Source organism: Periplaneta americana, chromosome 9 (assembly GCF_040183065.1).
Source record: "Periplaneta americana isolate PAMFEO1 chromosome 9, P.americana_PAMFEO1_priV1, whole genome shotgun sequence".
Classification (NCBI taxonomy): domain Eukaryota; kingdom Metazoa; phylum Arthropoda; class Insecta; order Blattodea; family Blattidae; genus Periplaneta; species Periplaneta americana.
In genome coordinates, this window is record NC_091125.1 from 51,481,865 (window position 1) to 51,603,760 (window position 121,896).

A 121,896-nucleotide genomic window follows, 5' to 3' on the forward strand; every position below is an offset into this window, starting at 1 on the left:
TTTCTTTGTTTTCTTTCTTTGTTTCGTTCTTTGGTTCTTTTTTGCATTTTTAAGTCCCTAAATTGTTCCTTCTGTATTTACGTTATTTAATATTTAATTTAAATAGCTAGCTAGTGAGTACAAATTAAAATTATAAAACAAAAATGTTTCTAGCCACTATCGTAAGAGCCAGGCTCGTGTACGGTATGGTCTTATCCAATAATATAACATAAAATTTACAAGGACAGTTTACTAAATACAGTATGTAACTTACTTCAAACCAATAAATAACATACAGGAGCTAAAAAAAAGAAGAAAGAGAAAAAAAGAGAAAAAACACATTTAATATAAATTGACAATCAGACAGAAGCCAATGATATTCAATAGAAACATGAATATAGTCGACAGAAATAAAAGGTAAAAAATTACACATATTTGTTAATATTACATATCATGAATAATTTTATAAATTTATTTTTTAAAAGCTTCAATTTTAAAATATTTCAAATTTGGAAAATGGTTTGTAATTTTATTATAAAGTCTTGAGCCGAAACTAGCGCCATGTTTAAGAGCTGCACTTGTATGACATTTAGGCTCAATTAATGGGAAAGTAGACTTTTGTCTCTCTGTTTTTCATTTTCATCTCACTTTAAATTCTTTCTCTTATTTTTATCACTTTGACTTTTCACCACTTTCTGGTTTCCTTTTCCCTTGCTTCTTTCTTTTTCTTTCGCCTTGTGTTTTTTCTCTTCCATCAATTTCCTTCTTTCGCTAATTTCCTTTTTCACATTGTTTAACTTTAGCTCGTTTTTTATTACTTTTTGTTGTTTTTCTCCAGTTTATTCACTTTCTTTCTATTTCCTGTTTTTTTATTTCCTTTATTACCCTCATCTTCTTTGCTTAAGTTATCATTTATTCTTTTTGTTATAAGTATTGTTATATTCGATTTATTTCTTCAATTTTCTTTCTTTCTTCCTTTGTTTGTTTGTTTGTTTGTTTGTCTGTCTTTTTTTCTTCCCCAGGTAGGCCTGTGTGTTTCTTGTGATGTAATATTTTCTCATTTTTGTGTTCATTGCATTAATTTTAGGCCAGAGATATTAGCTACATTTCTTTTCTACAAACAGATGGACGAAGTTACGTGTTATCCGCATGTTCGAGGTAGCCACTGAATAATTCTCCAAGGTTGACGTGTCACAGTCATTGTATGACAGTTGATGACAGAAAGTCCAATATGTTGAGACAGCATCGTTATTGCACATTGGCAATTCCACGAAGGGTAGGCCTACCCAGAAATAATGTACTAACTTCTCTCATAACTGATAAATTCTTGCGATGGAGAAAATGTGATTAAACTCATTGAACGGGTTGAAATCAGACTGGAATTCTCTGCCTGGAAAGTATTTGGATGGAACTTATGCAAACTCACCGGGACATAAGGAGTCAGTGCTTACAATACCGTTAATGTCAGGATAGCCTACTATTTAAGAAATGATATCAGGCAAGAGTAAACACGATCAAGGATGAGAATGGTGACTTGCTTGCACACTCTCATTCCATCCTGAACAGATAGAAAATTATTTCGGCAACTACTAAATGTACACAGGCCAAATAGAAATAGTCGGCACGATATTCAAATATAAAAAATGCTGAACCATTTGCAGCTGAACTCACACTTTCTGAAGTCGAAATTGCGATAAAAAAAATAACTGGGAAATTTTGAAGTGAAAGCGCTGAATAATTAATATTCCCTATTCTAATTGTACTGTATTGCCACAAAATAAACTGAAATGCACTGAATGGAAGTTAGCTGTATATTAATGCTCTAACTTTGGCCTCCCTTCGCTCTAGGCAACCCAAAAACTTCTCACGCTCGATAGGGGAGAAATGCACACATTATTTCCTCAGGAGTCGTGTTTGGTCTATAATAGTAGAAGACAGACGGCATTTTCTTGAGCTAAACGTGCTTCCTGGCGAACGCTTTGTATAATACGGTACGTATAACCACGATAAAGAAGTGAACTATTGCGAAACGTGTAAAAACACCTTATTTGTATAATACGTTTATTTTATTAGAAAATTATTTGTAGCTTTTACGGTTTAATATCACTTTCTAGTCACTTTTGGCCATTTTGGGTCACCAATATCGGGATCTGACCATGAAACATAGAAAATAAATGTTTATGAACGCAATATTCGTTCAGAATCGATAACGACGGCTGTACAGGACAAAACGATTTCACTAAGGCATAGTCTTTCTTCGAAGCCATTCTCTGAACACCTCAACGCTGTAGGATGACACGGAAAATGAAGTTACGGTCGTGGGAGATCGACGAGGACGAAAGTTCTGCGAAGAGGAGTCGACGCGACGCCCGTCTGGGCATCCTGGATCAGCCTTCAGAAGTTGCACTGCGCATCTTCACGTGTCCCGGAATTGTGCACCCGAGTGACTCCAGTGTGCAAACCATGGCTCGCGTTGTCGCAGAACGTAGTCTGTGGACGCAATTGAAGTTCCGGAAGCCGGCGCCCACCACGCGTCGGGTGCTGATGCTGCTGAGGGGGGCGTCTCTGCTGCGCGAGTTAGAGCTTGTTAAGCGCCGTGACTGGGCCGCCATTATCCGGGAGGCATCTCGACACAGTCACCACCTGGAGACACTTACCATTCACAGTAATATCACAGTCTAGTATATACAGTTACGAAGCTTGAGTTGTAAGGATGCTAGGAACAATAGACTGTGCCGGTACTATTTCGCATTGTCTGTAATGAGGCGATATTAGCGAACCTAGTGGTTAGCAACTATCTATGGATGCATGTTTACTACATATTGAGCTTCGTGACTGTATATACTAGACTGTGGTAATATGGTAATGGTTGAACTTGTCCACCGTGTCCTCTTTAGTTGCAAGCGACTCAACAGTCTACGGATCACCGACTATTTACGATAGCAAGTGCGTCAACTCGTCAATAAGCTCACAAATATGCACAAAACTTTCCATATGTGATATCAGTGATATCACACGTCAGCTCGTTGTCGTCAGCTGCAAACCCTTCTTTAACAATGTATTGTCATGTGCATCAACTTATTATCAGCTGCAAGGAACTCACAAATCTGCACAGTACTTTCCATACGTGATGTCACGTGCTTTAGCTCGTCATTATCAGCTGCAAGGTATCACTGACCATATGTGTTGTCCACAATGTCATCAATTCGCGCATTATTTTCTGTATGTTGTGCCTCGTCCGTCAACAGCTGTAATCGGCCCAACGATTTGCGGATCACCGTTCATCATCATTATAAACTTCAGTCAACCTACCAAATGTGTGCAATTGCACACATGTGATGTCACTTGTAGTTTCACACTGTTACCCGATTTCATCAACTGTATCCGGTCATCAACCTGCATATCTTAGTTCACTTCTGACATCAATTAATTGAGTTTCACATGTCTCTGTAAAGCCATTGTTCGAAAATACCAAGTTTATTAGATTTTTAAAACAAAATGAAGTTAACGTGCCTGCCTTGCATTACATATCATTCATCAAAAAGTCCTTGTGCAATATATATTAAACTTTGTGAAAAAAAATTCACAGATGGACTCTGATTATGGCAGCGGTCATCAGCACAGAGCACTCTGGGGCTAGCGTCTCTTACCCCCGCGCTATGGTGCACTCGTAGCTACTAGCGGGTATGCTCTCTACCTCTTCTTGCTGCACGACGGGGCACACGGGACGGCTCCGCTTACTCTTTACCCATTTCAGCGAGTGCTGACGACCACTGGTTTATGGAGTTCTGCTGTTGCGTACGAAATTTATGTAGCTCAGTGAAGGAAAATATTTTTGGATAGATAGAAATTAAATATTATTTTGCTCTAAGAGATCATGTTCCATATTCATTGGTTCTACAACAAAATCTCCAAGATGATGAATTTATGCAGAACTAGTATTTCTAGCAGACATTACACAACATTTAAATATAGACTACTAAATATGCTACTTTATTGTAAAGAGCAGATTATTCCTCAAATATGAATTATTTGACATTATTGAACATATCAATATCTTACATACAAATGGCTTTTAAGGAACCGGCAGGTTCATTGCCACCCTCACATAAGCCCGCCATCGGTCCCTATCCTGTGCAAGATTAATCCAGTCTCTATCGTCATATCCCACCTTCCTCAAATCCATTTTAATATTATCCTCTCATCTACGTCTCGATCTCCCCAAAGATCTTTTTTCCCTCCGGCTTCCCAACTAACAATCTATATGCATTTCTGGATTCGCCCATACGTGCTACATGTCCTGCCAATCTCAAACGTCTGGATTTAATGTTCCTAATTATGTCAGGTGAATAATACAATTCGTCTAGTTCTGCGTTGTGTAACTTTCTCTATTCTCCTGTAACTTCAATCCTCTTAGCCCCAAATATTTTAAGAACCTTATTCTCAAAGACCCTTAATCTCTGTTCCTCTCTCAAAGTGAGAGTCCAAGTTTCACAACCATGCAGAACAACCGGTAATATAACAGTTTTATAAATTCTTTCAGATTTTTTGACAAAAGCTTCTCAACCGAATAATAAAAGGCATTTCCCATATTTATTCTGCGTTTAATTTTCTCCCGAGTGTCATTTATATTTGTTACTGTTGCTTCAAGATATTCGAATTTTTCCACCTTTTCATAGGATAAATCTCCAGTTTTTATATTTCCATTTCGTACAATATTCTAGTCACGAGATTTAATCATATACTTTGTCTTTTCGGGATTTATTTCCAAATCTATCGCTTTACCAGCTTCAAATAAAATTTCCGTGTTTTCCCTAATCGTTTGTGGATTATGTCGCGTCATCCATCTTGAATAAATAAATTTCTTTAAATTTAATTATTTGTTTTACTTTCCGAACTGTGAAAACTAGCTGAAGAAAAACATGTTCAATTTATGAAGGACATACGCAGAATTGATTCGACATTTGATTTCAAAATTTTATAGTCGATTTCAAGATTTTGGAACTTTTTGTTTTGTAAGTTGGCTTCATTAGTATTATTACTTGTGCAAATAGATGACGCAGATAAGTCAGTGTCTCGAACAGTTTATAAAATAAATATCGGCTATTAAAACAAACTGGAAAAAACGTCGTTTCTAACGCTTGATTCAGATATGATTGTCGTTAGCCCTGCAAGGAATATGGCTCGGAAGGATGCCCTCTCCCTCCCCATATGCCCACAGAGCACTCTAGGGTGATTTCGTTAGTATAACTGGAGTCCAAAAGACAGATATGGGTCCAAATCAATAATGAAGAGGTATGCGGCATATTGCACTCCTTGAAACACCCCAAACCTTTTCTTACCAATCCCAACACTTTGCGCCAGTAGTTATTCTGTATATTAACAAAATGTAGAGTATGTTATTAATAAAAAATTAAATAAATAGTACAATTTTATATTATAGTCTCCACTCAATTATTTCATATAGAGGGTGTTTAAAAAATACGGGGCATAATTTCAGGTATGTATTTCCCACATGTAGACAATCAAAATAGTTCATTACAACATGCTTCATTTCCGAGTTATGGCCTTCACAACATTGAAATTCACCGGAACGTTTTTCTTTCCGCAGGTCGTTGTCATTACAGAAGATTTTCAAAATGTCCACCTCCTGCTTGAATACATAGGCTACCTCACATCGATGTCTCATTGACCTGCGAACACGATCCCAAACTCCAGGAGTATTGCGTATGTCCTCAGAACATGCCACAATTCGATTCCGAAGGGATTCCAAATCAGGCACCGGAGACGAATAAACCAATGATTTTAAATGGCCCCACAAGTAGAAATCGAGAGGGTTCAGATCAGGTGAGCGTGGAGGCCAAGCAATTGGACCACCTCTACCTATCCATCGATCAGGAAATCTTCGATCCAAGTACCGGCGAGCCGTACGACTGAAGTGTGCAGGAGCGCCATCATGCAAGAAGTGAATGTGTTGACGATTGATCAGTGGAGTGTCTTCTAAAACATGAGGTATGGTGTTTTCCAGGAAGTTTGTGTACGCCTGCCCCGTAAGTCTGTTTACAAATACATGGGGTCCAACTAATCGATCACCAATGATACCGACCCACATGTTGAGGGAGAACCGAACCTGGTGATGAGATGGAACAGTTGCACGTGGATTTTCATAGTCTACGCCCATACATGCTGATCGTGGAAATTTGTTATGCCATCTCGTGTGAACTGTGCTTGATCTGTAAATAATACTAAGGCAGGAAAGTTCGGATTTACACCACACTGCTGCAAGAACCACTGACAGAACCCAACTCGTGCAGGGTAATCTGCTGGTGACAGGGCCTATACACGTTGAAAATGATAAGGATACAATTGATACTCTTTCAACAGTCTCCAGACAGTCGTATGAGGGACATTGACTTGCAACGCTACCCTTCGTGTGCTGATAGAAGGAGTCATGTTCACAGCCTCCAGAATCTCCTCCTGTACTTCTGGAGTTGTAGATCTTGGTCGTCCCCTTCCCAAACCAGGAGAGTTAAATTTTCCATACTCGCACAGACGGTACAAATGTCTTCCGATCTGGACATTGTCGCTGTGGGTACTTCTCCTGGTACAAACGACGAGCCAGCGCAGCATTGCCGTCCGCCTTACCGTACATGAAGTGTATCTCTGCCAGCTCTTGATTTGAATACATGTCGCACAGTCTAACGCATACACAACACTGAATGTAACCTTCGCCTCGGAATGAACTGTCAGATTGCCCTCTTCATGTCTCCTTTGACGGCAACGACCTGCGGAAAGAAGAACGTTCCGGTGAATTTCAATGTTGTGAAGGCCATAACTCGGAAATAAAGCATTTCCGGACACATGTTGCAATGAACTATTTTGATTGTCTACATGTGGGAAATACATACCTGAAATTATGCCCCGTATTTTTTAACACTCTTTATTTAATTATTTTAAGGATGCAGAGATATTTTATTTATATTATTCGTTCTAATTTTTTTTTCAGAAATAAATGTCGACTTCAGTAGTTACTTTCCTTTGATGTTAAACTATGACAGATAAGCGTATGATAAGAATGTTACCTGTTGAGAACTAGCTGAATTATTTTAAAGTTTTTTTCTTCAATTTTTAGGCCTATAATCTTTAATTTCGTCTTATCCCATGGTTAGAAAATTCGCTTACACGATCAAAAAATTATAGGTCAGGCTTCTTTGAACGCTAGTGTACTAATCTTAAATATTTTTACGACTTAAGTTCAGAAGTATTACAATAAATAATACTTGAGTCTTAGTTTTTTATTCTTACTTCTAAGATGATCTGGGTAGAAAAAATATTACTCAGCTGTTTCGGTCCTTTCATTTTTTTTTTTTCGGCGATAGTGCATAAGGTTGCATTTTACCCACTGTTATTAGTGCGTAAACTGAGCCTTTAAAACACTGTACTCAGCGCATTTCGAACTGGCGGATCAAGGTCACGTACAAACGTACAAACCACGCACGAGTCACTGAACTGAAAACTGTGAACTGAAGCACTGGTAATCCCGGCTCTCCCAGCTGACTATAGTTGAAGAATATGATCCAATGGGGTGAGCACGCGTGGCAAATGTAGTCTATTGCTTGACCTTGACCCGCCGCCAGTTCGAAATGCGCTGACAATAATGCTTAAAAGAGTAAGTAATCACTTTACGCACTGCCAAAGAAAATGCAATATTCAATGTACAAACTACATTCAATAATAAATTAATGCATTAGGGCCTACCACGATCTTTCATGACGCAAATATTACACATAACACAAATAAGTAATAAATTTAACATTCATATTTACATTTTAGCCCTATTATTCTAGAGTTACAGCTGTAGTAGGCTCATTGCAGCAAGATTTAACATTCAACTTTTCTTAACCGGTTTAGACGGCCATGAAATCATGATAATGAAAAAGGACTGTAATTCCATAGATACTTATTTCTTAATGATTCTGAGTTTAAACGGCCATGACATTGTAATCTTATAACTTCTTCAATTTTAAATATTTATTTAATGTAAATTTGTGCTATCGTAGAAAAAATATTGCATGATACACATTCGTAAAGTTATCTTTCTAACCCTGATGTGTTTGTAAAATTCGGCTTTGCCTCGTTTCACAAACTTTACACTAGTGCAAAAAGAACTTTTATCATAAATAACTATTTTACTGCTTCTTGGCGCTTTAAAGTTGTATCATAGTCTATTATATACATTCGCGAAGCTCAATACGTAGTAAATATGCAAACATTAGATAGTTGCTCACCACTAGGATCGTTAATATCGCCTCATTACAGGCAATGCAAAATAGTACCGTCACAGTCTATTGTTTCTAGCACCCTCAAAACTCAAGCTTCGTGACTGTATATAGTAGACTGTGGTTGTACGTAGACTACATCCCTGGTTTAAAACAATGGTTGATAGTATAGTGCAGTGGTTCCCAAACTTTTTCAGCCACGGAGCCCTTTTTGAAGCAAAAGTTTCTCGTGGAGTCCCAAGAAATGTTTAGTGTTTAGTTCTGTCTGTATATTATATGAAGCATAATATACACGATATGGATACGGACGTATGAATAATAAGGTATACACACACATATATATATATATATATATATATATATATATATATATATATATATATATATATATATATTAATAAAGGAAACAATAGTAAAAAATAACTGGAGATAATATTTAAATCAACAAAATGAAAAGTATAAGTAGTACCGGTAGTTAAGATATTTAAAAAATGTGACAATGTTACATTTACACCCGAATTAATGTGAAGAATGTGCCTGTTTCTTGCGACAGAGTTTGTCAATGTCCGGCGTCACAGAAGTCAGTTGAAGACGCATATCGACTTTTGCATCGAAACGAGCTCTATATTTTGTTTTTTATAGCCGTGTACTTCGAAAAGGCCATTTTACAGAGGTATGTAGTACCAAAAGGCAGTAAGAGTAATTTAGCTTTTGAACTTAATATCGAAAGATCCTCCCCTAACAGCCCAAAATTCGGGAAGTGGTTTGCTTTTAAATGATGCCTGACAGTGGCTGTCCGAAACCATGTCTGTGAGGACCTCATATTCTGCCGCATTGAGGGCTGCTGGTTTTGACTTTACTGAAAATGGATCTACAATCTACTCATATTTATTTTGAATTGATTCCCGAATGTCCCTTGGAAAGTGTGAATTCATATTTTGAAGCAAATTATCATGGTGCCCTTTTATTATTGCTAAGAATGAGTTATTCATTGTTATGTTATTTTCCTCTATAAAGTTTCAAGTCAATGAGAAACATGTCAGATTCTTATTATAGACTCTTTCCATGTTGAACGTTGTCTTTTTCTTTAGTGCGGCAATTTTGTCATTAGCATTGAATATAGTCTTCTGTTTTCCTTGTATGGATGTGCTGAATTCGTTAATTTAAAAAAAAAATGTGTGCTAAGTAACATAATTTGCACAACCATTCCTGATCATTCAAATAATCTGCTAGCAAACTCTTTTGGTCATTCAAAAGCGAAGACAACGCTTATCAAACGACAACCATCGCACTTCTTAGTGTAATAAATAATTTATAACAATGACTTGTGTGAGTTGTGTATACTTCCCGTATCTTCATACAGGATTTTGAGTATCCTATACTGCAAAGGTAATGTCTTAACAAAGTTGATAAATTAGACGACGTTGTCTAGTACTTGCTTTAATAACGCTGTTTTTTTTTTTTCGTTGCGAGGGCGTGTCGGTTTAGTGCACAATCACTACTTGTGCAGTTTTTTTAAATTTTCTTGATCTTTGTTACAGCGCAAGCAACAGGACCTACCATGGTCTTTGCGCCATCTGTGCAAACATCAATGCAATTGAGCGTATTCCGAATTTCAGCGCTGAGCAATCTGATGGCATCACGCTATTCCGAATTTCACCGATGGCGTCACTGATGCTCCACCGGTGTTGAACCGGTGCCATCAGCTAGCAGAGGTGGTGGCAGTCTCCATCAGCCGCCATCAGTGAATCTGATTGGTTCTTGTATAGGGCGCGAATTAGCAGACGAATGACATCGTGCACTGTTGTGTCATGGCGGTGTGTTCTGCTTTAGTTCTGCTGTATTGTTTGTAATGAGCACAAAGTAAAAAAAAAAAATATATGTTAATGGTTATGAGCGAACATGTCGACGGACCAATTACTACTGCCGGCTCAAGAAATAAATTGTTTATGCTCTCTTTCTTTGAACGAGATGGCAGTACGGAAATTTCGCAAACTTTTGCTAGCGTAGCACAGACAACAACTTATACAGTCGCCATGACAGCCATCGATCCTTCCGGCAGTTTTGTTCCTATTTCGCTGCAGCGTGACGTTATTGTTGTCCACCGGTCCGGTGAGATTCGGAATACGCTCATGGTCCCATGGTATCGATGAAGAATGGATAGAACAGAGAAAAATTCTCTCCGGCACCAGGACTCGAACCCGGGTTTTCAGCTATACGTGCCACACCGGATTCCAGTTCCGATGCCAGATCCAATCCCCTCAGTTTAAGTTCTATCTCTCATGTTTTCCCTTTGGTGGTCTACCCTCGTGTACTGTCTAGAATATGTGACAGTGGCACAATGTTCAACTCACTATGTACAGAGGTGCATTCATTGCGAGTGACTAAGTGGCCGGGATCCAACGGAATGAGCGCCGTCTTGAGTCACTAAATCATTACTTACTCATATCATATTATTATATTGTACTTCGGTACCATGGTATCGAGTTTTCATTGAAAACATCTATCAGGAAAAAAATTCCCTACCGCTTGTAGAGGATGGAAATGACTTGCAGAACAAAATATCTTCATGAAAAGAACCTGAAGATTCGTACCGTACAAACGTCATTAGCACAGCTAATCCGGCAACGTCCGTGGATTCGTCAAGTTGTAGCAAAAATTTCGTTTGACTGATACGGGAAATTATGGCATTTTAATATAATTTGATAGATCCTGAATTCCATTACGCACAGTGTTATTTGATAAGGGCACACTGGAGATCAAGTTTGCAGTTTTTCGTTCACCTTGCACTTCACTACCTTCACTAATAGTGGTTTTATAAGAATTTGGGCAATGGTGTGAGGTTTACCAGTAAGAGCCAGGTCATGACTAACCAAGTACGACGCTTCCAGTGCTTTACAGTTATTTGTCTTTACTTGGGATAAAAGTTTTGTCTGAATTGATTCACAATTTCTTTTGAAGTAGTCTGTAGTTTTATTTGTGAAGTCAGGATGAGTTTTGAAATGCTGTCTAAGCTTTCCAGGGAACATAGAACTATTGGACAAAACTTTGTTACATATCTCACACTGTGGACGTCCATCAGCAAACTCAGTGAATCCCATATCCAAATATGAATCACAATATTTTCATGTTTTACTTCCTTTCGGTACCTCTACACTAGGCATCGTAAACTCTGAAGCAGGATCATGTGCAGCATATTCTGAACCAATTCCATAGAATTCTCACTATCTTCTTCAAAAGTAAGGTTACAGCTGTTGTTATCGCCCTTTGACTGAGCACTGGTTGATGGCTGATGACTCTAGTAGATCTATTGTTGCTGCTTCTATCTAGCAAGAAAAAATCAAACAACTTTCTGAGAAAGTAGTTTTTGCTTGATGGAAGTAGTTTACGTTTTTCGCACTAGAGGCTAGATGGAAGCAGAAATTTTTGTCATCTTCATAACTGCCGCTGTCGGAGCCCCTGAGACTCACTTGCGGAGCCGCAAGTGCTCCGCGGAGCACACTTTGAGAACCGCTGGTATAGTGCAATCCCTGGCAGGGTAGGGATGAGTCAGAGAGGTTGGCAACCCTATTATTGCAGTACCAAATACTTAACATAACGTGCTAATCGCATGTCTATGAAGTAGTTCTTTATACCAGCCACTTTATGGCGCTAATCTATGTGAGAGGAAATTTGACGTTCATCGAGTAGGCCTATCTATATGCCGTATCTTCATGCGATCTGCGTTCTTGTATGCAGTGAACTTCAAACTTATGATATCGAAGGCAACAGCATTCCGACCTGCTGGAAATGGATCCGTCAGCTTTGAGGGGTGTAAAGAAGGTAAGTCATATGTTCCATTGGCTTAATTTGTTATCCATGAATTGATTGAATACAGTAGGCCTAGTAATAGGGATGTAATCATGGGGAAAATTGTTATTGTACATCAGCTACTAATCTGGCGATATTTGCTGACAGAATTAATAATTTCTATTATAAAAAGGCATTACTCTCAATGTTTGATGACGTCCTGTGTCTTTGTATTCATATAAGCATGTTAAGATGTTTTGTCTACGTCCAAAACTCTCATTTCTCCCTAATGACTTTCAATATCATTAACAGAAATATTTCGACATAAAAAATTACTACAGTGTATTATTTAGCTGTATTATTTATCTGTATACTTCAGTATTTTCACTACCATACGTTACACTTATTCTACTCCGTAGATATTATATTAGTATTGTAGCTTTGAGATGTGAAACCATTGAAAATTCATACAAAAATATATAATACATGGAAGTAAATTAATTTAATATACTGTATAAGCATAAACAGTTCATCAATTAAGTAAAAGTTATGCACATGGAGAAACTTCGTTACTTTCTTTCTAAACATTTAGCGCTTCAAGATGTTTAGGCAGTGAATTGAAGTTCATAACACTTAAATAATGGACTCCTTTTTAATAACAGCTGAGATTAATAGGGGGTAGATGGAGATCTGACTTGTAACTTGTATTAGAATTAAGACTATTTGGATTAGTATTATGTTGTATTTATACCTACATACTAAGATACAAAATGAATACACAGAATAAACCTAGTGCACACTTGTCCGAGCAAGTTCGTTTTCGAGGGCAGTTCCTACTTGTATAAATAACAATTTTTTACTAATCTACAATATGATAAAAAATTAAAAAAAAATACAAAATTGAATTAATAATTACCAAATTGGGCAATTATGTTACCCGTCATATCAACACTGCTAAATATAAAAATCATATTTTCGAAATTAATGTTGGTTTGAACGCATCATGTATGGTTAAGAAGTGGCGGCCAAACAATAAAAAGTTTGCTCTGTGTTTATTTGATTTTTGTGATTCTATCTGTTTCGTAGTTGAATGACAGACCGGTGACCGATGAAGTTACTGTGGCAATCTTTTTCGTACTTTGTGATAGTGTAGGCCTATGAATTCCCTGCTAGTTTAAGTTCGTGTAGATCACCATAGACATAGCGGAGGGAAAGTAGGCCTAAATATGATCCACAATATTTCGGATGTATTTACATCACATGAAATTGGCTTGTCTTCAGCTGAGGGATGTACAAAACGAATGCGGCATGTCATTACATTACATCAAACATTTCAAATCAAGTCAAATACGTAATATAGGCATTCACTTTATCATTATGGCTTAACACTCATTGTATAATCACTTACAAGTAGGCTTCGAAACTTCGGACCCAATAGAGCAGTTCAGTGGGAAATCCGCATAACGGCGTACTGAGTATAGTGGTAAAGAGTGCAGTGGGTGGGGGTACTGTAGAATGAATGCCAACAAATACGCAAAGAAAAACGCTCTGGATTTGAAGGTTCTGTCGAATAATTTAGTTTTCATACAAATCCATTTTCAAACTGTGTCTGAAACTATTACACGGTTATAAAAGTCAGAGCAAGAGAGCCGGAAGCCCTCAAATTAATTGAGAAAATGACGCAGAGAATTGAGACACCAAGTACACCGGTTACTGAACGTGTAAACAGAAGTGGAAGTCAATTTTATGTAAAAATAACGGATATGGAGCATTGTGTAACATAAACAGCAAATTAGTGGACATAGAGTCGCCCGAGAATAAAGGACTGTCTCTTAGAAACTGCAATGATGTTAGATTTTTTTCGTTTTGCTCCTATCACGTCATGCGACGTAGAGCGCAGCTTTTCACAATACAAACGTTGTTTGGCAGATAACCGAAAAAGATTTACGTTTGAGACACTGAGAATGTACCTTGTAGTTTGTAGTACATTGCAATTCGGTACTGTAACTGCACTTCCTGAAGACGACCAATGGGATAAATGAAAAAAATTAAAATTGCTACATGTTTATTTCCACCATTAACACTGTGTATAAAAGACAGGAGAATAAAAGCTTTTCACATTCTTTTGACATTATCATTGTGCAATGTATATTTACTTTCAGAATGTACATATTTGTGTGTTTCCCCATACTACCGTACTCTACTCTAAATAGTAACGTTGTTACCTCAACACACCTTTACCTACCTACAGCGAGTCAACAACTTATAGTACATGCACAGTAAACTTATTGTATCGGGTCCAAAGTCTCGAAGCCTATTTATAAGGTTTAGATCGCCGATACTGTTTAGTCAGGACGAGTCTGTCTGTATTATGAAAAATACTATTACTACATAAATGTAAATCAGTTACAAGATGATAGCTGTTAGACGTGTACGCGCAGTATTTTTCATCAGGTTCATTTTAGAAAAAAAAAAATTCGCAAACACACGTGGATTCAAAGACTGTCAGCATCGTAGCTGCGAAATTACGTAAGTTAGGAGACTTGTCGGTAATTCGGTAGAAAACGTTGCTCAATATGGCGGACATTATCGAGGATCAGTGAGAGGATAAGTTTGGTTTGTTCAGGCTTTTGGTATGTCTATCAAACAAATGTATGATAACGTGCAAGGCATACCAAAAACCTTAGAGCAAAACTGACCCCTGTAAAAGTTGCCAATTTTAACTTCACATATAGATATAACATTATAAATTTCTCCCTTTTTAACATTCCTCGTATAAACGGACTCGTCTAGCTTGCAGTTTCACGGTCGACTGTTATGACGTAATTTCATTTTGTACACATTTCATTTCGAAACTGCCATATATCGGCTCATGCAATTACGAAAGCGATTGTGCTGCCCCTAGAATCAACTTTAAGGACTTCAGCTTCCACAAAAGTGTTGCACATATTTCCAGTAGCCTATATAGGTCGAATATAGTCATTTTCGGTATTTCAAGCATAAGTTTTGTTAGGTTTGTCTGTACAAATGTAATAAAATAAATATGATAGAACAAATTAGTATATCTTGCATTTTAAGTTTCGAGGATGAAAATAATAAAATTTGAAGTAGTTGGAAGTAAAGAGTTAATGGCATGCCACAACATACTTTCTTCCTGTTGTTTAAACTAATTTAAATAATAAAATTCAGTACCTACATGGAAGCTTGGTCATAGCTGTATGAAGTTATTACCTAGGTCTAAATGAATAAGCTGAGTCAAAATGAACTCATGATTCTGACTTAAGTAATACCAATCCGATAGCTGGGGTGGATTGAAGGTAGGCATGGCATAACATTGGTCAGGGTATGCCATTTAAGGTTAAAGTATAAAATGTTTAGATTTACATTTTTTTTTTTAACTGAGACTCAGTGATAACAACACAGCGATTATTCAGGCGGCATTTCAACGTTGAAAGACATGGAAGAGTTTCGGATCGCAACACAATAAATGGATTGAGAAATTACGAGCTTCTGCAAGAGACGGCAAACCTGCAGGTAGAGCACCAACCGTGCGTAGGCTACACCCACAGTCTAGCACTGTATATACAGTCACGAAGCTTGTGTTGTGAGGGTGCTAGGAACAATAGACTGTGCCGATACTATTTTGCATTGTCTGTAATGAGGCGATATTAGCGATCCTAGTGGTTAGCAACTATCTATGGATGCATATTTACTACGATTTGAGCTTCGTGACTTGTATACTAGACTGTGGTACACAGGTGAATATCGAAAGAGTGCGTGCTGCCATCATTCGCAGTTCTAAACGATCTGCACGTCGACAGGCTGTTGTCCTTAACATATCCAACAGGTCTCCTCGTCGGATATTGCACAGACTTAAAATACCATCCGTACAAAATTCAAATAGTTGCAAGAGTTGTCGGACCGTGACTTCATCTCAAGAATGGAATTTTGCAATGAATTTATTAATTTAACGAACAAAGATACAAAGGGATTATTCGTCACTTCATAATGTCAGATGAAGCCCACTTTAACATTGTCAGGTAGTGTAAATAAACACAACATGCTTGTGACTTTTTTTTTTGTGGGGTTATTTAAAGAGCAAAGTGTACGAAACTCGTCCAGCAGATTAAATACCCTGAAGCAGAGAATTAGGGAACAAATTGATGAAATTCCTCCAGACATGCTACTGCGAGTCATGGAAAATGTCATGACTGGTGAGAGATTGCATCAGTGTCAATGGACGACACCTGGCGGGCGTTATTTTTCACGAATCAACTTTGAATTTGTGCTCTGTAAAAATGGAAAACTTCTGTCTCCTAATTGATAGGTCTATCAGTAAATGAGCCGTTCAGAGCAAAAGTGGTGTAGTCAAAATTGGGTAATGAGGTTTAAAGTAAAAATTCTGTAAAATACAGCGCAAAGTAGCAATTAATATGGCCTTCTTGCTGTCCACTGACTACTAATAGTTTTAATAAATTGAATATTAATTGCTACTTTGCGCTGTATTTTACAGAATGTTTACTTTAACCCTCATTACCCATTTTTGACTTACACCACTTCTGCTCTCAACGGCTCAAATGTTAATGGCAGGTTACTGAGTAGAGTTTTCAAAATCATGAGTTCATTTTGCTCCACCTTGTATTTCAAAATCTCTGGCAATAATTGTATCTTCAGTAATAAACTGTTTAATCAACTGTCCGAAGACAGGTTTGAACCTCATAAGTGATACCAATAAGACATCACTCATGAGGCAACTAATGGGATAAAAACAACTTTACTTTTCCTTCTATGTTGACATTAAATACCTTTAGAGTGCTTAAAACGAAGTATAATATCTACTCACTACCAGGCAGCAAAACTTAGTGCCCGATGAAAAATTAAGTTACGGTTTATTTAACGACGCTCGCAACTGCAGAGGTAATATCAGAGTCGCCGGTGTGCCGGAATTTTGTCCCGCAGGAGTTCTTTTACATGCCAGTAAATCTACGCTACCCAGACCGACAATGCCCGTTGAAACAGATTGACTGTTCCTTTACTATAGATACGGATTTATTTATATGCCTGTGAGTAGAGTCATGATCAGCGGTGGAGAGGGATAGATAGAGACCACAGGTTTTCGCATAATGACCTGAAGTGTAGAATTAATATAGTAATTTCTGGTAATATAGGGGAGTCGGTAGGCAAATTAATTAACCGTTTCAGTTTGAACTTAGACTGAAATATAAGAATAATTTAAACATGTCTGCAGTGGCGTAGCATGAAATTTTGAGTAGGGGAAGCTAACTCAAGTTGTCTTTCATGCAATATGAGAAAACGTATTACAAAAATACAGTCTTAAAATAAATAGTAGTCAATTTCAAGTCAGCAGTCGAAGATTGGTTGGAACATCGTAAGTAACACCAATAAGGCATGACCTCAAATGATACGTAATAAAATATGATTTCACGGTTTACACATATCTCTTAACAAATAGACACGTATACGTATACCATTAGCTCACTCCCTGTCATACTTAGAGAAATCACAATATTAGTATCATTACGTAAGTATGCGTCTGTCTTTTGGTTGTGTCCTTCATTGACAGCAAGGGAGTCGGTCATTTGTTTTTTAAATCACACTTTTGTTCGTAAGTCAGTTTTGATAATACAATTGTCCTAAAAAAATTCAAGTATAAATTAGAGTCAGGAACTTATTTCGCTCATTATTTATTATATCAGCCACAATGCACACTAACACTTCAACTGAACACAACTAGACGAAAAGGGATAACGCGGAAACTACTTATTTTAAATGTTAAAGCTAGCTTCTTTGCGAGCCTTGCGACTAGGGTAGCTTAGGAAGGGATGGAAAATCTGCGGGGTGGATTACACAGAAGAAACCGGTCTGCTTGGAAGCTGGTGAGTGCAGGCTTCTTGTTTACTGCTGCATCACAAATCATCCTGAGCTGCCGCATCACAATATTTAATGCGTAAATATAAATTCTATTAAAACTAATAAATAATTTTCTGCATAAACTGCAGGTTTATTATGAAATTATTATTAACTGGGGAAGCTAAGCTTTTTAGCTTACATTGACGCTACGCCACTGCATGTCTGGCGAATCAATCAGTCAAGCAAATAATGTACAGATAAGTGTTGATAATGTTAATACACTCACAGAAAGGGTCTAAACAGTTACTTGTAGGCGCAGAATAAAAGACAATAATATTGTGACTTCTGTTGTGCTTTCATTCCACAAATAGAAACAGCAGATGTTACATAATACAAATAATGTTTTTTTTTTTCTCTGTGTTGTAAAGTTATGTATAATTTTAATGTGGAGAATAAATTGATATATGAAACCTTTTCATCATTATTTTGACGCCTAATATGTAACACAGTTCTTTTTTTTTTTTTTTTTTTTTCTTTTTTTCAAATAAAAATTCCTTTCCAATTTATACGAAATAATTTCGATTATCCTGCGAGTAATAAGGGATAAAACGCGATATCTATGTAATGTTTTTATCACTTTTTTATTAACGCGAAATTCTGTGGACTCTAGCTCATGATGTAAATTACTCGTCGACTACAACGTAAAGCAAGTAAACAGTAAACAACTACGGTGAGGCCGTCTAAGGAACAACTAACGCATAGCAGTTCAACGGAGTACGACCACGCCGGCTTCTATTGTACACAGTAGAGGAACTCTAGAACAGAGTTAACCTGAAAGCACTTGCCTCTCTCCCATTGGGCACTAAGTTTCGCTGCCTGGTCATTACTGTACTATTGTGTCTGCTACTTCTGATTATTTTCTTTCGTGCAACATGCATACAGATGAGGTTACTCCGCAGAATAGGAAGAGGACAGCCAGTTACGCACAGGGTAGAAGCATCTACGTCGCGGGAGGTACAGGTATGTGCATTAAGAGACTAACGCGCGAAAGCTATTGGACTCTTTTTATGTCATAGATAGAGAATTGAACATCATTTTCATTCTAGTTGAAATGACACTATAAATCAGCCCCGTGCACACTTTGCCCGTACGAGCGTGCTCTTGCCCTGCTGGCAAGGTGAGTCCGCAGTTCCGCTCTCGGATGCAAGCTCGCCGCATCAGTGGCGTGCATTGTAGAATTTTATGACAAGGAGGGTTTCAAAGTTCAAGGAGTAATATAATGCATAAACTACAATATTATGACTGAAAATGTGATCAAAGCAGCGACGCGTTTTTAATGCTAATTCTTAATAAATAATATATTACGATACATCGAAAGCATAGCCTGCATCTGCTCATAAATTTAACTTTTTCCATTTCTTTAGCAAAACATTTTTGAGTCTGAGTGCTGTGTGATATGGCAACGGGCTGATACATTTTCATTAGGTTAGGGAAAAATTCTTCTGCATACATTATTAAGCATTAGTTAATTATATCTCCATCATTAACATTTTTAGAGGCCTTGCTAAATGTAAATAAATTCGGTTACAGCCGTTAATCTGGCTCATTGTACATTGTTCCTCAGTAATATATTAAGTAATAGATACGCTACGGGTGATGATGGCAGGGATATTATTATTATTATTATTATTATTATTATTATTATTATTATTATTATTATTTCTCAATTTGACCTTTACTCATAATAGCTGTCCCCCGAAGAGTTATCTTAATTTATACTTCCTTTGATAGCAGTGTTTCTTTCAGTTCATTTAATTGAATTTGCTATTGACCTACATATTATTTATAATACTGTTGGCTGTAAAATATGGCGTAATGTCTGTTAATATTAAATTTCTTTAGCTAGTTTAAGGGGGGATCTACACCACTGGCCTGCAAAAATTTAGTGAAATTCATTTTTTTTTTATATCTCGGTTACTATAAAAGCTAAATTAACAAAACTTTTCATGCTTAATATAAATACATTACACTTTACAAGACACTATTCAGAATATTAAAATAGCTAATAACCACCTGTAAAAATAATATCAAATTTGCGTAATCTTTTTACAACGGTAAAGCATTTACATAATAAAATGTACAATTAATTAAATATCTGCATGATTATTTTACTGGAATGTTTTTAAAGACCGACATCAACATCATAGTCCAGAATCTTTCCTCTATTCCTTCAGGAGTTATTTTTTCTTAATAAACAATTTTAGAAATTTTAATAATAAAGACAACGATTAAGAAAAAAAATATTTCCACGCATTTTAAGCACTACAAGGGTATTGATAGTATAACATTGGTTATTAAGAATTGCAAGAAGCTTGAGACCTGAGAATTAAGGACTTACTTTTTAGTTGAATGGGATAGCATTACAAGGTGATTCATTTGTATGGATAAAATAAAAACACTGTTAAACATTTAGGGTGCTATTCATAGACATTTCGCTAGCCCGGGCTACAAGCGTGCTAAATAGGATTCATATCATATCGCTGACACTGGTTTATGAATACGAAAAACGTTAGTTCGCTTATCATCCACCGAAAGCCCGCGCTAAGAATGTCTATGAATACGGCCCTTACTACTGAACTTTATTTGTTGAAAGATGGGAGATTTCTCAGAAGTTTACATGATCCCCATTGCGTACTCTGCACAACTCATAACGGTGATAGAATTCAGCCCATACCTGTTGTAACATCAGAGGGGTGATTTATTGGAAAGCTTGACTAATTTTTACTCTTAGATTAATTATCAATGTTCCTGGGCTTCCGTGAATAGACAGTGTCTTTAACAAAACCTCACACGAAGAAGTCGGGAGGGGTTAGATCTGAGGAGTTTGAGGCCCAAGCAATTGGTCCATCACGATCACACCACTTACGATTGAAAGTTGTATTTAGAAAATGACAAACTCTCATGCCCAGTGAGGTGGTGCACAATCTTGCTGAAATACAATGTTCATATTGTTGTCTTTCTCGAGTTGTGGCAACAGTAACAACTGCAACATATCCAAGCAAGATCCATAGCGTATTGCCTTTTCTGCAAAGAATGGTCCATATGCTTTATTGCGGCTCACTTCACACCATTCGTTAACTTTTGGACTTGATCTTTCAAGCTCGTAGGAGACATGCAATTGTGTGCGTTACTCTCCCGCTGACATGAAGAGTCACTTCATCTGTAAATAGCCATTTGTTTAAGAAGCCGTCATCTTCTGCAATCAGCTGGCATACCATGGATGCAAAACTGAAACGAGCTCCATGTTTTTTTTTTTATACAGAACCATATGGAATCGTATTTAGGTACATTACGCACACCATACTCACGTCGAAATAAATTCTCTTTGAACTCGTTTAACACTCTGAAATTTTTAGCATAAAAAAGAACACATTGTGCCCGCTGTTAATTTGTAGTAGCCATTTTAAATCATCTACGATTTTCATTTCACATTATGCATTGTTGATTTTCATTCTTGCCATGTGTGAAAACTCCCATCTTTTAAACATAGTATTACCACAGTCTAGTATATACAGTCACGAAGCTTGAGTTGTTGAGGGTACTAGGAACAATAGACTGTGCCTGTAGAGCTACTATTTCGCATTGTCTGTAATGGGGCGATAGGATCGATCCTAGTGGTTAGCAACTATCTATGGATGCATATTTCCTACAAATTGAGCTTCGTGACTGTATATATTAGACTGTGGTATTATCACAATCTGGTATATACAGTCACGAAGCTTGAGTTAACGAGAATATTAGGAACAATAGACTGTGCCGGTACTATTTCGCATTTTCTGTGATCAGGCGATAGTAGCGACCCTAGTGGTTAGCAACTACCTATGGATGCATATTTCCTACGTATTGAGCTTCGTGACTATGTAGGCTACTAGACTGTGATATTACCGGCAAGAAATTTCTCATACTACCATAATAGCTTTATAATAATAAATTAATATTCATGCCCAAACGGATCAGCCTGTACACAGTTCCAAACCCTCTTTAGTTGTTGATGATTATAAATTATATTTTACGGTAAAGTATATTTCTCAACAATTTGTAGCCTTTCCTTAGCTTATGTCATTCATTCCAGGCACCAGTCCATATAGCCAGACTTCCTGACTTCATAATGTTGAAGATACTCTCCTACCTAAGTGCGGAAGAAGTTGTCTGCAACATCCGTGCAACATCCCGCAAATGGAACGCATACTCCAAAGAAGACGAACTATGGAGAAATCTCGCCTTTGTCCCGAAAGTATCAATGCCTGATGACATACTTTATATGTGCTTCAAGAACATGCCACAACTGAGAACATTCATTCTCAACCACACGAGAGATTGTGATCTTGTCATAGATCGAATCTGTGTCTATTGCCCTCAGATGAAAAATATTAACATAAGAACAAAACCGGGACCCTCGTTGTCTCAAATAGAAAAACTTCTGTACAAATTTCCTGAAATCAAATGTGTAAATGTACGTTGTTTTGGTTCCCTGATGCATATCGATTTTGCAAAGTTGAACACGTGCATCCACAATCCACATATTCTCTCACTCTATATCAATAGCACACATTACGGATATGATTTTACGTTAGATATAGGTATGGTCAAATTGGGTACATATCTTTTGGGGCAGCTAACTCCAATCGAGAAGTTAAGATTAGAGCTACAGGAAAGGAAAAACTATCTTAAGTGTCTAGCCGTAAGTTGTAAAGTGACCCAAGAATCGCTGAACGAAATCTGCGAGTGCAAACAGCTGACGTACCTACTGATTACGAACAATGATGAGGTCGATGACGAAAGTTACGACATATTTTGCTTGTTATCCCTAAGAAGTTTGGAAACCATGCAATTGCTTGCTTTAGAAAATTCTGATGTCGGTGATGTTATACATGGTATCCATCAAGTTGATTTTCATCGAATTACAAAATTGGAAGTTGTGAAAGGAGGAAGTGCCCTGGAATCTGTCATGAATTCCCTAATATCACTATGTAAAAATTTGAATCACTTGAATGTACAAGATAATTTGTTGACTGACGAGGATTTGTCCAGTATTGAGCAGTGCTCGAAGTTGGAGTATTTGGATATTTCAAAAAACCCCTTGTTGACCAACGAATGTCTCAGAAAACTGTCACTAGGATGTAGGTTGTTGCGGTACCTAGATTTAACAGCCTGTCCAGTTATTAACGATGACTTCATATTGGTTATACGGAACTGCAATAAACTTCAGACTCTGAGAATTGAAGGTGAGTTTTTTGCTGGAAATCATTTCAGGCATTTGAAAACATTTTTTCCAGAACTATCAGAGTTTCACGTTTACCATGTACAAGATGAAGTACTTTACTCTAGCTTGAAGGAGGAAATGCCGACTTTAAAAATAATTCAATGTGAAATTGATGTTGAAGTATGCAATTATAAATGGTAAATGTTGGATGTAGCCTACTCCAGTTACTCCTGTAAACTAATAGCATTTGTCTCGTTTTGCTGATAGTATTTTCGTTTGCTTTACAATTATTTATATAAATATTATAATTACATGATTTGTTAATTTGTGTGCTAAAATTTGTCTTGGTTATTGTCAGGAATTGTATTGCTATAAACATATTTGTAACAAATAATTCAGAAGTAATCTTTAAGATGACCTTCAAATAAAATATGGATTCATATAAAAATAGATTCAGATACTACCCTTCTTTATAGATTATGATATTGATATTATTGTGGTAATAGTAACAGCAATAATAATCGTTTAATATAATAGTCCTGAAACGAAGGTAGGAACTATAGACAAAACGCTTACTAATAGATAGTGAATTTCCATCAGATAGAAACATAAGAAAAAAAGAAATCAAACAATTCTCGTAATACAAAATGTGATATTCAAATGCAACGCATGTATACACTAAAGCCAAAATCGTATCCTTAATTATTGATATAGCTGAATTATATCAAGAATATACTCCAGCAAATTCTTTGATATATCATCGTAACGGCTTAACATCCAGAGAATGATGAGAAGCTCTGTAGCTCTGCTCATGTGTCCGCTGCATGTTCTTTACCAGGCAGGTCCCAGGCAGGCGATGCCGCAGAGAGAATGAAACTATTGCATATATTCTGGGTTCCTATCCTAAATGACATATATAGGCCTATTAAGTCAACTTCCATTATACAAGGAGCGCACTCAATTGAGTGGCTTGGTGGCCGGGATTCCACAGTATATGCATTGTTGGGCAAGAACCAAGGATCCGGGTTCGATCCCCGGCGCTGGAGCGAATTTTTCTCCTCTAATAACAATTGTTACCATAATAGATAAATTCTGTAGAACCAAAAATTAATGTTTTCGTAGATTCTTCACCCAATTGCGTTCGAGTGGCCAAAATTTGTATAAGCACTTCTTTTGACATTATTAATATGGTGGACGAAAAAAAAATAACTTTTTTATATGCCACCATCAGAATGTTTGCTTGTAAGCCCTCGATATAATACATAATAATACATCAGACTACAGAATATAATTACAATAATAGAAATAGAAATAAAATATACATCAATGTAAAAAAGAGGACTGAATGAACAGCGCTCGTGTTCTGTCACAGTTCAAATATATTATTAATAGACTACTATAAGAGGAATACCGTATATAAATTTAAAAAAGAATTGGAACTAAATGTAAAATTACAGCTACAATGAAACTGCGTAATATAATATTAATATAGCGAAGAATAATAGGACAATTTATGAAAATAATATATTCCGAAATTATAAAATACAAATATAATATAGGCTGATTAATTCATACACATAGGCTATACATTTATTTAATCAAATTGAAGACATTAACACGTTTCTAATTTTCTTGTCATATGTTAGTCGTGTTGTAGAGAAGCAGGTGGTGTAACTCTGTGTGGAATACTGTGTAATAACGGGCGGGGAGATGATTACTATCTAGTGCACGGGAATTTTGTCGTTTTTAACCTTCATTTTGCCCAATTTCAGGACCTAATCAGAATTCAAAGGAAAATTATGTTAAAAACATAATTATTAACACATTTCTCGGTTCAATGATGAAAAATGCAACAGAAAGGCACCGGAACACCGTTCCGGCGCGTTCCGCCAGAAAAGAAACATTATATTACAACACATTAACCATTTTTTCTTGTAGTTCTCAAGTGAGTGTTGAAACTAGTTTCAACATCAGAATTACTGCGGGAGCAATTGTTCATGCTAATTCAATTATTTGACCTTACAATAAGAATCGATTAATATATTTATTGAAAACTATTGCAATTATTATATATGATAAAACTATTAAACCAAATATACTGAATTAAATTAACTCTATTACGCGCTATCTTGTGTATCTGTGCTCTGCGCCTCCTATCATGAGCCTCCTATCGAGCCTCGGTTCTACAGAGACTCGGCAAACTTGAACCGAATATGAGGCCTCTGACCGGTTTTCAACGGACTCGGTTATTTTAGTTTACGTGTTTCACTTCCACGTATTGTTGGATGCCTAAGGAGTAGGGCGAAGTTTGAAGTATCTCGATATATCCCCTCTCATGTTCAAACATTGCACGACTCTAGTTTCTTGTATGTGGGACTTAGAATATTGCAGTGTCTCCAGGAATGTAGTCATGCCAAGGCACCAATTTCTTGAATTTAAAATTTAAAAATATAATTATAGTTTACACACACACACACACACACACACACTGCGACATTTGATCTAATCCAACGCCATACGTGTCGAAAGATTAATTAGGTTCAAAACGAGCCCAGAACGGTCCCGTACAGTCTCAGGACAAGCCTCGCATAATAGTTGAACATCAAACACAGGAAAGTACAGAACATCAGCACATGTCCCTTGCATTAAACTAATGTTATTTACTGGAAAATAAACTGTACAGAATCAGGATAATATATTTATTTAAATGAATTGTAAAATGTACAGAATCAGTTGAAAGTACCACTATTTCCTCTTCATGTGAGGCAGAATATTGTTTTATTACTGCTTTGTTAGTTGAAATCGGGCTAGAAGAATGTATTGCTAGTGTTTCTCACAGTGGTTTAGTTTTCTCATGCCGTTTTTTTTCCCCCAGAAATTCACATCCTATTTGATAATCCTCGTTGCTGAAGAATTTGAAGGAAATGCAACTAATATTTTTCACAGCCCATTCGAACAATTTCTTGAGTGTTGTGATCAAATGTTTAAGTGGCTGAAGATTCACTTTCATAGCAATTCTTTTAGTGCCGCCGCCAATGCCATTACAAGGGTCTTTACAGTGCGATGTTGCAAAAACGTGCCACTTTACCAAAATCCCTTTAATGGTAGCATGTGTTTACAACATTTTTTATATTCTTATATTGTGCACTTGCCCCGTCACAAAAATTAAATAATTTTACTAATAATCCCTACTTCCCCCTTTAGAAACGTGATAAATAACGCTGAAAAAGGTGAACTGCGTTTATTTTATGTTTAAGGCACTAGATTCCTGTGTTTCACTTCACATTTTTGTGTGAAATACAAATGGATGCATCGTGATCACTGATCGATATTCCAATGAACACTCTGCATAGAATCTTGAATGACGAAGGCAAGGGCGGCTCGTCCATAAGAGCTGCGAAGCTGCAGCACCCCCTGCTTTGACAGGAAAATAAAAATAATATTTATTTTAATTTGTGGAAGGTTTGTTACAGCTTTTATTGGTAAATTGCTTTATATTTCATCTGGCCGGGAATATGTACTATTATCTTATGCATAATCTTTTTGCGCGTCGACTGTATTGGAATTGACACTGCATTCAAAGTCGTCCTGGGATCTGCAGGGTGGTCAGCTCATAGAGAGTGTGTCTTGCTTGGTCAGGAGGTAGAGAGGTGAAGGGAAGCAGAGGGAAACTGCCGCTGTTTAAAACCCATATCTCGCTGCAGTGGCTTGCAGAGCCAGGCCACAAGGGATCTTTCCTCCCCTCCCACACTGCTACCGGTATTGTAATGCTTCGTCAAATGGATTCTCTATTCCCTTGAAACTTAATGACAAAATTTTTATTTTCTTTTCACATACTTATTGTTGTAGAATCTTATCGAGTTAATATAACGAAATTAATATTCCCTTTTGCCTTATTATTACGTATATATCCAGCCTCCAGCAGAACCTAATATTTGCCTTAACTCAAAATGATTGCACGAGTAGAATCCTTTTGATATACCACGTAAAACACGAAAGAGACTTCTTTTCCAGTTTTAGAAAATTGTTGACCATCAGTAGGTAGGCCTATATCTGAATGTTGCTTTGGTGTGACGTCTTAATACCGTAACTTAACCAGTGCAAATTTGCAAGCATGAGTGTGTGTGAATTACAGAATATTAATTTTATTTTTCTCAACTTTCCCTTGCGGAGAATATTGATGTAATGAAGTGAAATTAAAGGGTCGTCCGTTGCCCGACTTAAATCTTATTTAAGCTTCATCCATCCGAAATAGTCCATATATGTAAGGAAGTATAACAATGAAATTTACGCTAAGCATTTGTGGTTACGTGGATGTGAACAAAAAAAAAAATCTGTATTTTGTTTTCCTTGCCTCTTCTTCGGAGGTGATGCTGCATGGACTAGGAGTGGTGTGACAGATTTAGGACATTTGCCTCTAAAAAGCAAAATGCACGAATCTTCGCAGTCTCACCTGAAAAAATGTTGTTTCATTGGCTATGTTACGCAACTCATACTGCTGTGCAATTAAGTGAAACGAACAGAACAAACATTCTCAAACATAATCAAGAAGTGAGAAAAAATCGTGAAATTATTAAAAAAAAATATTGATTGTATCAAATTTTGTGGCCAATATGAACTTCCCCTTAGGGGACATAATGAAAAAAACGATTCGAGGAACCCTGATGTGTTTCGTGGGATGCTACAGTTCGTGAGTAATCTAAACGAGCCTCTCAAAAATCATTTGGAACATTCCACTGTTTAAGGTTATTCTAAGACAATTCAGAATGAACTGGTAGATTGTAAGTTGAGTGTCTGCCGATCTGAAATTCAGACTGAAATCGATGGTATTAGTTTTTCTTAGGGATTAGCAAATGGTCCCACAGACATCTCCCAACTAATTCAGGAAGTTTTGGTTTTTCGATATGTAGTGCATTTATTTTTGTCCTATACTTATTAGTAATGGTATCAAGAAGTGAAATTTGTATGTACCGAAGTCTACTGCAGCTCTCCCAATCCACAAGTTCACGAGCCGCCACTGTCACGAAGGCATAATTTTCCGAAAAATCACATATGACTACGTAACCTCCTTTCTATACGTTTTCGTTCTCTGAGAAATTTATCTTGCGACTGTTAAATAAATGCATATTTCTCTCTCTCTCTCTCTCTCTCTCTCTCTCTCTCTCTCTCTCTCTCTCTCTCTCTCTCTCTCTCTTCTACGGAGGAGAAACCCGATGGCTTACACTGCAGCCTAAGGCTTATTGTGCTTACCACTCCTATTCTTATGAATGATTGGGTAGCCGAATGGTCGCGTTCTTGTACAAGTACAGCACGCCGTACCGTGAACTTAACCCGGGCTATTGTATGGATGATATTGATATGTGAATTACTTAATGATTGCGAAATGAGTCCGAGGACTAACGCCGAAAATTACCCAGCAATTCTGCTTCGAGGAAAAACTCCGGAAAGAATCCCAACCAGGTAATTTGTCGCAACCAGGATTTGCACCCGGACCCGTTCGTTTCATAGCCAGACGTGCTGACCATTACTCCACAGCGGTGGACAATGCATGGGTTGCAAGGGTTTCTAATTTTGTGGACAACTTTTCTAAATAAGTCACATCTTGTGATTCTATAATTTCTAAATTTGTTCTATCAACTGCCACCCATTGCGTGTAAGTAATTTTCTCAATAATGTTTTTTTTTTTTTTTTTTTTTTTTTTTTTTTTCATAAAAATCTTTCAAGTTGTTAAATAAGACTCCTTTTCTGGAAGCACATCTGTTATACATTTTCGAATTAGGTACTAATGGTAGAGTTGCTGTTTTCCTAAACACGCAGAAGCAATGCGATATTTGAAGCAGCTGGTTAAAGGTTGTCACGAAATGTGATTTGTAGGCGGGGTCCATAGCGAACCTTTGCAATGAGACGTGATAACCTAATGAGGTCGTCGTGTAATGGTGCGTCACAACTCAAAACACTAACCCAAAGAAATGTGGAAACGATGATCGGTCAGTCAATTTCTATTATTATTATTATTATTATTATTATTATTATTATTATTATTATTATTATTTGTTCTGTATGTACTATAATAGGTACGCGTACTTTGTCGGTGCTGTACAGTGTTAAATTGCGTGTTAACGACCTCCGACATATCGTCGTTGTTTTTGTGAAACCTCCTATGTGACAGTAGAGAATTTTCTTTCAGGATAAAGGAAAACATTAATTAAAAATCAATGGGCGTACATAAGAATGTGAAATAATTTGATAGAAAACGTCTGTGAATATGATAAATGGGTGAATGATGAAAGTCAAATACCCGCCATTACTTGAAAAAAAAAAATGAACATAAATGACATCATCAAGGATCAATGCAGGCCTATCGATTTTTAATTAATTTTTCTTCCTCCTGAAAAAGTATTTTTTTGGACTCTCACATAGGTGAAATCATTAAAACAACGATGATATGTATTACAGTAATAGTGCAAGCTATAACGGCTAGCCAGTTATCGGTAATTCAGGCCTAAAACATCATAGGATCATAAGGAGAAACCCTTTTGGTACAATCCGTTACCTGACGTGGAGACTTCGTAATGTAAGTATCTACATTCTTGTAAAAATTCCGCATGCATTCGATGTTTTATGTTAGGTTGTTAGTTCAAAATAATTTTGTTATGTGATGTCATCTGTCATTGCTCCCCAAGTGTCTATGCATGCCTCATTTTCCGGCGCGAACACAGATCCAATCATTGGTGAGGGCTCGGAAGAATTTTTCGGTATGTTTGTTGATATGCGTAGTCATTATGTACTGCCTATGGAATGAGGATTAGTATAATTTTCCGCAAGGAAGTGTTTACTCAACAGTATAAGTGAATTCTTTTATGACGGTAAAAATATTATATCTCCCATCAGATCCTTACCGCTGAGCGGAGCTATGCATCCCACCAGCAGTACAGGCAGCGCACGTATTTACCAAAATATTTCTTTACGATTCAGTTTCCGCAGTTTCATCTTCAAATTAAAGACACATTGAGAAAATTAAAGGGAAATAAATTGATTATTATTTCTTTTTAAATTTTCGCTGACGTGTTGAAAATTCAAATTAAAAAATGTATTAGTGTTGTATTTACAATAAATTATTCAAAAAACGATATTAATGATGTGAAATAAAACTACAGTTCTTATACTTTCAATTGAGCCTAAGATGACTTCTGTGCAAAACACAGAACCGAAGTTATAAGCGTTTATGTCTATCAGTGCGCTCCCATTTTCAATTTTTTCAATTTTGATTTATAATCCAAAAATAATGTTTTGGTTGAAATAAAAATATACGGGGGTTTCTTTTTTAACCCTCTAAATACACACACAAATTTTCGAGCTGTTTCGAAAGATTAAAGTGAAATGCCTCCTATGCATATCAGTTAAGAGACAGAATTGCATCATCGAATGTGAGAAGATAAATTAACTGATAAGATATTAAAAGACCGAAATTTGGTTTGTAAAATTACGGTACTTAATTGGAGAAATATGCATGGTATATGATGAGGTAGAATACAGTGTTCCCCTATGTTTACCTAAATTTTTTGTAGCCTCATGGGTTCCGTCACTGAAGAATATTGTAATGACACGTAATTTGCAGTATGTTGTTATTGTAATTGTAACAAAACTTTTTATCACTTTTTTTTTAATATAAACCCCGTTCCGTTTTGTCATCCAAATATTCCGTTTTTGTGTCAAGGAATTGTGGTCAGCATAGCCTACGACAGCAAAGCAACAACAGCAGCTCGAAATCTGACGAGGGCTAGCAACTAGGGCACCAGCAACAACTACAACTACAACAATAATGTATAGTCACCGATGTATACAATGGAGAGGGAAAGGAACTGGCCGCCCTACCCCATTATCTCCTGGCCTAGTTACCTCATGAGTCATGCCTGAATGGTGTCACTTGTGGGGTCTAAACCTGTCTTCGGATAGTTTACTACAAAGACGTTATAATAGTATACTAGACTCACACAGAGCGCTGGTGTGCTGTCCAAAATTGAAACCAGTCTGCGCATGTTTACGCCGCCATGCTACTGGTAGAAATAGAGCGGTAAACACGATTGTCATACTTGTCCTTTGTTTTGTCTCGGGCGTTTTTAGTGAATAGTGTGAAAGTAATGGCAATAGAATTTTGAAAGATGATATGTTATCGCCGCGGACTCATGTTTAACATGTCGGCATCATACAATAACGTGCGGTGTGCTTTAAAAAAATAATTTTGCCGACCGATTGTTGCTCTGTAGGTTTCACTCTAAGCGTCACGTTGTCACGTCTACTTTCTCGATAAGAATAAGCATTAGTTTGTTATATTGTTCAATGGCTATTATTATTATTATTATTATTATTATTATTATTATTATTATTATTATTATTTCATATACGAGTACGTTGGCTTTCTTAACTCTTAATAATAACTCTTTAATAATAATTTTAATCACACACCTTAATGTTCGTCCTCAGCACAAGACATTGCAACCTCGGGTTTAGTCTGTGTGGATTAGACAAGTAAGTGTCATTTAATAATAATTGAAGCAGCTTATTGGTTGAATTATTGAAATTGAGGCGAGTGATTGGAGCGGCGACACAAGAAATTGAAAACAATAATACAATTAAATTTCAAAGACCTGCCGAACGCATGAGGCCGCTCAAAGACCTGCCGAATGTTAACCATGAGAGCGCGGCGATAATACCATCCCTGTTTAATTTTCCAAGCTATTTGCAAAATGTACGATATAATATTATCTCTGTTGTTACAATATCAATATCATTAAAAATCAAATATAATATTATCTCTGTTGTTACAATATCAATATCATTAAAATCAATCAGTAGTTTACGACAATAAAGAATATTTAATTGTTAGTACAGGACGGCGTATACTGGTTAAAGGGTTTGGGCTACCGCTGACCCTATTATTACACAAAATATATCTAACAATTACTTTAATTTTAATTACTATGGTAAAACTAATAATACAAAATTATTACATTATGTTATAACATAAACTTTTTCTTTTTTAATTTCCTTGGGCTACCGCCGGTAGCCCCGGTAGCCCGCAAAATACGCCCCTCTCACTACAGGTATATCAGACTGTAGAGAAATCCCACTGAGTGAATTATTTAGGCTTAAACATCAGATGTTAAAACATTAGTGGAAAGATAACTTTTTGTTTTTATTATGTAAATGAATTTATCTGCAAGATAATAAACTTTCATTCATGATCCATATATGGATAAATAAATATACAGATAATAAATAAATAAATAGCTATAATAGCTAAGCCTCCTTTGTGAATTTATGATTCAGAGTTCACCTATAAATAACTCTTTTACATTTTGCCGGATATATTTTATTAACAAAAGCAAGGAATGGCATCTTATTGATATTGCATATGTGCATAAAAAAATATGTACCGTCACTCCGCAAGCAATGATAATATATCTATTTTATTTATTTAAAATATAAATACAATATGTAAAAAATCCACACATAAAAGTATGTGGTTTTTTTTATCTTGCATAAAGTGATTGTTTAGTTTTTAGGTCTTCACGTTACCTATTGTATGCAATGTATTAGGTACCGATACTTTTTATAATTGATAGCATTCCCTTTATTAATTGAAGAATGAATTCAATGTAATTTGGCTACCTTCGCATATTATATTTTGCCAGATTACCTATGTCCTGTGGTCTAAAAGTACCGGTAATATAATTTATTTTTGATTCTCTAAAACTTAACAACAAGTCTATACTGATTATCGCATATTTATTTCACTTAGGAATTTGATTATAACAAGAACTTGTGTAATCAAGGTGCATATATTTATGTCTTGTGATCTAAGAGTTAATATGTTAATATAATTTTAGATTCTCTGAAACCTAACAATTTGCTGATTATCGTAAAATTATACAATCTATAATGTGTATTGTGTAGGCCTATTTATGGATGTATCAGTATGTTTTCTATAAATTGCTGCATACGTATTTTCTTTTCTTTAATGTTCTAACACATATCAATGAAACTTTGAATATGTTTATTTCGTCCTAATTTTACGTTAAACGTCGAAAATGGCCATAATATGTCAATTTTAGATCATCACAGCGTTAAATTGCGTGATTTACGCACTGCTATTATTTGTCTGCTCTCCAACAATATGGCTGCAAGCGCAGCGTTCAATTTGCCCCGGTTTCCTCGTTTCGCGCAGCCGAGACTGTAGGGGCTTGGTTTACTATACTTGTTTTTTTTAAAGATGGGACATGACGGGACATTGCGATCGGAAAAACAACTGAATGTTGTATAGCGTGGTAAGCCTGTTGCTATGGTAACAACGGTTGAGTTGCCAAACTTACCGTTCCCACGTGGCGAGTGCTTTATAGCTCTCTTGGCGACAATGTCAGCATTGGTACGTTTCGTGTTTGATTCTCTGTCGATTTTTGTATTGTTACCTTCGCGTCAATTGTCAATGAATGTTTTAACGTCGGCCATCTTAACGTCAATTGCTAGCTTCAGAGCCTTCTAATGAAGGCTCTGCTAACTTCCATCAACTGGCAGCATGGTAGTCCATATTGGCAACATAGCACTGTAGTTCCAAGCTCGGCAGCTTAACCGTCATGTCCCATCTTTCAAAAAAACAAGTATAAACAACAATGGTAGTAGAAAAAAAATGTCGGGATTGTTTATGCGATTGCTTACAGTTCCACTGCATAAATGATAACGTAAACATCTTATTCAAAGGTTTTTAATAATGAGTGAATATTAAAAATTTGCAAAAGTATTTGATAAGAAAAAAAAATGAAATTATTGTGATCTGCAAACTTTTCATATGAAGGTAAATTTCGTGATGGTGAGGGAATTTCTGTTTCTTATTTAGGGAAATAAATCTTTGAAGTTTTAGGCCTGATTACGAATCAGGGGTTCCAGTTATTACCACCATCAGTGCTGTGAGCAGCGATTGTGAATTATGTGTAGCAAGCGATGTGGGTGTTTGTTATGGACGTGTTCGTGTGAGGTGGTACTGATGTGCTGTGTTGGCATAAAGAAAGCATTAATCAACAGCCATTTCCAGTGATGTACTTCCGTGTATAATTTTGTCTGAAATAGGGTTATTATTAACGTTATATTAGACGTACTTGTAATGGTCTATTACACCTGTCCGAACATTCGGCTTCATATGTCAAATGTTGATTCACCTAATTTGTTCGGTAAATGTAAACACTAACTCAGTGAGTGTCAGTTGTGTGAAATGTATACAGGCCTAATATGTGTAATTAGGTAAATCATGTAGTCTGCGTCGAAATTAACTTCATTATTTTATTATATGTGTTCCATGTATAAGACCAGAGCATAAAGCTCATTTAATCATGGATAACACTCTTATTTCGCATTTAAGTGATCAGACAGAATCCCAAGACATACACTGTCTTGACGCCGACAAAAATTGTCTTACATACAGTGATGAAAGGAGTAAATTGCTTGCAGTTCCGACTGCAAGGCGAAGTGATGGTGACGATAATTTACCCATCGGTTCGAAGGAAGGATTGTTCAACATACGGGCTATGTTCTTTCTAATTCTGTGGTATTTCTTCAGCGGTTGTACCTTGTTCCTGAACAAGTATATTTTGTCCTATATGAAAGGAGATCCAACAATATTAGGTATGTTATTGTTTTTATAATATAGGCCTACCTGTAGCTCTGTTTGTGTTTTGACTTTCAGAATAGGTCCATGCTATGTAGATCTACTGTAAACACATTACCTACCGGTACCAATAAGTTCATCAGCCAATTTACTACATTTGACATTACATCTTTCATCAAATCACCACTTTGGCTTCGAACCTTCGAAGCAGATAAATAATTCAGAATAGGCCTAATTTACTTGGTTAAACACTGTAAAAAAATAATGATCATAGGAGTTAGGCCAGGAATTTGAACGACGAATTAGGTAATGTCGAAAATTCGTATGCATATTGTGGTAAGCCTATGCATGGTTAAATTAAACGTACCTAAGAATTTTAAAATCGTCTCTCGTAATTCAACCTGAAGTGCCTCCTCGCTCTTCAGTGTTTATTTGTTCAACATCTGTTAGAAGAAGCGTTGAGACTTTCCTTACGGTAGGTTTCAAGGAAAGGTCGCAGAATCGTTATTTATCCTTACTTAACCTCAAGAAACAAGATGGACTGGAAGGATGACAATATTATGAAACAGTGGTAGTAAAGGAAGAGAAGACGGTGACCTTTTTATACCTAGGTGTAAGGTTTAACATGCGCTGTTTCAGAACGCGAATTTGCACTAAATTATTATAACCTTATTTGATTTCTTTTCCTCTTCACGCCGTTTTGTGTGTGCTATTCAGAGACTTTACCAACCTCCCCACCACACCATGTTAATTCTGTACAATTGCATTACCGACCTACCGAACAAAATGCGTATAACTTATGCAAAGCATACCAAAAGCCTGAATTAACCAACCTAACCTATCACTGATACTCGACCTTACGAAAATTCACTTTCTATGTTGGCTATCTATCAAAAACTTACATGCGATTCTGCCTTTCCACCGGCCACCATTTCCACAGCAACTTAAAACCCTTATTTCTGTGTGAAATTGGTATAGTACTCAATTTTTCTTTTGTTTACGGTACATATGACTCGATTAGAGGTTAACTACGCAAATACATTCGTACCTTAGCGTGGTAACGCAGCAGTACAGAAATAGGCTACCTACTTTAAATGCATACTGTAACTTTCCTTAACAGTAACAATTTGAAATTAAATTATGAGTTAATAGAGACAATCTGCATGCGGCTCATTACTCATGTGTAGGGAAAATTAACTCGAGATATAGGAATAACACTTTGTAATTTCGGTATTCTAGTCTAACTAAATCTGACCTGAACTAGTAATCTAACCCAACTTAAAGTAACATGACCACTTTTCACTTGACACCGGAGAACATTCTGCAAAACTAATACTCGTAGATGTCATTGAAGGATGGATAATAAAATTAACATTTAGTACAGTGGTACCGGTAATAATGCTTGTTATAACCATTGTACAGTGTGGTTGAGAAGTCTCTCCGCAGTGCTTGTGTAGCCGAGAATCCACTAGGTAGAGAATTCAAGTGTATTTGGTAGAGGAATCAAGTGGCAGCACTGGCCGCTAAGCATATGATGGACTGGGGGTATGAGGTTGTCAAACCGGAATGAATGGAGGAGTGCCAGTTTTCTACAGGGTTGTATTCTGGTGTTACTAGAACTAATTCAGCTGCAGAGGGACTTTTCGATCGCACTGTATTTATAAATACATTTGGACAAATATATTGCATAGGCCTAACATGAACGAAAAGTATTAACTTAGGCCTATCTACTTAGGATGAAGGATTGGTAGAGCAGAGAAAAATTCTCCCCGGCACCAGGATTCGAACCCGGGTTTTCAGCTCTTCGTGCTGACGCTCTATCCACTAAGCCACACCAGATTCCAATTCTCCACTCCACCGATCCTTCATCATGTGATAACGCAGAATTCCTGCACGAAAAATCATTACAACGCAATACTACTGTACTCCAACCAGGAGAAAGTCTCAGGGGAATGAGACGCAGCGGGGTTATGCTGTGAATGATTGTTGATGTCATAAGATTACACATGCGGGTAAACGCATCTCCATTGGCTAACTCTCAAAGCACAAACGATAACACTGATAAACATATTTATACTACCCTAGTTACAAAATTAGATCTCGGTTAATCTCCTGGTCTTTTAATCCCTCCATACAGGAAATAACATATGCAGGAGAGCGCATGTTTTTTAAACTGACGTTATAACGGTAATATTATCTGTCTAGTTCGCTCCAATAGATGACGCAATAGTAAGCACATTCCTTTCACGGTTAATCTCCTGGTTGGAGAACAGTATCTACTTAGATCTAATATGCAGTAGCCTACTTGGGGTAATTTTGGACGACCACTCCATGATCTTCGAACTTTTTTTTTTTCCCCACAAACTACGATTTTATACTCGACTTTCGAAAGGTAATACGAAAAAAATTAGGAAACACGTAATTTCGACAGTTTCGACTGTAGCCTAACATAGTTTATCACAACCTAAACTAACCTAACCTAACCTTACCTAACTCAAGCAAAACTGAGCTAAACTAAGCTAACCTAAACTACTCTGGTCGTCACCAAGCAGTAAACATCGCCTACCAACAAACATGACATTATGCTACCATCCAAAACTATGTAAAACTTTAAAAATCGAAATATTTAAAACCACAGTCCCCCCGCAAAAAAATCTACGCATATAAATGATGGGAATTTAATGTAGAATAATTATACATGCTCAGAACTTCTAAAATCCTTGGAGAGGCTTTCCTCCAGAATTAATGTACTTGGTTATGGGGAATTTTTCAATACATTTATTTTCCTTGCTCAGTAGGCCTAATTTATTATGTTGCAGAAAATAGCTACTTGCTTTTATCCAAATAAAATGTGTCGTAAGTCTAATTTGCTTGCTTTGATTTAGTTTCGAGTAACTTGGTTAAGCCTATAAACTTATGTCTAGAGCAATCCACAGAATCAGAGTAGCCTGTCGCCTGTTTAGCTTTGACATATACTTATTGAAATAAATACAGTGAGTATAGTATAGTCATGCTACCGTATGCGAGACGGTGCCTGTTATCAAAGAAATCATTGTTGAAATTATGACATGTTTACGAAGTAATTCCGCGTGGTTAATCTGGCTAGTAGCAATGATGACAGTGATGTAATTGTGTCGTTTCATTGAATTAATCTTTATATACTTCCTAATCAGCATCTTGTAAACTTACACAAACTTCTTTAAGTAGGCTATATTAGAATGTAATCTGACTTTTGCCCCTTTATATGAAGTAGTATTTGAAGCTAGCTATCTAATCTAAGTGGTAGATAATTGATTGTTCAGTTCTCCGATAATAAATTGAAATGTAATTAGTGTCTTATTTCATATGGTTAAATGTCACTACTTGTAAGCTAATGCATAGCTAGCAATAATAGGTCTATAGCTCAATTTTACCGCAGTCTACTATATACAGTCACGAAGCTTGAGTTTTGAGGGTGCTAGAAACAATAGACTGTGCCGGTACTATTTTGCATTGCCTGTAATGAGTCGATATTAGCGATCCTAGTGGTGAGCAACTATCTAATGTTTGCATATTTACTACGTATTGAGCTTCGTGACTGTATATACTAGACTGTGATTTTACCTTAGCCTACTTGTTTATATGTTCACAGTGTCCACAAATTATCGTTACAATTTCAGTTTTAAATAAACAAAATAATGGAGCGAGGTATCACTGTTCTATTTTTTTCTTTCGTTTAAAAGAGAAATGAAACAGGTCCTGTGAATGATGTGGATGTGATATGAATTAAGTTATGTAAAACTGAAGATGTGAAACACTTCCAGCAGTGAAGAAGACGATTCCTGAATTTTACTAATTTATGACATACCAGTAACTAGCTAGTTTAACAGAGCATGAAATTTGAAGTTTGAAAGCAGTAAGTTAGCTAGTCTAAGAACTTTCATCACCATTACTTTCACGAATCATTTAATATGAAAAATACCTTCCCCTTTTCGCTTTAGTTTCTTCAACATAGGATTATGTAACACTCAAGATGTGAAACATTTTCAGCAGTTGACTGTGAGGAGTGATTCCTGAATGTTACTAATTAGGCCTAATATGACATAGCTAGTCTAACAGAGCATGAAATTTCAAGTTTGAAAGCAGTAGCTACTCTAAAAACTTTCATTGCCACTACTTTCACGAATCATTTAATATGAAAAATACCTTCTCCTTTTCGTTTTAGTTTCTTCAACTTAGACAAAATATTACAATAACTTACAAAACATATGTTTTTAATGGTACCAAATAACAAAGGAATTTTTTTTAAATAGCCTACATCTACTGGTACTTTAACATTTCATGTTAGTGTAGCGCTGTCTTTCTGCATTGAAGTACCACTAATTGTAGCAGCCATGTCAAACTTAGACAAGAAGGGTACATTTATAGAAACTCTTAATAGGTCATCCAGTGTCACCAACTTCAGCGAGTTCCTGTACACTGTCTTGAGTCTGTTGTGACATCTGAAGCATCTCTAACATGACGCTGTATTTACTCGTGAAACAACACAAAATGTGAGAATCTGCAGCTAATTCGAGAATCTTGCTGCGAAAGTTTTAATGTGAATCTTCTCCAGCATCTCATTAAGAGTCACTGAGGAAAGCAGAAGTTTGTATTCTGCCCACTTCGCTAAAAGAACAATCAATTTTGTGTTCAAGTACAAGAACAGTTTTTCTTTTTCTTTTTTTTAATTTCGTCTATGCCAAACAGAAGAATTTTTCTTTAGAAGGCCAACACAAGCAGTCAAAAACAGATATATAGGCTAATCACATCTGATGAGACAGATTGCAGTCTTTCTGTGGTGTACAAGTTTACATGTTCATTTAAGTTCCCTATAACAGTCTGGAACTCTTACTCCCCAGTTTGAACATTTGTAAGCTGCACTTCGGTGCTGGATCCTGTACTCATCTCACTAGCATTTTCACTTTCATCTCACTCAGATGCTAGATACTCAAAGCAGTTGATAATGAGTTGTAAAATAACCAACTAAAAAAGAAAAAGCAAGGGAAGGGGGACCTGTGCTGGTTGGCTATTAAAAAAACCAGGAACATTCACTGGGACTAACTAACTTATATACGGTAATATGGTACTCACTATAGATCTATAACATAACTAAGACTTAAAGATGAGGTAAATAAAGAACTCATAAAAGTTTAAGGGACGAATTCCTGTTCGTACCAAGATATGTGTTTATAATAAACCTACTGAACAAGTTTCTTCATTTAAATATTTAGGATATCATGTCAGTTATGAAAATGAAATAGATATATCTGCTAAAATTTTAAATTATAACCGAGCAATGGCAGTCATCAACAAAGTGTTTAAACTCTCTCTAGTGCAGAAACATACGAGGATTAAAGCTTTATAAAACATTTGCAAGATCAGTACTAACTTATGGTTGTGAGGCCTGGACTTTGATGGAAAGAGATAAAACCCGAATAGTAGCCAACAAGATGAAATTCCTGCAAAGATTAGCTGGCTATACTAGATTAGACTACTAGAGGAACGAAGATGTTCTTCAAGAGCTTGAAATATCTTCTATTTTGGATTACATCTATAGTTACAGAACTGATTGGCAGCAACATGTTCACCACATGGAAAGGACTCGCATTCCTCATCACATTTCTACCTACTGTCCAGGAGGGAAGAGAACACTAGGAAGACCTTTAAAGAGATGGCTTGAGACTGTAATGGGCCATTAGGCCCAATACTTGTTAGGACAATGATGATGATGATAATAAAAATAAGGAATAACTAATGCAGGGATGTATGTATACAGAAATTGTATTTGGAGCATGTCTGAAATAAAATACAGGGGCCTTCCAAAAATCATATTATTTATGCCGTACTGATTAGTCTATGAGTACTGTTCTAAAGGAGGAAAGAATATTTTTAGATTTCATGTTTGCCTTCCTACAAGTCACAACAGTTTTTGGTCTTTGGGGGGGGGGGGGCGCCTAGCCATTCCCCTTGGATGTATGCTACATTTAATGAAATCAACATGATGGGTGCCAAACATCCTTCCTCTCGAAATTAAACACTAATGGCATCCTACTTATCTTCTCTTTTTATCACTTGTGTTATAGGCCTAATATAATATAGGCCTAGGCTATAGCAAGTAAGTGTGATACTGGGATTAGTGCAACGCCCTCTGTAAATAAATGTTGCTTCAAGTTGAGATAGAAAGTTGTAATAATCATCATCATCGTCATCATCCTTCACGAATTAGGCCTCTGTAGACCTGTTTCGGCCCCATCTAGCAGTCTTCTAAAAGGTCGTCCTGGTCGACGATGTCCTCTAGGTTTATACTGCATCATAATTTTTGGGATAGAATGTTGTAATCAGTGTAGAATACACTGGTAGTTAGTACGAATTTTCACCTATGATGCTGCAAATAGCATTGAATTCAAAAGATTCGCCAGTTATTAAAAGATTGAATTTTAGATAGGTACAGTCTCAAATTTACTAGGGAAACTTCGACTAAATTGTGGATGCTGAGAAAGAGTTACCGGTACAAGAATTACTTCCATTTTGGTACATTATAGGATGTACCTCAGGGAGGGATTCATAAAATGTGGGCCCTCGGTTTAAGGACCTGCTATTATTATTATTATTATTATTATTATTATTATTATTATTATTATTATTATTATTAAATGATATAGCCTACAATGGTTTGGTTCCAGACATAAGTTGCACTTCCTTCGATTTTATATTATCATGTTGGTAGGAAAACACCTGTGGCAGGTGTGATTCACGCCATTTTAACTGCACAGAATGTCTTTGCTATATCTGCAAATAGGTTTCAGGTGGATTGACATACTGCAGTATGTTAGATATTATGAGATCGTTGTTGTTGTTTCCTTTTTTTTAAGGATTGGGGGGTTAGATTATACTGCATGAATGATAAACGTCTTCATGCCAGTCTCTACACATATGAGAAATACTGGAATGTAGAGCGAATAATTTCGTTGCTAAGTACTCTACATTAAACACCAATGATTTTGTTGCCTTCGAAGAAAACTGTTATAACTAAAAACTCACCATTTTTTATTTTTCTATAAATTTTAACTGCCAAAGATGTAAACTTTTATGTGGAAAACCGTCACAAATTAAACTGTTTTACTTTCTGCAAAAAAAAAAAAAAAATAAATAAAAATAATTAAACTCTAATAATGAAAGCTTTGCCTTTAATTCACCTAAAATGATCTCCGAATTATTGGGAAAGTGCTGTCATAATAAAAAAGGCCTTATAAAAGGGATTTATTATTATCATAATACTCAGGGAATAAGGCCTGATGTAGTAGAGTCTACATAGTATCTTCATTTCGCACATAAAACTGTTTTCTAGTATTTACTTTTTGGATTATGTAATGCCTAATTTTTAAAATGCTTCTCCTGAAAATTAACACATTTTGAAATATGACAGTCTTCTTTCACAGTGACGATTTGTTAAGTATGTTAAATAAACTTTTTTTAATTTTTCTGTGTTAATGTTGAAATTATTACAGTATTTTACCTTATTGCCTAGTTTCGGCTTGTTTCCACCATCTTTATATTTCTAGTGAGGTCTTGCACTTGTTTCCGGTTTCTTTTTGTTGGTGCCTTGGTGGGGGTGTGTTATGATCAGTAAGTGTCATGTCGAAAAGGTTGTGCTTGCTGAAATTTAGTTGAGTGTTGAGGATGAGTTTTTGTACGTCTGTAAATTCCGCATTGTTCTTGTATGTTTAGTTTCTGGCTTTTCGGTTCAATATTCATAAAGCATGATCAGTCTGAATTTTGAATTGAGTTCCTTACTGTACGTTTTCAGTAGCAATTTAATCATTGAAAATGTAATAAGATTACAATAATTAAAAAGAACATAGGCATAATTTGTGTGTTCGTTTTTGAAAAGCAGGCCTACTATGTGCAAGTTTGCAAAAGTTGGTTTCAAATAATGATGGCATTTGTTTCACCGTACATAGCAAGATTCATTCATTTACTGCACATTATCACATTATCACTAGTTTCGGGAAGAGAATTTAAGGGTATTTCAGTAATGAAATAGCTATTTGTCTGTTGTTTGAAATAAATGAGTCAGTTGATAATAGCATTTCTGTTTAGAACATGCTCCTTAGGATCGACTTTGAAACCTTGTTTGTTTTTCTATCAAACACTTGCGATAGTCTGTTTATATAGACAAATTATGGTCATATACTTAGGCCATGTCTCAAAGCTCAAGTCCATACTACACACTAGTGACTAGCAACTAGCTGACTTGTAAACTACACACTAGGGAGCTTTGGACATGTATGCTTGAAGCATGGCCTTCTTCATAGACTATTTCTCTAAAAACCACGACATCACGGTGCAGCACTGAATTAAGAAGGCAGTGTCCTAATGCAGTTTCATTACGAATTATGTGGAGAAGATGAGGGCTTAATATATTACAATAATGTTTAAAACATTGTACAGAAGTTACTAACATTGTCAGTGTTCAAAGTTAACGTGTTATTCTACATTATATTTATATTATTTCACTTCCAAAGCATTTTCAGATTTAATAACCCCAATTGCTGATGAGGTATCCATGTTTGTTTAGTGAACAAGTCAACAATCGAGCAAGCATTTTCGTTTACTAGCTACTACGGACTTGATTGCTATGCACTATGTAGCTTTGGATCATAACTTCTGACGTCACATCCGGCTATTTAGTCAACAATCTAGTTCACTTCAGCTGAAATTGTAGCTTTGAGACACGGCCTTAGAAGTTACTTAATATTTGCAAAGGATGTATATACTTTTTTTTTTTTTACGTAAACAAAAGAAAACTTTCGAAGTGCTCGTGGATATATCTAGTCATCAGATTATAGAAACTATTTTTTTTCAGGCGGAGGATGTTTTTCCTTACATTTGCCATTTTGAAACCTACAACTTTACTTTTTTTTTATATAATTTATTGATTGATCAGCACATTTAGTGCTATACAGGCCACTTCTTACGACTTTGCTTAATTACTTCAACACTTTGCAAACTTTTCAGGTGCTTTAAGTTTCAAGAAATGAAGTTTAACTGTAACAATAAGAAATAAATATTATTGTAGCTGTAGCAGTAATTAAAAATGATATGATCCATTCTTCTTTGCAATTCTCCATATCGTTACGTATTTCATGCTTAGAAGTTTTATTACATTTTTTTAGTATTGACTTTTGCATTACCAGTAATTCAACACAATTGTATGATTCTTATAAATGCATTTAGTTCTAAAAGAAAGAATGTGAAATAATGCCAAATTTATTGAATTTATTGTGCTATGGCTTCATGATAAGTTTCATAATGATAAATCCAAACTTCAATAGGCTATGTTGTGATAAATCAGAATAACATCATAACAGTGCAATATTACATCTGGAACTAAATACATGTTTTTACTTCATCATATAACAAAAAGAATAAAAATGTCTGACCATGCTGTAAGAAATAAATTCGTGTTATTTTCAGTATTATTTATGCTGAAAAAGTGATTTAGACATGTCTCTCTGTCAGCTTGTCTATGTGCTGTATTTTTTCATAAAATATTGAATGTACTCTGTTGTTAATAACTATGAACCAGTTCATCTGGGAAATATACATATGAAATAAAATATTTTTACTTTAAACAATACTATATTAGGCCTGTTTGAAGCCCTTGTGCCTAACACACACACAAAAAATCTCAATTTGTTTACTGAATGTTGATTTGTACTGCATTCGCCGAATGTTGACTCTTATGTACTCACTTTTTTACTACTCTCTTCATTCTTATTTTTCCAATTTTTGCTACAGAAATCTTTACTATTTTCATCTTCTTGTGGCACACTGGTTGAAAATGGCTGGTTTAGAGGAAAGTTCAAAGACTAGATGTTGGGTAGGATGCCACGAAACCATATTACCGGTAGCTTTCTTTTATTTTATTTTTTTTCAATAGACAAGCAACGTGGAAATACCAGATTTTATGAAGCAACATCCATTATGCAAGGTAACATAATCTATGCACTAAATCCAGAAAAAAGAACATAATATACATTATAAAAGTCTAATTATTCTTTAATTATTTTTTATTTACAGGTTTACAATGTCTTTGGCATCTTCCTCTACCCATTTCAAGAATTTATAGCCACTCGCCACTAATCTCTGTTCTCCCAATCTCCCTCCTCTAAACCTCTTTCACTTAATATTCTAACTATTCTCTCTGGCCAGGTTAAGTTCGGTCTTCCTCTCTTTCTTCTTCCCATCGGAATCCATTCATAAATCCTTTTCGGTAATCTGTCTTTCGTCATCCTTTTTGTACGGCACAAATCATCTGTGCTGTTTTAATGTCTCCTACAAGGAATCCTTCCAGCTTCATTTTTTCCCTTATCACATTGTTTCTGATTTTTTCTCTTCTCGAAATCCTTGCAGATCGTCGCCAGAAATCCATTTCAATTTAATGTAATTTATGTATTGTTCTTGATTTCAGATGCCATGTGTCTGATCCATATGTGATTGTGCTTTTTATAATTGAATTATAAATGTTTGTTTTTATTGTAATATCTCGTTCCCATAAAATGCTATTTAGTCTTGATATTGCTAGTCATCCTTTGTTTATTCTTCCATTTATGTCCTCTTCATGATTACCATTTTTCGTGATTTTCACTCTCAAGTATGTATATTCTTTGCAGTAGTTTATGATTCCTTTTCCATCTTCTAATATTAAGTCTTGAATCTGTGCCATATAATTTGTTTTCTTCAGATTAATGTTTAAACTCCATTTTTCATATTCCTCTATCAATTTCCGCGTCATGTATTCTATATCTTCATAATCTTCTGCAACTAATAACTGATCATCTGCAAATAGTAGTGAATAAATTGTATCCTCTTAGCATTTCTTTTTCCAGACTATTTAAAGCATTTTGTATGTATATTTTGAATAAAACTGGTGATACAGGACAGCCTTGTCTTAGGCCTTTTGTGACATGAAATCCAGTTGAAATCTTGTTGTGCATTTTAATTTTCATGTATGATTTATCATATAGGGAAGCTTTTTATCGCCTGGATAATGATATTGTTTATTTTGCATTGTTTTAACGATTCCCATAATTTATTCTATGGCACACTATCATATGCCTTTTTCAAGTCTATAAACAGTAGGTGTAGAGGTTGTTGGAAAGTTATTCCTTTTTCAGTCAGTTGTCTTACACTAAAAATATGATCCATAGTTGGTCGTCCTGCCCGAAATGTCGCTTGTTCTGTTTCTTAAATTCTTGTTCTATAAAGTACTTCCATAGACACGACTGAAAATGCTTGTTACAGTTATTCCTTTATAGTTTTTACATTCATTTCTGTTCCCTTTTTTATGTATGGCTGAAAGAAGGCCAATTTTTCCATGCATTTGGTACTGGTTCCCCATTTAAACATCTATCAAAAAGTTGTAATAATTTAACAATTTGGTACTGTCATATTTTATAAGTTCTGCTGGAATTCCAGCTTTTTCCACATGCTTTCTTGTGTTTAAGAGAGTCAACAATAATCTCTATATCTATTAGTCCAAATGTATATAATTTGTTTGTACGTTCTCATTTGTTTCCTCAGTAGTGGTTTCTAAATAAGTTTGTCGTTGTTCGGTTAAAAGTTCTTTAAAATATGTTTCCCATTTGTCCATTGAAGTAAATTTCTATACCATGTTTTTCACATTCATTCTTCCTTAAATTTTTTAATATTTGCCAAGCTTCACTACTTTTCCTACCACCTAAATATGATTGGATAGTATTAAATGTTTTTCTCAGCTTTTATTCTTCTCTTTTATAACTTCCTTCCCAATCTCTGCTTTTATTTTTTTTAACTCTATCTTATCGTCAACATTTTTTGTGTTCAGCCGTTTGTTGTAGTTTTCCTTTTTTGTTTTAACCATCTCATTAATTTCTTTATTCCAGAAATATAAATTTTTATTTCCATATTTCTTTTGTTTTTCTCCCGATGCTTCCATAGCTGCTTCATTAATTTTTCCAGTCATATTATTTATACAGATCTTCTGTAGTATCAAATTCTGCTGGATCTAGTTTTCCATCAAATCTTCTTCATATAAATCCACTGTACTTTCTTCTTGTAAACTATCTATATTATATTTCCTTGTAAATTTCGTCGATTCTTTCAGTTTGGTTTTATTTGTCTCCTTATCTGGTATGTTTGTAAAAGGACAAAAAATCGTACTATTTACGAAATAATGATCACCTCCATATAGGCCTAGAATCCCTCTATGTACTTTTACATCTTGTACATTTTTTTGGTTCGAGTTTTGTTTTATTATTATATAGTCAATTATTGATGTTAATTGTAAATTAATTGTAAACTATCTTTGTGCCATGTATATGTATTTATGTAGGCTATATATTCATTAATTTACTCCCAAAAAAAGCCAAAACATGCAAACATGCACGGAAAAAGTACGATTACTTGGAATCGATAAATCATAACACTAATATTTGGAAAGTTTGAGATGTGTAACAACCTTATATAAAAACATGCATTTGCATTAAAATCTGGACTCTAGTGATAAAGTGCTTTATTACTTTTATTTTCTCTTGATCCATCAGTTGCAGTTTACTTGTATTAGGATGTAGTTTCCTTCATAATTTTGTGGGTTAAGTCTTTCAACCATGTGACAAACAGGTCCCTGTCATTCATGCACATGCTTGGCTTTTGTAATTGCACGGTAGATTCTTAATTTTCTTGAAGCAATGTGATTTGTGGGATTTACCTATTACCATACTAACAACAATGACAATTCCTCGGAACTATCCGAATTTGCAACAATGAACTGTCTTCACTGACATTGGAACTTGAAACTGGTAACCAGACGACCAGAGACTTTACAGAACCTTGCAGGTATAAGAGCCAAATTCCATTCTTTTGTAGGCTTATTTATCAAACACAGACTCCAACATGCCTTTGACATACAGGGCTACAGGTGCTAATAGTAAATTGAGAATTCCAGACGGATTTTGTCTATACTCTTTGAAATATGATATTTTAAGAATTTTCAGACGTTAAAAGAGGGTAACTTAAACAGGATGACGAGCATATTAAGCAGTGACTTATGATATTATTTTTTAATAGAGGGAATGTCAAGGGACTGGAAGAAAACTGTGTACAGTTTAGGATAATATAATAAATGGGCACGTATTATCGTTTTCATTGTATTTTATCTGCCTGAAGCAGGGAACTTTTGTGAAGAATAGACACCAGTAATTTGATCTGGGGCGTGGTTCTTTCACTTGTGCTAAATCTATTACACGAGACCCTTTATTTTACTTCTCTTTCGAAGAATATCATGCACGTGATTTTATTGTCTTCAGTTTCAATTGAGTTTTAATCCAGATGAAGTGCCGAACATGGCAATTACTAGGCCTAGTCTACAGGGATTTACAAGACAGGAGGATTGTGTAGCTACTACTTTAGGAATTTGCTTGCGCTGTGATTAGCCCTTGAATGTTTATACACCTATGAAACTCTACAAAAACTCCAAATTCTCGTACTGTGTTGAGCGTGAAAATCTGAAATCATACTTTCTACTTTGTTTCTTGGTTTGTTTGGCAGCAGTCTCTTGTCTCATTGGATGTCTCACACTAGCATCAGAACATTAGACATTAGAGATACCTGTCTGCAAAACAGAGTGTTTGGTGAGTCAGTCCTATAAATCTGAAGCCCTCTCGCCCAGGGATAGCGTTCTTTTTCGTGCTGTAAATCTACGACATGAGACTTTTGATTGTAGTTCCTTTCTGAAGGAAGCTGTGCTAAAAGTTTCATCATCATACACTATCAGCCTCAGTCTAAAAGATTGCTGGCAAGAAAGACCTTTCGTTGAGTTAAATACCCACTTTATTTGGATTTTGAGAGATTCTTAATTAATCATTCCATTTTTTTCTACCCACAGGAACCAAAACGATTTTATTATCCCTTAAAAATTCATCACCACTAAATCTAAAGACTATTTATTAGGCTAGCATTACTGTTAGCTTAGTTTTTCAAATTATTATGATAAAATATAGGTAATAACTGCTTAGAACTACTAACAGACTTTTTCTATAATGACTGAAATTTGTTCGATTTTGACATTATGTAACTCGATGTCCTGTAAAGTGTGTATGGATATAAAGTAACACATATGGCGTTTTGCAGGAACAAGCCAGATGCTGATGACGACTATCTGTGGCTTTATCCAGATGTACTTTCCATGTGGAATGTACAAGCCTACACAAAGATTGATGCGTCCTCCAGGCTTCTACCGGCACATGATGTTGGTTGGCTGCACCAGGTATTCCTCTGCTCTGTGAATAAGGCAAAGTCTTTTGGTAGCCCTTGTATTCTATATATTGGCAGCTAGTGCCGTATTCATACATAGGCCTAATGCTTTGCTATGATTTGTGAGCAATGAATGTGAAAACATTTAACTTCTTATTTACTGTAATGTCTCTAATCTTTGCTAATAGATAGTCCTATGTAAGTGTTCATGGAACATGTACATGACTCCATACACCAAATTTGAACACATGCACATACATCAACAAAAATTATCGCATATGGCAAAAAAGGGAAATTCTAAGTATTAGTGCATCAGTATTTAAATTAAGACTGCATCTTCAGTAATATGACATTTATTGAGTGAATGTGAATCTAATGCTTTTTAAGAATATTACTTTTAGGCTAGGTTTTGAATGTATTAAAATATACATGTAACTTTTTCACCTATGTGAAGGTGATTTTTTTTGGTTATAGACCTATAACCTTGTATTGCAATGTGATTTCTCCAATATTTCATAACTATTTAAAGTACCATCCTCAGGGTTGCATTGCTTCAGAACTGGAAGGTTCGTCTGTGCTGTTGAGTTGAACATTGTGCATGGCTAACCCAGGCTAGTCAGGTCTCGAACATCATGGCCCTGATGATGAAAGCTTTCAGTTCTGAAATGTTAAGAGAAATGAAAATAGAAGCCTTTTCGCAACCTAGTAATCATCCAGGGTTTAATTTAAAACATAAGTTTAAGTACTCTTGCTAGGATTTAAAAACTTCCATAAGGGATCATACTCGTGGACTTTTGGTAGTGCTGTCTTTTTTGGGAGTGGGTTTCAAGAGCTAATGGTCTTCCAGACAGCAACCAAAATTTTACATATGGGTAAGGTTGAAATTTTGAATATGTGGTCCCACGAGGTTAAGGAACTCTAGATTAGATGTTCAACTAGAAGGCAGCTTGGCAAGGAGTTAATGATTTCAATGTATGTTCACATTCACTAGTTAATATTGGCATTATATTCGCAGCCACTATCAGTGATAAAAATTCCCTTTATTTCTTTGAACTCTCTGAATATCCTTGTTATCACTACACTATATTTTCAAGTCTGAATTGTTCACACAAATATCTGACACTTTCTCTTCCATATTTGGCATCTAACAACATAGAATTAGACCAATCTGCTGGATTTAAAGCTTACAAGTTTTTCATCTTCCTGTAATTATCACTTAATTATGATCTTCGTTCAAACCACAATGAGAAGATTATTTTCGGCATTTACCGTAAGACTTCTGAAAAATTAATCATGTTTAATTTTGACGACATTCTTATTATTTAAAAGAGGAATAGATTTGAATTAATTTTTTTATTGACTATCTGGCACACTCTGTATAATGGCCTGGATTATGTTACATAGATTATAACATTCGTATAGTTCTTCTGATCAGTTTGTCTGCTGTTGGTAATGTCATGTCTATTCTGAAGATCAAGTGGTAGGTCACTTATCTCTGTCAATGAATCTAGTATGGCTCCCATATTTTCTAAAAATTCAACATGTCATTTCATTTATTGTATTCCATAAATCTTGCATTAGCATTGTAGCTAAGAGATGTGGATCATGTTAAAAGTTAAACAAAAATATATAAGACATAGCAAACAGATTAATATTAATTTTACAAGTGTAAATAATTAATCACTTGAATGAAAGGTATGAGTGAAATATTGTTAATTCTGTTCTGAACCTTTAATCTTGGCCTTTCAAACTTCAAGAAAAATTAGGCAACTAGTGCATTGAAGACCATTGTACATAAACAGAGAACTAATTTTTTATAATAGTTGGGTTCAACAAGAGATAAATGGAGATATGATTTCTGTCTTGCATTAAAATTATGAACATTTTGATTAATACTAAATGTATCTTGGTTTTTAATATGAAACGTCATCAGACAAAGAATGTATTCGCAAGTTAAGTTCATTGACTTATTTCTAAGTTTTTAAAAATCTTTTTGCATGGTGTCCTTTTACGCACACTTGTCATTGCCCTTACAGCTTTCTTTTGTAGATAAAAAATATATGCAGCTTTAGATAAGTTGTCCCAAAATATTAATTCTTATTTATTTTATTAATTAATTAGCCTAATTCATTCATTCATTCATACTGTTCTGTCCAAGGGCAGGTCTTTCACTGCAAACCCAGCATTCTCCAGTCTTTCCTATTTTCAGCCTTTCTCTTTGTCTCTGCATTACCTATATCTTAATATCGTCTATCATTTGATATCTTCTTCTGCCATGAACTCTTCTCCCATTCATTCCTTCCAGTGCATCCTTCAGTAGGCAATTTCTTCTCAACCAGTGACCCAGCCAATTCATTTTCCTCTTTCTGATCAGTTTCAGCATCATTCTTTCTTCATCCACTCTTTCCAACACAGCTTCGTTTCTTACTCTGTCTGTCCATTTCACACCCTCATCCTTCTCCATATCCACATTTCAAATGCTTCTATTTGCTTCTCTTCACTTCGTCGTATTGTCCATGTTTCTGCCCCCATACATGCTACACTCCACACAAAGCACTTCACTAATCTCTTCTTAGTTCTTTCTCCAGAGGTCTGCAGAAGATGGTCCTATTTCTATTGAAAGCTTCCTTTGCCATTGCTATCCTTCTTTTGACTTCCTGGCAGCAGCTTAAGTTAATGCTTATAGTATATCCCAAGTATTTGAAGCTGTTCACTTGCTCTACTGCCTCATTTAGAATTCGCAAGTTTATCTTCTTTATTTTTCTTGCAACAACCATGGTCTTCGTCTTGTTTGCATTTATCTTCATCCCATACTGCTCACAGCCGTCATTCAGCTCCAGTAGCATATCCTTTAGTATTGTTTCCTTTTCTGCTAACAACGCCATATCATCAGCAAATCTTTTGCACTTCATTCTTCTTACTCCTACTTTTACTCCTCCCATGTTCTGAAAACAGTTCTTCACCAAATTCTCCAAATAGATGTTGGACAGGGTAGATGATAAAGGCCATCCTTGTCGTACTTCTCTCCCTATTTCTCTCTCTCCTCCTGACATTTCTTCTCCTATCCTGACTTTGACTCGTTTTACATAAAGGTTACTGAACAGCCTCCTCTCTTTCCAATCACGCCAATTTTCTTTAGGATCCCCATCAGTTTATTCCATTCCACTCCATCAGACACCTTTTCTAGGTCCACAAATACTATATATACTTCTTTATTCCTCTCTAGGTATTTTTCGTCGATTGTTCGTAGCAGTCCAATTGCATCTCTCGTACCTTTTCCCTTCCTGAAGCCAAACTGCTCTTCTTCCAACTGTTCTTCAATCTTAGAATATAAACGGTGATTATTTGCAGAAAAATCTTCTCTGAGTGCGATATCAGGCTAATAGTCTTGAACTCATTACATTTCTTGGCATTATTTTTCTTTGGTATCGGAAGCAACACTGTCTTCATAAAATCTTCAGGCCAGTCACCTTGCTCATATATTTCATTGCATAATGATAGAATTTCCTTCTTGTCTTCACTCAAGCATTACACTAATTCAATGGGGATTTCATTAACTTCTGTTGGTTTCCCATTCTTCATTTCCTTAAGTGCTAGTTCAACTTCTTTCCTTAAAATAGAAAATCCTTTTTCGTCTTCTGATACAGCTGCTTCGTCTTCTATAGCCAAGTCATCTGGACAGTTCCCTGTCTCATATAACTCTGCTACATATTTCGTCCATCTATTCAGTATTCCTAGTCTGTCTGTTATTTCATTTCCGATTTCGTCCTCTATCAACCACATGGATTTGCTTCTCTTATTTGTGAAGTCCAAACATTTTACTTCGCGGTACATTAAATCATATCTTCCTTTTCTCTCTAGATCCTCTATTTCTTTACATTTTTCTTTAATCCAGCCTTCCTTCACCTTATCAGTTTCTCTTCCTAGTTCGTTTTTAAATTTCCTGTAGTTTCTTCTACCTTTTTCTGTGTTGATGTTTTTCCATTTTCTCCTTTCCTCCACCTTCTCCAACATTTTCCCTGTGACCCAAGGTTTCTTAATTCTCACATCTTCTGTATATCCTATTGTTTCTTTTGCTGTTGTCTGTACGCAGCTTCTTAGGTGAGTCTAGTACTCATTACTGTTCTCAGGTGTGGATTCTAATGTAGCGGCTTTCTTTTGAAAATTTGCTTCAAATTTTCTTCTTTCTTCTTCATTCTTCAGTTTTTCCATTTTCAGTTTCTTTATCACTTGTCTTCCTCTTATCTTTTTCAGACGAATATGTACTTCGCCTATCAGGAGGACATGATCTGAGTTAATATCTGTTCCTGGTAAAGTCTTCGCATTTTTTAAGCAATTTCGGAATTTTTCCTGTACCAGTATGTTATCTATATGGTATCTGCTTTCGTCCCTTGGGAATGTCCATGTGTATCCAACGATCATTTCATTTCTTATACAGAAATTTACCACAGATTCTTCTCTGTCATTTCTTCTTCCCAATCCATATTTTCCAACTGTTCTTTCATCTTGACCTTCTCCTACAACTGTGTTCCAGTCGCCCATTAGAATTATACATGCTCCTTTCTTCTCCTTCTCAACTATCTCTTCTATCTTGTCTAGCTTTCTTCTACTTCCTCATCTGCTAATCCACTATGTGGCATATAACTTGCACTAGCACTAAGTCCATTTTCTTCCTTTGTAGCCTCACCATTATCACCCAGTCATCTACATAATGCACTGACATCACTTTATATTTCACACGTGGTCCCAGTAATACACCAACACCATGACTTCCTTTGCATTCACCATTTGAATAAAACAACCTTAATCCATCACTCACCAACTCACCACTATTTTCCCACCTCACTTCTGATATTCCCATTACATCCACTCTGTTTCTTCTCATTTCTTCCTTCAAGTTTTCCAACTTACCTGCTTGCAGAAGAGTCCTTACATTCCACGTTCCGATCCTCAATCTTTTCTTCTCTCTGTTGGGTTGCTTCATAATGTGTCCTTTCCCAGCATCGCCCTACCGGACATCCGAATGGGGAGATAATTTACATCCGGAATCTTTTACTGTGGAAAGACTCATCATGCCATGTTTGCAGTTTTTCTTGGGAAAGGTAAATGTGGTAGATTCCCGCTCCTTTCCGCACACCACTCTCTCTTTCGCATCTTAAAAGATCCCAGGGGGCCCCAGCGTGGAGGTGAGGAGAGTGGATTTGACTAATTAGGGGCCCTCTGGACTTCACCAAAATTCACCACAAGGGTTAAATATCAGTTCTGTCAGGGTTTTTGACCCGATCAAAGACCGGGAAATCTCTATTAGCCTTTGCCCCCCCCCCTCATATTTCATTATAGAATCAAAATATGCAAAATATGCCAATTTAAGGGTATTTATATTGTCAATAAAAGACAATATATGATCTTAATCATAACAGGCAGAGCTCAATTTAAGAATATCTCTCCATAAAACATCTTGTTATTCATCATCTTTTACAGTATCCACCTTGTGACAATGGAATTCCTTGTCACAAAGTATTAGAAGCTGCAAGACAATAAACATTTTTTAAAAATAGCTCAAAGGATAACCTTCTTAGCAATTCACTCTAATTATACTGACTTAAATGGTCACTGAATATATGGTAACTTCTTTCTTTAGACATGCATCCTGATAGTGCTGTATTTTCAAAATTGTCTCATAATAATGTCTTTCTGTTATCTAACATTATTTGTGATATATTAACATTATGTGTATTTTAGTTTAATTCTGCCATACAGTTTATATTTTGTTTAATAAATCTGTGCTTCAGTGGCTGGTCATGATAATATCTTTGAAAAATATTGGAGTGCAAGAGATCAAATGACTTTATTGTCAAATGCCTGGTATTAGAAAACAACAACAACATATTTTGTTTAATTAATAGTGCATAGTATATTACGGTTTAATTCATAAGAAACTCTTTATACACGTAACTTTTATTTAAATCAAATTGTTTTGTTCTTTGTAGCTTGTAAGTTCATACATATGTAGGTATGTATACTTTTTCCTGGTTGAGTGGAAGAGAAGACCTTACACCCTTAACTCTGCAAGCAAAATAAATCATCATCATCATTATTATTATTATTATTATTATTATTATTATTATTATTATTATTATTATTTTTATTATTATTACGTTGATCTTCCTCTAGAATCTCTAGTTTTATCATTCGCTGCCATTTCAGAATGTGAATGCAAACTTTGGAAATCTTCCCACACTCTTACAACCCTCTAATTTGAAGACACCCATGTAATTGTAAAAACTCTACCAATGGATAAAAGTCTTACCCAAATTGCTCATACATAATTTAAGTTGTTCTTGATTTTTTGGTGATGAATCATACAAACTGTATAGTAGTTTTAACCGTGTGCTTCTCTCTGAGTGTCACTTACTGATAGTTCCAGTCTGTGATTGCTGCAGTGTCAACCTGTTATAGATGGACATAACTTACCCAACTGTGTTGCAATGCCACTTTTTCTCCCCATCATAATAGATGCACCATCACAGGAAAAGCAAATATACCGGTAATTTTATTTTAAAAATTCCAATGTCAGGCTATACATATTTAATCTATCTAGAAGGATATTTGTGATATATGAGGCTGTCAGTTTTCAAATTCTATAAGATCTAAGAATATTGTTTGACATGAATTATCACAATCCATGGAAGGTGTCAAACAAATAACTCTTGTTTCCTTTCTGCTTAATGTTACAGATCCCTCAATGAGAATACTAACTTTTCGTTTATTTTCTGCTATGTAGGTTACAATTTTTGAGTATATGCTAGTGGCAGTGTGAGAAGTTACCTTAGTGCAAGAGACATTTGATTATAAAATTCTTCTTATGTCTAGACCATTAAGCATTTGAAGATCAATATCTACAGGCATTTCAGTGTAAGGTTACTGGTATTTTGCAGTTTTATATGCAATTCTAAAAATTCTTGTTATAGTTTCAATTTCATCTCTCTGCAATTTAATTAATCCTGCCTTCAATGATTGGTTTTTGCTTTTATAAAATCAGTGCTTCAATGGCTGTCATGATAATATCTTTGAAAAATATTGGAGTGCAAGAGGTCAAATGACTTTATTGTCAAACGCCTGGCATTAGAAAACAACAACAACTTTTATAAAATCTTTGATGCAGCCTCATGAGCCTTGCTTAGTTTATGTGTTCTAATTTTCTTCCTTAGGCTTAGTTGCTGGGCATTTTATATCATTACCAAAACAAGAAATTCCAGTTTGAGACCATTCTTGGGAAATGTGTATCCCTTAGTTTTTATCGTTTTACTGTTGTCTTAATTTTAGAACATATTATATTACGCCCAAGTTTACCTTGTTTGACGAAAATCCATGAATTGTGCTGTGTGAAATATATTTAAGTTGTTCTTAATTTCTTCTTCTTCTTCTTCTTCTTCTTCTTCTTCTTCTGCCTGACAAGTGTTAGGCCACAAGGCCTATTATGGTCTCACATAAAATTTTCGCGCCATCTCTTAGCAGGACGACCCACAGATCTTTGGCCATGTGGTACATAATTATAAATTGCCTTTGGGAGTCTACTATTACTCATTCTTTCCAAATGATGTTTCCAATTAGACTGATATTGAACAATGTAATCTAAAACTGGTAGCTTTCTCCTGGCTAGCAACCAGCTGAAAGGACTCCAAAATATGCTTTCAGGTCTCAAAACAAGAATCGCCAGACTGTTCTTAATTTCAACATTTCAATAAATGTTCATTTTGCTGCCGTCAGATGTACTCAGAAGTCTGGATTAATAGCTTTTTTTTTCACTTTCTCATATTTCATTACTCATTACTTCACCAGTGCTTTTCTCCAATATTTCATCAGCTATCACTTCTCGAGCATTTTTCTTCGGTATTTCATCACTTAACATTTTTTCGGTACCTTTCTCTGATACCTCATCACTATATACTTCACTGACACTTTTGTTTTCTTAAGCCATTTTAATAAATTCATCTTTATTAGGCCTGTATCATTGCTACCGTAAAAAACAATAATTAAACACCGGAACCCTTAACTCTTAGAACTCATTTTGTCTATTGTGCGAACATGTACAATGCAACCATGACTTGTTGCAGGTTAACAGAAATGAACGTGATTGAGAGGAACCTCTCCCCAAACTGGGAGCTAATAAGAGCAATGACCTTAGCAACGTCCACCTAACCACAGACTGCTCCATTCGAAATTCAGTTAGAATATAGCCTATTATGAAATGCACATTTATAATTTATACAAATTTAGTCAGATAACTTATGGAGATAATAGCGGAAAAACTATCTAAAAAGTGCTGCAGTACACTCTGGTAACATGAAGTGAACACTAACAACCCATTCTGATCAGCTGTATAACACAATATGAAGAAGGTGTTGTTAAGAACAGTATTTCTTATGTTAATATCATTTCTTAGGGGAAAAAATGTGAAACTGCAGAAATTAACTCACATGTAGGGTCTAGGTGATAGGCCTATCTAAGTTATGTACTCATTCATTCATTCATTTATTTTATTCCATAGATCTTACATGAGCAATGAAGCTTTAAGATGTGGAACAAGTCAACATTTTACAATATTACAATTACAATTTTTACAAATTTTTATAGTTTTACAATTTAGTAATGTTCTACAATTTTTACAATTTTGTGCAATTTTTTACATTTTTTTTTTTTTTGGCGAGATGTAGTGAGATGAGATGAGGTCCGAGGATTCGCCAAAATATTACCCGGCATTTGCCTTTTGGTGGGGGAAACCTCGGAAAAACCCAACCAGGTAATGAAATCAAAGGGGGGTAATCAATTTTTACAATTTTGTGCAATTTTTTACATTTTGGCGAGATGTAGTGAGATGAGATGAGGTCCGAGGATTCGCCAAAATATTAACCGGCATTTGCCTTTTGGTGGGGGAAACCTCGGAAAAACCCAACCAGGTAATCAAATCAAAGGGGGGTAATCAAATCAAAGGGGTTGATGCCAAGGACTCGCCATAGACCATCCGGCTTCAGTCCCACGGCTGGGGAAAACCTCGGAAGAAACCAAAGACCAAAGGGGGATCCAACCAAAGCCCAAACGCAGCTCCGGATCAGCAGCCCAGCGAGTCTGCCGACTGAGCTACATCGATGGCTCTACTAAAAGTATACAATACATAGCCAATCAGATTATTAAATTTACAAACGCAAACGATCATTCATAAGTTGAGCTATGTGTATAATACAAAACAAGTTAATTAAATTTAAGGCATAAACAATTCAACCAGTTGTGATATACAGAAATTGATAATACATATCATGCAAACAACTTCAAATTACAAACACAAACAATTTATCAGTAGAGCTATATAGATTACTATTCAATTTAAAGCATATACAATTCATCGGCCAAAACTATACAAATATATACAATACAAAGTAGCATACTTTCATTAAGCTATACAAATTTGTGCAATTAATATCAAGTAGATTAATTCAATTTGTTTATATCATTCAGCATGTCATCTCTTACAAATGAAGTGATTTAAACCCATATTGTGGATTTTATTTATGTTAAAAAACCTATTAAATAATTCATAATCCATGTTAATGAAATAACTTTCCATCTGAGGCAAGAAATTTTAGGCTTGTGATAGTTTTTATGCCTTTCAAGTCCTCCAACTTACAAGCAGAATACATATAACATAGTTTTAACCGCAAACTGCTGGATGACATTAGGGATGCTGCCTTGCATGTAACTCATGCATTTTCGCGAGAGTTTCTGCTGTTATCTTTATTAGCTGTTTGGTGCAGTGTCTGCCGTCACTGGTGTATATCGGTACTGGTACTGTCTTTATTAGATTAAAAAGTTCTGGTATGCTTTATGCAAAAGAAAAAAGAACAGTATATTACCTCAATTTAACTCTTGTCATATGAAGATTAACTGTTATGATGACATTGGACACCAGGGCAAGTGAAGTGAAGGTGATGGCATCAAATCATGGCCGATAAAAAACATTCACAGCAGCTCTGTGCTCCCATGTGGGGTGACAGGATATGAATGATATGAGTCTGAAATAGCATACTTTGGCATATATGATTACTTCCAGTCAGTTCAATATTTTGGAAGAGATGGTGTGTACAGCAATAAAACTTTTTCATGTTAATGTGAATTATTGTCTGAGCTACCACGTCTGTTTTGTAAATGAAAGTTACATATTATGGAAAACATTATTTTATATTTTTCATGAATAGAAATAAATTTGAGCCATTGATTTATTTTGAAGGCAACAAAGACTCATCAACATGCCATTGAAATGGAGCCATTTTCATTTGACTGCAGAATAAGATTTCGAGTTAAAAAAAATTCTGTGAGGAAACATTTTAAATATAATTTTATGAGATTCCATTCAAAATAGAGTTAAATCAATAATTATCTGTGTTTTAATTTAAAATCCATAAAATTTAAATCAGAAGCACAGGTCTGTCACTGCATTGGGTGTTATCTTAGGAAACAATCTCTGTCTAGACTACTTTGACAGTGGCCCTTGCATCGTCATAGGAGTTAAAAGGCATTATTCTAAACTGATTTTACTGATGAAATGAATGATGTAAAAGAATTACCAATAGGAATAGAAGGAGAAAGCTGGGAAGTGTTCGTAATTAACTGGTGTTGGAAACTGCAAAATGTATCTCAATAATTTGTGAATATACCTATTATCAGGAAAGAAAAATTGGATTGAAGAAGAAAGTCGAACTTCAACCACTTATTACTGCATTCAATGTAATTGTTATTCATATCCGGCTGGTGACAAATAGGTATTATATCATCTAAAATATGTTTAAAGTTAAAATCACATAACTTTTAAAGTAATCTTTGTACATAGCGTAACATGTTAACATTGAGTGCCAGCTTCAAGTGATAAGGTATCGGTATCAGGAAATTACTAACTGGCCTTGGCCGATTAGAAGGACACACAGTATCGGTACTTCACCTTGTCATTAAAGTTGGTCTGAATGACAAATATCCACGGATTATGAAAGTATCTTACATATTTAGTTATGTAGGGTGTAATGTCTTATTACCTATTTATATGTGTATAGAGGAATACACTTATATCAAAATCTTATATTTGATCTGTTACATTCATGATATTCCATAAATATACAGAGTGTAACAGGACCTTACCGATAAACTTTGAGGAATGATAGGTCACACAGAGAAGATCATTTTTTGTTAAGGAACATATGCTCGATGACATCCTTTCGGAACTAAGTTATGCATCCAAAAGTTAGATGTCGAGTATTTTTTTTTTTTTTTTACAGAAATAAAATTTAATTCTCCATGCATATTTTGGCAATTTACAACAGGATTTCTAACATTTGTAACCAGAATTGACTTTGACAAACTTTAAGGCAAAATGACATTACTAGTTTTTATTATAACTAGAGGCATTGTAATGATAATTGTAATCGAAATAGTTAATTCGTAATCCTAATTGTAATTCAAATAGTTTAAAGTAGGTCAAGAATTGTATGTAGTGTTACAATGTAACGGAGCATACAGTATTAAAAAAAAAATACACTTGTTAAAATTACATACCCTGTTACAGTACATTTTTGACACCTTAGCAGCATTCATCATACAACTCTGTTAAGCATGGCAGTGTTGTGTTGGATGTTAAGAAGGATTGAAGATGCTCCAGACAGACCAATAACAAACTACAGCAGTGTAACAGAGATGATAAGGACTTAAGGCGCACACTTATGCAACATACATGATGCGGAATGTGCTTCGAAGAATGATGCATTACTCATGAAGGACCTGTCATCGAGCATATGTTTTTTAACGAAAAATGACCCTCTCTGTGTGATCTATCATTCCTCAAAGTTTGTCGGTGAGGTCCTGTTAAGACTCGTCTCCACTATTAAACATTTAACAACAACATGTTAAATATAACATGTTGAATTTAACATGTATATGGACATTTCAAGTCTCAATTGACTTAACATGTTGACTGAGTATGTTGAAGTTAACACTTTTAACATGTTAAGTCAATTCACTTGCTTATGCAGCATCGATACAGTTCAGCAAAGTTCGTAGAGTTTCCATAGCAACAACTAACTTCCGGTTTTATGGCGCGTATCTTGATCATTTTTATACTATCCGTGATCCTTAGTGTTGGCTGTAAGTTGTTCGAAGTAATGGAGTGGACAAAAGAAAATATGTTAGAATAAAAATTTATGCATTGATGGAAAGGATGTGTCAGCAAAAGAATACAGAGACAAAACAAAGAAGGCCAACTGTTTTAGAGAACTGGAATTATTATTTAACTGTTCTCGAGAATACAATAGATAGTTTTCGCACTCTCGATATACGCTAAACGTTAATTCTCTGTTGATGTCAGTAATGGTCGTATTTGGTGACATATGTTAACGTTCGTAAAACTTTGGAAAGAATAATTATTCGATATTACCTACTCCTTTAACATTTATCATGTCGTAGGTCCTATGATTGTCAATCAATCGCGCTGTAATTTTTTTAATTGAGATGAAATGACTGTTCTCAATTGTGTCTTTCTTTGATGCAACAGGAAGTATTTTTGCAGCACTATATTAAAATCGTGTTCTGACATTCTCAGAAAGTTTTTGAATCTTCAACTTTAAGCTCGTTTAGAATGTCTTCTGCAGAATGTCTTTTACTAAGATATTTCCGCACCCACATTATCATTTTCTTCCTTTTCAAGGCTTTGTAACAAGCAATAGAGGCAATTACAAAAGTCATCATCATCTGAGTCCATTGTTCAAGGTTTGAAAATAAGACACTACCTACATTAAAATCTCATAGACTGTCAAGTTTAACATGTTTAACAGTGTGGACAAAGTATTAAATGAAATTAGCATTAACATGTTCAATCAACTTGTTGGGATGTTAACAGTAAACAATTTAACATATTGTTAAATGTATAATAGTGGAGATGAGCCTTTACACTCTGTATAAAATTCAATAGAATGTCATAACAGTTGTCATTTCTTATTCCATTACAATCAGTAATACTCCCAGCATACATTGTATCACACGTATCTCGAGTGATCTTAAAGGAACAAGTTTAGACCGAAAGACAGAAAAAAAATGCAAACATTAGATATCAACCTGGCTAGCCCCACTTTAAGCAGAACTCTTGTCTTGATGCTGTTGAATATTGTCTTTCAAATCTTCAAGCTGGATACTTATTTAGTTACACCTTTCTTTTATAAAATTATGACAGTTTTTCGATATCTCTTAATTCAAAATTGACTGCTTCCGAAGATTTGATACAGTTGGGTTAATTACAGGGTCATAATCAGGAAACTGATCTTAGAATTTTCTGTGTATCTCACGAGTGGCAGCATACTGCATCGGACATTCTGTCTTGGACAGGACAGTTTTGTCTTGGACCATTTGATGTGACGGTGATTACACACATTCTTATGAGGCTGCAGCATACTACATTGGTTGTCAGTATGCTGCAGACTTATAAGAATGCGTGTAATCACTTTTGCATTGAACGATCGAAGACAAAACTGTTCTGAATAATTTCAAGGGAAAAATTGTTCCGGGGCCGGGTAACCCTGGGACCTTTGGCTGAATGCACCAACACTCTTACTGACTGAGCTACCCAGGAACTTCATCCGACACTGTCTGAGTTTTTCCCTTTATATCCATGTAACTTGAGTGGGCTGACAAGATGCTAGAAACCCACATCAAGTGCACACAAACTCTGTGTGACTTTAATTGTGGTTTTCTTACCAGATTATATAAACGTGGACATAAAACACAAAATAAAATAAAATAGTATTTTAATACAGAAATCTGGATGTTTAGGTGGTGTCTGTATGTTTTGGGTACAAAAAGACATTGTGATGCTTTCAGATTAACATATTTTCATTGTAGCAGTGAAGAGACTAAGGAATACCATATGGTTTTATTATTATTCTTTTTAAGGTTTGCGACAGTGATTCTGGGATTAGTGGCTTTGAACTATGTAGCCGTGAGTTTTACAGAGACTATCAAGAGTTCAGCTCCTCTGTTCACTGTCCTCATATCCAGGTGCATCTTAGGTAAGCTCAACAATGTTGTACAATTCAAAACAAGCAACATGTCAACAGAGTTTTTATTGCATGGATGAAAGTAGGCTTTTATACTAATTTATATATACTGGTGCCAAATCTGGGCTTAAGAGACCTTCTTCACATAATAAATAAAAATCTTGAATATTTTCATAAAAACATTAGAATGTACCAAATCGAGTATGCTGTTTGAATCAGCACTCTCGTTTAACTATTAATAATTTAACATTATTAGAATGTAAACTAGACTTTTATGACACTCATAAATGCGCAAAAGGTTTCTGGGCACTATGTTTGGAGGAATTTACCTCGAGTCTAAATAATATTCATTGTGAACTTAGTGATTGCATATCACCTGCTAGTCAGGATAGTGTAGTGTTGTGTGTGAGACACTATTTTAGATTAGTTGCGGATCATAAATATTCACGATTGTTTGTATTTTATTAGTTCTGTTTACCTTCTTACAGTATTGTACGAGAAAAATTATATGGAAAAAAGTCGTCGTGCCATATCAATTCACTGAATAGTTCTTGTTACATTTTTGGACATTACACAGATAAAATAATATCCCATTTTCATTCAACAAATAAAGTGAAACAACCTTATTACTTATATTTTGGAAGTTGAGTGACTAGGATAAAGTTGGGCCTCACATGTATCTTGTGTTACATATCATACATAAATTGTTGAGTTGGATGAAAGTCATGTCTAAAGCATTTTGGACATCAACCAATGTAGAAGCTGTGCAACATTACCAACGCATTAGCCACTACCTCAATGAACAAAACACATTTCATATGTTGAATTTTGGCGCATTGTTTTAATTCTTAAAATACTGTTGTGAATGTAATGTAAAGAAAATAATAGTATTTAGTAAGTAAGTAAAAACATACTTGGTTCTATTTATTACAATGGAATGACGAGGAGCTCCTGTTCACTCCACTGTCATTTCCACTGTTCATAAATATCTTTTTTTACAGACAATGCGTTTGGAATTGTTTTACTGTATCTGAATGATAGCTTGCATTATCAGTGACAATTATAATGCTACTTTACAGATAATTAATACACCTGTTCAAGAACCAGTTTTTAAAGATAGAAGCTTTCATTTCCTTTTGGCAATCATAAAATGAATCATACCTTTAACCTGATTCGTAAATATCCATTTACGAAACCTGTGGGAAACCTGTTTTGCAGGTTCAGTATGAGAAATAATAAGTTAACCCCCTTCCTATATGGCCAACTTTAGTTCTCCAATTTTAAATATCATGTAAATAATATATTGGTCTTGTATTATCAGAAACTTTAATTTAGTACATTGTACAGAGGAATTTTAAACGTGTCACAACACACTCAGTTACTGATTAAATTTCCAACTTCTTTACCTTGTTAATATTTAGGATTTATTTTGCTTGGCAAGTTTCGAAGTCTTGTGCTTCATTGTCCAAAGCCTATTGGAGATCTCGAGCTATCTTTTGGTTTCCTGTTGTGGTGGGGTGTGTTTATGATTGTATCGAACAGGAAACAGAAGATAGCACGAGATCTCCGGTAAAGAAGTTGGAAATTTAATCAGTGATATATAAGTGTTAAAAGTGTATGTAGAAAAATGAAGAATCTCAGTTATCCTAATAACGAATATGTGACCATAGTTTTTCTAATATTATAATATTCTAATATAATGAAACGAGCGCGAGTTTCATAATTTTCATACGAGCGTCTTAATTACCATTATAGGCAAGTTTCATACGACTTTTTATGCTCGACCATATTTCTAACTTGAAATTATTCAGAAGTATTCATTTTATTTGTATCTGACAGAAGATCGGAAGTGACCTTGTTCATAGCTCGTAAATTGTGAGATGTCCGCAGACGCGAAAGTATTGATTTTTTCCGAGGAACAATAATGTCATTGACCTTGATGTAATGTAGAGAATAACATGAACTAATTTTGATATAATCTGGAAATTGATTTAGAATTGAAAAACGAGATGACAAATTGAATTTATTTGAATATTATTTATAATTAACGCTAATTATTATAGTAACAGAATATAACCCTCTGTGACGTTTCCCTCATTGTCTTTCGATTGCATATCAGAGAATAATCAAAAACCTGAACTTTAATGAATAGGTATACTTTAATGAAATGCATTAAAGGACTGCTACCAGGTGTATAACTACTACATTTCGGCATGGTCGAGCATAAACATGTTTTATAGCATTTTTTTTTTTCGAAACCATCCATGCAGTTGGCAAAAAAATGTAATATTTGATGACTATTGTAATGGGTCAGTTATATGTATATGGGTTTGTTTTTCTGTTTGCCTTTATTATCCTATTTTCCCTTCTTTCCTCCTCATACTGGATTCGTTTGAGAAAATTCCAAATTGTACTAAATTTATCCGTATAAATAGACAATTAAATTAAAGTAAATGCAGCTATTAATTGTTTTTTTACTTCTCATTAGGGAAAGTATTGTGAAGCTGCAAAAATAGATTCCGAAATTTTTCATAAAAATACACGTTTTCAGGTTTTGAGCATGTTGTCAGTACATCTTTCTGTCCATTCAGCCATCTTGAATAGTATGATTTCTTCTACACTAATGGGCTAATTGTCTTCATATTCAGTATCTGTGAGTCAGTCCAGGAAATGCACATGAAATATAATTATTTTAATATAAGAATAATAGATATTAATTTGAAATCAAAAACACAAAATGAGAGTGAATTCAGAATCAGCCTTTTTTACTATTTATTTTATTCTTCTTGCATAAATGAAAATATGAATGAGATGAGCTGGACAGTGTAGCACCAGATTCATGTATGTCGTAGAACTTAATTATATTCAGAATAATTTCCAATCTTCGTTGCGAATTTTTGTTAAAAGTCATGAAGTTCCTAACCTTCACCAGATCAACCCAGATAGTCACTACCTTTTGTTAAGAACGCCCCAATTTTATAGAATCAGCATCCCTTTTCATAAATAAATCTGTTACGTGTGAGTGAACCATAATTTTGTGTGCTATCCACATGACCAAAGTTCATCTTATTTAGGTGCGTATTAAATTGTTTCATTTATACAGTATGTCTTTTGAGTAATATTTCAAGAAAATATACTATAAACAGTAATATTATTCTCAAAATGACGAAGCAACTGCATTGTTACGAAGTGCAAAAAATGTATAATGAGAAAATATATATCAATTTCGTGACATTCATATTACTATGATGTACCGAAGTACATATGATTTTTCCATGCAGGAATTCTGCATTACCATATGGTTTCTACCCATTCACCATATGGTAATGCAGAATTTCTGCAAGGAAATGTCATATGTACTTCGGTACATCATAGTAATATGATAAGCGCAAGTAATCACTTCGTGATTCAAGACGATGCCTTGTTCCATCAGACCCTCGGCTATCTAGTCACTCTTAATGAGTGCACCTTTGTACATAGTGTTGGACATTGTGCCACTGTCACATATTCTGTGACACAGTATATGAGGGTAGGTCACCAAAGGGAAGCAGCGGGGTAGAACTTAAAAACTGAGAAGGATTCAATCTGGCATCGGAACTCGAATCTGGTGTGGCTTCGTGGATAAAGTGTCAGCATACTTACTTACTTACTTACAAATGGCTTTTAAGGAACCCGAAGGTTCATTGCCGCCCTCACATAAGCCCGCCATTGCTGAAAACCCAGGTTCGTTTCCCAGTGCCGGAGAGAATTTTTCTCCGTTCTACCCATTCTTCACCATTTCGTGACATTCAGTTTTTACCAATAAAATAAATCAATTACACAAATTCTTCAAAGAAAATAATGTAAATTGCGTAATCTATGTACTGATTTCAAATTGTACAAAACCTTGATGAATGTAAACTTATGAGATCTATTATATATGTACTGTATTATGTGTAATGTATGCATATTTTATGGATATTTCCGTAGTGACTCGCTAAACTAATAAAACATGCATAAGCCTATCAATTTTTAAGAAGAAAACTCTCTTCTTAAAGGCAGATATATTGTAGTTGATGAGCTCGAAGCTTACAAGTAAGAAAGTATGATTTTGATAATTAGAAGACTGTTAATTTCTTTGCAGGAGAAGCCACAGGCCTGTACGTGAATTTATCTCTGATACCTGTGATGAGCGGACTTGCATTGTGTTCAGCCAATGAACTGAGTTTTGATACACGTGGATTTTTAGCAGCTATGGCTACCAATCTTACAGAATGGTATGTATCTGCCAATTCGCACCAATCTCTGTACAATAATTATATTTTTATGCATAAGACTGTTCGACCACAAACGTCTAACATGTTCAAAGCACATACGAGTATGTTTATCTTTATAACATCTTTCCATCTTGCATTATTTTGAGGCATGATTAAAGATGTGGAACTAAGGTAAAACCATCCTAATTGAAAAGAATTTATTTGTTACAAATCATTAATGCCCATGTGTCAGAGATGAAGACTCACATCTAGACTCTGAAACAGTATAGGGATTCAGTACTATACTTTCACATTGAGCCAGTTTGTAACAAGACATTCACGATGGATTTATGTGCATGGCCATTGTGTTTGTTACCTTGTAGTGTCGCTTTGTACTTTTTTTAATCAAGGTCAGAGATAGAAGTGCTGATTAGTGTGTCCTTCAAGTACAGGTTTCCTTTCTGTTCTGCATATTGACTTCTATTGAACCACATGTTGTCCTTGTTTGTTATACAAAGTAAAATGCTCAATTTATTATTAATTGAATTTTTATAAACAACTTCTTTTTGCATGTATTTTATCTATGATATTTGATTCGAATTGTTTTGTTATTAATGTGTCTTGTACAAATCTTCCTTTATAATAAACATTTCTATATTAATAATAATAATAATAATAATAATAATAATAATAATAATAATAATAATAATAATAATGTTGCTTTGGGCTATTCTTTCATGCTTCCGAATATAAGATTATTAAATTATCATTCTTCTGTTTATCACAGTTAAGTTGCCTGGATTCTAATAGATGTTCATCATTTAAAATTGTATTTTGAATCCGACCAGTAATCGAAAATTAGCTATATCTATATTTCTTGGTTTCTTTGCAAGATGTTTGTGTCTGTTTATGTCTTCATATTGTTTTCTTTCAAATTTTGTTGAATTTTCACATTTTCCTGCTCAGATAATATTTTTTTATAACATAGGTTTTCAGGGAAGATCTAATTGAAAGTTTGGCTTTGTTTTTACTTTGGGGTATCAGCAATTTCATTCCATTATAACTCAACACGTCCTAGAATCCATTGAAGAATTATTTTTGTATTTGTAGCCTTAAACAGCCTGGTATAATTTTTTTTTTTTTTTTTTTAGTTACTCTTTGTAGTGATGCCTTAGAGTCACTTAAGATTGCTATTTGGATGTCTATAAAGTCAATTTTCTAATGCAGGTATAATAGCTAAGATTTCTCCACCGCTTCTTGACAATGCACATACTGTATTTTCTCGTTCTTGTATTTTCACGACAAACCTAATTTCGAGCAAAATTGATTTAAAACGTATAAATGACGTTTTGTATCTCGTGAGGTTTAAAATACGATCATAAGTATAAAAACGTATGAACAAAAAACATAAAATTGAAATAAATTAAGATGGAAAATATAGGAATTTTTTCGAGACTTCAGGAAAAACTATAAATGTGAAACATATAAAAGAAATTTTAATGTATTCTATGAATATAGCATGACAATGCCAACACAGCAAGAAGGTACTTTAAGTAGCAAAAAAATAGAAAGTAAAATTCTGGTAAATTATATTTTCAATGTTGCAAAACATTTACGTGTACTTGTACTAAATTTTTACAAACAAGCTGTAACTGTATTGTAGACTTTGATTTGTGTACACTAACGAATAAATATTCTCTTTGTTTCAGTTTACAAAATGTTTATTCCAAAATGCTCATCAGCGGTGATAAGTTCAAATACACGTAAGTACATGTACCTATATAAAAAATATGAATATTCTTGTTATATAATAATCTGTTAAACACAATGTGTACAACTTTCAGCCATTTTTTATTTGTTCTGGAGGCCTGGCTCGGGACCTCACAGAGTGAGGATGATTGTGGAATATTGGTGGAATGATGATGATAATGGCAGGGGAAAACAGGAGAACCTCGAGAAAACCCATTTGTATCCAGCATCATCCACAAATTCCTTCATGACTCAGGCAGGGATCGAACCTGGTAGTCATAGTAGAAGGCAGAGAGACTAACCACTCGGCCAATGTTCTTATTTAAATATTAAGTTGCCTTAATTTATATTCTTCGTCATGTGATTTTGATATCAATATTCTGCATACATTAGAAATGCTTTTACCTAAAGTGCACTTGAATTTAATTCACACAAAATATTTCCAATATTTAAGTTACATTTTTGTTTTGTTGGCTGTGGTACTAACTGCTAATATACAGTAGGTGGAAGAACACCTCACACAATCTATACTTATTGTCAATATTTACATATAAACTCTTAATGAGTCTATGAGGGTTGTAATGTTTACAGTATAGAAAATATTAGTAAGATTTATACAAACCAAAAATGTTTTTAACAGTTTCAATACATGTTGGTAGTTAAGGACAGATATTGATGGATTAACAGTATTTATTTACGTTTTTGTCAGATATCTGTAATCACATGATTGTTATACAGTGCAAGTGATCTTACTTTTACATTTATCAGGTACTTACGAGACCTGCCAGTTTTGTGAAACACATTATGTGATTCGAGAAAATAAGCATATGAAGAACTTGTTGTAATTTCCTTTTTCATTTCCGTTTCATTTATTGTATTCCATAGATCTTACACCAGCATTGTAACTTTGAGAACAAGTCAAAATTATACAGAAATATACAATACATAGCAAGCAGATTAATTCAATCTACAAGCATTAACAATTCATTGGTTGAGTAGAAAGTATGAGTATGCAGAAATGATGTTAACCTTTTCTCTTGATCCTTCAAAGCTTCAAGAAAATTAGGCAATGCATGAAGATCATAATGCATTAATAGTGAACTCTTGTTTTTGTAACAGCTGAGACTGACAGAATGTAGATGGAGATCTGATTTGTGTCTTGTATTAAAATTACGAATGTTTTGATTAGTACTAAATGTATCTTGGTTTTTATTATAAAATATCAGAGAAAGAATGTACTTACAAGATAAGGTCAATATTTACAAATTTTGAAAAATCTTTTTACATGTAATTTTATGCACATCTGTAATTATCCTTATAACTTTTTGTAAAACAAAAATATGTTTAACTTGAGATAAGTTGCCCTAGAATACTAATCCATATTCCATTATAAAATAAAAGTATGCAAAGTGTGCCAATTTAAGGATGTTTATATCACCAATGAAATGGATCTTAATGCATAACAGACAGAGCTCAATTTAGGAGTAATGTATTTTATGTGTGTTCAAGTGATTATCCAATTTCAAATCAAAATGTGCTTACAGATTTTTCAACATCAGTACCTTTGGATTTAATGTTGTAGGAAAACTGCGCACTTCTGTTTGTACTGAATTTGATTACACTCGTTTTATTTTATTAACAATACTGCCTTGCACTGAAAGTAGCCCAGAACGACTTCAGTATGCTAGTTTATTTGCAGTAAACCAATAATTCATTCATTCATTCGTTCGTTCGTTCATTAGATTTAACACTCTCTTAGAAGTGTTTATAAAATGATCATATTGTTTACTTGAGATGTATATAATTATTCACACTGCAAATGGGTATATACCCGGTGGCAGTGGTAACTAATTACACTCAATAATGACAACTAATAATAAACACAACTAATAAAAAACAATAATTAATAATAATAATAATAATAATAATAAGGAGCATCCTAAATTAAATGAATCATGGTCACTTAAAATAACATTTAAAGTAAATCTAATTTGCATCTTAACCCTAAGTTCGAACTAAGACCCACAAGTGTGAAAGGTTCATACCTCCACAAGTATCTTTCAGCACTACACTTATTTCGCTGTCAACTCACTCACTGCACTAATTCTACCTGATTTCCCTAACACTTCTAACCATTTCACTGTTCAAATACTTTGCACAGCCACTTCATTGACACCAACACACTTCACTTATACAATAGACTTCACTGACACAACACACTTCCTCACTGATAGAACACTTCAGATAACAAGATATCAATTACACCCTTTAAGTAGTGTGTATAATATACTACTGTCTATTAGTAAAGTCCTTAAGCCTATTTTTAAATACATTTTTGGTTATTGGTAAAGTCTTTAGTAAGTCTGCAGGTAAAGCATTCCAGTCCCTGATAGTACGATTGAGAAAAGAAAACTTTCCAGTGTCCGTCCTCTGTCTTCTTTCCCTCAATTTATATGAGTGGTCGTTCCTTGAAGAGTAATTTGATGGCTGCAACTTATTTTTTATTTCTCTCCAGGCAGGCAGATAATCCCTGCAGAATTGCATGTTTTATATTCCTAAGTTCTGTGACTGTATGGTATATTTATTTCCACTTTTTGTTTTCTGTTCGATAAGTAAGATGTAAACCAACCAAAAGTCTCATTTTTAATAGCATATAATTTTAATTTATTTAGCCACATATTGTGTTGTACGCATTCAGATGCTTTAACCAAGTCACAAGACATTTTTTTTAATACTGCCACCGTGCAAAATCATTATATATGAATTATAGAAAAGAATTCAATAAAATTAAAAGATTCATTAGTTGACAACAATGTGTAAATTGGATAAATAACGATATTTGTGTCCGTTCCATTTTGTTACTGCACTTGATACACTATTAAATGAATTAGTCTTTCTTTCCAAGTAGAAACATCATATGAGTAATTAAATGGTGGTGTGTGTGTGTTAACAGACCTGCAGAGTTGCAGTTCTATACCAGTATTGCATCTGTGGTAGTACAGATACCAGCATCATTGTTCCTGGTGGACATCAGTGGTGTACAGAAGACTACAGACTCTGCACTTTTCTCGGCATTTGTGCTGAATGGCATTTTCTTTCACTTCCAGAGCATCACTGCATATGTGCTCATGGACTACATCAGTCCTGTTACACACAGGTAAAAATAAGTCTTTAAGTTATTGACAGTGTCACATTATTATTTTCATGTGACAAATTTATTTATTTATTTATTATTTTCCTAATAATTGTAACATAAAATATAAAATATACAGAGAAACTGTAGCTCGCCCCTGAAAGAGTAGAACTCGTGCTCAGGGGCGGATTCCTGAATTGAAATTAATAATTATACAATACAATTATAATTAATAATTATACATTACAATTTTCAATTATAGTATATAAATTTAAATTTACAGTTTTTCAATTTTTATAAAATCCATACATAACTTTTTAAATTTAATACTAGAACTATTCGAATTGACAAGATTAGGATATTTAAATATAAATTTGTTATATATTCTTGAGCCTAAATTACTACTATGATTAAATACTGTAACAGTGTTGCATTTTGTTTCATAACTATGAGAATACAATTCAAAATTATTTCGATTTTTATGTATGAATTTTATTAATACAGTATAATAAATTTGTCTTACGTTAAGTACATTAAAGTCTAGAAACAAATTTTGAGATGGAAAATCAATAGGTTTTTGAAGACATATTTTAATTATTTTCTTCTGTAATAAATAAAGTGGATTAAAATTGGATTTAAATGAGCTACCCCATCCTATAATTCCATACATAATTACCGATTGAAATAAAGTTAAATATATTGTACGTAATAAACTTATTGACAAGTAATTCCTCAATAAAAAAAAATAATATACTATTTTACGTAATTTATTACAAAGGTAATTAATGTGTTGGTTCCATTTTAAATGATTATCGAAAATTATGCCTAAATACTTAACTTCAGAGGACTCTTTAATAATCGGACATTTACACTGTATAAGACAACAATCAGAATTATGTAATTTCATACTTAATATAGATGTAGGAGGTTTGTTACATTTTTCAGATAATGAGAATGGAATAATTATGGTTTTATTTTCGTTGATTGAAAGATAATTTATGTCAAACCATTTTTTTATTAATTTAAGTCCATTATTTGAATTAGCAGTTGCTTTTAGTGGTCACTATGCACACCATTGAGTCCAAATTCTGCAGGGTCAAACCTAACTGAAGACCATATATATGTGGAAATGTACTTTCCTTCCCCCTTCTCTCTAGGAATGTAGTGTCCTAGATATGCAGCATATAAAGTAACTTTGCCCTTTATTGGCACAGTTGTAGACAAAATTTACTTTTCTAGCAATTTCTCATCACATCAGTAGGCTACTCTCTAGATTGAGCGTAAATTCAGTATTAGGGCAACTTACTGATTTTCAGAGGTCTCATATGAACAAACCACGAAATGAAGAAAAAAACTGAGGAGAGATACAATAAGCTATTACAGTAGTTGTATCTTTGATGTTTCCGATACCTGATATCCTGCATATGTGGGAGTATCGAGAGCAATTAATTCTATTGGGAAAAGGATTTATACTTTTCCAGTATACTTTAAGGAGTTCTCTTTTCTCTTTCTTTCATTCTGTTTTTGTATTTCAGCGATGGATCAGACTTCCACTACATAAAAATTTGTGGGATCATTTGATATATTTATCTCTCCCTGCCTTTTATTGAAATGTGTTGTATTTTCTACCATTCAAAAGTATTTAATAACAGGTTAAAAAATAATCCTAAAAATAATAAGAAACAAAAAATTTCAATAACTCTCAATTGTGGGATTGGGAAATCCATCAGTAGTGGTGTGTAAGAGAATTCCTAAGCAAATAAATAAACATATTCTAAAAGATGTGTATATATATATATATATATATATATATACATCTTTTAGTCCTACAGAATTATCTGTTATGGTTACCACTGGTTATTTATTAATGGAGAAAAATTCGCTCCGGTGCCAGGGATCGAACCTGGGTCTTTGGTTCTACACACCGAGCACTCTAACCTCTGAGCCATGCTGAGGCTCAATCCACAGCACTGGATCGAATCCTTCTCCTTTGGTATTTTCCCTGTGTGTCCTTACTCCATGTTTGACATATGTTTTTGTTGTTGTTATCTAATGCCGGGCTTTGGCAACGAAGCCATTAGCGTTCTTGCTCTCTAATATTCCATAACCTCTCCTATCCAAAACCCAACCTCAACCTGCTCGTGGTGCAACCTGCTTTTACAGACGAGGCTCTGGGGACCGAGTATTGGCGGTATAACCACAACATCAGAAATAGAGGAAATGCTATTTCATCTCTTACGCTGGCCTGCCACGGTGTAGAAATGTTCCACAAGTGGTGCTTGTGAGAAAGGTCGGTGGACTCTAAAACTCCTCCCGGCCAGGTCCGATGGACCCATTAACCAACGACAGGTGTGGCCCTCCAGTCATACTGGGGGTTTACTTGAGTGGGTGATGTAACCACCATTACAAACAAAAAATTGGTGCCCACTTAAAAGACGGTTACACTTATGCTAATTAACCTAACCTAACCTAATGTTTGACATATTGACACATATATTAAGTCAACTGTCATCATACAAGGAGCACACTTATTTATGTGACTTGGTGGCCGAGATTCCACAGTATGTTCTCTGTTAGCGAATAATCTACGTAAAGATTAATTTCTTTTTTGCGCCTACAGAATTATCTGTTATGGTTACCATTGGTTATTAATGGAGAAAAATTTGCTCCGACACAAGGGATCGAACCCAGGTCCTCGATTCTACGCACCGAGCACTCTAACCTCTGAGCTATGCCGAGGCTCAATCCATTTATAAACCTTAATAAGAGTGGAATGATCTCTTGTTTTCTAATCAGGAAAGTAGAAATCAGATTCTAGCAATGTTGCGAAGATATATAGTGCTTTCTTTTATTAGGAGTGTAGAACAGAGTAATGGTAGAGCTGTATGCAGAAATTTTCTTCTTCTTCTTTTTCTTCTTCTTCTTCTTCTTCTTCTTCTTCTTCTTCTTCTTCTAACTGAAATCTTCTAGTTCATTTGGGAATCTTGCTGTCCAGTACAATTTAGCCAAGTCAGCTGTCTGCTGTTTAGCATCAAGTTTCCTACAGGTAACAAGGTGGTCGGCATTCATTGTTGTTCCTGGCTGTCGACAGAGAATACACTCCTCAGTAGATCTTTATTTTGCAGAAATGTGCTGCTAGACAGTCATTACCTATCTTCAGTCTAAATATTGCTACTACTTCTTTCCGTGGTTTTTGTTTATTGACTGTCCATTCTTGTATTTTAGTCCACTGTTTATCTTTGATGTCATTCTGGGTTGTAGTGCAGAGCCTTTCTCCTAAGAAGCGACTTTATTTCTTGGACATCCAGATTTTTTTTTGCTAGAGTATCAGCTATATTTCATTGCCCTGGATTCCTACATGAGCTGGAATCCACTATATTGCAATATGTTTGAGTCTACAAATTTGGATTAAGTGTTTCTTTATTTCTTGTATTGTACTTTTTTTTTATTTTTGCCTGGGAGAGATTGCTGGTATTACTGATTTCGAATCTGCTAGATTAACTGTCTTTTCAAATAAATTCTGTCTGTGTAGTAATTGTGTAAGTGCAAATAGGATTGCTTGGCTCTTTCCTTCAAATACTGTCTTGTTTTGCCCAATTGCGATATAAAGGCTAAGTGTTCACAGTAGACTCCCAGTCCAACTCCTTCTTCTCTTACAAGCAACCCATCAGTGTAGACACTTGGCTATTTATTTGCCTGAGAGATATTTCTCATTGAGAATTTCTCAAATAAAAAGGGATAATTTGGATACAGTAAATCTATTATATGGAGCCAATAGCTTTACTTCCTCGTCTGGTGTAAACCATAATTCGGGCTTTTTCCACCTAAAATTTTATCGTTCTTGGCTAAGATTAAACCACATGCTTGGCTAAGATTTAACCACATGCAAGTACAGTAACCACTAGATCACCTCCAAGTATTATTATAATGGTGGTGAAGTTGTGGTTTTGGTGGTGATGCATCCACAGCTGCAACCAATAACTATTTCCAGCTCCACTCCATTTTTCTCTAAAATATTGAATTATCATAATAAATTTTAGCTTGTTTTTTTTATATCCTCATTATGCAATTTTTCGTTTCTAGAACAGTCTTAAAAATTGCATTTCTACTTCTTTTTAGAGAATTTTTTTATGAGCAGGCCTACTCAAGTTCTGTGTCACATTGCAAGCTACGTATTGCTCTCAATCTGTAGGTCTTTTAGTTTCTTTTTTAGCCTTGTCCTTTACTGAATTTATTGTGCCACATTGTTTCTGAACTTTTTTGTTTGATATACATACCATGTAAAAAAAAAGTATACCTTAGTCTGTGATTTTCTTGTAGATTAAATATTTCTCTTGATACGGCATTTTGCTTGGAATAGCATTGTCTTTGTTTTCAGTAGTGAGATTTTAAAATTGTAATCCATTACCACATGTAACAATATGGATAGAAGTTCAAAGTTCGTGCTGTTATTTGTAAAGTATGATCTGTCCATGGCAAGTGAAAGTTTGTTGATGTGTCTACATTAAACAGTTTTTATTCTTGGATATTTAAAATGTTTCGCTTTGTGAGCTTGTCATCAGTATGTAGGTAAATATTACAATTTCGGAATATATACTGTATTTCTTTCATGTGTTAAAATTAGGTACTTTGTTGTTGACCTCCACAGGAAGCACATCAGAAGGTGCGAAAACCAAGAACACCCAGTTCTGAAGATAACCTACAACAGGTTGAAACTAGTTAACAACAAAGTGCCTAATTCTAACACGTGACAGAAATACAGTATATATTCTGAAGTGATATAGTGTTAATAGTTGTGTAATCAAGATGTAAAATATTAAAACTTGTTCACAAGAGCTGCATCCTTGCGTAGCTATGGGTTCATGGCAATTTCCTTCGAAAGCATTCTTTTCTGTCATATAAAATCTGGAAAATGAGCATTTGTAGTATATATTTAAATTGTTGCTACATTGATAGAGTGCATAACTTACCCTTTAGTCCAGAGTATTCAATCTATGGTATATGTACCCTCTCAGGGGTACATTGGGTTGTCTCAAGGACTGTGCATCCCACTGACTAAGTATGTAAAAATGCTGACATATTTATTTTACTGATTATATTTTTGATAATTATTGCAGTTTACATATTTTCTTTTACAATATCAACTCTTGTTTTTCTTTGCTTCAATAACATTTTAGATAATTAATTATCATTAATTACTATTATTATTGCACCAATAACTACTGTATGTAGTTATAATGATGATAATATGATGATGATAATAATAATAATAATAATAATAGCCGGCCCGGGTTTGATTCCCGGCAAGGTCAGAAATTTTCATGTAAAATTTCTACCTCGGGACTAGGAGAGATGTCAGTGCACAACTTCTAATCACTAGGTTGTGCACCAATACAGTATATCTGGGTTAAATCCCAAATCTCACCGCAGTGCATATGAAGAGAAGGCATATGTCACTGTTGACAGTGATTTGTCCCTCGGACAGGAACGTTAAGCCTGGTGGCCCCCTTGGTGCTATTCGACAGGAGTAGGCTACATGCTGGCACCAGGTTTCCCTTCTCCCTTCCTCATCTTCATCATCATCATTCATTCCAGACACTACATTTATACATACACTCACCCTAGTACACGACATAACTCTCCACAGATAGACATCATGTACAGTGTGGCCTGCCGAAGTGGTATATAACTAGAAAATGGGTCACAGTCCTGCCATCTATTCGCAATATGCAGAACCCGAATCACGTAAAGTGAAGTGGGTAGGCATTGCATACATAATTTATTTTGTTATTTATTTAATTGCAATGCATTTTGGGGGTACAAAGGTAACAAAATGTATTTTGGGGATACGCTAACAAAAAAGATTGAATACCACTCACTAGTCACTGTTTAACCCTTTTAATGCTGACTTCCTTGGCATAGTATTAAGTGAAAAGTGCCAAGTAAATATACACAAAAATTCATTACGTTGAACGTTCCTCTATGCTCTTAGCACAATAAAACAGTAGTCTTTTGCCATCTGGAAAATAACAGCAAAATGAAAACTGTATCACAATTAGATCGTGACCTGCACTTCTAGCAAAATTATAAATCACGATGTAATCGTGATTGGCACTTCAAGGGTTAATAATAATATTTGTTGATTTCAGCGTTGCTAACACAGCAAAGAGGGCATTCCTGATCTGGTTATCAGTGCTGCTGTTTGGGAATCCCGTGACACTACTGAGCGGGCTTGGAACGTGCACAGTTATTGTAGGTGTGCTGCTATATAACAAGGCGCAGGAATACGACAGACTTAAGTTGAACAAGGTCGGTGATCACAGGAAACAGGTCTCTGTGAGATGGTGGGCTCGCAAGTAGACACTGCACTTGCTTCATTCCAGCTTCTTCCTGTCATTGCTTACTTCAGAATCATCATTTCATCCAATCACAAGCAACATTTATTTTTTAAATTATCTTACTGGTACAACTGCAATAATTTTATAGAAATGAATTAAAATTGCTTGAGGTAATGCCAAGTTTTGATATTCGTGTGAACGGAATATGCTGTGGGTCAGATGCTGGTTGCTGGATAAGGGGTCTTTTCTTTTGCCTGATAAAATGAAGGCACTGGTTTATAATTCAAGTAATTTCATTGACATTTTTAGTCAGAGCAGAGCAGGATGTCAAAAATACTTGGATACAAGACACACCATTATCGAAATCTCTCAAAATTCCTCACATACTGGTAATATGCTGTGAATTTGATGTAATCTTTTTTTGTGATTTTAACATACTGTCACTTCAGTAATGGAATGAAGATGTTTAAGTCTTTAATATGATATTACAGTGTTCCAATTTACTTTTAATTTACTTATTAAACTGTGGAAACAATCTTCAGCATAGTTCGTTTTATGTATTAGTAATTAACAGTTGAATACTCTTACATTATTTTAATGTGTCTTATAATTTAAAAAAAATGAAACAGTTGGATGATGTCCAAAGAGTTCAAAAATACAATTATTTGAATTATTACTTACAAAAAAAAACACCTTTTCTTTGATACTATTAATTTTATATCCCTTCATGGAGTTTTAAGAATATGAAATGAAAACAGCAGAAAATTATCTTCCTGCAACTTTCTCTTCTTACATTAAAGTGAATTATAATTAGAGTATATCTAACTAAATTTAATTTCAATTAATTAATTTTGTCATTCAAACATGACGTCATATTGACATTGGTTTAAATCATTTTGTATTAGAAAGTCGCGCATCGTGGTTTTAAAATTGACGAAGGCTCTGGGCTGAAATGGCAAATTTTCAGGACCTCTAGCATGAGTATTTTTTTATTTATATTTTATTTGTTTATTCATGTATTTCCGTAACTGGGAATTTTTAACAATAAGTTGTTATAATATATATAAAACGGACATTTCACTTACCTTAATTCATTTGCTTGTAGACGAAATCAGCACTTCTCTCTTTTTGCACTGCAAAGTGGTCTGTGACTAGTTCATTGAAGTTTGGCGATTCCAGAAGCTTTTTTTGATGGAACACATTGCAAGTGCACAAAGGCGGCCTTCTTTCATTGTGTTTCATGTGAAAGTTTTCACTCGTTTTAGAATAGAGAAGCACTGTTCTGCCTCTCCGGTGGTCATTGGAGTGGTCACTATGATCTTCAAGAGATTAATGGTCTCAGGAAAGGCATTCACCAAATTGTTTTCATAAAGACAGTTTAATAAAGTCAATGCACCGGATGCTTTTACAAAATCTGTTTGGCCATATAGCATATTAAGTTCATGATGCAGTTCTTTAGGATTCAAATTAAACAAACCAACAGTTATTTTCAGTTTATTATCAGAAAAAGCAGTGCGATGTCTTGGAAACAATGATGGCTCAAACAACTTTGCCACTGAAGATGATCACTAAATATAAAACGGTCATTGATTTGAGTTGTGATTATATCACAAATTTCTTTCCCACATATCCTCCGAAAGTCCATAAAACGAGCCCGTTTAGCACATGGTTGTTCCCCTTCCCAGCGATTGTCTCTATCAAATAAAGATCTGAGTCACTGAACAGATGACAGTCAGATACATCCTTCATTGTCTTTACAGAATCGATCTGTTTTTGCTGAAGTTCATTGAACAAAATGTCACAATGAGGCATAACTTTATTAAACAAATCTAACGAAAATAGGAAATTATCGTCTTTTAGAAAACTCTTTATTCCCATGGCCTTATTCAGTGTCTTGTCATTTCTTTCGCCATCAATGATTTTATCCAAGCACTCCACAATTTCCTCTTTATATTTGTGTATAGTAGTCACGCACCATGATTTGAAATTCCACCTGATGGATTGAGGGCAGCTGGGAATGCGTTTCTTTACAACCTCATCAAGTATAGCAGTACGTTTAGGAGACTGAGAAAAAAAGGAAGAGACTCCTTCCAGGTTACTAAAGAAAATTCGCACTAGCTTATTCCCAGTTATGCATCGTTCAACAATTAAATTTAACTGATGCACATAGCAGTGAATAAAATGGGCAATTTCATATCTTTCTCTAACCTTCTTGAACCCCACCATTTTTCCCGCTCATGACTGGACATCCATCATAACTCTGAGCAATGAGCTTTTCAGGCATCTCATTTATTTCCATTTTTTCTAGCTCACTGAAGATGGCTTCACTTACACCTTTCACACTGTTATTTTTTGGCTGGACGAAACTAATGAATCTTTCATTTATACTCCCCAATAATTCATATCGAACTTTGAAAACCATCTGTGACAGAGTTACCCTCTCTGTAGTTTCATCAACTTCGATTGCTATATAATCAGTCTGTGTTAATTCAGTTCTAATTATTGTATTAAGACAAATCTCTTAAATTGAATCCAGTAATTCTTTTGAATAGTTTTTGAGAGACCCAAGAACACACGGTTTTCTGTTCTATCTGCTGCTTCAGAACACTATCTAATTCTGACATGAGATTAACCAGCTCACGAAAAATTCCAGGATTGTTATTATTTTCAGTTTTGTCATGCCCCCTTAAGGCGAGCTCAAACTTGCCACAGAACTTAATGCAATCTATCAGTTTCCCCAGTATGTACTGGTTCTTAGATACATTTTCATTGTATTTTTTCACACTTATGGTAAGCACTATCTAGCTGACACCTAATGTCTACCTTTCCTCGTATCGAAAATTCAATAAAACCATTTAGGTGTTTTTCACTTGAATTATGTTTCTTTACTTTCTCATGAACATTTTTTAAGTCTGTAATCCCAGTCTCGGTCCAATGGCTGTTATTAGAATTTGTGACAAGGCACGTGAAGCAAAAGAATGTATTTTTCATTTCACATCCACAGACCAACTCAGCTGTATTATACAATGTCTGTTAAAATTACGAGTATAACCCCCTCGTGATTTGCACTGTTATTGTTCTTGAACAACTTTAAGATCAGGACGAGGCGTGCCAAGTTTCTTCACTTATAATCTAGTTTCATGGTCCAAACTTTTTTCCCGATATATTACACACACAATTTATTGTTCTCAGATAAACACAAATGGTTCTCACAATCACAAGTTCACAACTGCATACAATACCAATACTCATATTACAAAGGAGAAGCCAAAACTAATTCACGTGTTAGAATTTCTGTTATGTTCTTTCCCGTCCCTGATGGAGGTTTGAAAAGCTTTCACTTTATGGGATAGCAAGGATACCAATTGTATCAACGAATAACTAAACGACTCCTTCATCTTATCATCGCAATGTTATCCTAAAATGCCAATTAGATCTATGTTCTACCGTAAAATGAATGAGAGAGCAGACATGTAATCTCAAGAATGGAGTGTCAGACATTATTTCTTTTCTCTTCTCCAAGAGAGTTTTTTAAAACTCAGAGCTAGAAAATGTTGGCAATGACTCAAGGCGTAAGATCTCTACACCTTAGCTGTACCCTTATTAGCAAGACTTCACTAGGAAACCACCCCCCTCCTCAAACAAGCCGAATAAAATTTCGATGTTTCTCCTCTATTGAAAATCTTTATTCTATTATTAAACACAAGCAAATGTCAAGATTTTTGAAGGAGATTTTTATAGAGGCTGCTCCACCTAAGAGCCTTTAACTACGAGCCGCTACTGTTATTAGATCTGTACTGTTTGTTTCTAACATATAATTAATGGAACTTCGATATATGATTTCAGTTTTTGACCTGTCGTATGTGTGTCTTGTATTCAAGTGTTTTTCAGTGCAAGTTATTTTGCTTGTGAATTTTGGGGATGTTACTTGATTTGATGACTGACTTTCCAATGCATTATTGTCATGACATGTTTAAAATGTATGCTTGGGCTTATTCTCATGGTTCATGTGCTTGCACAGTAGTCTCTTGATACTTCATCACTCATGACTGTGCCCTCAGTTCTAATTATCTGGTTCTGAAATCCATATTACCTCCAACTTCTTTTGAACTTTCTGTGCGTACTATGTGACCATGTAATGTTACAAATTATTTTTGATATGAAAATGCGCAGATGTTTATACTTCCAGATATATAAACCTCCCATGATAAATTCTCGGTTACATTCTTAAATATTGTTTTTAAATAATAGGCCTATGTATAATTTGCTCCAGATTCTTATGGCTCTTTTCTTAACAGTACACTAAATGAATGAGTTACATTGGCTGTAGTGTTAAAATCTGACATTGATGCAGTGTTGCCTCAAAAGTATTTGTATTATAAAATTGTCCTACCCTGATTATGATTTAAAAGAAGGTAATGTAGAATTTTTAGCATTAAATTCTGAACTATATATAACATAAACTTCTTGTGATGAAAGAGTTTAGGAATATTACAACCATTTCATTAAGCACTGAAACATAGTGTTGTTCAACATGTGATTCAAAGAAAATATACACATATATACTGTATGTACAGTAGAGCTTTGGTTATTGTCATCAGTTTGTTCCACAAAACTGCAACAGTTATCGAAACTGTAGTACAGAAATTGAGTCGTCATGTCAAAACGACACTTTGTTCTGAAAATGAAACCTAATAATATATAAACTTCTTTCTTTTAGGTTATAACTTTGAACAGAATTATGTATTAAAAGAAGTATCATCCCTTGGCACTATAATATGGGTTAAAGTTAATTAAAAATTAGTAAATCTAGTTCATTTTACATATGACTTCAATGTAGAATCTCAATTAATGCTGTAAAACTCAATTTTATTAACACTATGTTTCAATGAAATGCAATGTTTGTTTACAGAGTTATATGCTCTTAAATGCTTACACCACAAGGACGATGATTACATACTCTGCCATGATCACATACAGAAACAAAAACCTAGTGACCAAATAAAATATTTACATTGCATTGAGTGCAAGCGCTAAACTAATGTGTAATAACATGATTGAGAACTGCCACTTAAACAGATGTAGCCATTCTACTTCTAGTAATTCGGAAAACAGATGCAAGTGTTGAAATGTTTACATATGCACAGAAAATAAGAGAAAGTTAATTGAAAGATGAAAGGGATTCCTCGTGATCTAGAAAAATGGACATATGTGAGGTAAATGTCTGTGTTTTTGAAGTGCGACTATTAAGACCTGATTGTTTCATAACCTTCCTTTTTTGACTGGATGCATCACTGGATGCTCGAAATTGTGCAGACGTTAGTCATCCAGGAGAAATATAGACTTACTGATACATGATATGGAAAGAATGATTATTAGTAGAATTTTTAAGACTGTTTCTCTCATATACCATATTCACCAATGGAGTGTAAGAATCTGTTGAATTTCAACCAGAGTTGCCTCACTGCAGTATTGTCTCTTTTATATTGCCATTTTTGTCTTGTCATGAAGATTCGCAAGTGTTTTTTAAAGGCTACGTAAATATTTAGAAAGTAATAAAAATTTTAATGTGTCCATACAAATTATTGAGGAACACCATAACCTATAAGTAATTATCAATAAACTCAGAAGTAATCAGTCAGCATAAATTTCCTGAGCATCAGTTACAACCAATAAATTTGCGTTTATGGAAACGTCACTTCCATTATTTAAATTCCCGTCTTTTTAAATTCAAATGTGTCTATAATAAAAATTAATATTGCCATTATTTAGTCCTTGTCATTCATATGTAGTTAACAGCAAATGATATGATTCAATGTAAGCAAGTCAAATATCTTGTCCAATAATATTATGCTTTATTATCTTTATTTTATTAAATTATTTCGTATTCTGTTTGCAAAATAGTCTTATTAAATATTACGCGAGGTTTTCATTTCCTTGAGATAAACTGAATACCTCTTATGTTGTTATGCACTGGAAGTGATGGTAAACAACAGAAGAGTTTGGGGTAGAAGACGATATCAGATCATAGACGACATTAAGATATATGGATCATATGAGGGAACAAAGAGGAAGGCAGAAAATAGGAAAGATTGGAAAAAGCTGAGTTTACAGTGCAAGACCTGCCCTTGGGCAGAATACTAAATGAATGAATATGTTGTTACCTATGAAATTGCACTACCTCATGTTAGATACTGAACAATGGTTAAGCAACAACAGTTGAAAACAATAATAATTTAAAGTCAACTCTGTGTGTCATGTATATTTGTGCTTATGTGTACATCACATGAGTGTGGATGTGCAGGCAAGGAAAACTCATTTAATAGAAGCAGGATGAATAGAAGTAATAGTGTACGCACTCAACGAGTTTACATGGATCCGCCGCTGCCACCGCTATGGTCGACATTTGAAGGGAGTTCACTGTACTTTTTACACTAAATGTAGTCCTTTTTAAAAGCTATTTTCTTGCATTTAACCCTGCTATTCGTAAATTATGGAATATCTGTATGGTCCCTTATTCATAATTCATATTTTTCTCTTGATTAATACTACTATGAACGTCTGTAACAGAAAATACAATGAGATCTGAAAGTGTTATGTAGACTATTATAAGTTCAGTAATCAAATGATCGTTCTGTAACAAGTTGCGAATTCAGGGACAGAAAAATCTATAAAATGTTAAATAAAAACAGAGTTAAATATTTCACGTACTCATAAATGAATTAAATCAATCACCATGATGCTACTTTGGAAAGTTTTCGAGATGACTTGCTAGATTTACGAGCCTGTAATTCTCATCGAATTCTCTTTGTGTTGAAAAAGAATCGGCAATTTAAACAGTGATAGACCAATTTAGGAATAATATCCATAATATATTCTTTGCAACAGCCTGCTCCCAAAGACTGAATCAAAAGAGCACCAGTGATGTCGAGGTATTCATGAAACGTTCACCTCACATTACATTTGCTGAGCAAATTTTTTCTTTAATTTTCATGTTTATTTGAAGAAATATGTCGTACATAGCTTGAGAAGGAAAGGTTAAAAAATTGGTGTTCATACTTGATCTGTAGTCTTCGATTTGAATAAGAACTGTATAATTACTTTCTTGTCGTAGGCAATAGACATAGAGGGTACACACATTAAATTTAGAGGAATTATTTACGACATAATCGGTCACATGATACACTAAACATGTTAATCAACATGGCAGGAGAAGTATTTGCCAAATGGGAACAGGACATTTCCAGTCTTGACCATGTATTTCTTCACGAATAACAATTATTTTTCATTTTATAGAAGTTTCTACAGACTTCTTAATTGTCTTGTTGCTTAATTCTGTATTTTGCGCTAACATTCACATTTGGTTTACAAACAACGTGAGTAGATGATCACTTTTCGGTTCACAATTTCCTGCAATGTTAAGGGCCTGCTTTGCATGGACATAAATACATTGTAGTAAATGCATATGGAGGAAATCTATCATCGAAGGAATGCCATCTGAACTGAGTGAATGCAAAATTCTGTAGTGACACTCTAAGAGGTCTTGGGTGAGTTTCCCTGTTAAAGACACCAAAGTCATTTGCTCATTTCTAAAGTATTCTGTAAGATTACTATTAAAGACTTCTTTGTTATACCAGAAGAAAATTTATTGGTTGTGATTCTGAGACTTGGAAGAAAATTAATAAGAATTCTGTGGTGAGAAGGGTCTTTATAAAGAGCCTTAGCAGGAATGAGTGAATTTAATGCGTGGACATTACAGTTTAAATGCCTTGCAATTTCTTCTGTGCCCTCACTGCCTTTGAAACCCTATTACCCTATTTCACGATAAAATTTGAGGCCTTTGGCGACACTGTTGCTGAAGAATTGGAATGTGAATCTGGCATCCATTCTCTTAAAGGACGAGAGATCTACATGTGCTGTTGTCAACTTGAGACAAGCCCTAAGACTCGCTTATCCAGATAAGTCTTCCTCAAAAAGTCTCCTATGAAAACTGAAATTGATATTTTTCTCCTTGTAAGAGAGTTCGACTTTATCATGAAAATAATTTCTTATGCATTTCATTGAGAATGCCCATATATTCCTTTCTTCGTCGGATAGATTAGGAATATAGCATTGTGCTCAATATTTTTTTTCCCATTAATTTTTAAAGATTTCTGGGCCTTTTTATTTGACTGCCATCACAAATGAAACCGACTATTCTCACCCCAAATGCTTCTAACTTTAGTAGCACTTGTATAAGAATTTAAGGAGAATATCTCCTGGAATGGTGTTTTTGTTAGTGTAAATAGCAATTGGTTGGATCCAATCTTGCATAAATGACATAAACATAAATACTAATGCATGATTTGCTCGTTTTGGCTTTTTTGAACATCAGTCATGAGATCTCCAATATCAACAAATCAGTCCACTATAAGGAAGAGTTATTAAAGTGAATTTCTTCTCTGAGTTTTTACATCATCGAATATTACCACTCGGTAACGTTTATTTTCACCTATTACATCTTTATAAAAATCTGAAATAGCCTCCAAGGAATGTGAATTTACACCATACTCGTAGGGACACTTAAGTCCTAAGCAAACTTTCCAGCAAATCATACCGCAATGTCTGTACCATTTTGGTGATTTTATTTTAAATAGCAAACTCTCTGAAATAAAGTCAGCACTATACCTAATTCCGTGATGATTTCTGAGTCCACATGTCTTTATCATTGTTCCTATAATCATTTTTTAGTTTCTTTCTAAGAAATTTATTATCTTTTTGAACTATTTTTTTTTTTTACATTTTAATTGCTTTCCTAGCAAACAAATTCTGGCTTTCGCCGAGGATAGACTTATTTTAGCTCTTATGTACTTTTTCTTCAACATTTTAAGCTGCTTTTTCCAATGTAATAGATTATCAATATCAGGATGAGAATTTGGTTGAATTTGAATCTTATTATCTTTAATTACTGTTAGACTGACTTTGAACTTCAATTCGATTAGCTGTTATTGTTGGATCTCTGTCATAAATGTCTCCATTCTTCTTTATTCTTTTTCCTGAGGGTTCAACATTCTTCTGCCTCGTGAGTGAATTTCGATGTTTTACCTGACTTGATAAATATTTCTGTAAATTAAAGAAAATGAGATACAGCTTCGGGTTGTACTAGTATCCAATGCACTCGCGGTATTTCCTTCTTTTGACCTTTTACAACAAACCGGTCTGATTTTATTATCATGTCTTCTGAAAAATGCATGTCAGAAATACGATTATTTACCGAAAGCTGCCTATCTTTCCGCAGAATCGCTCTGGCCCATTTCCCAAACTCATCTTATTCTCTGTATGTGAAAACAAAAGTCTTGTCTCATTATTTCTATTCTATTCCAATCTACAACTCGGAAAAAAACAGTACAACATTTTTGTAATTATTTTGTAAACCACACAATATTTGTTTATTACTGTTTAGTTCAAGGCACTACAAATTAGAGACATCTACACAACCCTCAACAACAAAGCATACTAACAGCCCCTAACAACTTTCGTCATTAAATGCGTGAAAAAGTATTTTTTCGAGGTATCTGATCCAATGAGCTATTACTTCAAATGATAGCTCTTAGCAATCGAAGCGCTACTAGTTCTCAAGTCCGCCACCGACAATGAGAAAACGTGGAAGTGCGTATACTATTACTTCTATTTGTCTTGATAGAAGTATTACAAATTTTCGAGAGTATCTTAAACAATATACACTTCGCAGCAAACCTTCTCAATGACTTTATAGTTCCCGCAAATTTTATTCTGAAATCCATTAGCTTGCCAGGTATTCATTCATTCAATTCCTATATCTCCCAGCAGAACAAAGGATGGAAGAGAAAATTTTTCATCAGATCCAGTTTTTGTTCAGATGTTTTATTTCTTCCCAGGATTTCCCCATGGACTCCCCTTCCTTTGTGACAGTCCTTTAAGAGGTTTTTGGTCACCCTGTTCTTTGGCTACCTTGTGGATTTCAGTCTAGATCCTCTTTCTCCACAGTTCCTTCAGGTTTACGAAGAGTGCGCTCAATCCATTTCCATTTGCAACTTGGACCTGTTTACCAATAGGTTGTTGCTGGGTTACTGTCCACAATTTTTCATTTGATATGGTATCATTATACATTGCAAACACTGGTTTATAAATGTTTGCAATTGGTTTGTGATCCCCTCTTTCGCCTTCCCAGTCTCGCAACCATTTAAGAGCACAGGCAATACATTGCTGTTGAATAATCTCAACTTTGTTTTAAAAGAGAAATTTTTATTTCTCCAGGCTAGATACAGTTGGGTGAAAGCTTCATATACTTTTCTTATCCGACTCTTAACATGCTTCTCTGTTCCTCCAGTGTAGTAATGATGCTGCCAAGATACATAAAGGAATCAACCTGTTCCACTATATTTTCATTTATTTTCGGATTTACCTCTACATCTGAATTAAGCTTCATTTCTTTTGTTTTTGCTGCATTAAATTTTAGTCCAGCCAATTCTGCTTCTCTCTGTAATTTCTCCACTTTGGTCTTCATGTCTCTATATCTCTGTGACAGCAAGTAGATATCATCAGCAAAATCAAGACCCTCTAATTTGGTCTTGCAGATCCCACTGGATTCCTATCTTTCGCCCTTCTCTCATCACTTTATCTAACACCAATAGAAAAATAGTTGCCAGGTATAAAGAGAGAGGATGTCTAAGTATGCCTTAAAAAAAGTATTTCAGCCCAGATCGTGTCATCTGTACACTTATTTTAAAGACACAGGTTGTAGTATAGTGTCCAAGTGACAACACAACCAGGAACTGATTTCACTGTCCCTGTCTATCTCCGTCTCTCTTTCATAAGGGACAGCAATATTATTAGGTCGCAGCAGTTTGTTGTTGGTTCTCCTCATATGCAGGTGGTTTGCACTTTAGTATAGTACATACACTTCATGAAGAGGAGAAGAAATAAGATAAAAGTAAAAATGAAGGCAAGATTGACAATGATAATAGTGATAACGATGACAATTACAACAACAAACAATTTCTGCCTGCATGCTGAAATGCACTGTATCTGCTGTAATCTGCTAATATGTAGAGATACATTAAGAACCATGGATTAAAATGCATGTTTACAGATGATCTAAGCTTCTCGTATATATAGCAAGCTTGGGGAGCGAATGAATTTGGAAAGTGGAACTGTATTGTAGCATGAAAGAATAGCTATCAGGTGGCTTTGGGATTTGAGGACAAAGACAGTGGAAATAAGGGAGAATTGAGATAATATTACACCAAAGATATTTAACTCTGAATTTTAGAGAAATGTAATGCACAAAAGAAGAAAGAAAACTTAATGATACTATATTATTATGATGTACCGAAGTACATATTATGATATTTCCGTGCAGGAATTCTGCGTTATCATATGATGAAGGATGGATAGAACAGAGATATGATAACGCAGAATTCCTGTACCTTAGGTGCATCATAAGGCCACTGGCATGACTCAGTCAGTTAAGACGCTTGCCTGCTGGTCTGAAGTTGGGCTCCGGCGCGGGTTCGATCTCAACTTGGGCTGATTACCTGGTTGGGTTTTTTCCGAGGTTTTCTCCAACCATAAGGTGAATGCTAGGTAATCTATGGTGAATCCTCGGCCTCATCTCGCCAAATACCATCTCACTATCCCCAATCTCATCAACGCTAAATAACCTAGTAGTTAAATAACTTAACTTAATAAAATACATCATAATAATATGATAGGCGTAAATAATCACTTAGTGATTCAAGACGGCTCTCATCCCATCGGATCCTGGCCACTTTGTCACCATAATGAGTGCACCTCTGTACGTAGTGCGTTGGACATTGTGCCACTGTTACATATTCTGTGGCACAGTACATGAGGGTAGGCCACCAAAGGGAAAACTGAGAGGTAGAATTTAAACTGAGGGGATTTGATCCGGCATTGGAACTGGAATCCGGTGTGGCTTAGTGGATAAAGCATCAGCATATAGAGCTGAAAACCTGGGTTCGGGTCCTGGTGCCGGAGAGAATTTTTCTCTGTTCTATCCATCCTTCATCATGTGATAATGCAGAATTCCTGCACGGAAATATCATATGTACTTCGGTACATCATAATAATATGATATGTGTAAGTAATCACTCAGTGATTCAAGATAGCGCTCATCCCGTCTGATCCCGGCCACTTAGTCACTCGTAATGAGTGCACCTCTGTACATAGTGCTTTGGACATTGTGCCACTGTTACATATTCTGTGGCACAGTACATGAGGATAGGCCGCCAAAGGGAAAAACTGAGAGGTAGAACTTAAACTGAGAGGATTCGATCCAGCATTGGAACTGGAATCCAGTGTGGCTTAGTGGATAAAGCATCAGCACGTAAAGCTGAAAACCTGGGTTAGGTCCTGGTGCTGGAGAGAATTTTTCTCTGTTCTATCCATCCTTAATTAATGATACTATTTCAAATAACTTTTAATGTTTTTTTCTGAGCTTCAACATGCAACCAGTATAAGAGGACACAAGGACGTAGACAATGTTGGTCAAAGTAGAAGCATTATTGTTGTAGAGGAATTCACAATTATGTAAAGGAGGCATAATAAGTTCAATGTAGAACTTAGTTCAGTATAAAGTTTGAAGGACTTAGGCCTACTCTAAAAATGTTAATTAACTTTAATTGGTGCCTGCCTATAAATGTAAAAAATTTCGTATTCAAATCAATCAACTTCAGACATGTTTCATTAACTTAGAAAGCTGTCCTGAGTGCTACGGTGAGTCCCAGCAAATATTCCTGGTGTTTCTGTCAGTCGACCAATAGTAGGTTTATCTTCTCCCACTACCTGCGTTAGCAGGAAGGACCTGCTGTTAGTCAGTCTACAGAAACCCCAGGAATATTCGCTGGTATTGACTATATAAGTGAGTTTCAAAAGTTGGCAGAAGATTTCTTAATTCTCTTTATTATGGTTACAAGTAATCAAATCACGTAATTTCTACAAGAATCAAATATGGGTTTGTGCAAGATAGAAATTTGTGTACTGTACTAGTTCCACTTCCCCCCCCCCCTCAAATTGATCGGCTTCAGTGGGACTGTGAAACTTGTTAATATTTTACGCAATTTTGTTTTTATGTATGAACTCACTACAGAATAGAGAAAAGGCCTATTCATGCAGACTAATAAAAAGGACAACACTATGAGTTGAATGAGTTTTTAAATTAGATGTTTCATAATACAGTATAACTCCATTAATGTGCTCGTGATGGAACTGTGGCCTTCAAGCATAATAAGTGGGAAAGCGATGTAGATGGGAATTGATATATGAAATGGGGAAAACAATTTAGACACCACTTCATAGCAAACATACGAGGAGGATCCAGGAAATAACGACCGTTTTGTTGTAATAATTAAAAAAAATATATATATTTATTTGAAAAAACAAAGTCTGTTACATAACTGAAGCTTCCTTTACTTCTCTACATAATCACCACCTACATTTAAACATTTGTCGTATCTGTTCACTAGCTTTAGAATTCCCGTGTTATACTCCTCTGCCGCCAGTTCATTAAGCCAGGTGTTCACTGTCTTCTTCAACTCGTCATCACTTCCAAAACGCATACCACCCAGAAAGTCTTTCAGCTTAGTGAAAAGGTGAAAATCGCTAGGAGCAAGGTCTGCACTATAGGGCGGATGATCAGGTCTTCTGTGATGAGTGAGTTTCATCGTGGACATTTGTTCGCCCATTGTTGAACATTTCGCACCATTTTCTCACATTTCTTTCATTCATTACAGTATCACCATACACTTCTTTCAATTGCCGGTAAATTTCTGCAGGTTTCAAATGTCGGGCATTCAAAAATCGAATCACACTCCTCACCTCACAGTTGGCAGGATTATCAATCACGTCGTTCATTTTGAAGTAACACAATGGCGACTTGTTGCAACCAGTACTCACAACATTATGAGAACACATGTTAAGGAAGCCAGTTGACCTTCAAACAAGGAAGGGGAGTCAGCTTCGCGGCGGGTATGCGCGAACGGTCGTTATTTCCTGGATCCCCCTCGTATTTTATTGTGCATTAGTTACAGTGCAAAATGCAAATAAGAACTCATTTCATATGAAAACAATCTTTGATTGTTGTTTGCCTTGTGTTTGTACTACTATTACGAATGAGATTTCCTATGCGGTTTAAGGAACTGCAGATACACTCTCTTGATACAGTGCTAGGAGCAACACTAATATTTTCGAAGCACATCTACTGCTCTGATGGCTTTGTTTGGTGTGGGGACACTTTTCTCTGCAGATTCAATTTCCACATCACTGTCTTCATCTTGAACGGTAGAGGCAGCATGATCCGCAATCATATTGTCAACATCGCGGATTTCTGAGGTCACTAGACCATTTATCAACTGACACAAAATCCCTCATGTTAACTTTCCCCAACTTCTCCTTACAGGAGCCCAATCCTCATCATCATCCATTATGATGACTCATTTCACATGTTGTTACGCCATTTTGCACTGCAAACTTACTGCACACACTGCGGAATTCAAAGGATGACTAAATTTTACAGAAATGACAAGAATGAATTGACAGGGAGAGTTTTGATTGTTAAAATCTTTCATACAAAGGGAAGTGCCAGTAAGTGCAACTTCCAACACTGTCTCTTTTCAGGTAGAGGGTGAAATTTCTTTCTTGCACTCGTGGTGCAGTGATCCTCAGTACAGTCCAGCAACATATTTTTTCACCATTATTTTAAAACATTACAAGTTTCGCAATTCATACGGAATTTTTTTGTCATTTCCAATCCGAAAAAAAGTGTTACAAGAGGAATTTTGTAGCATTACAAGAGAGTAAAATTATGCAGGATTATATAATATGAAATGTCCAGGGACCATATAAAAAGAGCATAATGAACGGGATAGTGTTATAAGTGGGAGTATATTAACGATTTTTTACTGTATATTTATTTTTACACTTCTATTTCATTTTAACAAGCCAATATACTCGATTCTTATGCTATGATAATTTCTATTAAATTAATTGTTTGGGCGTACAATTTTTGTAAGGTTCACCACACTGTTAAAAGCAAAAGTGAGATTATGTAGATCACAACATCAGTTTGGAACTTCAAGAAATAGAAAGTGCAAGTACAAATTGTGTGTTTTGTACGAACATATTTCTTACACTCACTGATGGTGTATAAAAATTACATGAAATTAAATAAATTTTAATAATTTGCATAAAATGTTTCATTCCATATGGGAGATAATATTTTCTTATAACTTAAAAAGTTTATGTCTGATGAACTTATTAATGGTACATTTTGTAATGTCTTTAAACTATGAACTTTCAGCGACCCTTCCGTGTTTGATGTCAGGGCAGTATGAAGGAAGTGCAGTGTCATGTTGGCTCATACACCACGACTGCCAGATTGTCAGTGGGACAGAAAATGACGAGCCAACACTGTACCCACCAAAAGAGTTGTGGTGTTGGAGTCGGACATCCACACAAATCCTATAGAATTAAACCTGGAGATAAATTGTTTTAGGTTAACTTTGGGTCCAGTCTGGTTTATCTGAAAACATATTTGATAGACCATCCTAAACTTGTTTTCTTGATTATTTAAGTTACAAAATATATCTTATCAGTGTTGTCTGAAAACTTCTTAGAAATGAAGTAAAATATTTGAACTAATTGTCATCTCAATTTTTCTTTCATAAAGTTAAAAGACAAAACTATACAGGAACGCCAGAAAGATGGAGTGCCAGCCAGGCTAGTCATAAGAAACAACAGTAATTAAAATGACAAAATTTAAACACTTGAAACATGTAAAAGATTCTGTATAAAAATATATAAGTACTCCTGGCTATTAGGGATTTAAAAGTACTGTATGTTATACCCTTCAAAACTATCTCTAAACTTTAAAATATAATAAATTAAAAAACTGGTTTCATTGTTGAAATTGATTGGTTTCTGTAATTTTTAGATGCAGTTCAGAAGAGATAAAAGATGTTGGGTAGTAGAAAATTGAGTAAACAATGCTCGAGTGAGTGTATAGAGAGAAGTAACTCCAAAATTGTTTAAAAAAAATTAGTTGTGTAGCTACAAAGGAAGAAAAATACACCAAAGAGTCCCGAAATTATTTGCTACCTCTAAAATTCACTATGAAAATACTTTACAATCATCATCGATATGAGATGTCATATATATACACTTGCATAGAAGACGGTTATATTCTTTTGAAGCTAGATAACTCATTTTTTTTACAATTTTACAGTTGCCTGTCTTTACAAACCCACTCGAGAATGGTTCTGATTATCTGCTGATCCTTCTTTACATTCTTTCTTTTGCAGTATACCGTCGCGCGGGGTGACTTTGTGCCATGAGGGTGACTTTGTGCCATTCGCGCATTTCATAAAAAAACGTAAAGAAGTAGTCTTTGAAACCGTCAAAAGGTTTTAAAGACTACTAAACATAAGGAAGTAGACTTTAAAACCTTGTCACTGTCTTAAAGAATACTTCCATACGTTTTTCGCGAATGGCACAAAGTCACCCTCATGGCACAAAGTCATCCCGGGCGACGGTATATAAAATTAAAACTGTATTTACTCGCGTAATAGATGCTCTGTTTTCCATAATTTTTGGATTAAAAAACCAGGCTGCATATTATATGTGAAGGAAAAATGTTAGAGGAAAGAGTCATAACTATCTAACCTGGTAACCACAGCTGACATTAAAGTAATATTGAAAATGATCAATTGTATGACTTCGAGAGCATTGATATGAGCAGTAATAATGTAAAGTGCACAGCATACGATATGAATAAAAAAATGTAGCACAGTATAACCTAAAACTGAATATAAATAAAGTGAAAAAAAACCACTACAATTCATTTTTCCATTTTAAAAAGAAGCAATTGTATAGATCATTTGTTATCTCGTGAAACCAAATGCTTGTGTGTGCAGTAGCATATAGTAAGAACCTTATGGTGGTGGTGGGGGGGAGGGGTAAACGAGCTAGCTGGCTATAAGTATGAGCGTAGTGAGGAAGGGAAGCTTCTCAGTCCACTTTCTTCTTCCCCTTACACGCAGGTAGGTTTCATGAGATAACAAATGGCCTATAATAAATTAACTTTGTTTCTCAAATTTAAATATGAAAGGTGCATCCAACATTATGATTGTTTATTATCACAGGTAGCAATTGAAAATTTAATGCCTACATTATGCTGGGCCTTTTTTCCCCTCATATTACTGTCAAAAAATTGGGATGTGTACATTATGCGATGACCTCTATATTACGTGAGTAAATATGGTAATTTTAGCAAATTGCTCTCTTAAAAATTAGCAGAATAAACTACGAGCACTTCCAGTATGTATTTAAGTTTCAGAGTCCTGGATTCTGAACTTCCAGATGTGGAATTCATATAGTAAATATGTTGAGATAAAACTTAGGAAGTAAATTGTGTAATTTGAGATATGTAAGTAAAAGTGGACTGAATAGCAGAATACAAATTAGACTAAAGAGGAATACAAATTATGTCTCAATATCTCATATTGTAGAGTAGCTTTGATTTTCAGACACATCTGTGCTAAACTGAATTATCAAGATTTAACAAATTAAACTTTTTTGAGGAAGGGGAAGAAGGAGGAGAGGTTAGAATTAAATGTTTACAGAAACACATTTCTGTTAAAAAAAAAAAGAAAGCATTGCAATGTCTATATGGAAAGTCGAGAGCAGCAGTATTATTTTAATTATGTAATTCCTGTCGTACTGCTTAAATCAGATGTACCTATTTTTATAGAAACTGGATGGTTTGAATAACTCTGCTCATCTGCAGCAAGTTAAGATTGTAAAAGGAGGAGAGGAAAGAATTGCGCTAAGGTAATAATTACACTTACAGTAGTGAGGGAATATTGGTTGGTTAAACAGTCATTTCATCTGCAGGTATTTTGTACTAACAGTGTCAAATTTGAGCTATGTTCAAAATTTCTGTAGATGAAATGGCGGAAGATAGTAGTTTGTTTCTAACCCACTTTATTTTGTGAAATTTGTATGTGTTTTTCACGATATTAAATGTGTTAAGTCCAGCTTTGAGTATTTATATACAACTAATGAAATATCGACAATTTTACATCTCCAAAAGTAAAATGTATGCAAAACCCGATCTGGAAATACTCTGTTTATAGTATGCTTTGAATCTGTAAAAATATCAGTTTTTTTCGAAGTTGGTTGTATTCATTAATGTTCCGAATAATTTGTTTATAAAAAGAGAGAAGAGGAGGAGAATGCTATAATTTCGAGAAATTAATATTCAAACCGTTGTATAGCCATGTGATTGTTTCTCTTCGAAGTAACCACTAATGTATATGTTGGGTGAAATATTAATCACCAACGAAAATGCGTAAACGTGATTACAAAATAAAAATATTGTGAGAGAAATTCTGACATTCCACAGAAATGTATCACCTGAAAGAAGATCAGTTTCGTGTTTGTTATTTCTTAATGACTGCACTTGCTGCCTCGGTACTTTATATAAAGCAAATAAAATAACAGGAAAATAAATTGGAAAAGTATAATTTGATCATAAATTATCTTTCTTTTGTCTGCAGTTGTAATGTGGAAATAAAAAGACATAGTACTGAATACTAAGAGCAAGTTTAAGTGTATGTATACTCTAAAAGATACAGCTGATATGTAACTTTAATTTTCTTATAATTGACTGTACTGACATATGAAAATGTTCTTTGTAGGTTTAAAGCAGACAAAATTGTAATTGATAGAAATCCGTATTTCTCACATCCATTTCTTATTTAATCATGCTCATTTTCGCCATAAATATTGCAGTGTTGAAAGAGATGTTTAATTACCAAATGTTGTTTGTACTCAATCAGAGGTTCAGAATCATGGACTCAAGTCACTGCTTTTGAGAATGAGTGATATGTCCTGGCATGATGTAGCATTAATTTTTTATCAGTTCTGCGTGTAGTTTGTAGTTCATAGTTGCCATTTTGCACAGTGGGCTTCCGCACTGGGGTTGTGTAGTGGGCAACCGTAAAATATTGGCAATAATAATAATAATAATAATAATAATAATAATAATAATAATAATAATTCACAGCTCGCAAAGAAACTTGTAAATATGTCGATCCATAATTCAGACTCATATGTTATTCTACACAAATAGGTGTCATTAAATGGCCTGAAAATTGTAGTGCCACCATTCTGCATACAGTCTTCTTCAGCTAATTATGTTTCAACAGTAGATAGATTAAATTTTTAGACTTAGTTTCGAGTACCATAAAACGGGGTGACTTGATACTCTAGGGAGGGGACTTGATATGTTTTGTAGGTTTATTTTTCGTTTCAAAACATCAACCTACAAAATGTATCAAGTTCCCCAGCATATAAAACGGAATGACTTGATACACATCATGAAACATCAACCTACAAAACGTATCAAGTCACCCCGTTTTATAGTATATATTTTCAGAGTACGGAGAAGACTTCTTTTCTATCTTAGTAGTTATTTGTGGAAGGATTAAGAGGCTTTGTTATGTTTGTCTAACACAAAGCTTGTAAGTTATTTGTACTTTTAGTTTTATCTTTCAGCAGCTTTCAGATCAGGCATAAAGTGTTAAAAGAAATATAAATTGGAAATTTATGTTACAAAAGACAAGTAAGTTACTCTATTAAAAGTAACATATTACAACCATTTGATATTTTATTTTTTCTTACATGTTTAGAGCTGTATTTTCTTTTAATAACATAGGTTTAGAGTAATATAATTTATGGTGATCACTTTCACGTCTTAATATTGAACTAAGTTTATAAATATCTAGTTCACTACAGCAGTTTCAGCTTAGGAGGCTTCTTCAGAACTAGTGAGATCCTTGCGTCTTCAGGTTTCTTCTTTGTTTTGCTAGGGAGTGCGTTCGTGTTGTGTAGGTTTGCCAATAACCACATTCTACAAACATACACGTATACAAAGTATATTTCTGTATATTGTTTTCTTCTTCTGCGAAGATTTACTGCAGGTCTTGTATGTTACTTCCTTCACGTCATTTCTGTTAATCATACCAGTTATGCTTCAGTAGTCAACATTAAATTTTTCTTTTCTCCTTATATGTGTACTTTTATCGTGTGCTTGTTATATTAATTCCTAACATATTCTAATTTTGAAACATAAAAGCCTCTTTTCCAGAAATCTATTTTCAAAGATCGAGACACTTTCAAAGACTTTTGTAGGTAGTTTTTTTTTCCCCTCTTGTTATCTTTCCATTATAAGACCTACCTCTCGTATTAGCCTTCTGCTTTAAATTATCGAGTCTGTGTGATCGGAACGTATTTTTGGGGATGTTACACTTCAGTACTTGAAAGTATCACTTGTCTTTATTCTTCCATTTTCTTTTTCTCTCACTGTGATGTATTCCGTCTTTTCAAGATAGATTTAAAGGCCTCATTATACTTTCTTTCTTTCTTTCTTTGCAATTGTCTGAACATGTGACTGTAACAATTTGGCTGTCTGTGAAAAAAAAAAATTGTACAGCTCTTTGTGTCTCATATGTAAATTTTTGTACTATTACATTCCCTTTTAACTTTTTTTATCACTTCATTGAAATGAATTTCGAGTAATGTCGATGCTATACATCAGCAACCTTGTCCTAGTCTCTTCGAAAGTCTATCGTCAGTTGACTCACGTTTTTGATCCAGTTCCTTTTTAATGGTTGTTGTTGGTAGTTATAGATTTTTTTTATCATTCTAGTGTAAATTTGATGTATTCATGTTTTTCACAGTTTTTCAGTAGGTTGCTGTAGCAGAAATGTTTACACGTGAATACCTTGCTTCAAGCCCACTTTGTTCGTGAATTCTGTTCATGCTGTTTTTAATTGATGGATTGACTTTTTAATGATTCTTTCATGGAGACATCAGTGGCTGAATTCAAAATAGAATAATTCCTTTGCTCTCAGGTAAATTCGAAGTTATTAGACTGACAGAAGATTGAGGTATATGAGAAGACAAAATTCAGTTCCTATATAAAAGCATATGTACTCATAAAATGGGAATTGTATCTAAATGGTAATCTACATAAGTGTATTAATTTATCCGGAATTTTAACCTGTTTATGTCAGTAATGACATGATAGAGAAGTGAATTGTTGTGAAGCACATAAAATACATATAGATTAACATGACAGGATCAACTTCGTTTTATGTATTCTTTAATTATCTTTTTGCGTTTAGTACTATTACCTCCTACATTCTATGCTTCTTGACAGCATTCCATTACCATCTTCATTCTTTTATTCCTTTCGATCTGTCCGACTTCCCTATCATGAAATTTTCATAGTAGCAGGGTGCTGGTCCATTAGATAATATGAATTCGTGGTAGGGCCATGTTATTTTTCTGGTCTCTCACTTGAAACCTAATCAGAAAAGATTGGTCCTCATTGCTATAGTTTTCAAGGTCATAGACTCAAACCTCTCCACCATGCAAAGATTACATCTCATAGAAAGGCTAAATTTTATTTTGTAATATTTTTTTCTCTACTGTACTATCACAGTTTTGTATGTCATAAAGGAAGATACAATTGTAATTTTGAAATTTATTTTTATATAAAATTTGGAGCAACACGTGGTTGCACTAAAGCAGCAGACGTGTATGAATATGGGAAACATAAATTTGCTATGCAGTACAAAATTCATGCATCTGCATGTATGGCTTTTTACGTCTTAGCCAGCACAGTACTGTAGTTGCAAGAAGAATTCATTTTAATAATTAGTATTTTTATAACAATAATCAGATATATCCTTCCGTCCTTACAGATATCAATCCAGTAACCATACTTGGGAACTGGACCCCTGAAAGTCAATTAATGGGTACGTATTTAACGCACAAATGTAAAATTTGCAGACTAGTGGTTGAAGGAAGAGGATTCTGTATAGCCCATTAGTTTTGATAGTACAAGTATTTTGTTTTAGGATTCCCAAGACAAGCCGTCATCAGGTCCTGTCTTTTTATATCCAAAAGAGTATTTGGTCTGTATAGAATTTTTCAGTTTTGTAGAAAGCCTGGCAAAATTATAAAGAATAGATATCTTTTAATTAATTAAAAATTATACACTAATATGTACATTGTTTTCGTCTTATACAATGTATGGCTTTTTAGAATATTGCCTTTAAAAGATTCAAAATAATTCGCTAGATAAGCAAGATTTGGAAGTATAATTAAGTAATTATAGTAATTAGTAATTACTTAAGATAATATGAATTTGTTTTAGACGTTGCCAGATTTTAGTGAATTGAGTTTGAGATAAAAGATCCATTGAGATTAGGAACCTCGATCTTAATTGAATTATAGATAATGATGATACTTTTTAACATACATAACATCTTACTTATTCGAATCCTGGCTCTTAGAGTAGAGAACAGCTTTCTTGTGGTGGTTTTACAGATGGATATGATGCTGTACTTCAGAAGCATATATTCTTGTCTAGAGATTGACTTTACAACATACATAGTTGAGTAGAGATCAGTTTATCCAAGAAGAACAGTTTTTACTTTAGAAATCAAAGTCACTCATTGGACGGAATTAAAAGATACTAAATGAACTGTATTCACTAGAGTCATATCTTTGATAATAATAAAATAACATTCTCTATATGTTAATTTGTTGTATTCTCAGGAGAACATTTTTTTTTTTAATTAATTTGTCATATAATTATATGTCTTATGTCTCTTCAACACTAGACACCAAGACGTGATGGCGTTAACAGACCGACAGTGGATGTCACTTGCATTTCAATTTATCATGGTTAATATGCAGTACTTTAATTTACTATATTCGTATGAGTCTGAGAATTTTATTTGGCATCTGTTCATAATTTCTGATCCCTGTGAAATTCTGTAATTCATGACAACTGCGTATGAAAGAAGTACATTATATTGAAGTAAACTAAAAATTAAGAGAGACTAGCTATAACGTAATACAATTCTTAACTCCAGCATATTTGTATGGAAACTGTAAATAAGTAAGGTTATTCTTATTATTATTATGCTTTAAAATTTCCTCTTTTTCTCTCTATTAGTTTTAAGGCTTGGGAATGACATGTGCAAGTTTTTTTAAGAAATTATTAATTGTAATAGTTGAGAAGGATTTATTAGTAAGACACATGGCCATTGAATTATTTTCATTATAGTACATTTTGAACTAAAACATATTCAGTTAAAATATTGCGTCTATGCAAAATCTGATTAGTTCTGGAAGTCCTAGTATATAACAACTCCAATTTTTGGAACTTATTGTTATAGAAATAATGCAGTCATTGCTTGACTAATCCTATGAAAGTAGTATTCTCTACAATTATGGGAGCACAGTCGAACACAGCATTAATCTGTTTTACTCTTACTTTTCCATTAATTTAACACATGACACAATTTTATTATGTGCCTTTTTTATTCTCTTTTTTCACAATTTATTCTTGTTTTGACTAAAGTGTGGAAGACCATTGTGAATTTGAAATTGTAGTGCGATGCTGGTGAAGGCACAGTGTACTTAGATATTAATAATTTTATTGCAGTTGTTCATTTCACATCTTTTTAAATGCATGCTTCCTAGCAGTATTGTATGAAGAAAATATGGTTTATGTGTTGAAGGTGTAGAAGTTGATGAAATCCTTTTGTCCAAGCTAGACATGATGAAACGTGTGACTTACAGTATGTAACAGAAGGAAATTGGTATGGTGAAGGCATATTTTCTTCTCTTACTACCTCAGAAGCAGGCAAACTGCAAACTTCTCAGCAAGCAGACAGTACGTTACGAAACTGTCTTTGGAAGTTTCTTTCTCTGATTTCTTTCCATCTGTTACAGTTGTGTAGAATGAGTTTATGTGTGACAAGGAAAATTGAAAGGAACAATCATTGGCTCTGGGTAGCTATTGTAGTAGGTACATTACTGGAAAAAAGTAGTTTGTGTCGACATGTATCAGACATCTGGAGGAGGATCAGATCAAGTCTATAAGCAGTTGTTTTCTGACTGCTGCTTGCTTTCTTGAAAATTGTATTAGTATCATTTTCAATTTTTTATTAATGAGAAACAATGTTGGCTCACATTATTGTATATAAATATTTTTTCTTAAATAAAATAATACACAATTTCCTCTTAGAAACCTTCATTAGCTTGATATGCAAAGTACAATAGAGATTCATTTGTAATTTGAGAGCAAGTACAGCACAGATCGATGCTGTAAGTTATTGGAAACTAGTACATCACCTGCTCCCCATATCAGCTGAGTGAGTCTTTTGGGAAGCAGTATTATTTGACTGTCCAGTCATTCCAGCACAGTAGTTTGGTACAGTATTGGCCAAAGAATTACCGTATATACACGAATACTCCACGCCATCGAATAAGCCTCACACCCTAATTTTAGGAGAGAGAAAAAAACTGTGTGTAATTTGTGTTTCAAATAATACACGCATCCACCTCAGTTTTTCTTCACTAAATTCCGGAAGAAATATGCACGGAGTATTCACATATATATGTTCGGGTAAGAAAAAGATGAGGCATATTGTCAGAAAAATAGTTAGCTGATATCAGGCAAGATTGCAGTTAAGTTCTCGAAAATCACTTAGGATGAAATGTCGTGCAGTTCATTAGTACACAGATACGTAACTTCTTTGCTAGATGTGGAACCTGTATTCAACCAGAAAGTGATAATTTTCAATATTTTATGTGATTTCGGCAAGTCACAAAATTCTATTTCTCCTTCATTATTAAAATAATATAAGTTAAAAATTGCGATGAAACTTACGAATGCATTTTTTAACGTCTATTAACATAATTTTAATATAATTTTATTCTGTAAATAAGTTTCCATTAAAAATTCTCTGCCCAATACTGTACTGAATTATTTCGTTAGAAAAATTGAACTGTCATACTCTCTGTTGACTCAACTGATACAGAAGCAAATGACATAAATGCCGGTAACTTAAAGCTTCTATCTGCACTGTAATCACTCTGAAATCATAAATGGATCTCTGTATTATTAAAATAAGCCATTCTTTTTCCCTTGACTTTCCACAAAATATTTATTCGTATCTTGTCCAAGCTGTTCTCGGATTGAACTCTAGAAATTATTAGTGTGCTTAAAGAAGAAAGCCATGAATCCAGATCATTTCAAGTCAGAATAATAGTAGAAGTTGAAGATTATTCTTACTGATAGTGCTTATATTATTTAAAAATAATTAATTTTTTTGTGTGTTCATTCATGTCTAGGTATCATCACTGAGTCAGAATTTTCAATAAACAACACAAACTCATAAATAAATAGAAGAATGAGAGAGCTATGTGAGAAAAGACCAGCTCTTTTTAGAATTTTATTACAGAAGAGTATTTGATTACCTGTGCCAAACCCTCCATCATCTCAACGGTAATGTTTGGGAGTAATTTTATGAATAAGAATGTTAGACTCGCATATTTAGTTACATTAGCAATTATTTACAATAAAATTTCGCAAGTATCTTGAATAATACGTAATGCCTGATGTGAGCTAACACTAACATAAATTTGGACTAGCTACATGCTAGCATGCTGCCTTACTTTTCAGATGTTCAAAAGATGTGAGTTCGAACAGAAATGCCAACTTTTCTATGGTTTTCTAAGTCTCTCCAGATTCAAATAGGTCTTAATACCTTATTTCAGTGACTTTTCCTGATTTTATAAGTCATACCAATCCTGATGTCACATGTGTCTTGACAGAGTCAAATAACACAGTTAAAAATAAATAATTAATGACATGATATGAAAAAATGGAATGTCACACATTTAATACACAGGTTTGTGAAAATATTTCGTAAGTTTCCTGCACTGCCATTATTAATGCCTACTCTTCCTGTAAATTGCCAGTTAAGAAATGTATATTTTACTCCTGTTTTGGCCTGGACAAAAGGGATCTGCCAGTAATAAACCTCTCTGGTATTGTTTTTGATGTATTCTTTTGTTTTTATATGATGTTTGAATGTGTACACGGTTCTGTTCCTTGTGCAGTAATTTGTGAGTATATTTATTTTGTGTGATTTTTACTTTAATTACATGTTTGTAATTCTTATTTATTTTTAATGTTGGCCCATCAGCAACCAGATTAGTCAGTAGTAACTGTGTTTCAGAAATGTTATTTGCTAATATTTTATGACACAAATCAATTGATAACAGCACAAATTGTCTTCCATTCAGTATCTGTTTATGTTTCCAGAATGGCATGGTACAAACACAAATCAAGTTAATTTTATTTTTGTGAAATGCTAAGAAAATAACTTCAACATGAAGTTTTTCACAAGTGTATTTAATTACTGCACAAATGTTGTTGTAATATTATTTAATTAGTTTTGAAATTATGCTCAAATATAATTTGAAGTCTTCTAGTTCTGGATCGTAACAGACAGCTTTGTTACAGTATGTTAAAATTTATGTGGGAGGAATTGCATGTTTACATACTGACAGTATGCTGTATATATTCGTTCAGCAAGTACAAAGATATCACTGCTGAATGTGAAGAAGTTTCAGTTTTATATGCATAAAGTTTTCATGGAACCTCGTCACACTCAGATCACAATGTGAAAATCAGGAGACTATTATGGATGCTGGCCAGTCAACGTTCATGATAGAAAATTGATTCCTTCTTGTATGTGTTTGCTTCATTTGTGTGATTTAGAGACTGGTAGACTGGTGTCGTGGGACAGAAATACTGACCATTATCAACCATTTGTGATAGTGTTCGAAATATGGAGCCATGTCATTCGGAGTTAATATTATGCTGTTAAACCTTTTGAGATTTTCAGCTCTATGTGCGCACTTAACCTTGTTCCCTCTATCTGCAACCTACCTGTTTGATCTGTCTACATTTGTTACGTTACATGTTTATTTTCTTGTATGTGTGTATTTGTTGCAGGATATTTTAAAAAATCTCAGAACAGTTACAGATTTATTCATTCCTTCTCGATATTTTTCTCAGATCCCTCTATAATCAGAAAATGCTGTATATAGTTGACCCTCGATTCAAGAGAATAGTAGGAGACGAGGGGCCTGTAATTTACAGTGGTTTGTAGTTCCTGAGGGACGTGTAAGTGATATTATTAATTAAATCATAAAAAAGACACTGAATTAGTATGTATATTTTAACATTAATCTGTGTATATGATTAAAGCACACAGCAATGAAAAATGGAAAGTTGTAAATAGAGATAGAATTGAACACTATTTATCAGAAACTACCAAAGTGCAGGGATTAAAGCATGATGAAAATGTTTCTCGTAACAGAAGGATTGTAAGGCATTTAACTGGTAGGGATTTATGCAGGGTTTTTTTTTTTTTTAGAAAATATTTACAGTTACTCAACACTGTTGCAGAAATAATGGAAAAGTTTTTAATTAAACCAGCAAAGCCTGAGTTTGTATCTAAGCACACGAAAATTGAAAATTACATTTGTAAGGACACAGCTAATTATAATTTTGATATATACAAAACATACAATCATTGTAGTCCATTTTTGAAATCGTAGATTCTGTGGTCCATACCTGTGGAGTAACGGTCAGCACATCTGGCCGCGAAATCAGGTGGCCCGGGTTCGAATCCCGGTCGGGGCAAGTTATCTGGTTGAGGTTTTTTCCGGGGTTTTCCCTCAACCCAATACGAGCAAATGCTGGATAACTTTCGCTGTTGGACCCTGGACTCATTTCACCAGCATTATCACCTTCATATCTTTCAGACGCTAAATAACTTAGATGTTGATACAGCGTCGTAAAATAACCCAATAAAATAAAAATAAAAATAGATTCTGTGTTGACAGAAATCAGAGCAAGCCTACAGCTTTGAGCCCAGATGTATTTGAGGTTGATGTACTTCGAAGTGAACTGATGTACTCATGCTTGATTGTCTCCGCATCCATACCCATGCTTGATTTGAGTGTCTTCACATCCATAAAGGCTAAAGCTCCAACACTTTGTCATCTGCTTCGTATCAAGGTATTTCTTGTACTTTCGGCACATGCAGTCTCAAATATTGTTGGACTGAAATGTACAGATCTTGGTGTTAATTAATAGTTGTTAATTCTTTACTCTGCATACGTAAGTTAGGAGCATGCTTGGAATCTGAAAAATTACCAATTATAGTTCATTTTACAAATGGTAGTAGTTGCCCATTGTGCAACTCAAACCAAGAAATGGATTCGGAACATCTCAAAATCTGTGCTTCAGTGGCTAGTCATGATAATATCTTTGAAAAATATTGGAGTGCAAGAGGTCAAATAACTTTATTGTCAAACGCCTGGCATTAGAAAACAACAACAACAAATGGTAGTAGTGATGATATGACTTTATAACTATGTAAATTAGTACACAATCACCACAAATTACAGAATGTCTAGGAGAACTAATTCTGACAATTATAGTTTCTCCTACCTCCAGGCTATACATTCTGGAGAAAAGGAACTGTCATGCAACAGGAATACCGATTTTGAAGAAGGGGAATGTAATAAACATATTTGCCAAAGCTTAGACACGTAGAATGGAGCAAATCTACAAGAAAGTACTTCATCAAGTAATAATTGACTCTTTTGTTATCTATGTAAGAATTATGATTTTTATTCAAATATTCTGTATATTCTTTAGTAGTATCCTACCTACCCATTTCTCCATGCTATACCACATTATCAAAATTATACATAAAATTACATTACTCTCCATGCATATATGTTAAAAATTACGCTTTACGTAAGTTGAGAAGTGGCGTGTAATGGTGTTGTCATTAAGGCATTGTGCTTCAAGTTGGAAAGTCGCATGTTCGAATCCCATTCAGAGAGATTATGGACTTCCTCCATTGATTTAATCTAATCCTATGGTCCTGGTCTTACTTTGCTTAAACAAAAATGAGTACCAGAGGTAATTCTTTGAGAGTAAATGTGACAACTACATAGGACTAACATCCTTCCTGCTACTAATGCCGATTGTCTAGAAAGGATGGGAGTCTTAACCTTCTGTTAACCTTTTTAGAAGTATATAAATGAAATTAAATTTTCTTACCTTTCCATGCAGTGGTGTCATTCTAATTTTTTAACAATCAGTTCTCTCCACTAATAGTAACAAATTTCATAATTTTAATATCAAATATAATATTATATAAGGTAATAATAGGCGCCTACAAATAAAGGGAAATTGCAACGAAATACGCTATTACAGAATTATGTATAGAGTAATTTAAAAACTCACAAATGCTGACTTGCGTCATGAAGAAGGGGAGTGCAGAATATTCACAACACCAGCTACTTTGCTTTGAATATATAATCACACTGACAAATTGTTTGAAACATCCCAGGAATCATCTGCATATGCATGTACACTCTTTACTGTTCCATGAAGATTATTTAACTTTTCACTTTCCGAACACCAACCACAGTATTAACTATTTTAATTTTCTTAGCTGTACTACTGCCACCACTACTAAAAAACTTGATGAAATGCTTTGATGCTTCATTGCACTACAGGACTACACTGATTGCTCTCTGCAAAAATGCTACTGGCCCAGTGACCAATAATGCATTCAGTATTGTCAATCTTAATGAAAAAATAATTTATTTTATTCAAATGGAATAAAATATTGTCGGAGAAGTATTAAAATAGTAAAAAGAAGTATGTTATTAATGTGCTTAATAATATATTTTTTAGTTGAAAGATTTTTTTTTGTAATTATTTTAACAATTATTATACTTTATTGTACTTTTGGGAGATTAGTATATATTTTAATTCTACAAGGATTCGGAATAATTTCACATATTATTTGCCATGAAAGAGGTAAAAAGGAAGCATTATGTTTTTAATAAAATGTTTCATTATTGTTTATGCAGTATAGTATTGGGTGACTGTCGAAGTATTCACAGATGGGTTTTGAAGTTTGTAGGCATATCATAACTATTCCTGTCCTGATCACTTGCACACTTGGACAGGAACTAAATCCAATAAATATGATCACTTCGAGCTGTATTGTCGTTTATTTTTGCATTACGTTTACTGCAATATTAAACAGCTGGAAAATTTCGTGTTGAATTAATGTTCTTCCTTTCTGTAGAAAAAGAAAAGCTAAATTTTTAACTTAAAGAATTTAAGAGAGATTCTATGAATTGTAACAAATTGAAGAAGTGATTCGGGAGAACCAGTCTCAGTAATCAAATTCCTTGTTAATTTTTCCAATGATACAAACAGGTTTATACAACATTTTCAATTGCTGATACATGTAAATTATCATTGATGTTCTTTAGTTGTTCGAAGTTAAACAAATTAAGATTAGCATAATATCCTGCTTATTTCCTGTCATGGTATTGCTTTCATTGTGTAAATATGTTATCAAAATGGGGTATGTCTATCTTTGTGTGTGTATGCGTACGTGGATGTGTGCACGTAAGCATAGGCGAGTGTGTATAAAGGGCATTTCAGAAGAAATAGTAAATAGTTTGGTATGTTGTAATATCAATAGTTCTGATTAAAAAATTTAATTTAAACATGTGTCCAATTGTCACTGGATGAAGAGATACAGCATATTTGAATCTGGCACTTAAAAAGCTATTATGAGGGATATTAAAGAAGGATAAATGCATTATTGTTTGTATTTATTGCTAACAAAATACAAATTGACGGTTTGTTGTAATTGTTCCGAAATTCTACTGCCAAATTTGACAGTGCACTTTGCAACTTCAGTCATGTTAGCCTATTGTGTTAATCTTCTTAGGTCGCCTTGTTGTTCTATGAGGGGAGCACTACAATAATACGAATGATAAATCATCTCTTGTAATTACCTTTTTTTAAGCACTTTGCTTTTCATCCATTCCCACAAACCAAAATCTAAGGGAGTGTGGTGTGAAGACATTGGTAGCCAATGAACGGGATCACCATAGTCTAACCATCATTCAGGTAAAATGCGATTTAGATACTATGTCACCTATGGTTATAATGTGTAGGAGCTACATCATGCTGAAAGAACATACAACTTATACAAGTTTTGCAGAAATTGTACCGAAATGGGTCGTCTAAGATGATTTGGTAACACAATGAGCCCAATAAAGTCGTAGTCTGTCATAAACATTTGCTGAGAAGCGTTGTTCGAAACTTGTTTCAGTAATGACAATATGGACCAGCAATGTAAGTTATGGGTGTTGTTGATACTATTACAGGTGAAGGTAACTTCATCAGTAACAGTGCTAATGGAATTACTTGATTAGCATTTATCCACCTAGAAAATTCAGGCTTTTGACAGACTTTATTTCCTCGTTAAAAGCGTCACACTTTCTATATGTGAAGTGGATACAAGCCTTGAGCATATATTGTTGGCTGACCATGATAATATCTTTGAAAAATATTGGAGTGTAAGAGGTCAAATGACTATTGTCAAACGCCTGGCATTAGAAAACAACAACAACATATTGTTGGCTGTACAATACTCATAAATGTGGAATACCAATACATGTAAAAATTCTCATTGCACATATAGTAGGGTTATGTTCTTCCGAATGGAGAATGTGTTCTAATTCACAATTTGTTCATGTGTATGTTCAGACGCATTATGACTTCTAAGATCAGTACACTTCACATAGATTGTTGTAGGCACTAGTAAACACTCTTGAATCTGGTACTCTGCAATTAGGAAACTATTCGTAGAATTCTCTACAAACAGTTACAGCACTTCCATTACAAAAACTGCAAAGAAACTTCATATTACCATACTCATCATGTGTGAAGATATGCAGCATTCTTAATTACGTTTATAACATCCAATTGCTTCAGATTATAACTCTTTCTTGGTCACATCTGCTTTAAAATATATGAACACTGGTCACCTTATGTACAGAGAGCTGCATATACATCAGCTATATCACACTCATCATCAGATTTAAACAGCAGCATCTCTGCATCCGTTGACAGTGGGACATGTTTATGTGAACTTTTTCCACACAGAATTAGCGATATTGCAACATATCAGAATATTTGCTATTGCTCCTGAAACATTCTGTATGTTGTGTTTTGCAGATATGTACAGTATTTATTGAATATTTTCCTCTATATGCATTATAAGAATTCTGAAAGATATGGCTGCCATATTTCTTTTTTTATGCGAGTTATTGGGAGTAATGTGTGATGAAAAATTATATTGTGATGCCAAGATATGATGAACTTTCTGTCGAAATACAATGTCCTATATTTATTTCATTGTTTGTCTTCTAATTACTTCCTCATTTAAAATGCATTTTAATGTTATTTCTCGTATGAATGTGATAAGTATGTTACATAGTCGAGTATTTGTGAGTCTTTTGTGATATGTGTAACATTGATGTGAAAAGGAATTTGCACAAGGTCTCCTGCTTTCCATTTGAACAATTAAACTACAGACGTGTGCAAATTATTAGACTCAAACGATAATAATTATATATGATTCAAGTAACTTTTATTCTACAAAACTCATTTATTACACACTGCTTGCAACAATTAATATTTAGTATGAAACTCTTCATTCTTTATCATCAATTTTATGCGGTTTGGCATGCTGTTTATGAGATTTTCACATTGATTCTTGATGTCTTCATCCCTCTGCCTGTGCTTCTATGAGGTCCGTCTTGGTGGTACCCGTCGTTTTTTTTAGTTATCTCTTTACGATATACCAAAGATTTTCAATTGAATTTGCATCTGGGCTGTTACCTGGCCAGGGAAGGACGTCTACATTATTTTCAGCCAGAAAATTAGTTACTGATCTGGTTTTGTGACAGAGTACTCCATCCTACACGAAGACACATTCACCATCAGGGAACCAGTCCCTCATTTGTGGAAAAACTCGGGTTTCTAGAACTTTTTTTGTAGTGAGCCTGTCGCGTAGAGTTCTACAGAATTATTTTGTGGCCAGTAATTCATGATATTATAAAAATGTAAAAAATGTGGTGCTGAGTCTAATAATTTGCACACGTCTGTAACTTTAGAATTGCAATTAATGTATACATGTATACACTATTGATCCTTTACAGCAGCATTTTTCAACATGTGGAACACTAAAGGTGTAATTTAAAATCCTGCGGTACACTCATATAATCTAAACCATCGATTCCCAATCGGGGGGGGATTTTGAGAGTTGTAGAGGGAATGTGTTTACTGAATGTTGGATGTTGGCTTGTACTGCGTTTGCTGAATGTTGACTCTTGTGAACTCACTTTTTCCTACACTTTTCACTTTTATTTTTCCAATTTACTGCAACAACCTTTACTATTTTCATTTTCTCATGGCACACCAGTGGATAATTCACTGCATACTGGTTGAAAGTGGCTACTGGATATTGGATATATTCCATTCCATTAAGGTTATATTTGGTACTTCACACATTCCTCAGTTGAAATATAATTTTATGTCAGATTCGAATTATATTAAATATCTTGACATGAAATTTCAATACTTTCATAAGATAAGTACAAATTAAAGTGCATTGCTGTGAAGATCTAACATATTTAGTAACTGCTTCATCTTCATATTTTGAAATAATACCTTCAATTTTTATTGGGATTAGGTCATTGAGTAATATAGTTCCAGTGTAATCTCTATAATTTTGATTTTGACATTTACAATAAATGGAATAACAGTGATGAAATATCAGGTGTAATGGTCGGATATATCATATAATTACTTGCGAATAATATACTGAATATCTGAGCAGAATAGTTGAAATATACTTAAAGTGGTGGTTTTCCCTTTAATCTATGTCTGTTATTAAATTTTCTTCACATGATATTAAAAAAGTTTGCCTCATTTTTCTGAGCTCTTCTTCCACTATGAATTTTAAGAGACACTACAAAATACAAAGTACTGCTATATTGTTGTGAATAAATTTGTAATAACTGTAAGCAACTGGTAAAGTTTTAGCTAACAAGAAAAATTGTGCATCTCTTTAGAAGAATTTTCTTTACATTTACAATATACAGCTGAAAATAAGTACATTGCCTTTTGCTGTCGAGTCGACCGCAATGTCAGGAGCTCGTTATCAATGGTTGCTATTGCTGGCGATAACTGAACTCCCGATACTGCAGCTGACTGTAACAGGTGACTCGCCAGCGAAAGGCACTGTAGTATGAAAAGTATTAGTAGGAAAGCAGGTGATCTAGAGTGCAATACATCATGAAGGAAATTCCTTACTTTATATTCTGCATGTTCTCTTCGTGTTTCTTTCTTTGCACTATTTCCCACACAAATTATGATGGGTTTATAACAATGTTTTCCAAACTACTATTACTGCAGAACACTCTTAATGTTGAAATCCGATGGAACCCTATCGTTTCATTTGAATAAATGTGATTCATTACAACTAAATGCTAATATTGACAAAATGTAAACTGAAGAACTTTAAAATGGAATGAATTCAACAAAATATAATTGGCTGCTGATTGCTGAGTCATTCGGCAAATTGACTGATACTGCCATATGAGCTCTGTGTACACTGGAGATCGTACTTGCAGCACATCTATGCACTAAAAAGTGAGCCCAGAATTGCCCAACTTTTCAGGTGAAAGTAGTACATATTTTCCCCAGACACTAGGTGCAACTAGTCGTGCTGCATGACCTCGCTCTCACAACCGCATTGTTCCTTCCAGTCCAGTGGCATGTAGAGCTCACTGGATATGAATGATTTATTAATTGACTGATCGATCGATTAATGAATATGTAGACTGATTTATTTATTGATAGCAGCACAATTTTAGCACTATAAATTTAGTATGGGCTAAAAGATCTTAAATTACAGTGTAGAAAAAGCAGTAACTTTTGATCCAGTTTCTGAATAGCTCTGCCATTCAAAATCACATTGTATTGCCACGACACAGGAGAGGAGAGGAGTTATCTCGTAGAAATCTTAGTTTATTGTTTTATGTAACTAAACCGTCCAACAGTGATATTGTGGTTTTTGTGCTTGACACTAGACCCAGCTGAAGGTGATGGATTTTTCAGTGAAAGAACCCACTTGGAGGAAAGTAGAATTAGAGTTCCTATGTTACACTAAGTTTGTAACATTCGACTGATTAATGCTATAAGAAAAATTCTCGAAAACGGCCTTTGTATCATCTTTATACAGTTCTTACTTTCACTGTAGATTCCACAAGGTTCACGATCCACAGTCTTTGTGTGTATCAGTTAATATTAACTGAACACATTGACTAAGAAGGATGTATTAGGTAATCAAACTGCAGATGTGGATTATGAGGAATGGGACATAAGTCATGGCTTTTTTTATTTTTTATTTTTTTTATTTATTTATTTATTTTATTTATATATATATATTTTTTTTTGTGAGGATGCGTTCGCAGTTTGAAATTGTGAAATATGCAAATGAAAGGGCAGCATACGTGTACCTAAAATCCCATCGGGTCACATCCATTTTGCACAGCAGTTGACTCACAACTACATTATGCATTATGTGTAACATCTCTCTGTGTCTCATAACCTTATCACACTGTCATTTAGTGATGCAACTGCATACTCATACTATGGATGCCTGGCACGACAGTCGACTCACAACTGAATTCACATTGCTCTCTGTACACCATACTGCATCTAGTGATGCGACCACATACTGTGTATGCCTTACGATATAATATATATGATATCTCGTGATATCATTTTTGAAAAGAAAAATAGTTGCCATGACTTATGCCCCAACCTTCGTACTATTCACAGTGAAAAACTGCTGAAATGGGATTATTAGAAGAAAAGAAAAGTACAGTAGACCATTCCTTGCGCAGAGGGGTGCCAGATTAGCAAGAGTGCCAGATTACTGAAAATGCTTAACAGTGTCACTAAATTTAATGTTACAAGCTGAGCAAACCACTCCATTTGCACTTCTAAATCAAAATTAGAACATTCCACACATGGCCGGCATGTCTATACGTATATAAATATATACATGTATAAATGATATAGTGTAACTTACGGCATCGGTGCAAATTTTCCAGTAAACTATTACAGTAGAAGTGATGGAAAAAGAAGGCCAGATTAGCGAGACTCTGTTGTATTTGGAATAGATCTACATAGCAATTTCTATGTCTCACAGAAAGTTCACAGAACCCCCAATCCTATATGCGTTGGTGTTTAGAAATTCAATTATTTAGACTGTAGAATTGGCATTTATTTTGGCTGACGTTTTTAAAGTCTAGATTTTCTCCTTAGTAATAAACTTGATACCAGTATTTGTTTGAATTATTGACCAGAACTTTAATAATGTAACTAAGTGTCACACTGACTCTTGTAGTTGTTACATTAATATATAATCAGTACAGCCTTGGTATTCATACAGTTCTGCAGAATGGTTTGGAAAGCAATGGTGTGATGGACGAGTTTTATGGCACATTGTGATTATGAAACCAGTCACACCTGGTACACATGTTAGGTTATACCTCTCGTATTACTAGAGTCCGAAATTATAGGCACTAAAAGTTAATATTTTTATTCAGTACAATTTACAAACATATAAGCCATGTCCCACTTCTTTTAAATGCCATACTTGCCTTTGGTCTTAAGCAATCTTTAACACTTCTGATCAATATTTACAATTCAGTGCGGGTTTACAAGTTGCGTTGTCCAGACTCATTTCTTCATAATAACATTTAGGGCCTGATTTACAATTTCAGGGGCCCAGAGCTTAATTTTCTTTATAAGGCCCCTTCTTTTCATATACGATAAATAGGCCTGTCTTATTTCGTTTAAATTCTGTTATCTATCTCCTTTCACCATGTATTTATTTCACAGAGGTTTTTATTAATTCTCTAATTTGAGGAGAAGGATTAAACATAAAGTGGTCCCATAAGGTATCTGTGATTTTGTGTGGCCACAAGACAGGGTCAGAGCTGACTGCATTGGTTGTAGTGCCGGTACTGTCCCTTGTTTCCTCTAGTGCAGTAATTCAGGAGTTTCAAAGCAATGTTCATTTTTCCTAAATTATGGCATTGGCTTATACAAAAAAATTCCTTGGCTCTCCACAATTTAGTAGCTGTGGCGAATTGTTGTCTCTGTATGCCAAAGTCTTCATTAATCTGTGTTAAAACATTCTTAACTGTTTGAAACTGGAGGTCTCTGTGTATAAAGGAGTTGCTGCTAGTAACATGAACGAACATACTTGCTCAATGATCAGCGTTGTTTTTCCTGTTGTTGAATTTTAATAGCTTTTCGTTTTCTTTTAATGGCTCTTAATTCAAATTTGCTTGGGAATTCCATTTTTAATTATGGACATTCCTACAAAAACACTTTAGTACTACCATTACACACCGATAATGGTCCTATACCAACAAAAAATTAGATAAGCTGCAAGGAACACAAGCACTAGGAACTTCGTTTTAACACTCATTGTCAGTACAATGAGAACTGACAATGTTGTTGACTTTGGCTGCTGATTCATTACTAATTATTTAAAGAGTCTTTACTTACTTAATTGCTTTTAAGGAACCCGGAGGTTCATTGCCGCCCTCACATAAGCCCGCCATTGGTCCCTATCCTGAGCAAGACCAATCCAGTCTCTATTATCATATCCCACCTCCCTCAAATCGATTTTAATATTATCTTCCCATTTACGTCTCGGCCTCCCCAAAAGTCTTTTTCCCTCTGGCCTCCCAACTAAATACTTATATGCATTTCTGGATTCGCCCATATGTGCTACATGCCCTGTCCATCTCAAACGACTGGATTTAATGTTCCTAATTATGTCAAGTGAAGAATATAATGCATGCAGTTCTGTGTTGTGTAACCTTATCCATTCTCCTGTAACTTCATCCCTCTTAGCCCCAAATATTTTCCTAAGCACCTTATTCTCAAACATCCTTAACCTATGTTCCTCTCTCAAAGTGAGAGTCCAAGTTTCACAACCATAAAGAACAACCGGTAATATAACTGTTTTATAAATTCTAACTTTCAAATTTTTTGACAGCAGACTGGATGATAAAAGCTTCTCAGCCGAATAATAACAGGCATTTCCCATATTTAATCTATGTTTAATTTCCTCCCGAATATCATTTATATTTGTTACTGTTGCTCCCAGGTATTTGAATTTTTCCATCTCTTCAAAGGATAAATTTCCAATTTTTATATTTCCATTTCGTATAATATTGTCGTCATGAGACATAATCATATACTTTGTCTTTTCGGGATTTACTTATTTAAAGAGGCCTACTGTTACAATTTGAATAAACTGTACATGGTAGTCAACTTTTACAAGTTGAACACATTAAACTCCGCAGTAAACTTATGACTCAACAATAAAGTGATTTTTTATGTGTTTTCTAACATAATAATTCATTACGTAATTACTTATTTCCTCAATTCTGATTTTCAGTTGGCAGAGTTGCTGTCTATTTCATTTTGCATAATTCATTGGAAAAAGGCTTGTTCCTGGATTTTGAGACCTCCAGAATCATGAAGCACTGAGCAGAGGCACCATAGGCTCCTGCCTAAATCAGGCCCTGAATTACATTTAGGAGTCTTGTGAACCAGGCTCAGAAACCCTCCATTCAACTGTATTTGATGTCATTCCTAAGTTTTAGTGCCAATAAATTTGGACTCTGCTTATTACAGTTATATTTTGTAGTAAATGCATATGTTGTCAGTTCAGTTACACTGACGAGCAACATTGGACATGGTCTTCATTGTCATACACAGATGATTTGGGGATATGAAACCCTTTGAAGAGCAGGAACTTAAAACGGATTCTGTACAAATTTTTGCACTGAATTATTCTTTATATCTAAGAAAGTATAATTTGTGCATGTTGTACCATATATTACAGGCAATTACAGGTGATGATGAGATGTTATACAAAAATAATTTTTCTTAATCTAGCATACATTGGTTGTACTTTAAACTGTTGATACAATATTTAATACTAAAAGTGAAACTAGAGTAAGAATCCTAAATCGTAATATTTAATGGAGGAATCTCATTCTATATCCATAGAGAGTTTTAGTGTGTCCATTTATGATCTTGTAGTTGATTTTCGTGTGCGTACATAAAATTTATGAACTTAACATCTCAAAGAGAAGAATGTGAGATACAAGAGACCTTCATATTTTTAATTATTGGTGTTCTCCATCATTTGCAGATAACATTTGCAATTTACATAACAGTCTGTATTTACTACATCATAAATAATTGTTAATGCGGGTACTTACTTTCGCACAAAATCTGCATTGCTAGATCACGAAATAAATGCTGGATTAAAGATATACAAATTTTTGTTCTCAGAGGAAAATACATTTTTATGGTTTGATTTAATGGGAGTATCGGACTAAAAAATAAGAGGTTGCATTATGGTCATGTTAAATACAGCAGTTAGAGGAGAAAAATTATTGCTTTTCTTGACGTGCAAAGGGTTAAGATGTTGAATGACCACATCTGTGTGTGGTACAGTTTTTTCTCTGTTGAGACTTGAGTTCAAAACCAAGCTAAGTCACCAGATAATAATATATAATAATCTCGTTGATTTTGCTCAAACTCTGGATTATGTAGTTTTATATTTTGTGTGTGCTGTGCATTTCATTCTTCGAAGACTACACATGAAAAGTGTGAGATAAAAGATGGTCTCTTTTCAGACGGCCGGCAATATTTTGAGTTCCATGAAGCATAAAGTTCGAACTGTATGAAATGATGATTGTGATGTTGAATGTGTGAAGACTGGAGACCAGTTGCCTTTTTACTGGAAAGGGCGAGACTTTAGTTAATGTTATGAAATATACATAAATATCGTCATAAATATTTGTACATATTGCAATATTTGTTTCCAGAAGAATTATATATTATGTATATAATAAGATAAGTTATGTGCTACTGTGATTTGAGGTGTATTTTTTATCATTAAAGGAGAAGCTGTTTCAATGATGAAATTCCTTAATCTTTTTGAATTGTTTTCCACTTCAATTTCCGAACATACCCTTTCATTTTTGTATCAACTTACATGTGGAAATAATATGTATATTTAAATTATATAATGTATATACATTGTAAATGAAAACGAGAGTGATAACTGTAATATTAAGAATAGGAATGACCTCATTATTTTGGACCAACAGGGAATATTGTCCAGAAATCTGGAAGCAATAGTCCCATCAACATACCATGTACAAGTATTACTGAGAAGGTAAGATATAAACCAAATATTGATAAGAGCCGGAGACTATGACATCATCATCTCCTCTATAGAGACTGTCAGAAGGCAGTAAATGCCTTGTCCTCTGTGTTTGTTTGGTAAGACCTGAACCAAACAGGATATGTGCAGTAGACCATTATGACATCATCTTTATAGTGGATGACTTAAGGGAGGAAGAACCTCCCTTTCTGTGTGTGTTTGGCTCAGGTCTATTCTCCAGGGAAAATAATTAAAAATAGTCGGCTGCTCCATGTAAATGGGAGCCATGTGGTCACTCTAGGTAAGAAATTCATTTCATTCATAGTTTTCTGCCCATGATCAGGTTCAGCATTGTTCAATCTTCCCTCTCTCCCGCTTTCCTCTTAGTTTACACATATGATCTAAATTTCTTAATGTTGTCTACAGTCTGATTTCTTCTGCTTCGAACATTTTTTCCATTCACCAATCCTTCTAGTGTATCCTTCAGTAGGCAATTTCTTCTCAGCCAGTGGCCAAATCAATTCCTTTTTCTTTTCCTGATCATTTTTTCATCATCCATTCTTCCTAGCACAGCTTCATTTTTTAAATCCATATCACATGCTCAATTCTTCTCCATATCCGCATTTCAAATGGTTTTCTCTTCACATCATCGTAATGTCCATGTTTCTGCCCTATACAATTCCACACTCTATACAAAGCACTTCACTAGTATCTTCCTTAGTTATTTTTCCAAAGATTGCAGAAAATGCTCCTTTTTCTGTTAACCTTCTGTTGGTCGCATTTGTATCAGATTGATACAAGCGTACATTTTTCTAATGCCAATTTTTAAATTTCCATTGTTACAGCTTTACTGTTACAATACCTTCCTATCTTCATACTTGCTAAAAGTCAGTGTCACTCAATTGACTCATTCACCCCCCCATATGAAGCCACAGTTAAGTTGTGTAGACCAATTTACCGACAGTCGTTGCTCAGGGTCTATACTAGACCCGCTTTAAGATGATAAGAGATTTGTTGAGATACCACAGGGAAACTGGAGCTCCTGGAGAAAACTCCTGTATTACCTGGATCAGGGGCTTACCCAATACAAGTTATAAATCGGGGATACACAGGGAATCGAACCTGGATCCACAGGATTATAGCTAAGTCTAGCACTCTAGCCACTAGATCACTGTGGCAACTAATTTGGGAATCTTTGAATGGAATATTCAAGAGATGAATGTGAAATATTTTGCTTTTCCGAAATAATTTTTCCTTTGGCCGTAATGCCATAATAGTGGGGGTAAATCCATAATAATAAAGTGACGCGACATCCCGTGAAGAGCCAGGGCTGACCAGCTGGCTGCTGGGCACAAGTCCACATATCTCAGCAGAGGTGAACTATCATCCAACGTAGGTATCGTGTGGTTAGCACAATGATCCTTCCAGCCGTTATAGCTGATTTTCATAACCGGATTTCGCTACTTATCGCAGCTCTCCAAACACATCGCGATGCTGAGCCTCGGTCTCTTACACAGCCGGAATTTCATGAGAAAATTTCTTCCCCCATGAGGACTCAAACTAATACGAGTCCAATGCTTGGTGCCTTAGCCTAGTGATATTCAACCTTTTTTCTCGGCGTATCTCTAGAAACGCTTTTCCACTAAAACGTATACTCCCAAAGTTGGTATGCTTATTTTACATAACTACATATGAACTAAATTAAATTCAACGATTTATAAAATATTAAATCACCCAGTTTTAAAGTATAGAAAGAGAATAATGTTAAATAAATAATTAAAGGAAGAATGTTATATATAAAAAAGAAAAATTATCTTATTATATTAATGTTTCTGGAGCCGTTAATAAGATACTTGAGTTCATTTTTTGCACGCCAGTTCCTCGATTCTTGGCCGAATCTTCGTATCAGAGGTGATTTTGGATTTAAGCGATTTCTGTGTTTCGTTATGACTGATATCAATGCAGAGAAACCCTGCTCATACAAATAAGACGAAAGGAATGGCAGAAGATGTGAAACCGCAGTAACACTAAGTTCCATTACTCTTTGCGAGCATAACAGCGAAAGTCACAAATTGACAAGTTCTTGAATTTTATTTTCAGTGAACTGTCCACGGACATTTCTATCAGACATTCTTTTAGGTTTAAGGGAAGTTTAGAGGAATTGGTGGCTGTGGTGGAAAACGGATTTGTAATCCAATCTTGTTTGTTATCTTCTTTCTCAATTTCTTGAAAATATTAAAAAAATTGTATCCTGAGATTTTGTAGATGACATTTCATTATTTCCAAAACTCTACATCAATACTAATTTCATTTTGTCCACTATGTTCAAACAGAGTTGGAAAAACTGTAATATCCCCTCTATTAACGCAGTAAATTTAAAATAAAACTTTCGAATAAAACCCTTTCAGTTTGCCATGGGCTTTAAATATTATTTTTGTCGAAACCGTGGAGTTGAAGATTGAGATAATTTTTTTTTAAATGCCCGTCAGAGAAGCTAGTTGACAAATCCACCCTTCATCTTCAACATGCGTTACCAAGTCGAATTGCAACTTCGTAAGGAAATGCTTTACCTCATTTTTTAATTAAAAAAGACTAGTCAATGCGCGTCCCCGTGATAATCACCGCACCTCGGCAAAAACAGTTGAGTGTGCGTGAGCCCCCATCTCGTCACACATTAAAAAAAAAGTCGGCCTGGTTGGCGTAGTTGGTATAGTGCTGGCCTTCTATGTCCGAAATTGCGGGTTCGATCCCGGGTCAGGTCGATGGCACACCGGCGACGCTGATATAACCTCTGCAGTTGCGAGCGTCGTTAAATAAAACAACATTTTATTTTTTTTAAGACGGGAGCTCAGTGCACGCGACTTGATTAAATTTACCACTTCTACAGCAATGTTCAACATTTCGTGAAAATCAGGGGTTATTTCTTTCGCGTCCAAGTTTTTCTTGTGTTTAATGCAATGTTGCCAAACTATTTTGGGGTTAATTTCGTGAATACGAGCAACAAGACTATTTTTCTGACATGTCAATGAAGCAGCTGCATCTGTAGA

General features: G+C 34.8%; 2 protein-coding genes across 6 annotated transcripts; both read left to right on the plus strand.

Moving 5' to 3' along the window:
• The first annotated feature begins 11,988 nt into the window (after positions 1–11,988).
• LOC138705646 (F-box/LRR-repeat protein 7-like) lies at positions 11,989–23,672 on the plus strand. Its single transcript, XM_069834234.1, has 3 exons — positions 11,989–12,080; positions 18,861–18,938; positions 22,051–23,672. Exons 1-3 carry the CDS (start codon positions 12,048–12,050, stop codon positions 23,380–23,382), a joined length of 1,443 nt encoding a protein of 480 aa, XP_069690335.1. The 5' UTR covers positions 11,989–12,047; the 3' UTR covers positions 23,383–23,672.
• Positions 23,673–34,130: 10,458 nt separating this feature from the next.
• Positions 34,131–118,620, plus strand: LOC138705927 (solute carrier family 35 member E2A-like). 5 transcript variants are annotated; one of them, XM_069834717.1, is made up of 9 exons: positions 34,132–34,857; positions 49,034–49,169; positions 63,140–63,255; positions 67,367–67,499; positions 69,188–69,241; positions 72,181–72,384; positions 78,510–78,669; positions 100,505–100,558; positions 118,317–118,620. In XM_069834717.1, exons 1-8 carry the CDS (start codon positions 34,566–34,568, stop codon positions 100,517–100,519), a joined length of 1,110 nt encoding a protein of 369 aa, XP_069690818.1. In that variant the 5' UTR covers positions 34,132–34,565; the 3' UTR covers positions 100,520–100,558; positions 118,317–118,620. The 5 variants fall into 5 exon arrangements, with proteins under 5 accessions (XP_069690815.1, XP_069690818.1, XP_069690814.1 ...); XM_069834714.1 differs by lacking the exons at positions 100,505–100,558; positions 118,317–118,620 and adding an exon at positions 96,484–96,768 and having other exon boundaries at positions 34,131–34,857; XM_069834713.1 differs by lacking the exon at positions 100,505–100,558 and having other exon boundaries at positions 117,065–118,620.
• The last annotated feature ends 3,276 nt before the right edge of the window (positions 118,621–121,896 follow it).

Bases quoted from the DNA above. Each gene is read 5' to 3' on its own strand.
- LOC138705646 (XM_069834234.1), top strand. From the start codon at position 12,048: ATGGATCCGTCAGCTTTGAGGGGTGTAAAGAAG. The intron at 12,081-18,860 runs GTAAGTCATATG...ACATGCATACAG, and splicing joins CTTTGAGGGGTGTAAAGAAG to ATGAGGTTACTCCGCAGAAT. The intron at 18,939-22,050 runs GTATGTGCATTA...CATTCATTCCAG, and splicing joins CTACGTCGCGGGAGGTACAG to GCACCAGTCCATATAGCCAG.
- LOC138705927 (XM_069834714.1), top strand. From the start codon at position 34,566: ATGGATAACACTCTTATTTCGCATTTAAGTGATCAGACAGAATCCCAA. The intron at 34,858-49,033 runs GTATGTTATTGT...GGCGTTTTGCAG, and splicing joins AGGAGATCCAACAATATTAG to GAACAAGCCAGATGCTGATG. The intron at 78,670-96,483 runs GTCGGTGATCAC...CTATTTTTATAG, and splicing joins ACAGACTTAAGTTGAACAAG to AAACTGGATGGTTTGAATAA.